Genomic DNA, 144,179 nt, shown 5'->3' with positions numbered 1-144,179 from the left:
TATATATATATATATATATGAATGAATGAATGAATATTAGGGTTCTCATCCACAATTCCTCTTGTCCTGCTGCTTCCCTGTTGTTAGGTTTAGTACATCTCTCACACACGACGCAGCAAGCTGGCAGTTTAGCTTTATTTGGGTAATTACAGGCTTACAGCAAAACAGAGCCTCCCACAGCTCATTCTTCACTTTCGGAGTCTGTTGACTCGACTGGCCTCCGACCCCTTCCAAGACCAGATATATGCCGAACCTGTTCCAGCTGGTCTTCCTTTGTCTAATCTCTTGCTCTGCCTCCTACTTCTGGGAGACTCAGGTGCAGCCTTCTGTTTTCCTCTGCCTCTTCCTCCCCCTCTGCCGATTCCTCTCTGCAGGCCATGTCTCCGACATCCATAGGGAAAACTGCTCTTTAGCGCACAATAGGAGCAAATGGCAATCTGGGCTTCCTCCAGATTGACATCTGCTCCAATTTGGCACCAAAGAGCGGATTTCCCCCGGGAAAGGAGTGTGGAGTGTGAATGAGTCCCTAGTCTCAGAAAGTCAAAACAGGCCCATCTCAAGGCACTCACAATGGCTCATTGAGGCTCTGTGCCCTGAAATTTGGAAACTTTGTGTCGCGGTTGCCCCCAAGGACTAGAAGCTCCACTTTTTGAACTCAAAAGGTGAAGTTGTTGATGAAAACGCACACACACACAGCACAAAGCAACACATAAGAAGGCAGGCAGGTGAGAGCTAGTTGAGGACAGCCTGAAATTGGTGGAGCAGTGGCCCCAGTCACCTTAACGGAGCAGCCTTCGCTAAATCTGGACCTGATTGCATGGCCTTGCAGGTGTAGTAGACATGCCAGCCTCTCAACCCATGAGGTCGGTGAAAGCTGTGATTCATAAACTGCAGGGGGTCAGACTAGATGACCTTTGGCGGATCCCTTCCATCGTTACAGTTGTATGATTCTATGATTCTAAAAAGCCAAGAAAGGGAAGCAAATGTCAGGCCCCCAGAGGTTTTTATTTATTTGCCAGCATTCTCCTGCTGCTGCTGCTTAGACAGAGAAGCGGGGGTTTATCTCCCTGCTGTCAAAGCAGATCAGACCCATTTCCCATTCAGAATATTGATAGCAATTACTTGAAACCTTTCTGGTGTTTGAGCTTGATAGGCTCCTCTTACAGGTTTTTTTTATGCTGAAAGTGTTTGGCATTTGTTATTTTTGGAGAGGGCGGGGGAGCTGAAAGAGTGCTTTGTCCTGACCTTTGGTTAGCACTGTCGAAAACAGCCCTTCAATTTCTTGCAAGTTTTTCACCCCTCTGACAGAGGCTCCCGCTTTCCTGCCCTGTTCACAGGGTGCTCTTGCGATTTCACTGGGTGCGGGGCTGAGCTTCCATTGGCTGCATCTACACAACAGTTTGTTCCATTTCCCTGATATCCCCCTAACTGTTAATTTCTGCATCATGGAATCAACATACATTGAAAGCACTAGGATACCACTTTCAATAGTCAGGGTTCCTCCCCCCCCAAAAAAAGAGAAAGTTTGGAGGTGTAGTTTGCTAAGGGTGCTGAGAGTTCTTAGGAGACCCCCCCCATTCCCCCACCCCAGAGCTACAGTTCCCATAGAGCAGTAGTATCCAAACTTTTTTCAAAGAGGGCCAGATTTGATGAAGTGGACTTTGGACATAACCGCCATAGAGTTCCCCCAAGGAATTTTTAGTTCTGCAAGAGGCATGGCCTGTGAAGAGTGTCAAGGGCCAAAGAAAAGCCTGCCGGCCCCCACAGACCCCACAGCGAGTTGGGAAACTGTGTACGTGCAGCTACTCACACAGAGTCAATTAAGGTTTGGCAGATAGCCAGAAGGCAATCTGAAGGAGTAAGTCTGCCTGGTGATAACAGAGACATGGAGACCGCTCCCTGATTGGTCAAGCTCTCTCAAGGGAGTGATAATTAATGGCCTACTAACTGGAATGTGTTCGTTCAGAGTTCGTAGGTTCAGAGTTCTGTGTCAGTGTAGGAGTTGTGAGTCGTATCAGAGAGAGCTAGCATAAGATCCGTGTTCTGTTCCTGTAAATAGTCCACTGTATATAATAAACATCTAACTACAAGTTTCTACACTTTAACCCCCCCCCCCGCTCCTGCTCAGCATTCCTGCAAAGCAGCAGAAAATGTAGCAGCTGCTAAATAAACAGTAAATCACAGGGCCACCGGCAGCCTTCCCCGAAGTTGGTAATGTGGAATAAATTTGTGCCAGCTCAGCACAAATCGCACAAGTGGCAGAGGCTCCCATTATTCAAATGCGTGCATGTCAACCCATTTAACTTCCTGAAAGGTGTGGCCGACTCCATCCACGGAGCGGAGATGTACTCTCTTGGTAGCATCGAGACATTCTCGAGAGATCCGCTTCTGCTGCCTTGAGATGCTTAGTGCTGGATCGTGGACGATCAGGAAACAGCCCATAGACAAATCCCCCCCCAATCCTATGTAATATGGAGAACCACCGTGGTTGCGGCATGCGGTGTTGAAAAGACTGTGCACTCATCCAGCCTTAGTTTGCACAGGTTTGTACCGTGTTTCTAAGCACAAGCCTGCGATTTAAAGCTCCGTGCCCTGGTGGTTTTTTTGTTTTGTTTAGTGCCTGCGTTTTACCGCCGAATTGGAGCAAAACGGCAATTGGTTTCCCGCAGATTGGTTTTCCGCAGGATCAGCGGCAAAACGCAGGTTTCCCTGGGGAACTGCTGGTACAAACAGCAACAACATACACGGGGTTTGAAATCGTGGAATTGTGCCTGGGAAGCCTGGTGCAATACCTAGGGTAAAATTTTACCACTACAGTTGCTGTCCACGCTGCCGTGGTGCTGAAAACACATTGCTGCTTCAATCTCTCTGGCTGCATTCACGCCAGACATTTAAAGCAGCTTTATATCACTTTAACAAGCATGGCTTCCCTCAAGGAATTCTGGGAATTGTAGTTTGCCCCTCCCAGAGCTACAGTTCCCAACATCATTCACAAACCACAGTTGCCAGAATTATCTCAGGCAAACCATCTGCTCTTGCTCCCTTTTGCATTATTTTTTATTTATATCCCTATTCTCCCAGAAGCTCAAGACGGCATATGTGGTTCTCCCCCTCCTCCTTCAATCTCCACAACAATCCTGTGAGGTAGGTTAGGCTGAGAGGCAGTGAGCTTCATGGCTGAGTGGGGACTTGAACCCTGGCCTCTCCCAGTCCTGGTTTGACACTCTAACCTCTGCACTACTCTGACTTTCTCCATCACACACACATGTTGTTGTTGTTTAGTCGTTTAGTCGTGTAGTTATAGTTATTTATTACATCCCCTCCCAGCCCTACTGAGTTAATGCGTACTAAAAAACAACAACTGAATTAAAACACAATAAATCATCTTAAAAGCCACCCACATTAAAATTCAGCAGAGAAACAAACAACAGCGGGGCTGGAAGGGAGACCCAGGAAGTCCAATTAGAGGCAGAGGTGGGAGCTAATAAATACTATCAAGAAGTCCATCATTATGGTTGGTTTCTCTCTCTCTCTCTCTCTCTCTCTCTCTCTCTCTCTCTCTCTCTCTGTATGTTTATGTGCATGAGGGGGAGGGCACAGAGGTGGGCAGCCGACGGAAGTGCCAAGGTACAAGATATTGCTCTGCACATTAGTATGGATGCATGACCCTTTGGGACCTCTGGCCATCTGGACACCAACAACCTACAGAATCTGTGCCAAATATCTAAAGGATCTACTACTCCCTGCCCATTGCAGAGCCTTTATACTTGCAGGATTAAATGCTTTCCCTTCTGCAGTGACCAAAGGCAGATTCTCACATACTCCATTCTCACATACCCTCACATTCTCACATACTCCATATCAAGCCCGTTTGTGTGCCTGCAACCAAGGAGTACAGTGGTACCTCGGGTTAAGTACTTAATTCGTTCCGGAGGTCAGTACTTAACCTGAAACTGTTCTTAACCTGAAGCACCACTTTAGCTAATGGGGCCTCCTGCTGCTGCCGCGCCGCCGGAGCACGATTTCTGTTCTCATCCTGAAGCAAAGTTCTTAACCTGAAGCACTATTTCTGGGTTAGCGGAGTCTGTAACCTGAAGCGTATGTAACCTGAAGCGTATGTAACCTGAGGTACTACTGTACCTGATTCAATGGACTACATTCTCTTTACACAGCAAACCTCATCAACTGATGCTGAGCAAAATGTTGGGCTTCCGGCCTCTAACTCCAAGAAGAAGTCAAATGAGATTTCTCCTGGCAGATCGGGACAAAGATATCACTACCTTTTTAGCCACAGTCTTACCCAAAAGGTTTTCCAGCGATCCATCCTTTTGGGGAACAGACAGGGTGTAGCAGAATATCTAAGTGCCCACTATCACAGTGTGACCTTATGACCCTCGACAGCTTCACCCTTGTCCTTTTAATTATCCCGGTGACTTGAAATGTTTTATACTGTGATGCCAATAAAGGTATTTGATTTGACACTAACTTCCATCCTCCTTGACAATTAGTCACTTTAGCTGAGACTGATGGGAGCTGGACTCTATCAATATATATATTGTCTCTGAATCACTTCGCTTTACTGACCTCTAAAGGTAAAGCGTAAAGGGATCCCTGACCATTAGGTCCAGACGTGGCCGACTCTGGGCTTGCAGTGCTCATCTCGCTTTATTGGCCGAGGGAGCCGGCGAACAGCTTCCGGGTTGTGTGGCCAGCATGACTAAGCCGCTTCTGGCGAACCAGAGCAGCGCATGGAAATGCCATTTACCTTCCCACCGGAGCGGTACCTATTTATCTACTTGCACTTTGATGTGCTTTCAAACTGCTAGGTTGGCAGGAGCAGGGACCGAGCAACGGGAGCTCACCCCGTCGTGGGGATTCGAACCGCCGACCTTCTGATCGGCAAGTCCTAGGCTCTGTGGTTTAACCCACAGAGCCACCCGCGTCCCTTTCTAGTTACCTTTTAATACAAGGATGGGGACCACTGGTCATGTTGGCTGGGGCCGATGGAGTCCAGCGACATCTGAAGGTCCACATCACTGCATTCAAAGATGGACAAATAACCTGGTGAAAGACAGTGCCGGCTTCTGAGCTCCCTCCCTTCGGAGGTTAGATTTGAGCAGTTGCTGAAGTCTGCCTGCTTCATCACAACCTAATTTGCAAAAGCAGCTGCCTCGGGTCTGGTGCAATCAGATGGGACAGCTTCTCCCTTGCTCTCAGAATCCCTCCTGGGAGACGGCATTGACCTGAGTGATGCAACTCAGATGTTTCAGGCGACCTTGAGCTGCCAGCTGCACCCAACTCCTCACCCTCCATCTCCAGCTGTGCCTATGCTATGCCAGCAAAAGAGAACCAGCAGGCCTTATGAGTACTTACAATGACTTCTGTTTATTATTTTTATTTTTTTTAAAAAAGGAGAACATCGACTCCATAAAACAACAATTAGCCGCTCTCTCCAATTTACGAGCTTAATTTCCACCGCCATTAAGGCCTGCCGTCTCTCCAGCTTTTGTGTGAGGGTAATTGTTTGTGCCTTTCTAGTGAGCTGGCATAGTGAGTGCCACTGGTTCTTTTGCCATTTCTCAGGGATGAGGGTGTGATGGCTGTCAGTTCTGCCTTGCAGGAAACCATTGGCAGTGGTCATTTGGCCTTGCCTGCAGAGGGCAGACCCTGAAGATCCTAGGATTTGCAATGCTGCAGCAGCAGACACTCTGGGAAACACGAGTGGGGAACCATTTCTCATCCGAGGGCCACATTCCCCTCAGAGCAGCCTTCTGGGGGCCAGAGGCAAAAGTGGGCAGGTCAATGAATGTGCGTATGATTACCTGAGGAACGTTTGCAGAGTTTGGGACTTTTCAGTTTAGAGGGAGGCCAAGGAAGAGGTTTGCAAAATCATCTCCACTGTGGGAGGCAACAGGCCAATTCCTGCCTTGCCAATACAATCTTTTCGCTCTCCTCCTATTGCTGCTATCTCTCCAGCCTGCGAAGGGCATCACCCACATCCGAGAGAGAGAGAGAGTGAGAGAGAGAGGAGAACAAAGTGGCAAATCTGGTAATGAGTTGCTGTCCCTCTTCTCCGAAGGAGACCAGCTGGCGGGCTGGCACTTTTGGATTAGAAAAACTCTCATTTTCAGGAAGTCATCCATCAGGTTTTATGGCCAGCTCTGAAACTTACTCTGCCCTTGCTCAAGGTTTTATTTTTATTTTGCTATGGAGCAATCGACTTGTGAACCGTTAGCCATGTGCACTCTGAGCTGGTTCTCTTCTCTCACATATCTCAGCTCTGCAAGTCAGCAGATGTATTTCTCCCTTGCGTTAAAATAAATTTCTCTCTCTCTATAAACAGCTGCAGAACAGCTAGAGCTGCAGCTTAAGCCAGGGTTTCTCAGTCTTTTCGTAACTGCCCCCTCAAAAAAAAAAAAAGCCCTGCTAAATTGGACCAAAAGTCCATCTAACCCAGGCATAGGCAAACAACTCAGCCCTCCAGATGTTTTGGGACTAGAACTCCCATCATCCCTGACCGCTGGTCCTGTTAGCTAGGGATGATGGGAGTTGTAGTCCCAAAACATCTAGAGGGCTGAGTTTGCCTATGCCTGATCCAACCCAGTGTTCTGCTCCCAACAGTGGACGGCCAAATGCTGCTTCTGTTGTGACATGAAGTGACACAGAACAACATAGAGGAACCCGGAGCACTATGGAGACACAGCATGATGGAGTGTGTCCCATAGATAAAGCTGAAGGAGAGAGAGAGAGAGAGAGAGAGAGAGAGAGAGAGAGAGGGAGAGAGAGAGAGAGAGAGAGAAGGCACTTAATAAATGGAATAATGTTTGGACAAAACTCGTCCTAGAATCCTCTTGAACGTGCTAATGAGATGGGCCATAATTATTGGCCGCACGAAGTGCCAACAATGGCAGAATTTCTCAAGAGTCCTTCAAGCCCAACTAGCATATTGTGAGGAGATCTTTTCTCAGCAGTCAATCTGTACCCAGTCCTTTTCCATACTGTCAATGAGGAATGCGGGCAGATTTGAGAATGGCTCCCCTTATACCCTACCGCCCGCAGTTCTACACTTTCATATTTATTTATTTGGGAATTTATAATTCCACCCTATAACAAGGCAGATGATGACATACAGAATGCAATAAAGACAGTCTATAAATATATTCAAGATGTAATTTTAAACATCATTAAAACATTGGTAGGTAGTGGCTGGCTTTTTCTTCTTTTAAATCACATTGTGAAGACCTGTCCAAAAAGCAGTTTTCAGAAGGCATTTGAAAGAAGGCAGAGAGGGTTCCTCCTGAATCTCTACTGGCAGGGAGTTCCACAGGGCAGTGCCTGCCATGCTAAAGACTCAGTCCCTAAGGTAAAAGGTAAAGGACCCCTGGACAGTTAAGTCCACTCCAAGACGACTATGGGGTTGCGGCGCTCATCTCTCTTTCAGGCCGAGGGAGCCAGCATTTGTCCACAGACAGCTTTCCAGGTCATGTGGCCAGCAGGACTAAACCACTTCTGGTGCAACAGGACACCATGATGGAAGCCAAAGCACACAGAAATGCTGTTTACCTTCCTGCCACAGCGGTACCCATTTATCTACTTGCACTGGCATGCTTTCGAACTGCTAGGTTGGCAGGAGCTGGGACAGAGCAACGGGAGCTCACCCAGTCAAGGGAGTTTGAATCGCCGACCTTATGATCAGCAAGCCCAAGAGGCTCAGTGGTTTAGACAACAACACCACCCGCATCCCATAGCCACCCTGCTGTTGTTCTATAGCAGCTAGGATTTCAGCACCTGGAACAGCTCCTACTACTAATTCTTCTACTTGCACTAATTCACAAAGCTCTAAACCAAGCATAGGCAAACTCAGCCCTCCAGATATTTTGGGACTGCAACTCCCATCATCCCTATCTAACAGGACCAGTGGCCAGGGATGGTGGGAGTTGTAGTCCCAAAACATATGGAGGGCTGAGTTTGCCTATGCCTACTCTAAATATAGGAAGCTGCCCAGTCCCTGAGAACTTCCGGGAGGCCCTTCTCTCAGTCCCGCTACCCTCACAGGCACATATGCTGGGTACAAAGGGCAGGGCCTTCTCAGTGGCTGCTCCCAGACAACTTTGGAACTCTCTTCCTAGTGAGACTAGACTGGCTCCCTCCTTGCTGTCCTTCTGCCAGCAGGTGAAGACTGTTTTCTTCCAGGAGGCTTTGGGGAGCTGACTGCTTTTCAGGAAAGAGCTTTTAAATAGTGCTCTTCTATTTTCACTATCCACATTTTAATAGGGTTTTGCTTTGTGTTTTTACATAGTTCTGATTCTATTTCAGTTTAATTGCCTTGTAACTAATAACCTTTATCTGCTTTTAGCTGTCGGTGTTTCATCCATGTTTGCTTTAATTTTTGTCAGCCATGCTTGAGTCCTGGCTCTGGGAGAAAGGTGGGCTATAAATAAATACTTTGCGTCCAAAGTACCTTAAGGAACATCTGATCTGATCACCGCTGGTGAAGCATTTCTGGTCGTTCCTCATGCCCCTGAGGTTCAGTTGGGCTCCTCTAGGACGCGGGTGTGCTGTGGTCTAAACCACTGAGGTTCATTCATTTCAATGGGATCTACTCTGAGTAAGACCAACACTGGAGGCACCCACCTTCTCACATGGGCTAAACACCACCAATGAGTTATTCAGGAATATATAAGCTAACATCAAACTTACTTTTCGCTGACATTTTTTAAAAAAATATGCTGCACTGAATATTGTTCAAGGACTTCGGTTTTCCTGCTTCGCTTCTGCCTCCCCCACCAACCTACCCACCCAAGCACTTCTTCCCACACTCACTAACATCTCTTGACACTCCAGAGCTGTGAACTGTCAGATCTGGGTGCTTTGCTTTTTGCAAAGGCCAGGGTTGCATTGTCTACACCTCAAGGCGAGCACCTCAATGCGATGAATAAACTTTTAATGCTGTCATAAATCGCAAGGTTATTTAACAATAGCGAATCAATTTAGCCGCATTAAAGCGCATTTACTAGGAGTTCACGGGGAAAATGGAGAAAAGGAAGCAATTTAAAAAAGAAAAAAAAATGCAGACGCAGCGAGATTTTTCTTTCTCCCGCTTTCGTTCCTTCGGAGATGATGGCAAGTCAGCAGGTTTAACTCCCTGCACACATACACTTTTTATGTAGATCAATAATACATCCACCAAGTGTGACCAAACCAGTCCAATTATGAGTTTGGTTCTAGGACAAAACAGCTTTTTAATGGACACCCTTTATGAAAGAGTGCACCCTTCTCTGTATTGTCCATTTTGGAAATGACAGCCCAGAGGTGGGGAGAATCATTAATCCACTAATTTGAAATCAATTTAAAGTCAATTTGCTTAATGGCATGAGCCTTGTCAATTATCCAGAAATTGTTTAATTCAAGAGCACCATGCACAAAAACATTAAAAAGAGGGGCTGTTTTGGTTGCATTCGCCCCCATCTCTCTCTCTCTCTCTCTCTCTCTCTCTCTCTCTCTCTCTCTCTCTCTCTCTCCGTCTGTTATTAACTGGCTTTTCCCAGATGTGTGTTGTTTATTAGGAAATTTCATTAGCACGCTCCCTCCTAATCTGCAAGAAAATGTTCCCACTTCTTAACAAGGTGTTTCTTCAGCCAAGAAGAGAAATGCAAATCAGCCAGAGACGTTAGTGGCGAAATAGCAAGGTGCAAGTTTTAAATAAGGGCTGCAACTGTATTCATAGATTTGTGGAGTTGTACAGTTGCAAGGTGTCCCCTGCAATTCAGAAATCACATCTAAAGAATTTCTGACAGGTGGCCAGCCAACCTCTGTTTATTCATGTGAAAGGTCCTATAATGAAAGGATTAGACAAATTCAGGGAGGAGGGTAAGGATGTCAAAGGCTGCCAGCAATGATGGTGATGTTTGACCACTGCTGTTGGAAGCAGTAATGTTACTGAGTACCGGGTGCAGGGAATCTCAGATGGGGAGAGGGCTGTTGCACTCAGGTCCTGCTTGGGGGCTTTGCAAAAGAGGCGTCTGGTTGGCCACCCCGAGAACAAAATGCTGAACTAGATGGACCACTGGCCTGACCCTGCACGACTCCTGTTTTTATGTTCTGCAATGCAATGATGGCCTACCAACTTGGAACATGCAAATTCATGGAGGACTGGGCTATCCATGGCTGTGTTCTGCCTCCACTGTTAGAGACTGTACGCCTCTTTTGCTGGGAATCAAGAGAGGGGAATAATAGAATCACAGAATTGGTGAGTTGGAAGGGACCACAAGGGTCATTTAGTCCAAAATCCTGTGATGCAGGAATCTTTTGCCCAGTGTGGGGCTCTGTCAGGCTTCGGGGAATCGGATCCCTCCCCTGGTGGCAGTAATTAAGCAGATCAAACGAAAGGAGCATTCTTACCAGATAAGTTATTTAATAATCACGGCAAGAGACAAAGGAATTGCATATCTCTCTAAAATATGGCGTTGCTCCCAGTAAAGGTTTACCCCCTCCGTCCCCATTAATCTATGCCACTCCTACATTGGGTAATCTGAGCTTGTTGCCATTGCAATTTCTGTTCCATCACTTTCCAAGCCTGTCTGTTCTAGGCTGGGGGGGGGGGTGTTACTGTGCAGCGTGGTCTAAGTCCGGTCCTAGGTCGAGGGTAAGGAGGCTGTCTATCAGGGGCGAAGCAAGGTCCAAAGCGAGGAGTCGGGCGTGGTTAGGAACTCAGGAGAGCAGGTCAGGGTGCCGGCAGACACAGGTTACCAATGATGTTGCTCCCACAACCTGGGACTGGGCTGACTGGCCTGTATCTCCTCTGAGGCCTAGGGCAGTCCCGGCCCACAGGTGACTCGCCTCTCCTGGCCTGGAGGCGAGCACTCCTCCTGCGGGAACTTAGTTCTCTCCGCCTCTCTGCCCTGAGCCTCTGCAGCTCAGGAGAGGCTGGAGGGTTACTGGACCCAGAAGCAACCTCACCTTCCACTGACAGGGCTGGGAGAGGAGCACCTGCAGGCAATGGGTCCTCAATCACCTCCGGAGCCAGAGTGGATTCAGCTGGTGTCTGCTCCTGAGGATCCGGCACAGGTGAGGGCCCTTCAGATTCAAGCCCCTGCCCTGGCTCAGCCGGCCCTGGAGGCGGTAACTCCTGTGCAGGCTGGGATTCCTCAGGTTCAGCCTCTGAATCAGATTCCCAGGCCATCACACTGTCTAGTCTTAGGCAAAGGGGAGGTCAGGAATGCTGTCCAAGGACACTGAGTCTGCCAGCTGTCTCTCTCCTGGTGTTTCCTCTTCTAGCTGTTCCTCACCCAGTATTTCCCAGCTTTTCCCCTCTGTACTATGCCTTTCTGCAAACCACTGTTCTAAATCAACTGTCCTCCTGACCTTTGGAAGGTTCAGAAAAGGGAGGGGGGCTATCACCATTCCTCCTCAGATCAGTCGCTGACAGGCTCAAACCCATGACCGTGAGATGAAGAGTGTAATGTGCTACCGACTGAGCTATCCTCAGGGCCTGCTTGTTGGACTTCCAGCTAGCAACTGTGAGAACAGAATGCTGGATTAGATGGGCTTCAGGGTTCTATTTATGCTGGATTTACAGTTAACTCCCAACTCCTTTGCAACTGACTGCCAAGTGGCATTACAGGCAGGAGACCTTCCCAGCCATACCTGGAGTTGCCATTCGGGATTTGAACCTGGAACCTACTGCATATGCTTCACTGCAGAGTGATGGCCAGTCATTCTCAGTTGTGTGAGTGCATGTCCCACCATGGACATGATATGATAAGATAAGGAGAGCATACCTATCAATGCACTCAGTGCCCCATCTGCACTATACAGCCAAAGCGTGTTGGTGCTGACCTTTAAAGCCCTAAATGGCCTCGGTCCAGTATACTTAAAGAAGTGTCTCCACCCCCATCGTTCAGCCAGGACATGGAGGTCCAGCGCCGAGGGCATTTTGGCAGTTGCCTCACTGCGAGAAGTGAGATTACAGGGAACCAGGCAGAGGGCCTTCTCGGTAGTGGCACCTGCCCTGTGGAATGCCCTCCCACCAGACGTCAAAGAGAACAACAACTATCAGACTTTTAGAAGACATGTGAAGGTAGCACTGTTTAGGGAAGCTTTTAATGTTTGATGCATTACTGTATTTTAACATTTTGTTGGAAGCCGCCCAGAGTAGCTGGGGAAACCCAGCCAGATGGGCGGGGTATAAATAAATCATCATCATCATCATCATCATTATTATTATTATTATTATTATTATTATTATTATTACTTTTGTGTGAATCGAACGATGTTGTTTCTGGTTAAATCTTGATGCTGCGTATTAGGGCGCTGAGGGGATCATTTTGTGGGGTGCTGTGAAATGTGTTGTTTTAACTGCCAAACATTACAGTGGGACTCGTGTTGATGTTTGCAGGCACTTTGGAGTGAATCGGATGGTGTCAGAGTTAAACGAAAACCGATCAGAGACAGTTACAGTTGCAAATGGTAACAAAACATCTGTGCAAGGATAATGAGCAGGTTCGCTCAAGTTTCTTGCAAGTAGTTAACTTGCCCCAATAAAAAGACAGTTTGCTGAGTGCACCAACCCTGACCAAGTATGGTTTTAATGTAAATTTGAATCACAACAAATGTGCAATTGCCAAAGATGGTGTTTTGTATGCACAAGATTTTAAAAATAATGCATCTGTTGTGGGGGCGGGGGCTTGTGGGCTTTTCTCCAGAATCAGGATTATAGCAGACCTGCTAAAAAGGGTTTGGTGAGAGGAAAGAAATTGAAACCTTGTAAAGTTGACCTGAATAGTGAATTAGCCCAGGTGGGGCCCGATAGCTTGGGAAGTAGGTGTGTGATGCCTCAGCTGGAGTAGGCTCAGGTGAGGGTCAGATGCCTCGTAAAGTTTGTAAAGCCCAGAGTATATAACAGGAAGACCGTCCTGGCCTGCGTCCTGGCCATGCAAACACCACATTTCCAGGTAGGCCAAAAATGAGCCCTTGGCACCCTGATTCGTGGGGTCATGGATTTCGCCAAAAACCCGACGTCTTCCAATTCACTGGAAAATGGTGCCAAACATGTGTAAAATGCCTCCTGCAACGTTTGGTAGTGTAAAACCCAATGTTTATCGGTAGGCCATAAAATGAGCCTTTGCGCCCTAACCCAGAAGCATTATTTCCTCAAACTGGGGGGTGGTCAGAGCATATCTCTCACGGCTATTGGCCCATAAGAAGGGTTAGGATTCTCATGAGACACTGCAGAACAAGCCCTCTCTTGAGGATTCAAAATATTCCTACTCTGCCCACACATGACAAGCTGGACCCAGACTGCTCTGCAGAGGTGTATATGTTGTTGTTGTTGTTTAGTCGTGTCCGACTCTTCGTGACCCCCTGGACCAGAGCACGCCAGGCACTCCTGTCTTCCACTGCCTCCCACAGTTTGGTCAAACTCATGCTGGTAGCTTCGAGAACACTATCCAACCATCTCGTCCTCTGTCATCCCCTTCTCCTTGTGCCCTCCATCTTTCCCAACATCAGGGTCTTTTCCAGGGAGTCTTCTCTTCTCATGAGGTGGCCAAAGTACTGGAGCCTCGGCTTCAGGATCTGTCCTTCTATTGAGCACTCAGGGCTGATTCCCTTCAGAATGGAGAGGTTTGATCTTCTTGCAGTCCATGGGACTCTCAAGAGTCTCCTCCAGCACCATAATTCAAAAGAGGTGTATATAAGACAACTCTAAAAAATGATTGACTTGGGAGGTGGCAGCAGTTTGGGGTTAAATACCCTGTATCCGGCTTAGCTTCCTTGTGGCTCATCCTCCTCTGGGGTTGGATAGAATTAGAAGCAGCCTCAATTTTTACTTATTGTTATTTGTTTGTTTTGCAACGAGAGAGCTGCTTTGGCTGGTGATGCTCTGAAAGATGCAGATGGGAGCGTGTGCTCCTTGGCAACACCGAAATGTCAACCACCATACGAGTGAAACGCTAGAGCAGTTGGCAGCCAGACAATTGCAGAATTTGAAAGACCAGACGCTCCTCTTTCTTCGTCATCCAACATCTGGGATCCTGATCTCCTCATTCCAACTCACTTCCCTGCTTCATGTCCTTCCTTTGGCCAATAGAAACACCATTCCTAGGCCCCCTATGAGCAGTGAGCAGTGAATCAGATCATTATCTAGTCAGTTCATGCATAAGGTCCATCCGTGTAATAGTGTCTATTCCACCTGTCTGTTCATAAGGTCCAAACAATCCACATGAAAGGTTGTTACAGTTCCACAGAATCCTTTCGCAGAGTCTAAACACAAGGATTTCTGGAATATTGGCCTTGTCTGATCCATTGGGTCTTGTGCTTTGTTCATTTGTTGAACTTTATGAGTTACTTCTCTTGAAATTTATGATTTGATACAATGAATAGTATACATTATTTATCTAAGAACACAGCCGGTTATGTCTTGTGTGTTTATTGAGTATGCTTTATGTGACCATAGGTCTGTTTGTTGTTGTTGAGTCAGATTAGCGATATCAATTTGTATGCTGTTGGGGTGGGGGGGGTGGATAGGCTATTGTCTTGTTGTGCAGCGGATGTGATAAAGGGGAGCCACACTCTGCAGTGAAGTTGCCCTCCTTTGCTTGTCCCCGTGCTCATTTGAGTTGGTTGGTTGAAACATTCCATGATGTCACAGAAAGCCCACAGGCAGCAGCAGACTTATTAATTAATTAAATAAATAAATAAAAAGCTGTGCTGAAGCAGAGATGTACACAATTTGTAAGGAAGGTCTAGTGACTTCAGATGACAAGAATTGCCACCTTGGTAGCAATCCTGAGAGGGAAACGCCGGCAAATGGGTCGCTCGGCTTACGTCTGGCAAAAGTGAAGAAGAATCTTTATTTGCATCAGCCACTAGCCATTGGAAAAAAGAAGAAAAAAGAAGAAAAAGAAAGGAAAAAAATGTGCTGAAGACAGAGGCAAAAACATAACTATAGAAAATACATTTTGGGGGGGGGGTTACATCAATAATCCAATAGTAGATCATATTCTAATTGCCCCCGCTAAGAACCGATTTGGCAAAAGTGCCGATCAAAGATGGCTTGAGACGGAACGCTTGACTATTGCTTCAAATTCAGGAACATCTTGCAGCTCTGTTTGGCTTTTGCTATGCAACCATGGGAGGGAAGGAGGGAAGGAGGGCGGGAACACCTAACCTCATCCATCAAAGGGCTTCAGCAGATAGTGAAAAGAGTGTGAAGAGTATGACAACAGTGTGACGCGGCAGCTAAAAAAGCCAATGCAAATCTGGGCTGCATCAATAGGAGTATAGCATCTAGATCAAGGGAAGTAATAGTGCCACTGTATTCTGCTCTGGTCAGACCTCACCTGGAGTACTGTGTCCAGTTCTGGGCACCACAGTTCAAGAAGGACACTGACAAACTGGAACGTGTCCAGAGGAGGGCAACCAAAATGGTCAAAGGCCTGGAAACGATGCCTTATGAGGAACGGCTAAGGGAGCTGGGCATGTTTAGCCTGGAGAAGAGGAGGTTAAGGGGTGATATGATAGCCATGTTCAAATATATAAAAGGATGTCACATAGAGGAGGGAGAAAGGTTGTTTTCTGCTGCTCCAGAGAAGCGGACACGGAGCAATGGATCCAAACTACAAGAAAGAAGATTCCACCTAAACATTAGGAAGAACTTCCTGACAGTAAGAGCTGTTCGACAGTGGAATTTGCTGCCAAGGAGTGTGGTGGAGTCTCCTTCTTTGGAGGTCTTTAAGCAAAGGCTTGACAACCAGATGTCAGGAGTGCTCTGATGGTGTTTCCTGCTTGGCAGGGGGTTGGACTCGATGGCCCTTGTGGTCTCTTCCAACTCTATGATTCTATGATTCTATGTATTATGCCCTCACAGCAAAGCAACGTTCCATTTGGAAACCTCATTTGTTGTAATCCAGCTGATTGGGACAGCTGTACACATCTGGTTGGAAAATATTCTATTTGGAGGCAAAATTACAAGCCTTAATTTATGCCGGGAAGGGTGGAGGGGCGCTGGGGTCTGAACCTCAGACTCTGTTTTCAAGGCCAGCTCCCAACTTTGGAATGAGGAAAGACCAATCTATCCATTTTGCATTGCATCCACCACTTCAAAACTTCTTCTTTGGAAATAATTTTTATTTGATTTTACAAGTGCAAAGTTATAACAATACAGAATAGATATCCATCTTTAGAGATTTCTCAAGACTTCCCACCCTCCTATTGTCAACCTTTTCAAATGCATAATATTTCATAACCCATATTTTAAATATCTCCATATTATCCATGTTATTTGTTACTTTACAAGTGCTATTAAAATCCTGCTAATGCTTTCATCTGCTTACAGTGGTCTCCTAAATAAACTGTACATTTCCCCTGTTCTTTAATGAAGTTTTTGTCTTCTTGGTTCCTGAGCTTTTGGGCAAGTAACATTATTGCCGCTGTAGTTGTCTACATGAATAAATTTCTATACAATTTAGGTAGTTCCGTCCCTATAATTCCCAGAAGAAAAGCTTCTGGTTGTTGTTTTTTTACAAGCGCTATTTTAAACATCCTTTTTATTTCATTATATATCATTTCCCAGTAAACCTCAACCTTGCTACAAGACCACCACATATGATAAAAAGAACCAGGACTGCCTCATTATACCCCTGTACAATCACTGAGAACTTCAGGGGAGTCTCTGTTAGTGACACCACTCCTGGCGGCTCAGATGCACTGGTTGTATCCACCAATTCATTCCATATAGGGGGTCTGACTCTCATTGAATCATAGAATGGTAGAGTTGGAAGGGACACTGAGGGTCCTCTAGTCCAAATGCATGAATTGCAACTAAAATATACATGACGGATGACCATCCAACCTCTGCTCAAAAACCTCAAAAGAAGGAGAACCCACAGCCTCCCAAGTGAGACCGTTCTGCTATCGATATCTGAGGGCCCTGCTCTTGCCACTTACCATCTGGCCTGGGGCGGGGCCTGAAGCCTCAAAAGGACTGCTCTGCTGCCCAGGAGGACTCCCCTGTGTGAGTGCCTGAGGGCCCTGCTCTTGCCACTTACCATCTGGCCTGGGGCGGGGCCTGAAGCCTCAAAAGGACTGCTCTGCTGCCCAGGAGGACTCCCCTGTGTGAGTGTCTGAGGGCCCTGCTCTTGCCACTTACCATCTGGCCTGGGGCGGGGCCTGAAGCCTCAAAAGGACTGCTCTGCTGCCCAGGAGGACTCCCCTGTGTGAGTGTCTGAGGGCCCTGCTCTTGCCACTTACCATCTGGCCTGGGGCGGGGCCTGAAGCCTCAAAAGGACTGCTCTGCTGTCCAGGAGGACTCCGCTGTGTGAGTGTCTGAGGGCCCTGCTCTTGCCACTTACCATCTGGCCTGGGGCGGGGCCTGAAGCCTCACAAGGACTGCTCCTGCCACCTACTATCTGGCCCAGGGTGGGGCCTCACAAGGACGGTTGTTGCCACTGATGCTGCTACTGCCCAGGAGGACCCGGAGGGGTGCAGAGTTCTTTTTAACATGTTTTAAAATCTCCCTTTCCCTTTAGATTTTTTATATATGGGGGTGGAATGGATGTTTGGGTGGGCTTGGGAATTTGTTAGATTTTGATGAATTTGTAATTTTTGCAGTTTTTATTTATATTGTTTTATTGTTTTCTGGGTTGTTTTTGTTTTTTGTTTTTTGTTTGTTTTAAGGTTTTATTGTTTTAGGCTGCGAAAGAATAACATTAATTGCCATCAATGGAGGCTACTATGAGGCTTGGGATTGCTACCGTGGAGGGGCGAGGGAGGTATGGCGGTGGGGGCAGATGTTATAGGCGAAGGGGATCGAGATATGGATATGCTCATACCCCTTCCAATCTGTGCCTCATCCTGAGGGATGAGGGTAGGGTGAGCAAGGATTGCTCACCTCCGTCACTGGTGCTGTGCAATGCCAGGTCTATAGGCAACAAAACCGCCACCCTGCGAGATTTCTTTATCTCGCAGGGGGTCGACCTGGCTTGTGTGATGGAGACCTGGGTGCGCGAAGGGGCAACAGTTACCTTATGAGAGATGGCGCCCCCGGGTTTCTCCGTCCTCCACGAGTCGCGGACTGTGGGCCGGGGGGGGAGGGGTAGCATTATTAATCCGGGAAGATTGTCCTTGCTGAATGGCAGGGCAACTGACTTTCGGGTTTGGTGGGTGTGCGTCAATAAACGAGGGGAATTAAGACTAAGAGAGCTGAGTGGGGGGTGCTCGTGTAATCTCACTGTATACAAGTTTTACAAGTGACAAATAAAGTATTTCAATTTCAATTCAATTCAAATGTTTAAAACCAGCTGGGTGGGCTCTTCCTAGTTCCCTGTGTCATAAGAGAGGGGACCTTAGCTTAGTGGTTAGAGCACCTGTTTTGTGTGCAGAAATCCCCATGTTCAGTCCCTAAGGGCATCCCCAGGGAAGGCTGGGAGAGAGGCTCCCCATTTGAAGAACTGGATGACACCTGCCTATCAGTGTAGACAATCCTGAGCTATAGGTCACAATATAGATTTTAAGCTCTAGGGGAAACTCTGGAAAAGTGACTTGACGTTCACAGCATGTTATTCTTTGAAGGAGAACTACTTGAGAATGATTTACAGATGGTATTTAACTCTGAGTAGGCTTGCTAAGATGTATTAAGACTGATTCAGAGAAGTGCTGGAGATGCAAAGAGGTGGAAGGAACATTCTTTCATATGTGGTGGGCATGTAAAAAAGTAAAAGAGTATTGGGAAATGATTTATAATAGTCAATAAACCATTTCCACTCTTTTATATATAAAAAAGTTTGTTATCTTGATTTCCTGTTCTTCCGGTAAGTTTCTCCATTTCTGCATACTCCATATGTTTTTGCATCCATTCTTCCTTTGCTAGGACTTCTTCTTCTTTCCATTTTTGGGCAAGTAACATTCTTGCTGCTGTAATAGCATACATGAATGAATTTCTATACAATTTAGGTACTTCTGTCCCTATAATTCCCAAAAGAAAAGCTTCTGTTTGGGGGTTGTTGTTGTTTTGTTTTTGTTTTTACAAAGGTTATTTTAAACATCCTTTTCATTTCATTATATATCATTTCCCAGTAGGCCTTCACCTTACTACAAGACCACCACATATGATAAAAAACACCTTCTTTTTCTCTACATTGACAACACTTATTTGATTTAGTTTTATACATTTTTGCCAGTTTACTCAGTACTGGGTACCATTGATATATCATTTTCATATAATTTTCTCTTAGACCATAGCACGCTGTAAATTTTATATCCCTATTCCACAATTGTTCCCATGCTTCCATATCTATATTATGACCAATTAGATATACCTGAGCAGCAGCAGAATATGTAATTATTCTCTCTCTCTCTTTCTCCTCAGTCATAACGCTCACTGGGGAACCTAAGGCCCAGCCACCAGCTTTCAGCATAGCCTACCTCAGAGGGTTGTTGTGAAGACAAAATAGGGGAACATAGGAACACAGAAAGCTGTGTCCATCTAGCTCTGGATTGCCCACACTGATTGGCAGGTGTCATCCAATTCTTCAGATGTGGAGCCTCTATCCCAGCTCTACCTTAGGGACTGAACATGGGGACTTCTGCACACAAAGGAGATGCTCTAACCACTAAGCTAAGGTCCCGTCCCTTATGACACAGGGAACTAGGAAGAGCCCACCTAGCTAGTTCAGCCTCCAAGCTCAATTTGTCCAGCCTCACAGTGGACAACAACCAGATGTCTCTGGGAAGGCCTACAGGGGGGTGAACCAGTTGGGTCACTGGCCTGATCCTGCAGGACTCTTCTGATGCTCTTAAAACAACCGTATTGTGTACCGAGGCATAATCAGTTCCCAATACAATCTTCTCCCCCCCCCCACCACATGAGAGTCTTTTGAGCACTTCAGAAGCTGTCCTTTTTGCTGGGCTGCTTTCTCCGTTCTCCGCTAGCAGGGCTCGCTCCAAATTTAGGAACCTGCGGAATTTCACAGGTACAGCGAGGGCTTTCTTGAGACACAGTCTCAGGAAACAAGTGCTGCCGCCCTTCGCCACCCGCTTCTGCAGAAGCCAGGCGGGGTGAAGAAGACGAAAAAATCTCTTAGCAGCTTTGAAATAGAAAAGAACCTTCCCTAGCTGTAGATAAATTATGACCTCTCTCTCTCTCTCTCTCTCTCTCTCTCTCTCTCTCTCTCACACACACACACACACACACACATCCCTGCTTATTTGCAGATCTCCCAACACCTTCTTCTCCTCTGGCGATCACTCGCAGCCGAGTAAGATTGTTTTCCAAAAACACGGTTTTAACAGTGAGTCCTTAAGTGACTGTGGAGCCCAATTCTGGATCCACACATCCTTCCACAGTGGGGACATAGGTTTCCAGGCAGAAGTTGATCATGGTGAGGGTTTGCCAAGCGTGCCTTCCTCTTAGCACGTTTCTCCCTTGCGTCATGAGTTCCAGCGTCTTCAAAGCCCACAACACCTTTGGTAAAGGTTGTTCTCCAGTTGGAGTGCTCGCATGCAAGTGTTTCCCGGTTGTCGGTGTTTATCCTACTTTTTTTTTTTAGATTTGCCTTGAGAGGGTCTTTAAACCTCTTTTGTTGACCACCAGCATTACGCTTTCCTTTTTAAAGTTCAGAATAGAGCAGCGGATTTGGAAGACAATAATCAGGCAACATGAACAACATGACCAGTCCAACGAAGTTGATGTTGAATTATTAATTATTATTATTATTATTATTATTATTATTATTATTATTATTATTTATACCCCGCCCATCTTACTGGGTTTCTCCAGCTACTCTGGGTGGCTCCCAACAGAATTAAAAGTACAATAGAACATCAAGCATTAAAAACATCAAGATGGACCTCAATGTTGAAGAATCATCACTTCCACACTGGTGATCTTTGCTTCGTCCAGTACACTGACATTAGTTCGCCTGTCTTTCCAAGTGATGTGTAAAAAAATTGGAGACACAGTTGATGGAATTTTTCGAGGAGTTGGAGATGGTGTTTATAAGTGGTCCAATGTGGTGTTTGGGGGTAACTGATGCTTTTGACTTTCTTTCCCACTCCCTCATTACAGCCCAGCGCTGGGCTCCCGCTGCTTGTGGAGAGGTGTGCGAAGCCTGGAGAGCGTGAGGGGTCGGTGTGCACCAGCCCCTCTCACTCTCCAGGCTTCAGCGAAAACCTGCATTCGCACCATAGGACGCACACACATTTCCCCTTCATTTTTGGAGGGGAAAAAGTGCGTCCTATGGTGCGAAAAATACGGTAGCACGTGGGGGGTGTGTGTGGGGGTAACCCAATGTCAGTATAAGCTTTGCTGTGTATGTGTGTGTGTGCGTGCGTGCGTGCGTGCAATTACACCCATCGGAAATTCATGCACGACGACATCCATTGCTATCATGGCAGAGAGAGAGAGAGAGAGAGAGAGAGAGAGAGAGAGAGAAGAGAAGTGCCTGCTAAATTGTAGACACGTTAAGATTTAAGGACTCTGCATTTCTCTGCATAAATTGCCCATTGAAGGGATAACCAGGGTGAAGGACTTGGAGATGAGTTTTTCAAAGTTAAGTGGAGCGGGTGGGTGTGCATGTTTGAGTGAGAGAAAGACACAGAGAGGCCGTATGTGTGATAGAGTCAGCCTGAGAGTGTATAAATTTACTCATCAGTAGGTAAAGGTACCAATCCTGCCAACCTAGCAGTTCGAAAGCATGTCAAAGTGCAAGTAGATAAATAGGTACAGCTCTGGTGGGAAGGTAAATGGCGTTTCCGTGTGCTGCTCTGGTTCGCCAGAAGCAGCTTAGTCCTGCTGGCCACATGACCCAGAAGCTGTACGCTGGCTCCCTCAGCCAATAGAGCGAGATGAGCGCCGCAACCCCAGAGACGGCCACGACTGGACCTACTGGTCAGGGGTAAAGGGTAAAGGACCCCTGGACAGTTAAGTCCAGTCAAAGGTGACTACAGTGGTCCCCCGCAAGACGAATGCCTCGCAAGACGGAAAACCCGCTAGACGAAAGGGTTTTCCGTTTTGGAGGTGCTTCGCAAAACGAATTTCCTATGTGCTTGCTTCGCAAGACGAAAATGTCTTGCGAGTTCCTGCAGGGTTTTTTCCCCTTTCCCCCCCCTTTTCCCAAGCCGCTAAGCAGCTTAACAGCTGATCCGCTAAGCCGCTAATAGTGCTAATCCGCTAAGCCGCTAATGGGCTTGCTTCACAAGGCGAAAAAACCGCAAGACAAAGAGACTCGCGGAACGGATTCTTTTCGTCTTGCGAGGCACCACTGTATGGGGGCACAAGGAGAAGGGGATGACAGAGGACGAGATGGTTGGACAGTGTTCTCAAAGCTACCAGCATGAGTTTGACCAAACTGCGGGAGACAGTGAAAGACAGGAGTGCCTGGCATGCTCTGGTCCAGGGGGTCACGAAGAGTCGGACACGACTAAACAACAACAAATATTCTAAATATTATTTTTTATTGTGTGAGCCTTAATTTAAGATCCAGAGTGTTATAGCACCTAAAACAGTTTCTCACTGTGTGGTCGAAACTGAGATCTCTAATTCTTTTTTCCAATCCTCCCTCAATTCCTGTGTATCAAATTGGTTTGCTAATAACAAAAATTTTGTAATTTAACTATGCGATGTGTGAAGATGGATTCCCCCCATCCCCGTGGACATTTGGGGTTGTAACCAGTGCTGCATAAACTCGCTGAAATGAGTGAGCAGGACTAGCACGTGTCCATTAATTTTATCAGCTATACTCTCAAGTGTAACGCTATAACGCTTGGACCAGATTCAGAAGGACTTTCCTTAACTCACCAAACCTTCAATGTGCAACCAGCCGTTGAAGGTCCAGCCAAACAGGTGGAAACAAATTTGCTCAAAAGGGCTCCAAAACAGGCAAATGTCAAAACCTTTATTTATTTACAACAGTCTCAAAAAAAATTTAAAAATTAAAAATCAACAACAACATAGGAATGTTGGGGGAAATCAGAAGTTAAGAGAGAAAGAATGAACACAAAAGCTAAGAACAGGTACATTACATGAGAAAATTGTGCTATGTAACCTTCTTGGGTGGAGAGGGGATAGGAGACCAACACTATAAAATAAATCCACATGCAAGGAGGAGATCCGCCCCCCATTTCCTACCCCCCCAGCATCTCACAATAGTCCTCATTTAAGCCAGAGATCTACTGCTTTTCAGTACCTTCCTGGTGTCTCACCCAAAGCCTCCCTCCTTTTTCTTTTTTATATATATTTTTGCATAGCTCTATATTTAGAAAGCAAGTCAAACCTGGCCCAGAACATTCACACGGAAAAATCTCGACTTACTGCAACATTGAAAACTGCAGCTGAAAACTGGATATTCAGTTATAACCCAAGAAGTACCAATTGGGCCAGCTTGCCTAAAGCTGCAGACCAAAAGAGAGACAGCGTGGCCTAGTGGTTAGAGTGTTGGGACTAGGACCTGAGTGACCAGGGTTCCAATCCCCTCCCCCACTTGGTTGTGAAGCTCATGGAGTGCAACCTTGGGCCACTCACTGCCTCTCAGTCTAACCTGCCTCCCAGGGATGTTGTGGGGAATAAATGAGTAGTGGGGGAGCCAGGTGTGCCACCCTGAGCTCCTCGGAGGGGGCGGGGAGATGGGATATAAATGCAATAAAACAGATAAGTAAATCAATCAATACATTCTCCGAGCACAATTCAAAGTGTTGGTGCTGACCTTTAAAGCCCTAAACGGCCTCAGTCCTGTATACCTGAAGGAGCGTCTCCACCCCCATCGTCCAGACCAGACACTGAGGTCCAGCGCCGAGGGCCTTCTGGTGGTTCCCTCCTTGTGAGAAGTGAGGTTACAGGGAACCAGGCAGAGGGCCTTCTTGGTAGTGGCGCCCGCCCTGTGGAACACCCTCCCATCAGATGTCAAGGAAATAAGCAGCTGTCTTATTTTTAAAAGACATCTGAAGGCAGCCCTGTTTAGGGAAGTTTTTAATATTTGATGCTGTATTGTTTTAACACTCGATTGCGAGATGCCCAGAGTGGCTGGGGAAACTCAGCCAGATGGGCGGGGTATTAATAATAATAATAATAATAATAATAATAATAATAATAATATAAAAAACCACAGGGATGGAGAACTTTTCTGCCCCACCCTACCACCCTGGGGAAAGTTTCCCAATGGGCAAGGATACCAACCTGTCAATTGCCTTACCCATGTTTGCCTGCACAGCTGATTGCCAGGGTTCAAAAGTGTAAACCCCCTTGCAGCTCAGCCTTGTGGGCCAAACGGGAAGGACGGGTGGGCCAAATTAGGACCGGAGGTTCCCCACCCCTGTCTGAGCCAGTTGTACTTCTAAACACCCCCTACAAGGGAGCAACCCCATTGAGCATGGTAGGACTTACACCTGAGCAATAGATTGCACTGCCTAAGTTTCCGAGAAGATATATCCAGGCAATCTTGAGTGTGTAAAAGTGATCTGTGACTTCAGGTTTCATCAGGGGTGGCTGGGATAGGTGATGAAAAACTGGACCCGATATTCAAAGCTCTGGTTGTTGAATCGTTTGGGGATCTCACCCGTCAGTGAGCAACCATAGAACTTTTTTTGTTTTGTTTTAACGGCAGAGTCTAACTAGCTCACTTGACGGCAGGGGACCATTTCTTTTCATTTTAATGGTGATTTTTATTGATTTCTCATTGTGTTCCGGTGGAACAGATATAACATCAGGAAAGGTTCTTGTTTCTAGAGAGGGAATCGTTGCTTCTGGGACCCATTTGAAAGCAGAAGAATAGCACAGATAAATCACCCTCCTGGCTGCATCCTCTTTGGTTAGAATATGCTGAAATCTGGGGGTTTAATTTTGCTCCCCAAAGCATCGCAACTATGCTCCTGTAGGAAGGTTTCGTTTGAATAATAATAATAATGGGGAAAATGGATTGGGGATATATATTAAATCTAAGCGTCAAAGTGGATTTAAATACACCACTGGGAATGCAGAAGTCCCACCAATTCCAGTCTCCATGGGAATCCAGTAAGCATTCCTGCCACAGTTGGATCTTCAGGACCTCCAAGGAGGCAAATTCCATGAGCCTCCCTTGCTTGGAACGCTCTCTGCAGCAACGATGATTTACAAAAGCAACAAGCAGAGGACCCTGCCTGCCTCGAGTTTTCCCAGTTTGTCTGTAAATCAGTCTGTGCCATCTCTGCTGGTGGAGACCATCAGAGGATTTATATCAGTCACCGTGGTAAATAACGGGCACTTTATTACCTTCCCGGGAGAAGCAGCTTCTCTCATAAGGAAAATTCATGGCACACAAATTATGATCAAAAGAATGAGGAAGCTGTGCCTTCCTTCAACCAAGAAAAATGAGAGGATTTCAACCAAGGGCTAAATAAAGCTTCAGCCAGGTCCAGACCAGTGCTGAAGCAACAGCTCTAGCCTAGCTCCTTACTGCCTAGTATCTAACATAAAGTAGGACCACTTGTTCTGCAAGGAACCCTCTGTGGTCTTGACCTTCCACCATCTGATCTGTGCTTCATCATACATTCTTTCAGTACCTCCATGGGTCCAGACCAGTGCTGAAGCAACAGTCTTTGTCTAACTCCCTATTTTCTATTATCTCGCCAGATCCTGAACCTTGTCTCCTGCAGAGAGCTCTCCGTGGTGCTGACCTTCCACTGTCTGATCTGCAGTTTGCCATGCTTTGCTGCAGTGACCTCCATGGGTTCCAGCCAGGGAAAGGAAACTACCGTACCTTCAAGAAGACTGCCAAAGAGCCAGCACTTAAGAAAAGCTCAGGGTTGGACCAGGTAGGCTTCCAGAGAACCCCCATACTTCCTTTCTTAGGGCAGAAGAGCATTTCAAAAACAGTTCCAGTTGTTACATAGAGCGGTTTTCCAGCAAAGAACACAAGTATCCAAGCATGTAGAACATGACAAAAGATGCCTCATTCTTGGACCAAGAACCACACTGACCTCTGAGATTTTGCCATGCCCACAAGGGCTAGAAACACCAGTTAAGAATTCAGAATTGAAAAGGGTTAAGACAAATGACTGTCACAGGACTAGGGTGGGTCCTGGAAACACATATCTAGGGTGGCAAAAGCCAGAGTAAAGAAATCTGATATGCTCCTGGCCTCCCCACGCCCCCTCCCCATGTTCATCCTATTAGTGGGGTGGTAAGACCCACACATCTATCTATCTATCTCTATCTATCTATCTATCTATTTATCTATCTATCTATCTATCATCTATGAGAATCTTAGGTCCCTCTTACGTTTGGCCTTAAGCTGGTTATTCCTGTCTTCATTCGTACTCCTACCACCTCTCGATGTTTTCATATGGGGAATTTAATCAATGAATTAATTGCATTTATATCCCACTCTTTTCTCCAAGGAGTTGGAAGAGTCAAGAAGGGTCATGCAATTCAACACCCTGCAATGCCGGAATCACAGCTGCTCACCATTTCTGTTCCTGCTTTGTTAAGTCGCTTTGAGACACCTCAGTGTCTTGTTTTGTCAGAAGTCTTTTTTATTTAAGTGTTTATTTAAGTATTAATTAGGAAGATTAAGTATTTTTATGCACGTAAATCTGCTTTTTCTTCTTTTTTTCTGTATTTTCTTTTCTTTTTTCTTAATTCTTTTTTCTTTAATTTTCTACAATGAGATTGTAAATTCTTTGTATATGTGTGTAAATTAAATTAATAAAGATTATTTTTAAAGAGAGAGAGAGAGAGAGAGAGAGAGAGAGAGAGAGACCTTGGTGTCAAAAAGCAATGAATAAATAAAGCAAGCAATTTTTTAAAAAAATAAAAACTGTGGGACAAAGGCAGAAGTGCAAGCTTGACCTCTGTTTGTCCGCACAACCATATCCGAACAGGGTCAGTTCTCAGCCTGCCTAAGCAAAGCTAGAATCCATGTATGGGTGCACTCCCCCTCCGTCTGCATCCCTGTTAAGTAAAATGTTTTAAGAAGCATTGCAAGGAGTTGGACTGGACGATCCTTTGGGTCCTCTCAACTCCACAGTTCTGTGATTCTAAGCAGCCCTTAATGAGAAATTCCTCACCTTTTTTTTTTTAGTAAAACAAGCTGTTATGCATACCAAGTCCGCTGCTTAGTTATGCCATCCGTAAGACTGATGGGAATCAGCGATGCTTCAAATGTACTTGTTAATGGAGTCGGTTTGTGGTTTCATCTGGGGCTTAATGCAAACTGTCTGCTCGGAACAGGCGGCCCGCGGGGGCTGTAGGGCAGGGCAGAGGGGCGGGGTGGTGGTGGTGGAGGAAAAATCTTTTTGTTTGCCATTTTTAACGTATCTGACTCTATGTCTCCCAAGACAATATGGGAACTGAAAACGCAGCTGCCCTTTTGAAACCCGCACTCCTCTGTCTTTAGCGGGGGGGTGGGGAGGAGTTTGGATTTGATATCCTGCTTTATCACTACCTGAAGGAGTCTCAAAGCAGCTAACATTCTCCTTTCCCTTCCTCCCCCACAACACTCTGTGAGGTGAGTGAGGCTGAGAGACTTCAGAGAAGTGTGACTGGCCCAAGGTCACCCAGCAGCTGCATGTGGAGGAGCAGGGAATCGAACCCGGTTCACCAGATTACGAGTCTATCGCTCTTAACCACTACACCACACTGGCTCTCTGGGGGTCCTCCTCCAACAACATTAATAGGAGGAAGCGTGTGCAACCTCCCCCCAAATTTACACACTCTGCCATACAAAAAAGCATCCTATTAGGGGAAGAAAAATTGCCTGCAAAAATGTCTATGCGGGGAAACACTTGCACACAGAACCAGTGCATTTTATTATGTTAGTTATTTAGTGCACCTATATCCCAGCCGCTTTCTCCAATGACCTCAAGTACCTGGTACTCCCCACTCCTCCTTTAATTCCCACAACGTCCCTGTGAGGTAGGTTTAGCTGAGAGCGGCAGTGACTGACTCAAGGTCACCAAGCCAGCTTCATGGCCATGTTGGGATTTGAACCCAGGTCTTCCAGGTCTGGTTGGGACACAGGTGGCGCTGTGGGTTAAACCACAGAGCCTAGGACTTGCCGATTAGAAGGTCGGCGGTTCGAATCCCCGCGACGGGGTGAGCTCCCGTTCCTCGGTCCCTGCTCCTGCCAACCTAGCAGTTCAAAAGCATGCCAAAGTGCAAGTAGATAAATAGGTACCGCTCCAGTGGGAAGGTAAACGGCATTTCCGTGTGCTGCTCTGGTTCGCCAGAAGCGGCTTAGTCCTGCTGGCCACATGACCTGGAAGCTGTACGCCGGCTCCCTTGGCCAATAAAGCAAGATGAGCGCCACAACCCCAGAGTCGGCCACGACTGGACCTAATGGTCAAGGGTCCTTTACCTTCCAGGTCTGAGTCAGACACTCTAACCACTGGACCGCACTGGATCTTAGGAGAACTGAGCATGAAAATAATGACTTTTTGGGGGAGAGGGTCTTTAAAAAGAAAGAAAGAAGCAAGCTGCTGTGGCAGGTGTGGAGCAGTGGTTAGAGCGTCGAACCTGGGAAACCATGGTTCAAATCCTCACTCGGTCACTGGGTGTGACTTTGGGGCCAGTCACTGCCTCCCGGGCCAAAACTACCTCACAGGGTTGTTGAGGAGGGGGAGAATCAGATACACTGCCTTGAGATCTTTGGAGAAAAAGGTGAGCTATAAATGCAATTCAATTAAAAAGAGCGATCGCCTCCATATGTTTGAAGTGAGCATTCCATGACATCACAGAAGACAAGCTAATGGGAAAGGAGTCCATGTGGTTAAGAGTGTCAGACCTGGGAGAGACCAACTCTATGAGCCTATGAATTGGGAAATGTATGGGTGACCAAACAGGTGGGATCATATGCAGGGTACCAGAATACTTCTCCCCACTCTGGCTGGCTCCTGACTGTCTTCCACAGTAAGAGTTTAAAAAGTTTCCCATTCAGGTTGGACAAATATAGCCGTCCCAGAGAAAGTATGGCTTTCTCTGATTCTTCGCTTGTTTCTGAGCTCTGTCTCCCACCACCAACCTCCACCCAAACTAATGGATTCTATCCCCCCAGAAGTAAAAATGTCAAAATGTAAGAGTGCTTTGCACTCAATGCTCGATTGTGCTCCAAAGATCCTACCCCTGCCTCCGGTTTGTAATATTTATATATTACATCTGGGACGTGGGTGGCGCTGTGGTCTAACCCACCGAGCCTCTTGGACTTGCCGATCAGAAAGTCGACGGTTTGAATCCCCGTGATGGGGTGAGCTCTCATTGCTCTGTCCCAGTTCCTGCCAACCGAGCAGTTCAAAAGCACACCAGTGCAAGTAGATAAATAGGTATCGCTGTGGCGGGGAGGTAAACAGCATTTCTGTGTGCTCTGGCTTCTGTCACGGTGTTCCGTTGCACCAGAAGCGGTTTAGTCCTGCTGGTCACATAAACCGGAAAGCTGTCTGTTGACAAACGCCGGCTCCCTCGGCCTGAAAGCGAGATGAGTGCCACAACTCCATAGTTACCTTTGACTGGACTTAAGCGTCCAGGGGTCCTTTATCTTTTTGACCTACATTACATTTATACCACCAACCTAGGAGGTTCTCACGTTGGTAATGACTACCTATGGCTTGAATATATCATGAGGACTAGAAACTCTGGGGTGGGAGGGAGGGAATGCACAAGTAGATCCCATGTGAGCCAGAGACAGCCAACAGCCAACTGGGGTCCATATTCAACCTCAGCTTCTGTCTCCATGGGCTTGGAAATGCAGAGCCTAGCTTCCAGGTTTTCACATCATGAGGATTTTGTGAAGGGTGTGCATTGGCAGCTGGTGCCCATTGAGACTGGCACCAACAGTAGGCAGAGCCAGAGACTGGCCGAGACAGAGCCAATGAGAGGCAGAACCAATTCATTCCAGGTATGCCCCCATCCTCTGCCCTCTGCTGGGGTCTACAAAGGGCAGCTCTGGGTCTGAAGCTGGCAGGGCCACCGCCTGGACTGGGTGGCAGACAAACTGAGACTGGATAAGGGCAGATTGAGATGGGCAGGGCACAGCCCCTTTTGCCCTAATGGGCCAGCCTCTGCTGTGTGCCTGAGGGGAACCAGAGGCAGCAAAAATAAGAAACTATGCACATCTTCCTTCAACCATGGCCACATTCACACTATGACTCCACTTTAGTCAGTCAGGACTGCTTCCTACAGAGAATCCTGGGAACTGTAGTTTGTACCGGGTGCTGAGTCGTTAAGAGACCCCAGTTCTATTGTTCTTACAGCGGTTTAGCATAAGGTTACCAGATGTCCCCGTTTCCCAGACGGATTTACAAATCAGTCCCCATACAAAATCCATTGAAACTGAAAAGTGTCCCCAGATTCATTGAAAAAAATCTGGTAACCTTAGTTTAACAAGGGATCTCTTGTCCCAACGAACTTTGGGAACTCTAGGTCTGGGAGGGGAATCATGGGATCTTCCTAACAACTCTGAGACCCCTTTTTAAAAAAACTACAGCTCCCAGGATTCTTTGGGGGAAACCATTGCTGTTTATAGATGTGGCCAGCATGGTGTGGATGTGGCCATGGGCACCCCCAAACTGGCAATTCTCCAACCACCAGACACCGCGTACGACTCTCCCACATCCTTCCTGATAAAATTAAAACACAAGCAGGTTCAGAGCAAAGGTAAGAGCAGGTAAAGCGCAGCTCAAATTTGGGGGCAGGGGGAGAGCAAGGAGAGGAAAGTGGAGTCGATTTTCTTCCGGACATACAAAAAAATATTCTTATAAAACTAGACACAGAAATCCAGCAAGTCGGGCTGGAGTACAAAACTGGTTCAGAGCTGGAAAAGGAGACCCCGTCCCCTAAACCCCACAGGAAAAGGGATCGGCACCATTCCATCCCCTGCCTCTCCGACCCCCATATCCATGGGGGAAGACCTATCCTGCTGGGGTCTGTCACAGGATAGGACAGGCTTGGTGGCCTTCAGATGTTTCAGACTACAAGAGGTGGCTGCTGGGAGTTGCAATTTCATGGCCCTCGCTCGCCATTTCCTGGGTGTCATTTGTGTACTCAGAGTCCTGCCCTTAGACATAATCATAGAAGCGTAGTGCTGGAAGGGGGCGTGAGGGTCATCTAGCCCAACCCCCTGTGATGCAGGAATCTTTCACCCAAATGTGGACCTCGAACCCACAACCCTGGGATTAAGAGTCCCATGGTCTACTGACTCTGCTATCAAGGGTTTGGTGATGACAGGCAAGACCCAGAGCAGCCTCCTCCAATCTTGTACCCTGCGGCTGTTCCTGGACTCCGAATTCCATCAGTTCCAACGATGGCTTGGTCCAATGGTCGGGGCTGATAGGAGTTGTGAGTCCCCAAAATCTGGAGGGTGCTAACTTGGGGAAGGCTGAGCCAGGGCTTCAGATCACCTTCCTTTTGTAACTCTGGCAGGTCAGAGGGGAGAGCTGAACCTTACACTCCTAGCCATCCTTCCCCAACCTCAATATGCCATCAGACGAGAGTGGTGAAGTGGTTAGAGTGTCGGACTAAGACCTGGGAGACCTGGGTTCAAGTTCCACTCCGCCATACAACAGAACCATCCTTTTCAAGGCAACCCTCTTCCCAAGCCTGGCAAACCCAGAATTGGACTTGATAATCAGATAATGCTGATTATCTGAATACAGTGGTACTTCGGGTTAATAACTTAATTTGTTCTGGAGGTCCGTTCTTAACCTGAGGTACCATTTTAGCTAACGGGGCCTCCTGCTGCTGCCACGCCACCGCCGCACGATTTCTGTTCTCATCCTGAAGCAAAGTTCTTAACCTGAGGTACTGTTTCTGGGTTAGCGGAGTCTGTAACCTGAAGCGTCTGTAACCCGAGGTACCACTTTATTTGGAGTTGTTATTTTAACCCTTGTACAACTGTACTCATCCTACGTGTTTGTTTCATAGTTTCGCTTTTCGTCCTTTGATTCCCATCTGTTGTTGCAGCTGCTCTCTCTGTTTTATATACATTATAAAATGAAATTTGTGGTTGTCTCCCCCAACTCCTCGGCTATGAAGCTCACTGGGTGGCCTTGGGCCAGTTGCTCCCTCTTGGCCTAACCTACCTACCTCGCAGGGTCATTGTGAAGATTAAATGATTAAATGAAAAGGAGGAGAACTGTGTATGCTGCCCTGAGCTTCTTGGACAAAAGGTGGGGCACAAATGCCACAATTCGAAGCAAACCCCCATCAGCCCTGGCTGTCAGGGATGCCATCGCTGGTGCTGATGGGAGTCGGAGTCCTGCAGGGTTGGAGAAATTTGAACCCGGGTTCTGCCCGCCATCCCCGCACCCTTAACCCCCAGTAAGAGCAAGACTCTTGGGGGCACAAGAGACATCCTGGAAGCGGCAAGTGAGGACTGTAATTGAAAGCATCCCTGGACATCTTGAAGGACTCCTGCGGGAAAATCCAGTTTGGGGGGAGAAGAAGAAGAAATGATATACAAAGAGGCCATTGGGGAAACATGGAACTATAGGACTGTCCCATTGGGCAGGGGGATTTTGAATCCGCTTCTGAGCAGCACCAGGCAAAGGCACAGCCCCACCCCAACGGCCACCAGCACCCCTGCCAGGGCCTTCAGGAAGGAAGTCCGGCTGCGGGTGAAAGAGGGGGGGCCCATGATGCTCAGCAGGGCGGTGCTCACAGTCAGCGTGTAGACGATGGAGACCCCCGTGTTGAGGGCCACAATCTTGCCGAACTTGGCAAAGGGGGCGATGATGCAGAAGAAGAGGGGGACAGTGGCCATGACGGTGGTGATGGCACTGGAAACGATAGCTACGCCCACGTGGCTGACCGCCTCGATTGTCCTCCACTGGCGGCTAGAGTTGGGGTCCTGAAAGGAGGAAACATGGGAGGGGGGGAGAGAAGTGTGTTACAAAAGAAGATAAAAGTGTCAACATTGAGCTGGGGCATGCCCTAAAGCTAAAACAACAGCAGACCAAAGCCAGATTTAAACTTGCCATCAAATTGCAACTACGACGATGACAACAACAACAGCAATTTCTTATTTATACCCCACCCATCTGGCTGGGTTTCCCCATTTTGGGCAGCTCCCAACAGAATACTAAAAACACGATAAAACATCAAATATTAAAAACTTCCCTAAACAGGGCTGCCTTCAGATGTCTTCTAAAAGTCAGATAGTTGTTTGTTTCCTTGACATCTGATGGGAGGACATTCCACAGGGCAGGCGGCACTACCGAGAAGGCCCTCTGCCTGCTTCCCTGTAACATTGCTTCTCGCAGGGAGGGAACCACCAGAAGGCCCTTGGCACTGGACCTCAGTGTCCGGGCAGAACAATGGGGGTGGAGACGCTCCTTCGGGTATACAGGACCGAGGCCGTTTAGGGCTTTAAAGGTCAGCACCAACACTTTGAATTGTGCTCGGAAATGTACTGGGAGCCAAAGGAGGTCTTTGAGGACCAGTGTTATGTGGTCTCGGCAGCTGCTTCCAGTCACCACTCTAGTTGCCGCATTCTGTATTAGTTGTAGTTTCTAGGTCACCTTCAAAGGTAGCCCCACGTAGAGCGCATTGCAGTAGTCCCAGCTAAACATCTGGATAGGTTTGTCCAAACGATAACCCTTTTTAGAGCAGGTACCTGCTTGTGTATCAAGGGGCAGGGAGTTCCAAAGTTTAAAGCTCCATTTTAAACCTAGCAGTTCGAAAGCACGTCAAAGTGCAAGTAGATAAATAGGTACCGCTCCGGCGGGAAGGTAAACGGTGTTTCCGTGCGCTGCTCTGGTTCGCCAGAAGCAGCTTAGTCATGCTGGCCACATGACCTGGAAGCTGTATGCCGGCTCCCTCGGCCAATAAAGCGAGATGAGCGCCGCAACCCCGGAGTCGGCCACGACTGGACCTAATGGTCAGGGGACCCTTTACCTTTACCTTATACTAATAGCCAAACTTTGAATTTGTCCCAGTAGTGAACCAGGGCAAGAGGGTCTCACTCCTTCAGCATTTTGCACCAACTGCAGCTTCTGGGAAGCCCCACACAGAGCATGTTGGAGTAATCTATAGTCCTGAGACTTGCACCATTTGTTGTCATCAAATCAAGAAAAAGTATTTTTTTAAAATAAAATCGACGGCTGTCCTACCTCCGCCAGGTGAAGCGGTAGGTTCTCTCCTGCCAGAAGGAACCCTTCCACAAGATGGACGCAATAGTCCACAGAGGAGCCGACGAGGATGGAGAGGGAGATGGCCTCCACTGCGCCCATTTCCCAGCCGGACAAATACATGATGGTCACTACTAAGCATACGACCCCTGCAGGGAGGACACACACACAGAGGTAATGAAATGAAAGTTTACTATTAACATTGGGAGGTCTAGCTGGAGAGCTGCTGCCAGTCAGAGCAGACAATACTGGGTCAAATGGAAAGATAGTCCAATCAGGCAGGTTCCCGCATTCTCAGGAATCCAAAGTTTCAAAATCACAACGAGGTACCTACCTAAAATGGTGAGCAGCACAGAAAGCAGGAGGAGGACGTGCGTGGTAAAGATCGCAACAGCGGCGACACAAATCACGAGCGAGAGGATGAGACCATACAGGGCACTCTGCACACCTGGAAAATAATAATAATAATAATAATAATAATAATAATAATAATAATAATAATAATAATAATTTATTATTTATACCCCACCCATCTGGCTGGGTTTCCCCAGCCACTCTGGGTGGCTTCCAATAAAGTATTAAAATACACCGGTCTGTTAAACATTAAAAGCTTCCCTAAACAGGGCTGCCTTCTTTGGAGAAGGTTCCAGGCTCAGCCCCCAGAGGCACCTCAAAGGCAGGAATGGAAATCTCCTAGAGAGCTGCTGCCAGTCAGTGCTGACAACATTGAACTAGATGGATCAATGGTTGGACTCAGTATAGGGCAGCTGCTTCCTGTTCATTAAGGCAAAGGCCTTGGATCTTTGGGGGAACAGCTTCTTGCATGCAGAAGGTCCCACATCCAATCTCCCGCTAAAAGGATTTTGTGGTGGGCCATGAGAAGGTATTTTGGTTTTTTTTGCCATTCCTGCATATTCCTGCATTTTAGGGGGTTGGACTAGATGACCCTCGGCACCCCTTCCTACTCCACAATTCTATGATAGCCTATGTTCGACCCTTTGGCAATGGAGAACCATTCCGAACTGGAATCAGTCTGACTTGGCAACTGACCCCTGGATATGTCAAAGGTTGTTGCTCACCAGGTCTCTTAACAGCTCCACAACTGGGGTGCACAATTTGGGGGAGCCACTGGTGGACACCTGCATCTTTCCCTCTCTTAAATGACGCTTTCTTGCCACTGCCGTAATTTTATTGCTTGATTTTTCATTTCGTTGCAACGTGCTTTGAGAACAATTGTTTTGAAATACGTAGATACCCCACGCAGTCAATAGATGCTACCAAGCCATCCTGGGATGGAAGGAGAGGAATAATTCACAGCTGCCGCAGCAATGAGAAATACATTTGCATTTCTATCCCACCATTTCTCCAAGGAGCTCAAGGTGGAGTATGCGGTTTCCCACAATCTCTTTTTTATATATAATTTTTATTAAATTTTCCGTTTTACATTTTAGAATATTCCTTTAGACAACCTTAAAATATCAATGACTTCCCTTCTTCTCTTTCCATGGTTCATTTTGTATATCATAAATCCCTGCATATTTTACATAAACTAAACCATTCAGTATTTCAGTAACAACAACAACAACAAAACAACAAAAATTAATTCCTTATATCCCGCCCATCTGGCCGGATCTCCCCAGCCACTCTGGGTGGCTCCCAACAGAATATTAAAAACACGATAAAACATCCATCAAAACTTGTTTACACTGTCAAATTTATCTTAATGCTGCCAATGTTTTCAAGCTGGTTTTCTACAATCTCCAGTTTATTCCTACAACAGCCCTGTGAGGTAGGCCAGGCTGAGAGGCAGTGACCCAAGTGAGCGTCAGGGCTGAGTGGGGATTTGAACCCTGGTCTCTCCCTGGTCCTAGCCTGACACTGGCTCTCTAGTGTAGAAGTTGGACTAGGTCCACGGAGAGACGGGTTCAAATCCTCACTTAACAGGGCAGCCTTGGGCCTAGCCTGTTTTGGGAGAATAATACGTGGGTGGAGCAAAGTAATAAATTATTATTTATATTTATTTATTTATTTATTTATTTATTTATTTATTTATTTATACCCCGCCCATCTGACTGGGTTTCCCCAGCCACTCTGGGCGGCTTCCAACAAAACAGTAAAATACAATAATCTATTAAACATTAAAAGCTTCCCTAAACAGGGCTGCCTTCAGATGTCTTCTAAATGTCAGGTAGTTGTTGTTCTCTTTGACATCTGATGGGAGGGCGTTCCACAGGGAGGGTGCCACTACCGAGAAGGCCCTCTGCCTGGTTCCCTGTAACTTGGCTTCTCGCAGGGAGGGAACCGCCAGAAGGCTCCCGGTGCTGGACCTCAGTGTCCGGGCAGAAAAATGGAGGTGGAGACGCTCCTTCAGGTATACTGGACCGAGGCCATTTAGGGCTTTAAAGGCCAGCACCAACACTTTGAATTGTGCTCGGAAACGTACTGGGACATGCAAATCACTCTCGATTCACAGTGTCTGCAGCGAATGGATGCTGCCAATTTGCTGCCATTGACCCCATTCACAGCCATCCCTAGTTCTCCAAGTGGCTCCTTGAACAGGAGACGTAGGCAAAAAAAGCCACTTACCTATGATCTCCATGAAAATCTGTTTCCAGTGCTCACAGGTCTGGAAGCCCCGACGTAGAGCTGAGCCTTCGGGGAACTGCTGGAGCTGATCCTGGAGGAAAGTTTCCCACTTGAGATAGTCAGAGTAGGTTTGAAAGGACGACTTCCCTTTGTAGGTTGTCTGGGAGAGACAGAAAGAGGTTCCCCCTTCAGCCTTGTTAGACTCTGAACTGAGATCGATCCAGCAGAAATCAACATTTCAAATATACTGGACAACGTTTTTATAGAAGTCACTGTCCAGTGATGCTCAGGACGCCCCGCTGAGGTACATGCTGTGAGCCTGCGAAATATTCTTTTTGGTCTGAAGTTGCATCAATTTTGCATCAGTGAACTCCTTCCTAATAGATGCCAGTTTCCTGTGGGGATCTATTTGGACATCTGAGGGGCTTAGATGTTTGGCTTAAGACGCATGCACTGTTGGTGATTGTATCTGCAATGGTGGTGGAGGGGTTTCTTGTTACTCACATATTTTGTGCTATTCATATAGTCTTCCTTCCTTCCTTTTCTTTCTTCAAGGCACCTGCTGACTATGTCTCCCATACCCAATGAGGGCTAGAAACTTTACTTGTAGAACTCAAAAGATGAAGCGGTTGGGGATAACTTTCTTCGTGCAGAAAGTATTGATCTGATGTGTAGAGATCTTTCCTATTCGACCTAATTCAAGACAGTTCTGAAAGGTTCCTGATGTTTGGGTTATTTAGAGAGACTGGTTATAGCTGCCTTAAACTGATTCTCTTATCTCTTCTGTCAAAGTCATGCTGACTATAAAAGTAAGGCCAGGAGGAGCCTGGGTTTCACTTTCTCTTTCTATCTCTCTTCCTTCTGATGTGGTGATCTGTACATAGCATACTTAGTGTTAAGGTTTACACTTATTATAAGTTATTGTAAGTTTAAGCCTGCTCTAACTGGATTTCTTATGGACCTATTCAATCCTGAATGTATTGGATTTGTGACCATTATGCTCATTTGCCTTCTGTAGCACAAAGCTCTGCTGGCTGAAATACAATTGCCTCTGGTCTATTTTGGGGGAATCCTGCAACGTGTTTTAAGTTTTTACTTGGCTAACTATACATTGGAATTCTCCTCTGGCTTGATATTGAGTAGAATTTCAATGACAATAACACACACAAAGGAGAACACAAAAGAACAGAAGGTTGGTCATCAGTGCTTGTCCTGCTCAGAGTAGACCCAGCTGAAGTTCACAGACAGGGTGAATTCAGGTCCATTTATTTCAAGGAGTCTACTCTGAGTATATAGCTCAGCTGACTCAAAATCCAAAGCAGCTGCAATGGGGGTGACAGAATTCGGGTGGGGCGTCCTCACCGACTCGAAGGCCATGGAGATCCACAGGACTTTGCCTTCCTTCACCCCCACTGCCCCGTGGGAGAGCTGTCCAGGAAGGAGGTTTGGCTCGGGAAGATTCTTGCATTCTGGGTGCAGCATCTGAAGGACAGTGGAGATACTATATCCTAGAAAGACAGGGGGATAGATAGATGTACGGTTCCTTTTTGTGCAACCCAGAATACATAACTATCATGGTAAGGCTAAAATCCATTAACCTGAGCTCTGAGTCAATGTATAAACAAAAACCCGGCTGTATAGACAAGTGCTCAGAGCCCTCTCCTTTATCAGTTTGTGATGGCAAGGATGGCCTTGACTGTACCAGTAGAACAGGGAAGACACGTCTGTGCCTTATCTTATATCCTGACCACAAAGACGCACAGACCTAGTCTGGGAACAGCGCCAGAGGGTGTTCTTGGAGATGGTGACCTCTTGCTCCAAGAGTAGAAACAGGAAGATCCTTTTATGGTCAGAAGTACAGGAAGGAATATCCCTTTATGGTCAGAAGTATAGGAAGGAATACCCTTTTATGATTAAGAGTGCTGGAGCAGGAACATCTGTGATGTCAACCTGCGTGTACAAGCTGACGTGGTTGGATTCCTGGGGAAGGGGGAGAGGGTGCCTGGAGGATATATATACTGCATGAAATTTCTCATTTCTTTGGACTTGCTGTGGACTGACCACGCAGGTGCCTTTCTGCTGTTCTGGAGAGCAGAAATAAAGAACTCTTTCTCTGAACCAACCCTCAGTGTCACTTGACTTCCTTCCTTTCATCTGGGAGCAACGCAGAGCCCACCAATCGGTAAAGTCTAATAAGACTACACTAACCCTGTTTGGCTGTGTTCTAACTTGAACACTGGAGGAAGTAAATACCAGTTCCTGGAAACTGCAGGAGTGGAGAGTTGCTCTTGAGTTCGAATCCTGCTTGTGGGTTTCCCACAGGCATCTGGTTGGCCACTGTGAGAACAGGATGCCGGAACTAGATGGGTCATTGGCCTGATCCAGAAGGCTTTTCTTTCTTTTTTTATCATTTTAATTAAATTTTCTGTTTTACAATTTAGAACACTCATTTAAACATCCTTAAAATATCAGTGACTTCCCTTCTTCCCTTTCCATGGTTCATTTTGCATAGCATAAATCCCCGCATATTTTACATAAACTAAACCATTCAGTATTCCATTATTAAATCCATAAAAACTTATTTGCACTGTTGAATTTATCTTAATGCTGCCAACGTTTTCAAGTGTACACAATTTCCCCCCATATACTCAAGAAACATTTTCCAGTCTTCTCTAAATGTGTGTTCTTCGTCTTCTCTTATTCTATATGTTAAGTCTGCAAGCTGCGCATATTCCATCAGCTTAAGTTGCCATTCTTCTTGGGACCTCATTCGTTTTCCATTTTAGGGCTAATAAAACAGTAGTGGCATACATAAATAACCTTTTCTGACGACTGGGAATTTCAGTCTGAATTATCCCCAACAGAAAGGACTCTGGTTTTTTGGGGAAAGTACTTTTAAACATTTTTTTCAATTCATTATGGATTATTTCCCAAGACTCTTTTACCCTTTTACAGGTTCGCCATATATGAAAGAACACTCCCTTAACCTCATTGCATCCAGCAGGCTGTTCTTAGGTTCTTATTTTACCTTCTCCTGAACTCCAGCTTAAGACTGTGACTAAATGAGTATTGTTTGGCTTGTACATTCCTTGGCTTAAAAGTTATTCTACACACAAAGCATATTTAAACGATGGAACTCCCTGCCACCAGAGGCGGCTATAGCCACCGACTTGGAAAGCTCTAGAAGAGGAATGTAAAAATTCATGGAGGAGAGGGCTTTTGAAGGCTACGAGTCACGATGGCTGTTGGAGGCAGCAATGCTTCTTGTGAGAATGTTCAAGGATGCAGGAGAGGATATATTGTTTGACTATATCCTTTTCCAACTTGTGTTAACAAGTTCCACAATTTAGCAGAGTAATATTCCCCTTTTTAAACTTGCAGCGGATCTATTTGCTCAGGCTCGCTAAAGCCTCTATAATAACTGTTCTGGTATTTTCCCCTTATTCCCTCATAAAGGTAAGACATGACACAGTCTTCTATAAAAGTATAAAAAAGAGTTTACTCACATTCTGTTCACAATCAGATCCCAGAAGGCAGACTTCTTAGAAAAGTAATATACACCTGGAAACTATCTCATAAGGAGACAGTCCCTTTGTCCTCTCTTGGTTGGAAGCCAAGAGAGCATCTTTGGCTAAGCAGATGTTGCTTCTTCGATGCATGTAGTCAAAGAGAGAGAGATGGCTGCCCTGCCCTGTACTTTTGTCGTTACCTGCACAGGTGAGGCCACACCCACCTCTAGTCACATGCAGAGGAAGTCTGTCCCAGCCCAGAAGCAAACAGGAAGTTTACCTGCTGGCTGGACAAACATTCCCCCCCATGTGTAAACATGTTCACTCTAGGAATGTTGTACTTGACTGCTCTTGTGTTTCACATCCCACACTTCTGAGTGGTTATCATGGGAGAATCTTGGCATTCAGGTCTTGCTTGTGGGCTTTCCATTAATGACACCTGGGTGGGCAATATGAGGACACGATGCCAGACAAGATGGGCCCCCTTCAGCCTGATCCATGTATATATAACCCACATTGCGACCATCAGAATAGGATCCACTATTTGACTATTCATTCAAAACCCTAAAATGTATTTTACATAATGGACTTTTTATTTCTATTCTTTGTGTATCGTATTTTTGTTTTATTGCTATGGCTGACGGCTGACGCAAAGAAAGATTCATTCATTCATAACCCACATGGTGCGTATCACACAATTTGGTTGGATTCACAGGGTGTTTCCGCTTACGAAAACCTACGAATCTGATGGCGCATAGTAAGTGGCGATTGTGCTGTCAAAGCGCACAGGGAGTTGGAAATACTCCGAGATGCCTGGTTCGTAGCATGTTAGCAAGGTGTTACTCAGAACTGTGCATGCACTGAGCATTATATATATATAGGACTAAACATTTGGAAATAAAAATGATATGTATGCATTATTATTTTCTTTGAAATTCACCGATTTTACAATGGATGTCACAAGCAATTGGGCAAACGATCATAGAATCGCAGAATTGGAAGGGACCACAAGGGTCTAAGGGACGCGGGTGGCGCTGTGGGTTAAACCACAGAGCCTAGGACTTGCCAATCAGAAGGTCGGCGGTTCGAATCCCCACGACGGGGTGAGCTCCTGTTGCTCGGTCTCTGCTCCTGCCAACCTAGCAGTTGAAAAGCACGCCTGTGCAAGTAGATAAACAGGTACCGCTCCGGGTAAACGGCGTTTCCGTGCGCTGCTCTGGTTTGCCAGAAGCAGTTTAGTCATGCTGGCCACATGACCCGGAAGCTGTACGCCGGCTCCCTCGGCCAATAAAGCAAGATGAGCGCTGCAACCCCAGAGTCGGCCACGACTGGACCTAATGGTCAGGGGTACCTTTACCTTTACTTTACAAGGGTCTAAATTTAGTCCAACCCCCTGAAATGCATGAATATTTTTGCTCAATGTGGGGTTCAAACCCACAACCCTGAGTTTAAGAGTCTCCTGCTCTACTGACTGAGCTATCCTCACTTGAGACTACCGAGAAGGACAGAAGCATAGGCAAGGTATCCGGACCCCGGACCCCAGTAGTTTCCACTGGCTCCCTCCCCTTTCCTGTTGGTTCTGTATGCCTCTGTGATAACGAAGACCCCCCTACTCCAAATGATGGGCCCCAACACTGGAAGAGGAGTCGACATACCCGAGGGCAGGCACTGGGCTCCTCCTGGCTTGACCAGCTCCACGTTGCCAGCAATAGCTTTGCAGATCCTGCACAGGTTGCCAATCTCTTTGAAGAGGTCGAAGCCGTCATCATAGATGACGCTGCCCTTTCACAAGGAGACACAAACAGAAAGAGACAAACACATGAGGCAACGGGATCAAGTCGGGAAAACAGAGACGCTGATGGAAAGGGCACCTCGGGGGGTGCGTGTCATCCAGACTGACCCTCAGCCCTGTACGGGACCGGCAGTGCGGGAAATGGTACGATGGCAGCATCCCATGCAAAATGGCTGGTGAGCTCAGGGGCAGAGAATCTGGGGTTTTTTGTAGGGTTTCTTGACAAAGTAATAACCATAAATAAATAATGAAGGAATGGGTTTCCCAAACCCAAGACTGACTGTGCAGGCAGTTTGAAACTGCACCAAAATCCCTATTTTTCCTTAGCTAAAATCCATTAACTTGAGCTCTGAGTCAATGTATAAACAAAAACCCTGCTGTGCTCAGAGCCCTCTCCTTTATCAGTTTGTGACGGCACGAATGACCCTGAATGCACCAGCAGAACTGAGAAAACACATCTGTGCCTTATCTTATGTGCTGACCACAAAAGACGCACAGACCTAATTCCGGAACAACGCCAAAGCGTGTTCTCGGAGGTGACGACCTCTTCCTCCAAGATAAGAGTAGGAAGAGGAAGATCCTTTTATGGTCAGAAGTACAGGAAGGAATTTCCTTTTATGGTTAAGAATACCAGAGCAAGAACATATGTGATGTCAACCTGCGTACATAGACTGACGTGGTTGGATTTATATGGGAAGGAGGGAGAGGGTGCCTGGAGGATATATATACTGCATGAAACTTGTCATTTCTTTGGACTTGCTGTGGACTTGATCACGCAAGTGCCTTCTGCTATCCGGAGAGCAGAATAAACTCTTTCTTTGACTCAACCTCGGTGTCATTTGACTTCCTTCCTCCTGTCCCGGAGCAACGCAGACCCAATCGGTGAACTCCAATAAGGCTACAATAAGAATCAAAATGTGCACCCCACCACCAAGACCATTCCATTGGAACTATCCAACCACCCAAAATTTCGACATCTCTTGCGATGGTTTGACCCCCTTCTACAAACTCCCTCCCTATCTCCTCAAAATAATTCCTCCTGCATATTCCCCGTCTTACCTTAATGGCACATGTTAATTTATCATGAATAGCTATATCCCACACCTCTTTATACCATTCTTCCGTTTTATATTCTGCTTGCCCCTTCCACTTCCTGGCTATCATAATTTGTGCAGCCGTCAATAAACTTGCGAGCAAGGCCTTCCTAGCCTGCGAATCTTACATCCCATCGTAAATTGATAATAATGTTACCCTCTGGACTTTCGGTCAGTTTTAACCCAGTGATTTCTGTTAAGTCCTTAAACACCCTATGCAAAATAATAATAATAAAAAAAATGTACATATTTACACCCCCACCACATGTGAATGTAATCCCCTGTTTCCCGGCACCCCCTCCAACATAACACCAAATATTCCTTGTTTATTTGACTGGCGTTAAATACCACCTCCAAATTAATTTATAATAATTTTCTTTTATTCTTATAGACAACATTTTCAACGTATGTTTCTCCCTTATTTCCCCTCAGCTTTGATCTATTTGCCCTGCTGCCTCCTTTTCCCACATCTCTTTTAACCGATCTTCTTGATCCTCCTTTTCTAATAATATTTTAGAAATTTCACTGGTTTCCCCTTTTATACAGTGGTACCTTCGGTTACATACGCTTCAGGTTACACACTCCACTAACTCAGAAATAGTGCTTCAGGTTAAGAACTTTGCTTCAGGATGAGAACAGAAATCGGGCTCCGGCGGTGTGGCAGCAGCGGGAGGCCCCATTAGCTAAAGTGGTGCTTCAGGTTAAGAACAGTTTCAGGTTAAGAACGGACCTCCGGAACGAATTAAGTTCTTAACCTGAGGTACCACTGTAACTGTATCTGTTTTGCATGCAGCAGTTCCCAGTTCCCAGCCCCTGCTGTGTCTCCAGACAGCTTCAGATGCTCTACGGGCATATTGGACTCCGATTCCCACTATCTCTACCTGCCCTGGTTTGTCTTCTCCTCTGCATTTGCACCTCACTTGTTCTAGCCTGGTCCCTTGTAGCAGCAGAGAACTAATCTGGGGAGAGCAGAGAGGGTCTTGCATCCCTCCAAACCCTCCCACCCTGAGCAAGAAGGCAGGTGTACCATGTCTCCGATGACGTGGTTGTCCATGCGCCGGGAGCGGTTCACCCCTAGGATCCCGAACACCACAAAGACCATGGCTCCCGTGTCCACTAGGGGACGTACTGCTGGTTTCCCGCAGCTAGCGTTCCCACAAGGGTTGAATCCAGAAGTGACGGATAACTTGACTTTAGGGGAGGCTGGAGGAGAAGATGTACAGAAGAAATGATGTGATTAGGATCTTGTTGAGGATCGTTTGCTTAGTTTAAACTTAAGGACTTATGAAGAGCCAGGTAGCTTCTGCCAGACCAAAGACCCATCTGGTCTAGTATCATCATCATCATCATCATCATTATTATTATTATTATTATTTGCTATTTATACCCTGCACCATCTGGCTGGGTTTCCCCAGCCACTCTGGGCAGCTCCCAACAGAATATTAAAAACAAGATAAAATATCAAACATTAAAAACTTCCCTGAACAGGGTTGCCTTCAGATGTTTTCTAAAAGTCAGAGAGTTGTTTTATTTCCTTGACATCTGACAGGAGGGCGTTCCACAGGGCGGGTGCCACTACCGAGAAAGCCCTCTGCCTGGTTCCCTGTAACTTTGCTTCTTGCAGTGAAGGAACCGCCAGAAGGTCCTCAGCGCTGGGCTTCAGTGTCTGGGCTGAATGATGGGGGTGGAGACGCTCCTTCATGTATACTTGGCCAAGGCCATTTAGGGCTTTCAAGGTCAGCACCAACACTTTGAATTGTGCTCAGAAACGTACTGGGAGCCAATGTAGGTCTTTTAGGACCGGTGTTATATGGTTTCGGCAGCCACTCCCAGTCACCAGTCTAGCTGCCGCATTCTGGATTAGTTGCAATTTCTGGGTCACCTTCAAAGGTAGTCTCCCATAGCCTGTTCTCACAGTGGCCAACCAGATGCCTGTTTGCAGGATCCAAGCACAAGAACCCCCCCCCCCTGCAGTTTCCAGCAACTAATAGAGTGGTACCTTGGTTTACGAACTTAATCTGTTCCTGAAGTCCGTTCTTAAACCAAAGCGTTTTTAAACCAAAACGTGCTTTCCCATGGTAGCGGGGGACTCAAGTTACAAATGGAACACACTCAACAGGAAGCGAAACATGTTCTGCTTCCAAGGCAAAGTTCACAAACCAAAACACCTACTTCTGGGTTTGCAGTGTTCTTAATCCAAGTTGTTCATAAACTAAGCTCAGGTAGGTAGTCGTGTTGGTGTGACACAGTCAAAATAAATAAATAAATAAGAATTATTCAGTGGCACCTTATAGACCAGGGGTCAGCAAGGTTTACCTCGCCTGGGCCAGTTCACTCCAGCAGAAATCCCTTCATGGGCTGGATTGCACACGCGCGGCCGTGATTTCTGGCATCTGTGTCTGCGCAGATGCAATTTCCGGCACTGTGGAAGCAAGTCCCCGCACTGCACCGGTTTAGCACAGCACATGGGGACTCACCGAGCAGGTAGCTTGGTTCAGGGTGCCTCAGGGGCCGGTTAAACGACCCCTGTGGGCCGCTTGTGGCCCATGGGCCTTAGGTTGCCTACCCCTGTTATATACCGACTAAGTTTGTTCTGGTATAAGCTTTCGTGTACATCTGAAGAAGTGTGCATGCACACGAAAGCTTATACCAGAACAAACTTACCGTATTTTTCGCTCTATAGGATCCGCCCGACCATAGGACGCACCTTGTTTTAGAGGGGGAGAACAAGAAAAAAAAATTCTCCCCCTCTCTGCTCAGCGTCCCTTCAGCGAAGCGGCAGGAGAAAAGGAGCCCCTTCCATTTTTCCTCCTGCTTGGCTGAAGGGGCGCTGCGCAGCTCTCCCTCTCTGCTGAAGCCAGGAGAGTCTTGCTCTCCCCGCTTCAGCAAAAGGAACCCGAAGGCTCTGGAGCACAGCGGGACCTCCCGCTGTCTTCCGGAGGCTTCAGGCAGCTGTCCCTGAAGCCTTTGGAGCACACCGACCCCTCTCGCTCTCCAGGCTTCAGTGAAAGCAACCGAAGCCTCCGGAGCGAGGAGGGAGTGCTCCCTCTGTGCTCCGGAGGCTTTGCGTTGCTATAGCTGAAGCCAAGGAGCCTACATTCACTCCATAGGATGCACACCCATTTCCCCTTAATTTTTGGAGGGGAAAAAGTGCGTCCTATAGAGCGAAAAATATGGTAGTTGGTCTATAAAAGGTAAAGGTAAAGGTACCCCTGCCCGTTCGGGCCAGTCTTGCCAGACTCTAGGGTTGTGCGCTCATCTCACTCTATAGGCCGGGAGCCAGCGTTGTCTGCAGACACTTCCGGGTCACATGGCCAGCGTGACAAGCTGCATCTGGCGAGCCAGCGCAGCACACGGAACGTTGTTTACCTTCCCGCTGGTAAGCGGTCCCTATTTATCTACTTGCACCCGGAGGTGCTTTCGAACTGCTAGGTTGGCAGGCGCTGGGACCGAACGACGGGAGCGCACCCCCCCTTGGGGATTCAAACCGCCGACCATGTGATCAGCAAGTCCTAGGCGCTGAGGTTTTACCCACAGCGCCACCCGCGTCCCTTATAGTTGGTCTATAAGGTGCTAATAAACAAAGCTGTTCTTAAACCAAGGTACCACTGTATTCAGAAGCATTTCCTGCCTCCGACAGTGGACAGCCGTCAGGATTCGAAGCCAATGAGAGCTTCACTGCAAGGGCTATTTGTCCTGAGTCAAATGAAAACAAACGCTTTATCTGTCTCTCTTTCCAGGATGCATTCTCCACCATCCTTCGAATGCTGCACAACAGAGATAAGTAGAACTGGTGGTGGTGGAAATCTCAGGCTTCATCCTGGCAGGTGAGATGCTACTGCCAGGGGTTCTCTCACAGAGGGTAGCCAGTGGAAAGCCCCTCAATATACAGAAGCAGGGTTTTGCTGGGTGCAACGCTTTGAGGCTCCCCTGAGGGGCCTGATCCTCAGCTCCCTCACTTGCAAGAGCATGGATCTGATGCAGCAAAAAGAGGAAACAAAATACGCCTTCCAACTTCTTCCTGAAGTAGGAGTCAGCAAGACTTTGGATGTGCCAGTAAATCTGATACTCCACCAATCCCTTGTTAGGTTTGCCCTGGAAGCAAGTGAATCTTCGAGGCCCATTTAAAAAACATCGACATAAAAAACAGCGACATGAAGCAGATCCCACGGGAGGGAATTCCACCGGCATGGGGGCCACCCCAAAAAAGGCCAGTCTGGTATCTATCAGTCTGATGCTTTTGCAAAACATGATGGGAGGAAAAGGGCACAACTCCCGGGACCAATCTGAAGGTCTACACAGGTTTACAGGAACATAGGTGTTCCTTCGGATAATCAAGTCCCAAACCACTTAGTGCTTTCGAAAGGTCAGGAGCAATACTTTGAAATGTGGCCTTTGCAACCGTGAGATTGGGCTTCAGAAAAATAACCAGGCTATTTCTGGTGAGGTCTTTTAAAAAGAGACAGAGTTAGTTCTGTTTCATTTCTGAATCAATCCAATGTGGCTCGACACATTTTTTATTTATGATTTTCAGTTTTATACATTTCAATAAATTCCCAATCATTTTAAAATTTCAAAACTCGACTTCCTTCCCCCTTCTTTCTGCGGTTCCTTAAATTTATTTTTCATATTTTCCACCTTTCCAAATTAACTTAATTTACTCATTTATCCACCTGCTTTAAATATATACTTTTATGCAACTGCAGGTTATTACGATAATCTAATGTGGCTCGACTCTGGCAACAAACTGAGGCTGTGTCAATTGCACAAATGTGATTTAAGGCATTTGCTGAATTGCCCTTGATGGATCATGGTCCTGCTACTCCTTGCCTGCTCAGGATGGGAAGCAGGAGTCAGGAAAGAGGGAAGGGGAGGTTTTGTAGCTGGTTGATAAGCCAGAGCTGTGACCAAGAAACATGCTGATGCTTTGAGGGAACTGATGCTACCAGTGTAAAAGGTAAAGGGACCCCTGACCATTAGGTCCAGTCGTGACCGACTCTGGGGTTGCGGTGCTCACCTCGCTTTATTGGCCGAGGGAGCCAGTGTACAGCTTCCGGGTCATGTGGCCAGCATGACTAAGCCGCTTCTGGCGAACCAGAGCAGCCCACAGAAATGCCATTTATCTTCCTGTTGGAGTGGTATCTATTTATCTACCTACCTGCACTTTGACGTGCTATTGAACTGCTAGGTTGGCAGGAGCAAGGACCGAGCAACGGGAGCTCACCCCGTCACAGGGATTCGAACCACTGACTTTCTGATTGGCAAGTCCTAAGCTCTGTGGTTTAACCCACAGCGCCACCCGCGTCCCCATGCTACCAGTGTAGATGGCATTAAAATAGGATTACCGTATTTTTCGCACTATAGGACGCACTTTTCCCCCTCCAAAAATGAAGGGGAAATGTGTGTGCGTCCTATGGTGCGAATGCAGGCTTTCGCTGAAGCCTGGAGAGCGAGAGGGGTCGGTGCGCACCGACGCCTCTCGCTCTCCAGGCTTCAGGAGAGCCCCACCGCCAGCCCCACAAGCTCGGGGGACAGCGGGGAGGCGGAACGCCGCCATCCCGCTGTCCCCCGACTTGGTTAGAAGGCTGGCGGGGGGAGAAGCCTGCTCCTCCCCGTCGCCAGCCCTGCAAACTCGGGAGACAGCGGGAGAGGCGCAGCGCGCCATCCCCCTGTCCCCCGACTTGGCTAGAAGGCTGGCGGGGGGGAGAAGCCTGCTCCTCCCCTCGCCAGCCCCGCAGACTCGGGAGACAGCGGGAGAGGCGCAGCGCGCCCTTCCCGCTGTCCCCCGACTTGGCTAGAAGGCTGGCGGGGGGGGGGGGGGGAGAAGCCTGCTCCTCCCCTCGCCAGCCCCGCAAACTCGGGAGACAGCGGGAGAGGCGCAGCGCACCATCCCGCTGTCCCCCGACTTGGCTAGAAGGCTGGCGGGGGGGGGAGAAGCCTGCTCCTCCCCTCGCCAGCCCCGCAAACTCGGGAGACAGCGGGAGAGGCGCAGCGCACCATCCCGCTGTCTCCCGACTTGGCTAGAAGGCTGGCGGGGGGGAGAAGCCTGCTCCTCCCCTCGCCAGCCCCGCAAACTCGGGAGACAGCGGGAGAGGCGCAGCGCACCATCCCGCTGTCCCCCGACTTGGCTAGAAGGCTGGCGGGGGGGGGGAGAAGCCTGCTCCTTCCCTCGCCAGCCCCGCAAACTCAGGAGACAGCGGGAGAGGCGCAGCGCGCCATCCCGCTGTCCCCCGACTTGGCTAGAAGGCTGGCGGGGGGGAGAAGCCTGCTCCTCCCCTCGCCAGCCCCGCAAACTCGGGAGACAGCGGGAGAGGCGCAGCGTACCATCCCGCTGTCCCCCGACTTGGCTAGAAGGCTGGCGGGGAGGGAGAAGCCTGCTCCTCCCCTCGCCAGCCCCGCAAACTCGGGAGACAGCGGGAGAGGCGCAGCGCGCCATCCCGCTGTCTCCCGACTTGGCTAGAAGGCTGGCGGGGGGGAGAAGCCTGCTCCTCCCCTCGCCAGCCCCGCAAACTCGGGAGACAGCGGGAGAGGCGCAGCGCGCCATCCCGCTGTCCCCCGACTTGGCTAGAAGGCTGGCGGGGGGGAGAAGCCTGCTCCTCCCCGTCGCCAGCCCCGCAAACTCGGGGGACAGCGGGAGAGGCGCAGCGCACCATCCCGCTGTCTCCCGACTTGGCTAGAAGGCTGGCGGGGGGGAGAAGCCTGCTCCTGCCTGTCGCCAGCCCCGCAAACTCGGGGGACAGCGGGAGAGGCGCAGCGCGCCATCCCACTGTCTCCCGACATGGTTTGGAGACTGGCGGAGGGCTTCCTCCTCCCCCAGCCCCGCAAGCTCCCAGAGCGATGCCAAAGCTGCGCGCAGCTTCGGCATGGCTCTGGGTCCCGTTCTGGGGGAGGGGGAAGCTCGGGCTTCCCCCGCCCCAGCCCCGCGCCTGGCGGGGGGGGGAAAATAAATTTCCCCCCCTTTATTTCCCCCCCAAATCTACGTGCGTCCTATGGACCGGTGCGTCCTATCGTGCGAAAAATACGGTAATTAAATCTATAGGAAGAGGAGACTATTTTACACATCACTTGGGAAGACAGACAAACTACTGGAATTGGAAGAAGCAAAGTTCCCCAGTGTCGAAGCGATGATTCTTCAACATCAACTTTGTTGGACTGGCCATGTTGTGTGGGTGCCTGATTATCATCTTCCAAAACAACTACTCTGTTCTGAACTTAAAAATGGAAAGCGTAATACTGGTGGTCAACAAAAGAAGTTTAAAGACTGTCTCAAGGCAAATCTATATATATATAAAAGTAGTATAAACACCGACAACTGGGAAACACTTGCCTGTGAGCCCTCCAGTTGGAGAACAGCCTTTACCCAAAGTGTCATGGACTTTGAAGACACTCGAACTCAGGACGCAAGGGAGAAATGTGCTAAGAGGAAGGCACGCTTGGCAAACCCTCACCGTGATCAACTCCCACCCAGAAACCTATGTCCCCACTGTGGAAGGAGATGTGGATCCAGAATTGGCCTCCACAGTCACTTACTGACTCACTGTTAAGACCATGTTTAGGGAAGACAATCCCAGTACGCTTCCAAGCACAGTTCAAAGTGTTGGTGCTGACCTTTAAGGCCCTAAACGGCCTCAGCCCAGTATACCTGAAAGAGCATCTCCACCCCCATCGTTCTGCCCGGATGCTGAGGTCCAGCGCCGAGGGCCTTCTGGCGGTTCCCTCACTGCAAGAAGCAAAGTTACAGGGAACCAGGCAGAAGGCTTTCTCAGTAGTGGCATCCGCCCTGTGGAACGCCCTCCCATGTCAAAGAGATAAACAACTACCTGACATTTAGAAGACATCTAAAGGCAGCCCTGTTCAGGGAAGTTTTTAATGTGTGACATTTTAATGCATTTTTAATCTTTCTTGGAAGCCGCCCAGAGTGGCTGGGGAAACCAGCCAGATGGGCGGGGTACAAATAAAAAAATATTATTATTATTACTCAGCTACATGGGATCACCAAAGAAGGAAGAAGAATATGCTCTGTCTCCAGGGTCAGAGGGCTCATGTGCTTGTATTCTGCTTGCAGCTTTCCCACAGACATCTGAGAAGATGCTAGACTAGATGACCCACTGACCTGCTCCAATGGGGCTTTTTCTGACGTTCTTATCGAAGCCACACAAATCCCACTTCATCTCACCTTTCTCGCTCGGCACATACAAGAATCCTTTGTTTGGTCCATCGGGGCTGGAGCTAAGGAGGCAGCCGGGTGGAGCCATGCAGACTCGGCCGTGGTAAGGGGGCTTGTGGGACTGGGCAAAGTAGAGCTTCCTAGAAGAAGGAAAGAGGAGAGTAATGAAGCTGGACGATCAATACGAGCGCTACGGAACATCACGCTCATCCCTTGGGGCTTCAGGGACGTGGCAAAACCGTTTCGATGTCTGCATCTCCTCCTCCGTCCAACAGAGTTGACTCAGATTTTGCAGCTTTGACAGTAGAGGCCAACAGGTAAATCGTCTGCCGATAGGGCAACAAAGGATGGTGAATGTCCATATTTTTGCCACTCATATTTTGCCACTTTTCTATAGGATTCTATGGGATTATATAGTGGTACCCTGGTTCTCAAATGCCTTGGAACTCAAACAACTTGGAACCCAAACACTGCAAACCTGGAAGTAAGTGTTCCGGTTTGCGAACATTTTCCGGAAGCCGAACATGCTCCGTTTTGAGTGTTACGCTTCCGATTTGAGTGGTACACTTCTGTTTTGAGTGTTACGCTGAGGTCTGTCTGTTTTTGCGGCTTTTTTGTTTTGTTTTTGTGACTGTGTGGAATCCAGTTCACCTACTGATTGATTGATTGATTGTGTGACTGCAGTACGTTGTTTATTCCTTTCATTTTACGGATCAATAGTCTCGTTAGATAGCAAAATTCATGTTAAATTGCTGTTTTAGGGGTTGTTTTTAAAAGTCTGGAACATATTAATCCATTTTGCATTACTTTCTATGGGAAAGCGCACCTTGGTTTTGGAACGCTTTGGTTTTGGAACAGACTTCCGAAACGGATTAAGTTTGAGAACCAAGATACCATTGTATAGGGATTTTCTATGGGATTATATAGACTGTACCTTCAGGGTCCAGGGCAAGGTACCACTTAAAAAAAAATGCATACACACACCCAATTGGTATTTCTATTACTACTTCTATTATTTCTATTATACTTCTATTATATTTCTATACTTCTATTATTACTTTTACTAGTAAAATATATTTATTACCTGCCATTCACCCTAAGGTCCCAGGGCAGGTTACAGCATTATAACACAATATGGAAACATGATCTTATCGTTTGTGGCATTGCTTTTCTCCCTCTACAAAAGCCATTTATCTGCTCTGCGTTGGTTAATTTTTTTAAGTCATGGGCCATATGATGCCAAACAGGCACGCCACAGTAAGCTTCTGTATCTCTCAAACATTTGCACAGTTATATGTAATAAAATGAAATAATTAAAATCAAGGGGGGGGGGGAAGAGTGAGATGTCACTACTTCAGCACCCGATAATAAAAAGAATAATCCTTTGCCCAGGGACTGTGAACAAACCAAACCAAATTATGTCTAATTTTAATTCAGTTGCCCTGTCTTTCTTTATATCTGTGTGCATATGCTTTCTTAAATTAAAGAAACAAACAATTAAGAAGAACTTCCAAACACACAAAAAATACACCACAGATGTAAAGAAGGACACCTTCAGCATCTGCCAGAAGCTGTGAATTGAAGGCACCTTCTGCACCTCTGTGGGGAGAGAGTTCTGCAGCTTCGGGGCCACCACAGAAAAGACTCTCGTCCAGGAACGGCCAAGAGAGCCCCCTCTGTCAATCTCAGCACCCAAGAAGGTTGGTATGGAAGAAGGCAATCTTCCAGGGTTATCAGGCCTGAGACATTTAAGGCTTTATGCTCCTTGAATTCGGCCTGGAAATGAACTGCCAGTGCAGCTGCTTTAAAACAGGGGTTATACGAGGCGTAAAGGGGACCCCAGCCAAGAATGCGGCTGCTGTAAAGTAAAGGTAAAGGGACCCCTGACCATTAGGTCCAGTCATGACAGACTCTGGGGTTGCAGTGCTCATCTCGCTTTATACAGCTTCCGGGTCATGTGGCCAGCATGACTAAGCCGCTTCTGGCGAACCAGAGCAGTGCATGGAAACACCATTTACCTTCCCACTGGAGCGGTACCTATTTATCTACTTGCACTTTGATGTGCTTATGGCTGCTGTAGCTGTTGTTAAAGTTGCAAAACAACGAAGCATGGGATGGTGCGATGGAGAAATTTCTGAAAGAACAATGGGATATCAGCTCCGCCCAAGGCATGATGGAGAACAGCAACAACCGGGGACAGATAGATATAACATTTTATAAGGACAGGAAGAAACTCAGCGGACAGAATAATTGTCACACACAGGAAGAACAAGGATATAGTTTGAGTGCCTCACTTGTAGTTCTATAAATCACTTAATGTGTCAGCATGAATGGTAGTTATTAATACAGTGGTACCTCTAGTTAGGGACTCGATCTGTTCCGGGGTGCCATTCGCACCCCGAAAAGTCTGCAAGTAGAGTGCCACTTCTGCGCATGTGTGAGGTGCGCTGAGCACTTCTGCGCATGTGCATGAGGCGAAATCTGGAAGCATACACTTCCAGGTTTGCCGCATTCATATCCTGAAAAAACACAACCGGAGACTGAAATAAAAAGAGGTACGACTATATTGCAGTTGTTGTATAAGGGATTATTATTTTGATTAGAAAGCAATTGAAATTAATAAGATTTTGGAACGCAGAAATAAAGAAAAGCATCAAACCATCAATTCTAGCATGTGGACCGGGGGGGGGCACCTAAATCATATAATTCGGTATTTGGATGATTGGTATTAGCAGTGCTTTTTTTCTAAAATAATGTTTAGGGGTACTCTCGTTTTGACTCAAGAAAATCACCATGTTATAGTTCAAATAGGGAAAAATAAACACAGTAAATGGACAAAAGTACAAAGATTCACAAAATGTTTAGGGGTATCCATCCCCCTGTGTCCCCCCCAGAAAAAAGCACTGGGTATTAGTAGTTATATTATTATTTTGTATTGTTATAATGAGGTTATTATTGGATTGTAATTGAAAAATTAATAAAAAATAGGGGTCAGCAATTTTTTTCAGCAGAAGGCTGGTCCACTGTCCTTCAGACCTTGTGGGGGGCCAGACTATATTTTTTTGGGGGAAATATGAACGAATTCCTATGCCCCACAAATAACCCAGAGATGCATTTTAAATAAAAGGACACATTCTACTCATGTGAAAACACACGGATTCCTGGACTGTCCGTGGGCCGGATTTAGATTGGGCTGTATCTGGCCCCCGGGTCTTAGTTTGCCTGCCCATGGACTAGATGACCCTCCTGGTCTATTCTAACCCATGTCAGAGTTTAGTCACCGGGCGTTTACCTCGTGCGCTGCTGTTCCTTTGCAGCCACGTAGAAACTGAAGTCGAATTTCCACCCTCTCTTGGCGTCACACGACAAGGTAGTCACCATCCACTTCTTGGGGCCCGTCTGTTGGACATGCCCTACTGTGGACATACAAGCGGTCAGCCTCTTGGTGAAGTTACCGTAAGGAACTCTATACACCTAAGCAATGGATTAATGAAAACAGAAGACTTCACTAACACATGTCTTGGAGCCGAGGAAAATGGGACGTAAAAAAAAGGAGAGATATTAGCATCGCACACTTTCCCCTGCATGAAGTGGCAACTAGATGATAATAATAAATTTTATTTATACCCTGCCCTCCCCGGCCAGAGCCGGGCTCAGGGCGGCTAACACCATTAAAATTACAGTAAAAACTTAGTACTACTACTACTACTACTACTACTACTACTACTACTACTACTAAAATCAATTTAAAATACAGGTTAAAATGCAATTTAAAATACAGCCTCATTTTAAAAGTAGCCCATAGATCAAAACCATAAGGGGAGGGAAACATAAGGGTCAGACTGAGTCCAAACCAAAGGCCATGTGGAACAGCTCCGTCTTGCAGGCCCTGTGGAAAGATGTCAAGTCCCGCAGGGCCCTAGTCTCTTGCGACAGAGCATTCCACCAAGTTGGGGCCAGTACTGAAAAGGCCCTGGCCCTAGTTGAGACCAATCTAACCACCTTGTGACCTGGGACCTCCAAAATCTTGTCATTTGTGGACCTTAAGGTCCTCTGCGGGGCATACCAGGAGATAAGATCTTTCGGGCTTGCTGTGTACACACACACCAGATTGTGTGCTAAAACTATTGCACAAGCCCAGCTCCCTCTAACCAGTAACCAAGCTGCAAGGACTAGACATTAGGAAGGACTTTGGGGTGGCAAGAGCTGTTCAACTGTGGAACGGACTCCCTTGCAAAGAGATAGACTCCCTTTGCATTTAAACAGAGGCTGGTTGGGCCATGTGTCGGGGATTCTTTTGCGGAGATTCCTGCATGACAGGGGGTTGGGCTAGATGACCCTCTGGGTCCCTTCCAACTCTACAATTCAAATAATAATAATAATAATAATAATAATAATAATAATAATAATAATAATATTTATACCCCACCCATCTGGCTGGGTTTCCCCAGCCACTCTGGGCAGCTCCCAATAATATTAAATAATAAATAAATAAATAATAATAAAACCATTAAAAACTTCCCTAAACAGGGAAAAATTCCCTGCAAATTGCATGAGATAGCAGTGGGTGAGGCCAAGTGTAGTTTAGTGACATCGGGAGGGACAAACATCCCCCTCTCCTGCCCTAAACAGGGAACCTTGAGCGCTATCAGACAATTACTAATAATATACAAATAAAGCCAGTCTCACATAGTGCAAGAGGACTCGGGGGAGGGGGAGGAAATCCTATGTGTTTACCCCAGAGACGTTCCCCATATCTCGGCCTTCCCTGCCCTGCACGGAGCTGCATTAATGAGAGCATTGCGTCTCAGCCACACGGGTAATTGATAGGTGCTCTGGAAACTCACCAGGAAAGAGGGGATGTCCCCGTCTCCTGCTGACACCGTCTGCCACGGCGCTGGGACGGTGGCATTGAGAGAGAATCTGTAGACCACTGGCCGCCCTTTGCCTTTGGATTTGAAGATGTAGACTGTTCCCTGGGGGTCTGCTGCAGAACATGGTACAGTCAGCCTGAGGGAGTCCTGAAAAATCCACCCACCAGCCGGACTTCGCCCTCAACATCACCCCAAACAATTGGGCTAGACGAGCCTTCCAGACCTTCCCAGACCTGGGTGCCAGCAGAGGACTAAGAGAAAACCATTGTTTTTTTGGGGGGTTAAAGGTAAAGGTAAAGGGACCCCTGACCATTAGGTCCAGTCGTAACCGACTCTGGGGTTGCGGCGCTCATCTTGCTTTATTGGCCGAGGGAGCCGGCGTACAGCTTCCGGGTCCTGTGGCCAGCATGACTAAGCCGCTTCTGGGGAACCAGAGCAGCGCACGGAAACGCCGTTAACCTTCCCGCCGGAGCAGTACCTATTTATCTACTTGCACTTTGACGTGCTTTCGAACTGCTAGGTGGGCAGGAGCAGGGACCGAGCAACGGGAGCTCACCCTGTCGCGGGGATTCGAACCACCGACCTTCTGATCGGCAAGTCCTAGGCTCTGTGGTTTAACCCACAGCGCCACCTGCGTCCCTATGTTGGGGGGGTTAAAGGTTCTCTAAAGGCAGCATATTCACAGAGGAGGCTGGCTTCCCAGTGGCGTAGCGTGGGGGGTGCAGGGGGGGGCCGCACTGGGCGCAACATCTGGGGGTTAGGGTTAGGTGGCGCAAATCCACGGGTTAGGGGGCTCAAATTACTTGCCTTGCCCCGGGTGCTGACAACCCATGCTATGCCACTGTGGCTTCCGCCTCTCTGTATGAGTCACTGCTATTGATCACATTCTGCCACTGGGTGGGGTGGGGTGGATTGTCGGATCCGTTCCTTTTCCATGTGGAATATCCTATCCACGCCATGAATCCAAAACACATTTAAATCACATGGCTCCCCCCCCCAAGAATCCTAGGAACTGTATTTGGTTAAGTTGCAGCTCTGTGAGGAGTCGACTACGGTTCCCATCAGTCTTTGAAGGAAGCATGATGCTTTAAATGTATGTGTGGATATGACATGCGATTGAAAGGTTCAAATCATTCCACATGCAGAGGTGCGACACCGGCAAGAGAAAGAGGCAGCCTGTCCCATCTCTGTATGAATATTTCTTCTGAGCTTGCCTTCACCCAAGCCTAAATCAGTGACACATGCAGAAAAATAGAAAGCTTATACAGTGGTACCTCGGGTTACATACGCTTCAGGTTACAGACCCTGCTAACCCAGAAATAGTACCTCGGGTTAAGAACTTTGCTTCAGTATGAGAACAAAAATCGTGCTCCGGCAGTGCGGCGGCAGCGGGAGGCCCCAGTTTCAGGTTAAGAATGGACTTCCGGAACGAATGAAGTACTTAACCCGAGGTACCACTGTACTACATTTCTCAATCCAAGATGTACCCAGCAAGAGAACAACCTGAGATAAAGAAATGGTGTCTATGTTTGCATATTTTCCTCTCCCCTCCTCCTCTCTCTTTCCTTTTGTGACTTTTAGATTGCCCTGTTTCTATTCAACTGATGTGAGCTGCTTTGGGCACCTTTGCGGCTGAAGAGCAGTGTTAACTCACCTTGTACGATTCCATCCCCTGCAGCGCTTCCTCGGCTACCCCACACAAGGCCAGATCCCCGCTTCTTCTTCTCCAGAGAGGTGCGGATGTTATTCTGCAGATTACGAGGTTTTTCCTGAAACAAGCCTGTCGCACAATGTTAGTCAGGGACAAAAGGATCTCCAGCATCAAGAGGAGGACAACTAGGCTGGCCAGCCCCCCACCATCTTGAACTCTTACCCCAATCCGACCTGGAAGTCACAGGGATCAAACCTGGGGCCATTTGCATGTGTACCTTCTACTTTGCCACTGAGCAACAGCCCTTCCCTTAAGACACAGGAACATCCGAAGCTGCCCTATACTGGCCCATCAGTATTGTCTACTCTGACTGGCAGTGACTCTTTGGGGCTTCAGACAGGGAGCCTTATCCCAATTCTGTATGCATATTCTAACCACTGAACTATCTATCTATCTATCTATCTATCTATCTATCTATCTATCTATCTATCATTTATTTATTTATTTATTTATTTATTTATTTATTTATTATTACCGCCTTTCAATCTTACAATACTCAAGGCAGTTTACAAGCTGAAGAAACAAAAAATGTACATCTCTGTCAGGGAACTGCCATCGGAACGAGAGGAGGAGGGGCTCCACGACGATGCTGGAGAGGGGCCAAGTAGGGAGAGAGGCAGGTCTCCTGTTGGGGAAGAAAATCAGCGCGACACCAGGGATGGAGGGGGGCCAATGGGGGAAGCGGAGAGCAGGCTCACAGACTCTTCACTGGACACCAGCGGAGAGAGCACAGGTCCTCCGCTACCCACGCCCACCCTGTGCAGGAGACTTCCGCGCAGGGAGAGTAGGAGGAGACTGGGCGTCAAACAACTTTTATGTTGGAAAAGGTTGAAGAAACGCCCACTGTCGGATTCTGCCAGCGACTGAACAGCCACGAAGTGAGGGGCTGTCCAGCCAGGAAAGGTTTAACCAGGCCACCTAGCCAGGAGTGGCGGCAACTTACGCACGAGCAACCCCATAACCATTACAATCTCATAACAATCTACTGCAATACAAAAATGTGATAGTAAAACATTAAAATAGGCAACCTACCTCAAATGAGTAACATTCAACAATCATTAGAATAGTATAAAACAATATCAACGTATAAAAGTTAAACAGAAATCCACTCAACAGTTACAATAATATCTAAACTATAATCAATAAAATGGCAAGCCACAGTACATAAAACAATACAATACACATTGAGAAGCAGAGGGTAGCTATGGCCCTTCCCCTTCTTATGCACCGTATTTTTCGCTCTATAAGACGCACTAGACCGTAAGACGCACCTAGTTTTTGGAGGAGGAAACAAGAAAAAAAATATTCTGAATCTCAGAAGCCAGAACAACAAGAGGGATCACTGCGCAGCGAAAGCAGTGATCCCTCTTGCTGTTCTGGCTTCTGGGATAGCTGCGCAGCCTGCATTCACTCCATAAGACGCAGAGACATTTCCCCTTACTTTTTAGGAGGGAAAAAGTGAGTCTTAAAGAGCAAAAAATACGGTACTTATTTATTTCTCCAAGGAGCTCAAGGTGGCTGTCCCCAACTTATTTAATCAACCCTGTTAGGCTGAGAGGCGATGACTGGTCAAGGTCACCCAGACAGCTTCACGAGTGAGCATGAATTCGAACCTTGGTCTCCCACTCCTTTGCCTGACACTCGAACCCAGTGGGAGTTGTAGTCCAAAAACAGCCAGAGACCCCAGTTTGGGAAACACTGCTCTAACCATTACACCACACTGGGGAGGAGTTTCTTTCACCCTTTGGTCATGATCTTGGGAGAGGCTGATAGGAGCCTAAGTCATAGTGACTTCTCCCACAATTTGATGCGAGTTCTGCACCACAACCAGCTCCAAAACACAATCTTGCCCCATAAAATCCAGCTTCGGGTGCAAGGCTGTGCTCTCCAACCCACGCAGGCCCCCTTCCCACCCAAGCCCCCTTAAAAACACTGAATGGAATAAAAAATAAACCGAGAATTGAATTTGTATCAAAATGGGAGGCCCTCAGAACATATCTTAAACAAAATTATGTCATGTTAAAATCTGTAGCAGCTTTTGAGTGATCCCAGCAGTTTTTATTAATTGCTCATATAAATATAAACATTTATAAATTGTGAAAATATTAACATAAAAAATAGTATTTTGATATGGCAGTAAATTTATGTAAAAAGAATTAAGGAATAAATGGGAAGTCGGGTATAAAATATGACGAGATTTTTTTAAATTTTTATTGTAACATGAAATTGTAATCGCAATTTTTTGTCACGATTTTTGTCTTAATAACAGATTGTGTAAATTTCATTTTCTTTGCTTTTTCCTCCCCTCTTAAGTTGTACCCTCTTTTCAGTATTGTTCCCCTTCTTTTGTATGTAATAAGCATGGAAATAAAAAAGGGGAAAGAACTTATAAATAAAATAAATTAAAAACACTGAATGGAAAAGCAGGGTGGTACTATTTTGGAATCTCCAGGAAGGATGGCTCTCTGTTGACCAGCAATCTCCGAACACAGGTGGGTCTCTAGCCAAGAGGCCCAACTCACCTGAACAGGTGACGCAGGAGATGCCCTCAGCGCTCAGGTTGTACTTTAGGTCCAGCAGGACCTGGATGTTGGTGTCGGGCCTGAAGAGAAGGGGAGCCCGGCTTGCTGGGCGGAGGCGGCTGGCGAAGAAGACGGACAGAAGGAGAACAGAGAGGAAGAGCCCTGAAGGAAGAAAGGGGAAGAGGGTCAAAGATGGACCATGTCAGCATCTTTTCACCTCACATCCCACTTCCGCACAGGAACAATGTCAGCCTTATAGTTGCTTTTTGTGAATGTGTACTAATGTTTATATGTAGAACACCTGAGCATGGGCTAAGTTTGTTTTACCTCTGTGGGCTGAGTGGATTACTTTGCAAAACAAATTTTGTATCTGTGGACTGCTATTACTTTAGATCTGAAAATGGATTATATTTATGAGTTTACATGTATTAGGTGGGACACGGGTGGCGCTGTGGATTAAACCACAGAGCCTAGGGCTTGCCGATCAGAAGGTCGGCGGTTCGAATCCCTGCGATGGGGTGAGCTCCCGTTGCTCAGTCCCTGCTCCTGCCAACCTAGCAGTTTGAAAGCATGTCAAAGTGCAAGTAGATAAATAGGTACCACTCCAGTGGGTAGGTAAACGGCGTTTCCGTACGCTGCTCTGGTTCGCCAGAAGCGGCTTAGTCCTGCTGGCCACATGACCCAGAAGCTGTACGCCGGCTCCCTTGGCCAATAAAGCGAAATGAGCGCCGCAACCCCAGAGTCGGCCACGACTGGACCTAATGGTCAGGGGTCCATTTACCTATATCTTACATGTATTACATCTGAGCATGGATTGCTTTACCTCTGTTGTGCCATATGGGTCACTTTAAGAAAGAAATTTTGTATCTGTGGATTGCCAACACCTGTTACTCAAACCAATATTGTGCTTGTCCGTATAATCCTGCTTTGTAACAGTTGTTTCTTACTGCGACCAATACTATGCTATAAGATCCACTATCCGGTAATATTACATATGGTATGTACAGTTGTTCATGGTTTTTTATGTTAATTTCGCTGTAAAAATGTGAGAGATTACGATATTGTATTTATTTGCATTACCTAGAGCCTGTTCTACCGATGAAGCCTAGGATGGCAAAACAAGGCTAATACTCTGGAAATCCTTGTCTTAGCCTCTGTGAAAGCATTATGTGGAACTGTAACAACCCTTCTTGTGGATTAATGGACTGTTTGAACAGACAGGTGGAATAGATACTTATACAGTGGTTCCTCGGGTTACATATGCTTCAGGTTGCATACGCTTCAGTTTACAGACTCCGCTAACCCAGAAATAGTGCTTCAGGTTAAGAACTTTGCTTCAGGATGAGAACAGAAATCATGCTCCGGCAGCATGGCGGCAGCAGGAGGCCCATTAGCTAAAGTGGTGCTTCAGGTTAAGAACAGATTCAGGTTAGGTACGGATCTTCGGAACGAATTAAGTTCTTAACCTGAGGTACCACCCACTGTACATGTATGGACCTTATGCATGAACTGACTAGAGAATGAACTGATCCACTGGGTCTTCTGCTTTTTTTGTTGAACTTTATAAGACTCCCGTTGAAATCTATAATTTGATACAATGAATAGTATATCTTATTTATTCAAAAGTACAGCCGGTTACGTCTTGTGTGTTTATTGAGCATTGTGGACCCAGCAGGGAATAAGGAGATGAGGCACAGCAGGTTGGATCCCGACTCAGAGTAGACCCAACTAACGTGTTAGACATGACTAACTTTGGCCCCATTTATTTTGATGGCTCTGCTCTGCACTGGATCCAACCCCAGGTGCTCAGGATAATCATGACTCGCTTGATGCAAGGAAGGGAAAGAGTTTCCACCCTGAGGGCGGAACATTCACACCCTGGACAGGCTTCTGGGGGGCCACATGCCAGTGGGGTGGAGATAGCCAGATGGAAGAGCTGGCAGGGAAACAGCTAGGGCTCTCAATTTTGTTCCAATCCTGCAAAACAGAGGAGGTTTCTATGCACACGGGACACACAGGAGAGAGCTTTCCATTCTCCTTCCAAACAAGGAAGAGGCATTATCACAGTTCACAGTCCTGCCAGAGGGGTGTGGCTGTGTGTGTGTGACTTAGGGGAGGTGGGTGTGGTCTGGGGTGGATAGGCGTGGCCTAAGGATAGGGGCGTGGTCTGCGGAGATTCCTGAAGCCAAGTCAGAGAGACCTGCCAGGTCCCATGTGGCCATCAGGTCTGGAGTCCCTCAGCTCTGATACAGTGGTGCCTCGCAAGACAAAATTAATCCGTTCCGCGAGTCTCGTCGTCTTGCGGTTTTTTCGTCTTGCGAAGCACGGCTATTAGTGGCTTAGCGGCTATTAGCGGCTTAGCGGCTTAGCAGCTATTAGCGGCTTAGCGGCTATTAACGGCTTAGCGGCTTAGCGGCTATTAACGGCTTAGCAGCTTAGCGGCTTTAAGAAAAAGGAAACAAACTCGCAAGAACTCGCAAGACGTTTCGTCTTGCAAAGCAAGCCCATAGGGAAAATCGTCTAGCGAAGCGACGCAAAAACCGAAAAACCCTTTCGTCTTGGGCGTTTTTCGTTTTGCGAGGCATTCGTCTTGCGGGGCACCACTGTATTATCCAAGCTTTGAGTAATTAAGTGATTTCTGTTTTGGAAAACCACAAAAGCCACTTTTGGCAGGTGGGGGGAGGGCAGCTGGGCCGAATAGCATACCTGAGTCTCTTGTTCTACAAATTGTAATAACAGAAGTTTACATTTGAACCTTTCAATGGAATTGCTCTTATCTGTAGTCCAATAGATTTGCTTTTTATATTGCTTTAATTTTATTAGCGTTTAATTACCTTTTAATAATGATCTTTTACATGCTTTCAGCTCTTTGTATTTTATCTGTGTAGTTTTAAGCTGCCTCAAGTCCTGGTTTGGGGAAAAGCCAGGATATGAATACACTGATTATGATTAATAATAATATAGTTTATTTTGTGCATTTTGATTATATTAATAATAATATAGTTTCCTTTGTGCATTTTGATTATATTAATAACAATATAGTTTCCTTTGTGCATTTTGATCATATTTCATTGGATTTTAAATATAGAAGTCCTTCTTCTAAATTTCAGTGGTTCTGTAACTGGTTTCTACAGTTTGCAAACTGCTTTGGAACCCAATTGGGCATTGAGCAGAATTTAAATTAATAGGTAATCATATAGCAATAAATATTGGATCTCCACAAAACAGACCCAGGAATGCTTACCGACAATCACCCATCTGCTCTTCACGGCTGACCACAAAACCCAGACCTGGAGGAGCTCTTGAAGGTGAGCGATGAGATGCCCCTGGCTGTTATTCTTGGTGGGGAGTTGAAGACTCTCAGGCAGCACTGAGACCAAGGGAACATCTCCCATTTCCAGAGTCACTAGCAGAGGAGCAAAGAACACTTTTAAGGACAAAGGCTCCTTTCCCTTCCTTTCCATCTGTCCCAAATCTTCCAGCATTCACCTTCACTGGGTTAACCTCTGATAATGAGAGGAAGGAAAGTCCTCCTTCACACAGTGAATAAGTTAGACGGCGGAACTCTCTCCCACAGGAGCCAGTGAGGGCCACCAACCCAGATGGCTTTAAAAGAAGGTTGGGCAAGTGCATTGAGACGGAGAGGTTTGCTGTCAGTGCCGACTAGCCACCAATAGTTATCATTCATTCCTTTTCTTCACATCCCACCTGTTCCTCTAAGAAGCTCATGGGGGTGCACAGAGTTCTCCTCTTTCCCTTTTTATTCTCACAACAATCCTGTGAGGTAGGTTGTGCTCACTGCCACTGGCCCACGGTCAGACCCAGTGAGCTTCATGTCTGAGTGGGGAGATTTGAACCAGGGTCTCTGACCACTACACCAAACTGACTCTATCTTTTTGTAGCACCCAGACCCGTACACAGATTGCCCACTGCAGTTGCACCCTAGATTTGCACCAATGGACCATATCATATCTGCAGCTTTATTTTCAATCTCTCTCTCCTACCAATCCTAGGGTTGAAATTTGCAAAGATTTACGATAATCCTCTTCGTCCCCTCAAAAATTCTGAAATGATAACCCCTCCATTTAGCACCTCCCTATTGTTAGTCTTGTTACACCCCCCAAAAAAATCCTGAAAGCATGGGTGTAGCCAGGGGGTCAGGGGGGGGTCAGCTGCTCCCCCCGAAATCAAGTAAATAAATAAAAAATACTTAGCTAAAAGTAGAAATTGTCAGTATCTATGTCACAACTAAAGGTCCCAACCAAAGAAGAATGGCAACTTAAATTGACAGAATATGTACAACTTGCAGGCTTCACATATAGAATAAGAGAACAAGAAGAACATACATTTAAAGAAGGTTGGAAAGCGTTTGTTGAATATATGGGGAATAATTGTGTACAGCGGAAAATGCTGGCAGCATTAAGATAAATTCAACAGTGTAAATAAGTTTTGATGGATGCAGTAATGGAATACCAAATGGTAGTTTTTGTAAAATATGCAGGGATTTTATGATATGTAAAATGAACCATGGAAAGAGATGAAGGGAAGTCATAGATATCTTAAGGATGTAAAATGTTTATCTTAAAATGTAACACAGAAAATTATATATATGCGCATGGAAATCATAGAAAAATTCTGACAGATTTTTCTGAGCACTTGGGGTCAAAAGAAGGTAATTAAAACAACTGTTGTGGAGACATTTCATTCAGAATCTGCTAGACAGAGCCAGACAGAGGATGATGAGAGGTGGGTATTCTGGCTCCCCCAAAAACATAAATCCTGGCTATGCCCATGCCTCAAAGTATGGTTCCTCCTCGGTTTAGCATGTTGAAGAGGAACACTCTCTTCCTTCATTATAATGACAGCCTCATGCATGCATACACTGAACCACCTTCCCTGCCCTGTTGACCTGAGGGGGTTCCCGGAGGAAATTGCCCTCCTGTCTCATATTATTCCAGAAACTGCTGCAAAGAAGCCATTTCCATAAATTACCATGCAGGGCAGGGATGGCATATCAACGAGGTGAAGCGCCTGGCGAAGCTGGAATTTCGAGCACCCGGGGCTGTTTCCTGAGAGGCACCTGACCCTGGATTGCAAAGGAGCGCTTTGCGGGAGGAAAGATTTGTGCAGAAAAACAAACTCTCCATCTGAGCAAATGCTCTTGGTGAGGAAGCAGGTATCCCAAGTTGGCTCTGAGGGTTTCCAGGGCTGGTGGGTGGGGAGATCATAGGAATAAAAACATAAGGAGAGCCCGGCTGGATGGCGCCACTGGCCTGTCTAGTCCAGCATCCCATTCTCTGGGTTAAAGGTAGAATCGTAGAATTGCAGAGCTGGAAGGGACCCCGAGGGTCATCTAGTCCAACCCCCTGCAATGCAGGAATCTTTTTGCCCCATAAGGGTCTCAAACCCACAACCCCAAGATGAAGTCTCATGCTCTACCGACTGAGCAGTTGGGATGGAAGAATCTGACACTCCCAATTCTCTGCATCTCTCATTTTTCCAGCCTTAAATTCAGTTTTCCACTCTTTTCTCCAGCAAAAGAGAATAAATTCTTATGCAAATTCTTCAGCATTTTAGTGCTGGTTTCTCCTCATACATACATTTTTTTTGACACACTTTTGACATTTGCTATGCTTGCAGACCCCTCCAAGTGTCCCTATTTTCCAGGGCCGGTCCCGGATTTACAGAAGTTTCTGATTTGAACAGAATAGTCCCTCTTCACCTTAGGACGTCCCTATTTTCACCAGAAAAATGTCGGAGGGTATGTGTTTGTAGTTATGCAATTTTTTAATATGCTGTAAGCTCCTTGAGCATGGTTTTGCTTTGGAAAGACAGAAGACAAATGAATGATTTTCAAAGCATTTCCCCTAATTATAACACATTTCTGCATGTCATTTTCACAAATTTGCAAGGACCTTATGATGGGAAGATGGGTAATAAATAAAATAATTACTGTAGCAACCATGATATGAGAAGAGCTTGCTGGGTTAGGACAGTGATCTATATAGCTCAGCATTTTGGAATCAGAATTGTAGAATTGAAAGGGACACTGAGAGTCATTTAGTTAAACCCCCTGCAATCTCAGCCCCAAATCCTTTTCAAATGTCCTTCTGTCAAGCCAGGTATCCCACTGTATTTATTGTGCATGTGAATTCTCTCTCTTTCAACAAAAAAATACAATAAGAGTCCAGTGGCGTAGCGTGGGGGGTGCAGGGGGGGCCAGCCGCACCGGGCGCAACATCTGGGGGTTAGGGTAAGGGGGCGCAAATCCACGGGTTAGGGGGCGCAAATTACTTGCCTTGCCCCGGGTGCTGACAACCCAGGCTACGCCACTGATAGAGTCTCCACAGAGAAAAGAACATAGCAATAAGATTATTATTATTATTAATTCAACTGATATACCGCCCTATACCCAGGGGTCTCAGGGTGGTTTGCAGAACAAAATAAAGATATAAAACCACAAAATACCTAATAAAAATAAAAACAACCCAATAGCCCCCCCCCAAATACATTTCAAAAGGGAATAGGATGTAAATCAAATCAACCAAAGGCCTGGTTAAAAACGAATGCTTTTGACTGGCACCTGAAGGTGCCAGGAGAACTTCCCTGGGGAGAGAATTCCACAGATGGGGAGCCACTGCAGAGAAGGCCCCGTTCTCATGTTGCCACCCTCCGGACCTCTCGAGGAGGAGGCACAGGAAGGAGGGCCTCAGAAGATGGTCTCAGGGTCTGGGTAGGTTCATATGGAAAGATGCGGTCCTTAAGGTATTGCGGTCCTGAGCTGTTTATGGCATCATTTTACATGGCCTTAAAACATTGGCAGTCCCTATAGGTTCTCTGCAGACAGTTTTGTGAGGCTGGCGGGAGAGCTTTACTTTCTTTCTCCCCCCTACATATGATAAGGAGGGAGGCCAAGTTTCATCATAGGTAGGTATCCCCATTTGCAACTCTTCTAAGTGAATTTTCTCTTTTAACTTGAAGCCGCCTGAGAAACAGTTGCTATTCAAATGTGATTTTGGTTTTAAACGCAATGTAAGGTAGCCTCTATGGGAGTATATTGTATTTAATTATGGGGTATCAGAGTTTTTAGGGGGCTAACCAGGCTGGGATAGCTGATATAGCAGGCTTGTTGGTTTCTGAATGTCTGATGTAGATTTTCAATCTAAAGATCTCTTTCAATAAAAAACCAGAGGCCTACCTCCTAGGAATAACAGATTTGGATATTCCACAAAAGAGGAAGGGTATCTTTTTATATGCGACGACGGCAGCAAGAGTTTTGATCGCAGCAAAAAGGAAGAGTAATGAAATCCCCTCTATACAAGATTGGATCCAAAAGCTGACAGAATATGCCGAATTAGATGGTTTATCAGAAAAAATAAAGAATAAATCAAAACAGGAATTTGTTTCTAAATGGGAGGTTTTCAAAGAATATCTGAAAAATAAATATAGTAGTTTAAATTCTGTTGCAGCATTCGAGGAACTTCAGTAATAGTTGCAAGGTAGATATAAGAAATTAGATTTATTGAGAATGAGTTTAATTACGAAAAAAATGTGTATTGGCAATAAGTAATATGAATTTGAAATATGGAATAGACGGGAGGTTGGGTCTTTAGTGTTAAGACCAATAGATGTTTTATTGTTTGCTAAGAAAATTATGTGTCTATGGTTACTTTTGTAATTTGTGTGTAGTTCGGTATTTGGGTTTTTGTTGTTGTTTTTTTCTTGTTGTATAAATAAAAAACTTTTTTTAAAAAAAAAGAAGGTCGGCGTTTCGAATCCCCGTGACAGGGTGAGCTCCCGTTGCTCGGTCCCTGCTCCTGCCAACCTAACAGTTCAAAAGCACCTCAAAGTGCAAGTAGATAAATAGGTACCGCTCCGGTGGGAAGGTAAACGGTGTTTCCGTGCGCTGCTCTGGTTTGCCAGAAGTGGCTTAGTCATGCTGGCTACATGACCCAGAAGCTGTCTGCGGACAAACGCCGGCTCCCTCAGCCAATAAAGCGAGATGAGCGCCACAACCCCAGAGTCGGTCACGACTGGACCTAATGGTCAGGGGTCCCTTTACCTTTATGGGACAATGACAATAAACATTATTGTATCATAAGGAAACCGTTCGTTGTTATGGTTATGTTACAGCTCTTTTGTATGATCATGTATTGTATGGATTTTTTATTTATTTTTTAAAAAGGACACTGAGCTCAGCCCTGGCTTCCAGGGACTGCCTACCTGGCTCGTCTTCCACACTGAGCAAGGGGATGTCGTCGTCCAGGTAAGGAAGGCCGGCTGGCCCTGGACCACCCACAGCCTCCGAGGAGATGAACAGCCCGTCTGAAACATGCAGGGCATTTGGCTTCACGCATTTCTGGCTGCAGCTGTGGGAGAAGGAGGGATGGGTGCTGAGTGAGCATCTCAGAGCACTTTGCCCCTTGCAAAGCACCTGCGGCTCATCATTGTCGACAGAGCCAAGGGGAAATCGAGCAGATCGGGAAAGGGCTGTGCTCAGAGCTGGGCATCAGGTGCGCTTGGTGTGCAAGCAATTTCCACTGCTGTTGCACCAGAGGGTTTGAGAAAGAGACATGCAAAAACTCACACATTCTTGCTGGATCCTTGCAGCATCAGTGGGGAATCTGTGATGCTCTCGAGATGTTGCTGGACTCCAGCTTCTTTCAAGTCACCCCCCAGCCTGCACCCCCCAGCCTGGCCAAGAGCCAAGGGGGATGGGGGAAGGTTGTAGTCTAGCAACACCTGAAGTGGCACAGGGTCCCTGGCCGGGGCTAATTGGAGTTGGAGTCCAGCCAGTTGGAAGGCAGGGATGGAGAACCCGCAGCCTTCCTCATGTTGTTGGACTCCAACTAAGAGCATAAGAAGTCCTGAATCAGGCCAATCGCCCATCTAGTCCAGCATCCTGTTCTCACGGTGGCCAACCTGTGGGAAACCTGCAAGCAGGATTCGAACACAAGAGCATCCTCCCCTCCTGAGGGTGCCAACAACTGGTAGTCAGAAGCATCACTGCCTCTGGCCGTGGGGGTCTCATCAACCCCAGCTGGCAGTGCCAATATTCAGGGATGAAAGGAGTTGCAGTCCAGCAACAGTTGTCTGGGGTGAGCCGGCAGCAAATCACACTGTGCAAGTTGGAGTTAACTCTTTATTAGAAAGAACACGGTCTGCACCGACTTGGTGGAGTGTCAAGCCTAATGAGCACAGCCTCGTAGGTCTTGCCCCATGGATCAGTTGCCGAGATTAAAAATCCCTGCCTCCCCACAGCCCTCTAAGTCCCCTCCTCTCCAGGGTTTTCCCCAAGAAATTGAGGACTACACCTGCAGGCAGCCAACCTCTGCTCCGCTCTTTTCATGCCTCGTCTGGTTCTGGGAGACAAGGAGGGAAGGGAGCTCATTGCTGCCTGTTGACCTCCCACCTCCCCTGCTTCAACTTCCACCTCTGATCCTGAACTTTTCCTGCTACCGACTCTCCCAGCTCACTAAGCTCTGCCACCTCTTCATCTTCCGACACGTCCTCTCTCCAGTCTTCTCCATCTGACCACTCAGCATCCTCCCAGTACCACTCCCCGGCCTCTGAGCCTCTTTTCCTTGGTGGTTCCCCATCTGGTTTCTCCCACCATTCGTCTGTGTCCAACCAATCCGTGACAAACAAAAAGAATGCCACAAGCTCCCAACCCTTGCCTTACAACGACCTTCCAGGGAAGGCCAATATTATTACGTCCTCTTTTTCAGACAGGTTTTTGAGGCTGAATAGGTGTGCTTTCCTTAGGCATTAATAATAATAATAATAATAATAATAATAATAATAATAATAATAATAATTTATTTATACCCCGCCCACCTGGCTGGGTTTCCCCACCACTCTGGGCAGCTCCAAACAGAATATTAAAAACACAAAAAAAATCAAACATTAAAACCTCCCTAAATCGGACTGCCTTCAGATGTCTTCTAAAAGTCAGATAGCTGTTTATTTCCTTGACATCTGAAGGAAGGGCGTTCCACAGGGTGGGCGCCACTACCGAGAAGACCCTACCTGGTTCCCTGTAATCTCACTTCTCGCAGTGAGGGAACCGCCAGAAGGCCCTCAGAGCTGGACCTCAGTGTCTGGGCTGAACGATGGGGGTGGAGACGCTCTTTTAGTTCTACTGGGCCGAGGCCATTTAAGGCTTTCAAGGTCAGAACCAACACTTTGAATTGTGCATACTGGGAGCCAATGTAGGTCTTTCAGGACCGGTGTTATATGGTCTCAGTGAAAACCAACCTGGGGTCCCTTTTGTCACTATGCCTCTTCCACAGGCTTAAGCTGAGAGGCAGCGAATGGCTCCCAGTCAGCCAGTGAGCTCCCCTCCAGAGTGGGGATCTGAACCCTGGTCTCCCAAGTCCTAGTCCAACACCCTAACCACTATGCCATACTGGCTCTCAGATATCACAATTGTTCAGCCATTAGACCATGCGACCAGCTGTCCTCTGCAAGCTCCCCTCTGACAGCTCAGTCAACAAACCTCACCTCGCTTGGCAGGCATTCTCCAAGGGTGACAAGTAGAGGGACCAGACCCCAAGGGCTGCAGGCATGATGAAGAGGACTGCCACCCAGCAGCAGGAAATGATCAGGGACATGAAGAGGCCAAAATCGTGGACAGCAGGGATCTGCAGGAGAAAGGAGAGATGGAGGCGGATTTCAATTCTGTTTGCATTTAGGTGGCGTTGTGGTCTAAACCACTGAGCCTAGGGCTTGCCAATCAATATGCATGTGCATGGGCCTCCTCCGACCCAGATGTGCACCAGAAATAACACTTCCGCATGCGCACAAGCTATTTCTGGTGCTCCTCTGACCTGGAAGTGGGCAGCTGCGCAGCGCTGCACCGGTAAGAGCAGGCGGCGGTTGCCACGGGCCAGATAAACAAGTCCCTCAGGCCTTACCGTATTTTTCGCTCTATAAGACGCACCAGACTACAAGGCGCACCTAGTTTTTGGAGGAGGAAAACAAGAAAAAAATATATTCTGAATCTCAGAAGCCAGAACAGCAAGAGGGATTGCTGCACAGTGAAAGCAGCAATCCCTCTTGCTGTTCTGGCTTCTGGGATAGCTGTGCAGCCTGCATTTGCTCCATAAGACGTGCACACATTTCCCCTTACTTTTTAGGAGGGAAAAAGTGAGTCTTATAGAGCAAAAAATACGGTAGTTTGGGGACCCCTGGACAAAAGTTAAGGAAGAAAGAGATTAGAAGGATCTGGCGAGGGAAAGCAGGTGGGCAGAGGAGAGGGAAAGGAAAGGCAGAACTGGAGGATCTGGAGTTGAAAAGGGGGGCGGTGGAAAATGAAGCTCATTTTAAATGTGCCAGAACTGAGGAGGCAGACCAGTGCCTCAGTGCATTTGCAGGAGAGCGAGATGAAGAAAAGAAGTGAAAGGAAAGCAGCCGCCTGAACAAAACACAGGCTGTTGACTTCAGACTAAACGTCGATTCCTTAAACTATTATGATACGATACGATATGATAATCTTTATTGTCATTGTCCCATAAAGAACAACGAAATTGAACAAATCTACATCAGACATTCAAAAACCAACAAGCCTGCTATCCTAGCTATTCCAGCCTGGTTAACCCCCTAAAAACTCTAATACCCCATAATTAAATACAATATACTGCCACAGAGATTACCTTAAACTGCATTTAAAACCAAAATCACATTTGGATAAAAACTGTTTCTCAGGCGGCTAGTCCTGTACCAGAAGGAAGAAGCTGAAAGAGATCATTTCCGGGGTGCGTACTATCCTGCACTATCTCTGCAGCTTTCTTGTGACACCTGGAAGCATAGATTTGATCCAACATGGGAAGAGCGCACCCAGTTATTCTCTCCGCAGTCTTTACAACCCTGGACAGCATTGTTTTATCCTTTATGTGAGGGGGGGTGAAGCTTGTGTTGTATTATTTCCTCACTGTGGCAATGCCATGGGCAAGCTCCACGTCCTTCGAAGTTTTGTTATAAGCAAAGCTCTCCTGAAAATGCTTACCTGGGAGAAAATGTTGGCTGCGTACGCCGCAGCCGTGGTCAAGGAGGTAAAGAAGGTGGCTTTGCCAGCTGTCTGGATGGTGTGGACCATGCGGAGGTGGAGATCTTTCAAGTGTGTGGCCTGCCGGTAGGTGTTTATGAAAACAAACACGTCATCCACACCTGAGATCACACAGAGAAGAAGGGATCAATCAGAACCTGCTTGGAATCAACCAGCGTGGTCTTCTGTTGATGTCAGGCTCCACAATATTAAAACCTACCCCACTATGAATGTCTATCTCCCAAGTGAGCTGTTGCCCAGGTCAGTTCAAAGATAAACTTGACAGTTGAGTGACCTCATGCCAAGTTAGACCCTTGGGTCCATCTAGTTCAGTACTGTCCACACTGACTGGCAGCAGCTCTTCTGGCAGGGGTCTTTCCCAACCCTAACTGAAGATGCTGGGGATTGAACATGGGACCTTCTGCATGCAAAGCAGGTGCTCTGCCAGTGGCCTACAGCCATCCTCTTAAGACACTGGGACATATGAAGCTGCCTTATCCTGAGTCAGGCCAATTGGTCCATCTAACTCAGTATGGTCTACACCAGGGGTCAGCAAACTTTTTCAGCAGGTGTCCCTCAGACCTTGTGGGGGGCCGGACTATATTTTTTTGGGGGGAAATGAACCAATTCCTATGCCCCACAAATTACCCAGAGATGCATTTTAAATAAAAACACACATTCTGTTCATGTAAAAGCACCAGGCAGGCCCCACAAATAACCCAGAGATGCATTTTAAAGAAAAGGACACATTCTACTCATGTAAAAACATGCTGATTCCCGGACCGTCTGTGGGCCAGATTTAGAAGGCGATTGGGCCAGATCCGGCCCCCAGGCCTTAGTTTGCCTACCCATGGCAGAAGCTCTCTAGGGTTTGAGGCAGGGGGATCCCTGGAGATCCTGAGGATTGAACCCAGGACCTTCTCCATGCAATGAAAATTCTCGACCACTGAGCCACAGCTTGATTTTTGATATCTGGGTAGGTTTAGGCCACTTACCAATCCCCACAATCACAAAAGCAGCCACTCCATTCAGGATTCCTAGGTACTGGATCCCAAAGACGACGTGGTAGAGGAAAAGCGCCACAAGACAACTGAGCCCGATGCTAGCAATCCCAAAGAATGAGAGGAACACTGGAAGAGGAGGAAGAGAGAGCGAAAGATCAAGCAAACCACTTTGCACAGAGAACGCCCCAAAAGCGTATTCGCACATGGATGCCCACAAGTGTCACAGTTGGTTTTGTGAACAGACACACAACTGGAAAGCCTTGTGTCTGAGGTGATGGGGAACTATATTGCTACAGCTGCTTGCCAAGCGTTTCTCTGTCTCCTCAGTTGCTGGTTAACAGTCCAGAGATTGCCGGCTTCATCCACAGAAGCTAATGTTAGGAGATGGTCTCCTGATTGCTGTCTTGCCAAATGCAAGGTGGTTCCTTTGAAATTAGATTCAGAAGCAATGCAAAACACAAGTGAGTGAGATTAAAGATTTTATTCTAAAGAGCAAGCAATATATACATACCAAGCAAGCACTTGGGAGCCCTCAAGAAGTGGCAAAGTGACTCCCCGACGTAGCCTTTTGTTTGCATGGTCCCGCCGATCAGTCCATGCAAAAGCTTCTCAGAAACTGTGCCCAAACCATTATAGATAGCTAGATAGCTAGATAGCCTGTGGCTTGCCTGACTGGCTATGCGCAGATCATTCATTAATGTCTACTTGCAGATTATTGCAAGTATTATTCCCAATGCCTCACTTTCTCAAAACAATGTCCAACATCAAAGAAGGTACTCATCACTATCTCTTCCTCCTAACTGATTAGGACATTGTAGGCTGTTCTCACGCCATCAAAGAACTTAAGAGACAAGGAGAGAGGGAAGGAACAGGGGCAGGAAGGGCAACCAGTGTCAGATCACTAACACTTCAATACACAATTTATCTTCTGGATAGATTGACCATACAATTGCTGAGGTTCTCTCTGGGTTTTAGAATGTGTCACGGCACTGTGGGTTAAACTACAGGGCCTAGGACTTGCCGATCAGAAGGTCGGCGGTTCAAATCCCCGCGACGGGGTGAGCACCCGTTGCTCGGTCCCTGCTCCTGCCAACCTAGCAGTTCGAAAGCATGTCAAAGTGCAAGTAGATAAATAGGTACCACTCTGGCGGGAAGGTAAACGGTGTTTCCGTGCGCTGCTCTGGTTCGCCAGAAGCGGCTTAGTCATCCTGGCCACATGACCCAGAAGCTGTACGCCGGGTCCCTCAGCCAATAAAGCACCGCAACCCCAGAGTCGGTCATGACTGGACCTAATGGTCAGGGGTCTCTTTACCTTGACCTTGACCTTTACCACCCATCAGAACTTGGAGCAATGGACATACCACCAGCTCAGCAGAGGAGGCAGATGTGTTAAGTCAAACCTACAAGCCCCATCATCTCTGACCATTGGCTATGCTGACCATTGTTCCATGGTGTTGTTTTGGGACTGGGCAAATTCATGCAGGAGAGAGCCAGTTTGGTGTAGTGGTTAAGAGCAGTAGACTCGTAATCTGGTGAACCGGGTTCGCATCTCTGCTCCTCCACATGCAGCTGCTGGGTAACCTTGGGCTAGTCACACTTCTTTGAAGTCTCTCAGCCCCACTCACCTCACAGAGTGTTTGTTGTGAAGGAGGAAGGGAAAGGAGAATGTTAGCCGCTTTGAGACTCCTTCGGGTAGTGATAAAGCGGGATATCAAATCCAAACTCTTCTTCTTCTACTGATGGCTACTAGGCATGTTGGCTATGCCACAGGAAGGGAGAAAGTGCTCTGGAGCCCCAGGGTCATGTCTGTGGATGAGGTGAGTCATTGGCTTAATCCAGCAGGGCTCTCCTTGTGTTCTAGGTTATCCTTACTCCCGACATAGCTTACCTGAGCAGGAAGCCAGGATGTAGACCAACACTGCAATGCAGCTGCTGCTGATGAAAGCCAGCAACATGTCATTGTTGAATGTCTTCCTCACTTCGTAGTCAAACAAATCCGTCCCACCGTACAGCACTTGGACTTTGCTAGGAAGAAACCGGGGGGGGGGGGAGAGTTATGATTACCATCTTCACTTTTGAATACTCTTATAAGAATTTAAGGTTCCAAATACAGAATAAATATTCATAAATGCACATGTATCTAAATATATGAACCATGTGTCTGAAATAGGATGGGAGAGCAATTCTGAAACCATTTTAACTCTCCCAATGACCTCAGATATTCCTCTGCAGTAAGGGAGGCAAATGGGGAAAGCCTTCCCATTGCCTTTTTGCTTGCAAATCCTGTCTCAAGGGCGCATTTGTGTATGAATAGGGTGAGCCTGTGACCTGGAGTCAGGAACAAAAGTATTAAAGAGGTAAAGAGACCCCTGACCATTAGGTCCAGTTGTGACCAACTCGGGTTGTGGCGCTCATCTCACTTTATTGGCCGAGGGAGACGGCGTACAGCTTCTGGGTCATGTGGCCAGCATGACTAAGCCACTTCTGGCGAACCAGAGCAGCGCACGGAAATGCCGTTTACCTTCCTGCCGGAGCGTTAGCTATTTATCTACCTGCACTTTGATGTGCTTTCGAACTGCTAGGTTGGCAGGAACAAAAGTATTAACCCATCACAAAAGAAGAGCCAGACTGCCCAGGTACCGTATTTTTCGTTCTATAGGGCGCACCGGCCCATAGGACGCACCTCATTTTTTGGGGGGGGAATGAATAAAAAAAAATTATTCCCCCCCCCAGCCGCGGCTGCCGCCCCAAGCCTTGCGAACACTCGCCCGAAGCACGGGGAGCCCTCTGGAGGGCTCCCCGTGCTTCGGGTGACAGGCTGCCGCCCCAAGCCTCACGCACCCGTCGGGACCTCCCGCCGGGCGCGCAAGGCTTGCGGACACTCGCCGGGGCTGCAGGCTGCTGCCCGCAAGCCTTGTGAGCCCGCAGGAACTCCCGTCGGGCTTGCAAGGCTTGCGGATAGCTTCCTGAAGCCTGGAGAGCGAGAGGGGTCGGTGCGCACCAATGCCTCTCACTCTCCAGGCTTCAGCGAAAGCCTGCATTCGCACCATAGGACGCACACACATTTCCCCTTCATTTTTGGAGGGGGAAAAGTGCGTCCTATGGTGCGAAAAATACGGTAATGCATCAGTGACCGTTGTCAGGAATCCTGAAAGGCAGGATTTCTGCTGGAGACTGCCTCCTTCTGTGATGTATGTATGTTTTTTTGGGGGTGTGTGTTGGGCTACAGGGTGGGCAATTTCAAAAGTGCGCATAGGGGCTTGCACACCATTATTCAGGGTTCTCCTCCTTCCCGCGTGTGGTGAGTGGGGACCCTGTTGCAACAGTTCCTTGAATAAAGATCAGGCTTATTAGCCACTTTGCTTCTCAAATATACTCTGGTTGGCCTCTGTTGTTTCCTCCTACCAAGAGGGAACCCTCAAGGACTCTATACGGGCTCTGGAATACCCCATAAGGGAAAGGGAGCAGCTTTTTCTTATAGCAATACCAACCCCACGTCTTCATCTCTAGTCAGCCTACAAGTGCTAAAAATAGGGGCTGTGTTGCTCTCGTCACCCATTTCTCTACCTCCCGCAGCTAACCCTGGCTCAACTCTTGACTGGTGGGTCAGAGGAAGATCTCATTTAGCAAGAGAAAACATGTGGAAGGTTGCCCCCCCCCCCTTGTGGCAAATACAGCACTGCCTTTCCCATCTCACGTCTGCCTTCAGCCAACCCACTAAAATAAAAAAATTAAGGTCATATATATAATAAATGTTCGTAAATGTACCAAGCAAACACATACATAAATATATAAACCACATATCTGAAGCAGCACAGGAAAACAGCCGGGAAACCATTTTGACTCCCAAACTGACCAAATGATTTCTCTGCAAGGTCAAGGAAAATGGAAAAGCCTCCCCATTGTCTTTTCATTCACAAATCCTGTCTTAAGGGTATGTCTGTGTATGAATAGGGCGAGCCTGTGACCTGGCTCAGGAACTAAGTATTTATCATTACAAAAGACTGGCCAGGCCTCCCCAGGGTATCCAATCAAGTAAGCATTAACAGGTAACCTGCCAGACAGGAGGTAAACAACAGATTTCTGGTAAATAACACACTCAGATTTCTGTTGTAGACCACCCCTTTCTGTGATGTTGGTATGATGTGTCTGGGGGTGGTCTTGGACTTCAGGGTGGGCAATTTAAAATTTCTATATAAGAGCGGGCGCACCTTGGTCCGGGGTCCTCCTCCTTCTCCTGCGTGTGAAGGGGGCACCCTGTTGCAACAGTTCAGTAAAGATCAGGCTTACTAGCTGCTTTGCTTCTCAATATTCTTTGGTTGGCCTCTGTTATTTTCTCCAACCTATGGAGAACCTACAAAGGACTCTATAAGGGCTCTTGTGTCCCCCATAAGGGAATAAGGACAGATTTTCGTTTATTACACCACCAACCTAGTCTATTTATTTATTAAAAACTGCCCCACCAACCTCAGCTGGATCTCAGCTGGCCCCCAGCTGCTGGTCTTCCTACTTACACCCAGCCCAGCGTGGTTGCCTTCCTCGTCTTCCTCTCCCTCCTCAGTCTCAGTGTTGCCCTTGGAGAACCCAGCAAGGAATCCTGTCGATGGCTCTACCGCCGCTCCCTGCCGGCCCACTCTGCCTTCCGCCCCATTGCAAAGAGCATCCCTTCCCAGCTGAGAGCAGCAGGATTACACTCTCAAGAGAGCGATTGCTGAGAGCAAGAAAAGAGCCTTATCGCTTCTTTCCCCCACTTCCCTCTGGAGCTTAGCTTGCTGACTCCCAAAGCCATGGATCTCACCTGGAATCCTAATCGGTATTTTCATTATATTAAACCGCACGGGGGAGGAAAATGAGTGAGAGGATTCAGAAGATGGAGTGGCCAACGTGGAGAGCTGTGATACACACACACCCCAACTGCCCAGCTCGCCTGCAAAAAGAGTCTTCAAGCAAAGCTAATCCCAGATAATTAAAATGAGAGAGCTGATAAAGTCTGAACGGCAGGAGAGCAGGAGAGAGAAAAGAGCCTGTTCCCTCGCCTGTTCCCTTGCCAGACTTGCCTCAAGCACTGTGCCCAGCCTCCATCCCTCTCCATCCTCCATTTGTTCAAGGAAGAAGCATTAGCAGAGTTCAAGAGTGCATCCCAGCCACCCAAGAACCCTCCAGGAAGGGCCAAAACAGGGCCAGTGAGAGGTATGGCTGGGGAGAGTCCTGTGGGCCAGGCAGAGAACCCTGGAGGGCCACACTGAGCCAGCAGGTTTGAAGTTATCTGCTTCTCAAGTGTTGCGTCCGTTCCCACTGCCCTCCCTGGCCATCACGAAGCAGGAGGCTCTCCATGGCTGCTACCCATGGTGACATTGCTCTTCCTCCCTAGTCAGAGGCAACTGTCAAAGGCACTCCCCAGCCAAAGGAACGCCCACGAAAGATAGTTAGCTGTTCATTGTCAAAAGCAGACACTTTGGAGTTCTACGGCTCCTAATAACCACGCACAGAACAGCTATTCCCAGGGCTGAGCTCTATGCTGCAGTTGCAGCAACTGGGGGCTGCTCCCCCTCCCCTGTTTATGTACCTCCCCCCCCCACAGGCTGTATGCACCCAGGTGGAGACTGCGCCCCTGTGGAAGCTGCCTCTGCTCTTCTCTCTTCACTCCCCTCCTGGTTCTGGGAGACAGTGGTGCAGGAGAGGCTGGGGGAGTCCCTGACCATTCATTTCCTAGCCCTGCCTCTTCCTCCTCTTCTTCCAACCCTTCCTGCGCTCCATCCTCCACTCCCTGTCTCCAATTCTCATCTCCTGGCTGGTACAGGTCCCCCCAAATCACTGCCTCACCTCTCCCAAGTCAGACTCCAGCCCCCACCCCCTTACCCCAATGCACACTTGTTTGGGTCCTGCCATTCCCTGCCAGTAACAATGCTTCTGAATACCAGCTGCTGGAAATCAAATCTCCTTGCCCACCTAGGGCAGCAGGTCAGTCTAGGGACATGCTGCCTGCCCTCCAGCAGCTGCCAAAAGGCAGGGCCCATCCTGATGGGGCAGGAGGTGGGCGAGACTAGTGGCCTACCCTGTCCAGACAAAGGAGAAAGGGACGTCAAATGCAGCGGTGGCTGGCACCCTCCCTAATGGAGTGGCTAACACTGTCTGCTAGTCTCAGAAAGTCAAAACAGCCTCATCTCAAGAGCACCCAAAAGAGAGGCTCTGTGTCCTTAAATTTGGAGTCTGTATGTCTCCATGAGGACTAGACACTTCACTTTTTGAACTCGGAAGACTTAATGGACCCTCCTCTACCAGACAAAGGGCTGCAGCAACATCATCATCATAATTTATTATTTATACCCTGCCCATCTGGCTGGGTTTCCCCAGCCACTCTGGGCGGCTCCCAACAGAATATTAAAAACATGATGAAACATCAAACATTAAAAACTTCCCTAAGCAGGGTTGCCTTCAGATGTCTTCTAAAAGTCAGGTAGTTGTTTATTTCCTTGACATCTGGTGGGAGGGCATTTCACAGGGCAGGTGCCCCTATCAGGAAGACCCTCTGCCTGGTTCCCTGTAACCTCACTTCTTGCAGTGAGGGACCCTCCAGAAGGCCCTTGGGGCTGGACCTCAGTGTCCAGGCTGAATGATGGGGGTGTAGACGCTCTTTCAGGCATTATGGTTCCTTCCAGCAAAAAAGCAGAGTGGGTGGGGGCAAGCTTGGAAGTGCTTTGCACCTGTGAGCGAAATACCTTCCTCGCTCACCTGGTGGATTGTTTGGCCAGCAAAGCCACGTAGGTGACCACGAAGCTCTGGAACTTCCTCCGTTGTTCTTCCCACCGGTCCTCCACTGAGTAGTAGCTTGGCAGCGGAGCACCAAAGAGGATCTCACTGCGTAGGAGGGAACTCTTCCGGTTCTCCACCGACAGACCCTCATCCACATACCAGTAGAACTCTGGGTGGGTCATTGCAAGCTCCAGCGAACCTTGGGGCAGGTAGAGAGAGACCAGAGGTTTTCATAGGGAGACCATGGCTCAGTGTTAGAGCACCAGCTTTGCATGCTGGAGGGTCCTGGGTTCAAGCCCTGCCATGTCCAGTTAAAAGGACCAAGTGGCAAGTGATGGAGGAGGCCTCTGTTTGAGACCCTGGCTCAGGGGTAGAACAGAAAGTGTCAGCTGCGTCCCATTGCTGACAGAGAGGGAGAGCATGGAGAGACAGGAGGAGGTAATTAGGCAGGAATGTGGAATGAGGGAGGAGCAGCCTAGTTAATAATAATAATAATAATAATAATAATAATAATAATAATAATAATATAATAATTTATTATTTATACCCCACCCATCTGGCTGGGTTTCCCCAGCCACTCTGGCGGCTTCCAACAGAATATTAAAATACAATAGTCTATTAAACATTAAAAGCTTCCCTAAACAGGGCTGCCTTCAGATGACTTCTAAAAGTCTGGTAGTTGTGTTTCTCTTTGACATCTGGTGGGAGGGCGTTCCACAGGGCGGGCGCCACTACCGAGAAGGCCCTCTGCCTGGTTCCCTGTAGCTTTGCTTCTCGCAGAGAGGGAAAGGCCAGAAGGCCCTCGGCACTGGAACTCAGTGTCCGGGCAGAACGATGGGGGTGGAGACACTCCTTCAGGTATAATGGACTGAGGCTGTTTAGGGCTTTAAAGGACAGCACCAACACTTTGAATTGTGCTTGGAAACTTTGGGAGCCAATGTAGGTCTTTCAAGACCAGTGTTATGTGGTCTTGGCGACCACTCCCAGTCACCAGTCTAGCTGCCACATTCTAGATTAGCTGTAGTTCCCGGGTCCCCTTGAAAGGTAGCCCCACACAGAGCACATTGCAGTAGAAGCCTGAGCTCCGAGAACATGGAGAAGGAAGGGGGGAGTTCAAGGGGGAAGACGCAGACTGACAGTTTAAGTTCGGACTCAGAGGGAGGGCCACCGGAAATAGCCCATCCCATGATGCGTAGGCGTGCAATAATTAATGAGAGGCGTGAACAGGAAAGGAAGTGAAAGTGGGGCTTTAAATGTGGGAAGAGGAAGGGGCAGAACTCAGACTCGGCAACAGCTAATTTGGAAACAGACACTGAGTGACTAAACTACTGCCGGAGTCGTCTCGCTTCTGTGGGAGAGACCCAACCATTACAGAAGGTCTCCAGCAACCCCAGGTAGGGTTGGAAAAGATACCTGCCACCAGAGCCACTGCCAGCCAGTGTAGACAATACTGAACCAATGCTCTAGTTTGGTCTAGGGTAGCTTCCAGGGGGCTTATGGTGCCAGGCACACATTTCTGAGGGGGCACAACCAGGCGCCCCCACAACAGGCTCCCTCATTGAGGCTGGTGCTGATAGTCCCACAACATCTGGAGGGCAACAGATGTTCCCCCACCCCCTGCTATAAAGGTTAGGGCAAAAATCCAGCCCTTGTGTCTGCAGGGAGCAAGAGAGATATGCTAGCTGTGCCAAGTGCATTCTAGCGACACCTAGTGGCAGAACGCAGTCACTTGGAGTACCACAGTTTCCTCACCAGGAAAGATTTTAATCAGGGCATAAACACAGCAGGAACCGATAGTCTGGCTAGCTTTTATGAACTTATTTGCAAGGCCATATGAGATCCCAAGAGCACCAACAACTGGCCGGATATCTCAAAGCAAAGCATTTTGTCTGCCCAATGGTTGGGCCAGTGCCGTGACCCAACAATTCTCACCTTGAATGTCAGCCAGATCCTGCCCTAGGCCATCGTAGTAGATCTTCCCACCCCTCTCCGTGGGGAAGAAGTAAGTCATGAGAGAACTAGGAGGGGAACAGTAGGAGTAGGAACCCAGCGGGAGATCTTTGAGGACCTCATGGGGCTTCCAGCAAAAGTCCCGGAAGTGAGGGTGGTCCATGATTTTGCGCTCAATCTCATGGATGGTGACCAGGCGCTCGGAGGTGAAGATGTTGTTCTCAGCGTCTCCACGGGCCAGGAAAATGAGCTCGATGCGCCAGTGTGCATGGGTTTGTGTGTTGGTACTCACAACCGCATTGGAGTATTCCCAGTGGGACAGGGCGCTCCGTGGCTGGCGGGAGGTTTGGTTGGCCAAACCGGATTGACTCTGGAGTGAGGGGCTAGTCCTCTCTTGGTTTAGGCTTCTGCGCTTCCGCTTGGCAGTGCCAGCCGGCCGCGAGGCATTGCGGTGAAGGTGCTGCAGCTGCTCGAAGATCAACTTCTGCAAAGTCTCTGAGTTGAAGTCCGTCAGGTCCCGGCGGTTGCGGCCCCAGGAGCCAAACTGGGACTTGAGGGCCGAGGCCAGGGCATCAAAGCGCTGGGAGGACTCGTGGTTGCGGATCTCGAAGGCGTTGTACGAGATGTCGATGTCCAGAGCTGGATAGTGCAGGAACATGACAATGGCTAGGGTGGTTGGGATGGCACAGCCCAAGAAGAGGATGAGGCTGGCCGAGTAGGGATTGGTGAAGACCCAACCCACGGCATTCCAAAAACTAGAGGTAGGCACAGCTGTGGCCAGAGTCCGTGGCCTAGGATTCCATTGGCACTTCCCACAGAGCTGCAGCCCTTCCGTTCTCTTGCGGGGGCCGGTGGTTACCTCCTCTTCCTCATTCACCCAAGCATCTTGCAACAACGGGTCATCCTCAGCGTCCATCCTTGACACCTGGAGGCCAACAGGAAAGAGAAAAGGGAGTGAGCTTAATAGGTTGGCATTCCTATCTGGATGGGATTAAAAGGTAAAGGGACCCCTGACCATTAGGTCCAGCCGTGGCCGACTCTGGGGTTGCGGCGCTCATCTCGCTTTATTGGCCAAGGGAGCCAGCATACAGCTTCCAGGTCATGTGGCCAGCATGGCTAAGCTGCTTCTGGCGAACCAGAGCAGTGCACGGAAACGCCGTTTACCTTCCCACTGGAGCGATACCTATTTGATCAGCAAGCCCTATGCTCTGTGGTTTAACCCACAGCGCCACTTGCGCTAATAGTTTTCCATCTGCTTCCTTCCCCACAGGTGTGACATTACTAGAGGCACTAATTGTTTTTCCAGTTCGGAACAAGTCTGGGCACATCCTAGTGTTTTGCATAACCATTTATCTCAGGCTTGCGCTCACATCCTTGCTGATAGCATGTGTGAATAAAATGTGTGCTCTTCCTTATCACTGTCCCGCGGGTAGTTATTTTGTCTCCCGTGTGTAGCCCTTACAACAGAAACAATGTTGAGGAGTATAGACATGGCTATAGAACACTTTAGAATTTATGGATTTGATTCCCTGCAATAAAACAGGACCTTGGACCATAGTGCAACTGTTCTTCCGGTGGCATAACTGAATATTACCATATAAAATTCCAAAAGGTCAAAAAAACCCCTTCCCTCCGTTTAGAACACACATAACTGGATAGCTGAGTTGGTTAGAGAATTGGGCTGTTAATGTCAGGGAACTGCCATCGGAGCTCGAGGCGGAGGCAAGGCTCCAAAGTGATGCTGGAGAAGGGCCCAGCAGGGAGAGAGGCAGCTCATCGGCTGGGGAAGGAAATCAGCGTGACACCAGGGATAAAGGGGGGCAGATGGGGGAATCGGCGAAGGGGCTCCAGGACTCCTCGCTGGAGACCAGCGGGGAGAGCACGGGTCCTCCGCTGCCCACACCCACCCTGCGCAGAAGACTTCCGCGCAGGGAGAGTAGGCGGAGACTTGGCGTCAAAGAACTTCTTTGCTGGAAGAGGTTCAAGAAATGCCCACTGACAGATTCTGCTAGTGACTGAAACAGCCACGAAGTGAAGGGCTGTCCAGACAGAAAAGGTTTAACCAGGCAAGCTAGCCAGGAGTGGCGGCAACTTACGCACGAGCAACCCCTATAACCATTACAGTTAACTCCAAGGTTGCATGGGACAGCTGCATATTCCTGCAATGCATGGCGTAGAAATAGATAATCTTTTTACAAACACACACACACACACATTTAAATTTTCTGTTTTACAATTTAAAATACTCATTTAAGCAATCTTACAATATCAATGACTTCCCTTCTTCTCTTTCTATAGTTCATTTTACATATCATAAATCCATGCATGTTTTACATAAACTAAACTATTCAGTATTCCAAATATTACAGCCATCAAAACTTGTTGACACTGTTGAATTTATCTTAATGCTGCCAATGTTTTCAAGTGTACACAATTCCCCCCCAAAAAATATTCAATAAATGTTTTCCAATCTTCTTTAAACGTATGTTCTCCCCTTCTCTTATTCTATATGTTAGGTTCATAAGCTGCGCATATTCCATCAGTTTAAGTTGCTCATTTTCCATTTTGGGGCTAACAAAACACGGGCCACCGTAGTGGAATACATAAAAAAACTTTTTTGACACCTGAGAATTTCCAATTATCCCCCACGGAAAGGGCTCAGGGTTTTTGGGGGGAAGTACAGTGGTACCTCAGTTTAAGAACAGCCCTGCTTACTAACTATTCAGTTTATGAACTCCACAAAACCAGAAGTAGTGCCCTGGTTTGCGAACTTTACCTTGGTCTACAAACGGAAACCAAACAGTGGAAGGGCACCGGCGACGGGATGCCTCATTAGGGAAAGTGCACCTCTGTTTAAGAACTGCTTTGGTTTAAGAATGGACTTCTGGAACGTATTAAATTCGTAAACCGAGGTACCACTGTACTTTTAAACATTTTTTCCAATTCATTATGGATTACTGTGGTACCTCTGGTTAAGAACTTAATTCGTTCTGGAGGTCCGTTCTTAACCTGAAACTGTTCTTAACCTGAGGTACCACTTTAGCTAATGGGGCCTCCCAGATCCACCGTGCTGCCACCACACAATTTCTGTTCTCATCCTGAGGTAAAGTTCTTAACCTGAGGTACTACTTCCGGGTTAGCAGAGTCTGTAACCTGAAGCATTTGTGACCCGAAGCGTTTGTAACCCGAGGGACCACTGTATTTCCCTATATTCTTTTACCCTTCTTCAGGTCCACCACATATGAAAGAACATTCCCTTCAGCTCTTTGAATCTCCAGCACTTATCTGTTTCAGTCTTATACATCTCAGCAAGCCTACTCAGAGTTAAATACCATCTGTAAATCATTTTCAAGTAGTTCTCCTTGACTAGGTGATCCTCAGTGTCCCTTCCAAATCTGCAATTCTATTATTCTAATGCAAGACCATAGCTTATTAAACCGTGCTGCATTCAAATGTAGCTTAGCATTATGTGTGAGCATTGCCCAGCAGCTTAAGCAAGGGTTGTTTCCTGCTGACAAAAAACAATCTGAAACCATGGTTTGTTTCTGGTTTATGAGCCTTGGGTTACTTTAATCATGATTCATGTGAACCTAATACCCATTCTTAACTGTGGTGTGCTTGACCATCGCGCCTCAGACACCAAACTAATAAGGAATGAGGCAAGAACAGCTGAAAAACAAAGCAAACTTTGGAGAAACAAGCCATGGTTTGTTTCATAGTCTGACGGACAAACCATGTTTCAAATCAGGGATGCAAAAACAGCGGCCCTCCAGATGTTGTCGGACTACAACTCCCATCAATCCCAGGACTAGAAATCCTAATCTTTGATGTCTCTCAGGTCCAGTCGTGGCCGACTCTGGGGTTGCGGCGCTCATCTCGCTTTATTGGCTGAGGGAGCCGGCGTACAGTATCCGGGTCATGTGGCCAGCATGACTAAGCCACTTCTGGCGAACCAGAGCAGCGCACGGAAACGGTGTTTACCTTCCTGCCGGAGCGGTACCTATTTATCTACTTGCACTTTGATGTGCTTTCGAACTGCTAGGTTGGCAGGAGCAGGGACCAAGCAATGGGAGCTCACCCCGTCGTGGGGATTTGAACCACCAACCTTCTGATTGACAAGTCCTAGGCTCTGTGGTTTGACCCACAATGCCACCCGTGTCCCTTCGGTAGAACCCAATAAAAATCCTACTGAGGGTCAATAGCAATATATACTAGATTATAGCCTTAATAACCTCATCACCAGTAAAAAATATTACTCAGCTATAGAAATAGCACAAGGAGAGGAGAGCGTGTCATGTCAAAAGCTGCACATTATACATAAATAACTCTGCAAAAGTGTCTAAAATTGTCTTCTTAATTGAGTCTTCAAATTGCAGTTGGCGCATCTCCCACGGCCAAATGTGATATGATTCTAAATCTGCAATCATGCTTTTATCTGCTGCTTTCGGGGGTATATTTCTGTATCATTGTCAAACAGTTCTTTTTCCATTTGTGTAAACCACCTTGAAGTTCCAATTTGGTGTGGGTGGTAGACCAATTTAAAACAACAGCAACAAATAAACAAGAACCTGAGAGCCTTTCTGAAAGTTGCTGGACCATAGCACACATTTTCTTTTACTATTGCCCATGCTGGCTGGGGTTCAAGGCAGCTGGGGGGTCAAACAATATCTGGAGGGGCAGAGGTTTCCCATCCCTGAATCAAACGGAATGAATATCAAAGACTGCAACTGCCGTCATCAGTTACATGATCGACATGATAGAAGAAGAAGAAGAAGAAGAAGAAGAAGAAGAAGAAGAAGAAAAAGAAGAAGAAGAAGAAGAAGACGACGACTCTTGGTAATGCTGGCTTGTGCTGACGGGAGTTGGGGCTCCATCAACAACTTAGGGCCCCAGATCTCTGAAATAAACAAACTGCTCCTCAAAGGCAATCCTCATATGTCAGAACCTCCAAGTGTCCCTATTTTCCAGGGACAGTCCCGGATTTACAGAGGCCGTCCTGGTTTCTGATTTGTTTTTTTTTAAATAATATTTTATTAAGTTTAACAATAGAAAAGTAAAACAATAAAAAAACAAAGAAAATATAAAACACAACAATACAAACTTTCACGATACATAAAATACAAACATTTAACAAGAAAACAAAAAAGACAATCAACACTCAAAAAGTAGAATAAGAAAAACACAAATCACTCTTTTCCAATTATTCATCTTCAATTAACTTATTTTCCTGACTTCCTCACGCCTCCCTTTTTTATATCCCTTTTTAACAATTAGTTCAGCAAATTCGTATCCTACTACTTTATCCTTATTTGTTTTACCTCCCAAATTTCAATTTTTTATCTCTTATTACTAGAACCCCTTCATTTTAATTCAATGTCATCAGCATTCATACATTTTACAATACTTCTGTAAATAAGTTTTAAATTTCCTCCAATCTTCTTCCACCAACTCTTCTCCCTGGTCTCGGATTCTGCCAGTCATCTCAGCCATTTCCATATAGTCGATTACTTGCATCTGCCATTCTTCCAAGGTGGGTAATTCTTGTGTCTTCCAATACTTTGCAATGAGTACTGGTTTCTGATTTGATCCCGGAATATCCTGCTTTTCCTTAGGACATCCCTATTTTTACTGAAGCAATGTTGGCATGTATGGAGTTATGTGACCCCCGAGCCAAGGAGATAAGGAACTATACAACTATACAACTATACAAAGGTTTTTTATGTTTTGTGTTTTATTATGTTTTATATACCGTATTTTTCGCTCGATAACACGCACCTGACCATAACACGCACATAGTTTTTAGAGGAGGAAAACAAGAAAAAAAATTCTGAATGAAACAGTGGATGTATCATTTTTGTGCTTCATGCTGCGGCCACAGACATGTGATTTGACGGTGAGTTTGGGGTAGCCCAATGCAAAGATCCTGAGGATCCATGTGGATCTGTGCTTTGTAACCACGTTTTTGCACCATTGCAGCCCCAGGCAACAGTGGGTGCGTGATTTTTTTGGTGCAGGCTGTAGCCATGGACATGCTATGTGATCTGATGGTGAATTTGGGGTGACCCAATGCAAAGATCCTGAGGATCCATGTGGATCCATGCTTTGTAACCACGTTTTTGTACCATTGCAGCCCCAGGCAACAGTGGGTGCGTGATTTTTTTTGGTGCAGGCTGTAGCCATGGACATGCTATGTGATCTGATGGTGAATTTGGGGTGACCCAATGCAAAGATCCTGAGGATCCATGTGGATCCGTGCTTTGTAACCATGTTTTTGCACCATTGCAGCCCTGTTTTTGCATCAGATCATTGCTATGTGATCTGATGGTGAATTTGGGGTGACTCAATGCAAAGATCCTGAGGATCCATGTGGATCCGTGATTGGAACCACGTTTTAAGTAGGGAGGGAAGGAAAAACATAGAAGCGACAAGGAGAGGGGTGTGCAGAGAAGCAGCTGGCTAAGAATGCAGGAGAGGGGTTTTACCGGAGGGAGGAAAGGAAGGCAAAAGTCCCCCCCCCCGCCACAAGCCAGCCAGCTCTCTCTCTCTCCCCCCCCCCAACCTGCATGTTGCCTTCAAGTCCCAGACGCACGGAAAGGAATTGCCTGGAGGGGAGGGGTTTTCTCTGCTCTTTGTTCCGTTTGAGCAAACACAGTAAGGAAACAGAAGCGGGTGGGCAGTAAGACCCTGAGGCAGAATGCAGGAAAGCAGCAACTTCCTCCTTTCCTCCCTTCTCCGGACGATTTGATATTTGCCTGATTTATGCCTTCCCTCGCGCTTGTCAGCTCCAGGGACCACACATTCGCTCAATAACACGCACAGACATTTTCCCTTACTTTTTAGGAGAAAAAATCTGCGTGTAATAGAGGGAAAAATACGGTATGTTAGAAGCCACCCATTGTGGCTGGGGCGACCCAGTCAGATGGGCAGGGTATAAATATAATAATAATAATAATAATAATAATAATAATAATAATAATAGTAATAATAATAATAATAATAATAATAATAATAATAATAATATATTCATTGGAGAATTCTATACTGTATTTTTTATTTTATTTATGATTTTCAGTTTTACACACTTCAATAATTTTACAGTCATTTTAACATTTCAAAATTTGACTTCCTTCCCCCTCTTTCTGCCGTTCTGTAAATTTTTAATATTTTCTGCATATCCAAATTAACTTAACTTACTCATTTATTTAACTACTTTAAATATATACTCTTATAACGCTGCAGTTCCACAAGTTTTTCTATCCATTCTTCTTTTGCTGGGGCTTCTGATTCTTTCCATTTTGAGGCAAGTAACATTCTTGCCGCTATAGTCGCATACAGTCATACCTCGGGTTGCGAATGTGATCTGTGCGGGAGGCACGTTCACAACCTGAAGCGCTGCATCTGAGCATGCACGTGACGCGATTCGGCACTTCTGCACATGTGCATGATGTCATTTTGTGCTTCTGTGCATGCAAGAGTGCCAAAACCCGGAAGTAACCTGTTCCGGTACTTCTGGGTTTGGCACGGTCCGCAACCGAAAAACCTGCAACCCGCAGCGTTCGTAACCTGAGGTATGACTGTACATGAATAATTTCTGTACAGTTTGGGTAGTTCTGTTCCTATAATTCCCAAAAGGAAAGCTTCTGGTTGTTGTTTTTTTACAAACATTATTTTAAACATCCTTTTCAATTCATTATACAGTGGTACCTCTGGTTACGTACTTAATTCGTTCCGGAGGTCCGTTCTTAACCTGAAACTGTTCTTAACCTGAAGCACCACTTTAGCTAATGGGGCCTCCCACTGCTAGCGAGCCACCGCCGCACGATTTCTGTTCTCATCTTGAAGCAAAGTTCTTAACCCAAGGTACTATTTCTGGGTTAGTGGAGTCTGTAGCCTGAAGCGTATGTAACCCGAGGTACCACTGTATATATCATTTCCCAGTAAGCGTCAACCTTACTACAAGACCACCAGTTATGATAAAAAGAACCTTCTTTTTCTTTACATTTCCAACACTTACAGTAAACCACTGTGATCCTTGGATGAAGGGTTGTATATACCTAAATTAAATAAATAATTTAATTTAATTTAATTTTAAAAAGGTACCCTCGCTATGCTCCTCTACAAACTGTCTCAGTACCACAAAGAGGTAAGCTGCCAGATCGAGACAGCAGCCTTGACTCCTCTGTTCTCTGTCCCTTTTTTTTATTTGACTCCTTTTCCGAGCCCTTTGGCAGAGGGAGCCCTCAATCATTCACTCGACCATCCCTACAGGCACCGAAGTGAATCCCTTCTCCCCTCCACTTCGCAGCTTGGATCACTATCCCATCGAGGCATCTAGTTCAGTGGCCTTGTCCAGACTGTCTGGCACGGAAGAGATTTTTTTAATTTATTTTTTACGCTGCAGGATGAAATATATCAAGGCTCCTTTCTCCCTCTCATTAAGGCTGAGAGAAGATCTTTCTCTCCTTGTCCCCTCCCCACACTCCCCTCCGGTATTTATAACCTTGTTATTTATTCTCCATGCTGGAACAAACACACACAGACAAAGACCACAGTTTTCTCCTTCCTCCACCAGCTGCCCCGCCATGGCTTGTCATGGGGTGGAGAGCAATGCTCTTGACAGGCGGCAAGGGATGGGTCTCGTCTGTTAAAACCAGGAATGGGGGGCAGTTTTATGACCCCCCAAAAAAATCCCAAGTCCCCACAACAGCCTCTAACTAAGGCCAGGACAATGACCGTCGACACAGGCACCATACACACACAATAACAAAGAGGCTCAGAAAAACAGTCCATAAAATTGTAGCAATAAGCAGATACCATTATTATAAGGGGGGGGGGGCTGCTCCTATTTCCCTTATGTGGGATGCGGGTGGCGATGTGGGTTAAACCACAGAGCCTAGGGCTTGCCAATCAGAAGGTTGGCGGTTCGAATCCCCGCAACGGGGTGAGCTCCTGTTGCTCGGTCCTTGCTCCTGCCAACCTAGCAGTTCGGAAGCAGGTCAAAGTGCAAATAGATAAATAGGTACCACTCCAGCGGGAAGGTAAATGGCGTTTCCGTGCACTGCTCTGGTTCGCCAGAAGCGGCTTAGTCATGCTGGCCACATGACCCGGAAGCTGTACGCCAGCTCCCTCAGCCAATAAAGTGAGATGAGCGCCGCAACCCCAGAGTCAGCCACGGCTGGACCTAATGGTCAGGGGTCCCTTTCCCTTTCCCTTATGGGGTATCCAAGAGCCTGTACAGAGTCCTTAAGCAGGTTCCCTATTGGAAGGAGAAAATAACAGAGGCCAACCAGAGAATATTGAGAAGCCAAGCAGCTAGTAAGCCTGATTTTTATTAAAGTGTCGCAACAGGGTCCCCCACTCCCCCCACAAAGAGAGGAATCCAGAACAATGGTGCGCAAACTCTTATATAGACTTTTGAAACTGCCCACCCTGTAGCCAGAGACCACCCCCCAAAACATCATAGGTATATCACAGAAGGGTGAAATCTCCAACAAAAATCCTGTTTGTCAGGATACCTCTTTTGTAAACAAAATCTGCCCTTTTCCCCTTATGGGGTATCCAAGAGCCTGTATAGAGTCCTTACGTGGGTTCCCTATTGGTAGGACAAAATAACAGAGGCCAACCAGAGAATATTGAAAGGCAAAGTGGCTAGCAAGCCTGATCTTTATTAAAGGTGTGGCAACAGGGTGCTCCCCTCACATGCAGGAAAGGAGGAGGACCCAGAACCAAGGTGTCCCTGCCCTTATATAGACATTTTAAATTGCCTTTCCTGGAGCTCAAGACCACCCCATACATACATCACAGAAGGGGAGTAACCCAAGACCACCCCCCACAAACATCAAAACTACATCACAGAAAAGTCGGTCTACAACAGAAATTTGAATGTTGTTGTTTTTCCTGTCTGTCAGGTTATCTGATCAGGCCTTATCTGATTGCCTTTCCTGGTAGTCTGGCCATTCCTTTGAGATGGTGATTACTAAATTCCTGTAACAAGGAAGGATTTTTCACCTCCTCCCTCCTTGCAGAGAAACATTCGGTCAGCTTGGGAGTCAAAATGGTTTCAGGATGGTCTTCCTGTGCTGATCTATGTACGTGCTTGGTTGGTACATTTATGAACATTGATTATATATATAAGACCTTAAATTTTATTATTACACCTGATAATGGCCAGTGATTGCTCTACCTGGGCAGCCTGCCCATTCTTTTGTGATAGTAAATGCTTTAATTCCTGAATCCAGGTCACAGGCGCACCCTATTCATACACACATTCGCCCTTAAGACAGGATTTGCAAGCAAAAGACAATGGAGAGGCTTTCCCATTTCCTTCCTCTTTGCAGAGAAATATTTGAGGTCAATTTGGGAGAGTCAAAATGGTTTCAGGATTGCTCTCCTGTACTATTTCAGACACATGGTTTATATACTTATGCATGTGTTTGCCTTTTAAATTTGTGAACATATGATTTCTGTATATGAGACCTTAGAATTCCTATAACATTATGTATCATACTGTTTCCTCTGACTATCCAATATAGAAAACTGTAGAAACTTCAAATAATGCCAAAGATTTCCTTGGTTCCAGTGGCTAATGCTTCCACTCTGGAAGAGGGGAATCCAGGCCTCCCCCTGCTTCCATAGTCAATGGACTAGACAGATATCTGTTGATGGAGTTTGCTGAAGCCAGGTATTCACAAAGCCCGGAGGGCAAAGATTCTTGGGAAAACGCCCGGGAAGGCCTGCATATCCAAATTCATTTAATTTGCTCATTTCATTATCTACTTGAAATATGTACTCTTATGAAACTGCAGGTTTTTACAATAATCCTGCCAATGTTTTTGTCAGTTTGCAATTTATCTGTAAATATTCAATAAACCATTTCCATTCTTTTATCAAAAGTTTGTTATCTTGATTTCTTATTCTTCTGGTAAGTTCCGCCATTTCTGCATATTCCGTAAGTTTCTATATCCATTCTTCCTTTGCTGGGACTTCTGCTTCTTTCCACTTTGGGGCAAGTAGCATTCTCTCTGCTGTGTTGTTGTTTAGTCGTTTAGTCGTGTCCAACTCTTCATGACCCCATGGACCAGGCACTCCTGTCTTCCACTGCCTCCCACAGTTTGGTCAAACTCATGTTCGTAGCTTCGAGAACACTGTCCAACCATCTCGTCCTCTGTCCCATCCTTTCTGCTGTAAAGGTAAAGGGACCCCTGACCATTAGGTCCAGTCGTGACCGATTCTGGGGTTGCGGTGCTCATCTCGCTTTGTTGGCCGAGGGAGCCAGCGTACAGCTTCCAGGTCATGTGGCCAGCATGACTAAGTTATACATAAATAAATTTCTATTCAATTTAGGTAGTTCTGTCCCTATAGTTCCCAAAACAAAAGCTTCTGGTTGGTTTGTTTTTTACAAAAGTTATTTTGAACATCCTTTTCAATTCATTGTATATCATTTCCCAGTCAGAGAGACTCCTGCCCCAAAGCATGTCTGCCAGGCATACGGCAGGTTGGTGCAAGATTAGACCCACAGGCCAGAGGCTCCCCACCCCTTCTCTAAACAAACAGCTCAGGACTCCCAGCACTTTATTAAAGTCATACCTTGGGTTACAGACACTTCAGGTTGCGCATTTTTGGGTTACAGATGCGCCAAAACCCGGAAGTACCGCAACGGGTTACTTCCGGATTTTGGTGCTCACGCATGCGCAGAAACGGTAAATTGTGCTTTGCGCATGCACAGAAGCGCCGAATTGCAACTCGCGTGTGCACAGACGCGGTGTTGGGGTTGCGGGTGCTGTGGGTTGCACACGTGCCTCCTGCATGGATCACGTTCGCAACCCGAGCGTCCACTGTATTCTCCTGCATTTGTAGACCAGACCGACAGACAGCACTCTAACCACTGTGCCACCCTGTGCTCTTCCCCCACGCACCTGCCTTTGCAGAAATCCAGCTCTGCAGAGTGGCAGACGAAGGTGATTGACTATATGGGATTGGCTGAGATGACGGGCAGAATCCGTGACCAAGGAAAAGAGACGGTGGAAGAAGACTGGAAGAAATTTAAACTTTATCTTAAGAACTGTTGTAAAATTAATGAGTGCTAAAATGTCATGGGTAATGTAAAACAGATTTGCAGCGGTAAATGATTGGGTAAGAGAAAAAGGATTAAGGAAAGTGAATTATAAGTAATTGAGATTAGGGGTTGCTGAAAAAGTTTGAAACAGGGATGCAGAAAAGGGAGGCATGGGGAAGTCGTTGAAATTGGGTTTAAGAAAAAAAGGTTATGAAATTATACATGTTTATATGTTTGTTTGTCTTTGTATTGTAAGTTGTAATGTGTTATAATTTATGTTGGAAAATCAATAAAAAAATTTATATATAAAAAAAAGAAATCCAGCTCTGCAAGCCTATGACCACATATTCTGAGACCTGCAGCCTCCGTCCCTCCAAGCTTGAAAATGGAAGAACTTCTTCCACCCTCCGAGAGCCTTCCTCCCCCCCCCCCCGAGCAAAATCCTTTATCTGCTCCCACCCCTGACAATTTCCGTGCCGGAGAAGCCTGCTTTGTAGCTTGACCCTGAAAGTCACAAGCAATTTCGAAACACAGCCAAGAAGCAATTTGGAGTTTCACCTCTTTTTTTACCCCCTCGGCAGAGGTGCCTGTGCATGTAGGCGTTGGGGGAGGAGGGGGAGCCTCCAGTTTGGATGAGACTCAAAAAAGGAAAAGCTTCTGCCAGATCCTGCTCAAGGGCAGCGGACTGAGCACTTCCAAGAGGCAGGCTTGGCAAAACTAAAACACAATAGAACGCTCCAGTTTTCTCCTTGGAGCCCTTGATTGGCTTCATCAAATCTTGGAATCAGAACTGGAGTGTTGGAAAGGGACCTTGAGGGTCCATTGTCTAGGAAACTCACAAGCAGGATTCAAGAGCACTCTCTGCTCCTTTCCAGCAGCTGGAATGCATGAACCTGGCTGCCTCTGAACGTGGAGGCAGATATGGTGATTGCAGCTAGGAGCCTGAAATATACTCAGAGTCGCAAAGTGATTTCATGCTCTTTATTCAGCTCATAGTGGTGAGGAGGAATGAATGAATGTCCCCTCAAAGTATCTGCTTTATATACGTTATTTACACAATGGGCTGCACATGATTGGCTAATTCCGGAATTCTACTGTAAGCCAATCAGGTTGTGGATTCACTTCTATCTGGAGCATGATTGGGTAGTTCCTGCCAACCAATCATACTGCTGCATTGTTCTAGGACCAATCAGACTGCTGCCTTTTGGATCCTATTGTTCTAGGACCAATCAGACTGCTGCAGTTTGGATCCTATTCAACTCAGTACATAACAGAGCCATTGATCGCTTTATCCTCCACAGTGTTTCTCTCTCTGATCTAGTGAGGCTCCTCTTAAAATTATTAGGAATGCTTAAGAACACAAATAAATTAGAAGAGCTCTGCTGGATCAGCCCAAAGACCCATCTAGTCCAGCATTCTGTTTTCCCAGTGGCCAAATACATGCCTATGAGAAGCCTGCCAGCAGGATCCAAGCACAAGAGCACATCCCTATAGCCTTTAGCAAAGGTGTCATGGGCTTTGAAGACGCTCGAACTCAGGACGAAAGGGAGAAATGTGCTAAGAGGAAGGCACGTTTGGCAAGCCCTCACCGTGATCAACTCCCACCCGGAAACCCATGTCCCCACTGTGGAAGGACATGTGGATCCAGAACTGGCCTCCACAGTCACTTACGGACTCACTGTTAAGACCGTGTTCATGGAAGACAATCTGACTCGGCTAAGAGGGATTGTCGAAGCAGCAGCAGCATGAAGAAGTCTTTCATCTGCCCTGAATCTGCTGACATTCAGACTACCACTCCCATCATCTCTGACCCTGCTGGGGCCAATGGGAGTTGGAGCCCAGCTATGTTGAGAGTGATGAACATTTAGAGCACAGCCTCCTTCAGCTTTGGGTCCCCGCAGGCGCGCCAACTCTAGGGGGCAGAGGTGTTGTCAGCCCCTTCAATATACCTTAGCAGGGGGCTCAACACCCCCCCCCCAATACTGATAGGGCAGAGGAGGCCAAACCGCCAAGCTAAGCACAGCACCAGGGCATGCTCCTCCTGAGCACAAGAGAGGAGGAGCTGTGGTCACTGAAGCTGTACAGCACTGGGGAAGTCCTCTTCCCGGTGACAGCCATTGCATGCATGATGTCAAAGACACAAATGGCACACTGCTGGGCCCCCAGTCTTCAGCCCAAGGCTGTGCCTCTGGATCCCCAGAAGTTGTTGGACTACAAACCATGTCATCCCTGACCACTGGCTAAGCTGGCCGAGGATGCTGGGTTTTGTAGTCCAGTGACATCTGGGACTCAAGCTTGAAGAACACTGTCTTAGCACACAGCTGGGGCAGCCATTTTTATTACTATTTAAGATTGCAAAGCTTTCACTATATGTTTATGCACACATACGTACACAGGCATAGGAAATAAAATAAAAATGTTTGACACCAGAACAAATACATAATCGATATCCATAAATACCACATGACTATAAAGGCATAGAGCATTACGAGCTGGCACGATGTAAGATTTCAACCAACATAAAGAACATTATTTGCATAACCACTGTCAGGAGTGTGTGCAGGAGTCAGGCCCTGTGACTGGTAGGGCCTCGCAGGATTGGGGCCTTCCTGAGTTTGGCCTGGAAGGGCAAGGTGCGGCCGCACAGGTGAGGCTTGACAGAAGACTCGTAGCACCTGGAGGCAAGGGCCGGGAGGGGTATATAAAACCAGCAGTTCCCTCTGGCTCTTTGCCACAGCAACAAGCTACCCACCTAGCTGTGCTTCAGCTTCCTGACTCCTGGTTTCCTGACCCTCAGACTCTTGGCTTACAGACACCCCTGGGGGGATGGGGGTGGCCCTGCCTGTCAGCTTCCTCCTCCTCCTCCTCAGTCTCAATGTTGCCTCTCATAGAACTCAGCCAGGAGAAAGGAGGAATCCCCTCTGCTTGTCTGGTTTCACCTCCTGCTAGCCTCTCTGCCTTCCATCCTACTGGTCTCACTGTAGGTACACCACTTTATGTACGTATCCGCCTATATACATAAAAAGGTAAGACTGTTGTCATGCTGCAGATTATGCAGCTGCCAATAGCATGACCAGCTTCCTCCTCCTGTTGCCCCTTGTAGAACTTGGAGGGTGAAGTATGGGGACAAAAAATGAGAATAAGTTATCTCTGCTTATCATTGGGCCCTGGCTCCGTCAATCCTGCCCCACCAGTCCAAACCACCACGAGCCCCCATCATAACTACGGGACCGCCTCTCCTGGTATGTTCCACGGAGGACCTTACGGTCCGCAAATAACATCTTGGAGGTTCCAGGCCTCAAGGAGATTAGACTGGCCTTGATCAGAGCCAAGGCCTTTTTGGCCGTGGCCCCGACCTGGTGGAATGCTCTGCCACAAGAGACCAGGGTCCTGCAGGATCTGACATCTTTCCACAGGGCCTGCAAGATGGAGCTGTTCCGCCAGTCCTTCGGTTGGGGTCCAGTCTGACTCCCCCTCTCTCCTTATAAGAACTTGTATGAAAGTGGCTCTCCAACTTTTCTCACAGGCTCATATAAGATCAGTACAAACAGTTAGGCTGGTGAGCATTTAAGGTCCCCAGCCCTAATCTGTGGGTTGCCATCTGATTGGATTTCACTTTGATTCTGATCTGATTTTAGGATGTATTTTAATTGATCGCCTGATCTTATGTTAATATGTTATATATTTGATGTTAGCCGCTCTGAGCCCGGTTTTGGCCGGGGAGGACAGGGTATAAATAAAATTATTATTATTAGTAGTAGTAGTAGTAGTAGTAGTAGTAGTAGCCTGGATAAACTCCTCCCCCATCCCCACCCGAAAATCAGCACCATGACTGTTCACAACCCCTCCTGGCCTTGCAGGCGTCTGAGTCCTTGGAGACTTTAAATAAACCCACCCACTCACCCACCCCTCCTCCTCCTCCTCTTCGCTGGCAAAATTGACTAAGTCATCATCCCTGCAGCCTTGTTGCAATTTCCCAGACTGATTGGAATAATTGCTTCATTAGTTGTTTTTAAGGCTCTGCAGAGCCAGGGAAAAGCATCTTACACGTGCGCACACACACTAAGAGGAATTATTTGTGCAGACCTGGAAGGCAACTGGGTCTGAGGAGGGGGTGGCACACCAGCTGTAGAAAATCCAGAAGAGTGAGCTTTCACTGCTCCCCCTCCATCTCTACAACTTAACCTCCAGGAGAAAAGAAAACCACACAGAGAGAAAAATGGCACCTCTTTCCCCCCTTCTCTGTCCTCTCCACCTCTTTCCCCATTTTCTCAGTTGTCCTTTATCCTATATACCCTATCTACATCCATTATTACTAATAACTATCGTTATTATCCATGCTGCCTGAAAGATCGTATATCCCTCTGCAAATCTGTCTGAGTGCTAAGATCCTCAAGTGAGCACCTTGTCTTGGTCCTCTCAGCATGAGAGGCACAGTTGGTGAGGGAGGGAGAGAGAGAAAGAGAAGAAAGGAAGGAAGGAGAGAGAGAGAGAGAGAGAGAGAGAGAGAGAGAGAGAGAGAGAGAGAAGGAAGGAAGGAAGGAAGGAAGGAAGGAAGGAAGGAAGGAAGGAGACAGAAGGAAGGAGGGAAGGAAGGAAGGGAAGGGAAGGAAGGAGAGAGAGAGAGAGAGAGAGAGAGAGAGAGAGAGAGCCTCTTCTGTTGCTGCACTCATATCATGGGATTCCCTCCTGAAAGAGGTTACATTGAATCACTCTTTGCTATCTTTCCATAGACAGGCAGAGACCTTCCTATCCAGAAAGGCCTTTAATTATGCTGGTTCTAAATGTGCTCCAATATATTTTAATTAATTGATTCTAACCAGTTATTATTCTGTATTTTACAATTGTGCATTTGCTAACGTCAACGTGCTTCTGGCCAGTTCTGAGCTCTCCAACCCTGCTCCAGAGACACTCGCTTCAGATTCCTGATTCCTGCATTGCAGGGGGCTGGACTAGATAACTCTTGGGTCCCTTTCCAAATCTACAATGCTACGATTCGAATGCAATCAGTCAATATTTCCCCCCCCCAAGTGAATTTTTATTGTTTTCCTTACATATTCTTTTCCAACAAATTGTAATAGCACCATACGCAATAGAATTGCAGGTGTCTAACAAAATGTGTCCATGTTCTCTTCATCTGTTTAGAAATTCTCATTATATAGGCATCTTTCTGGAACATTTGTGAGTGTAATAGAGCTCCACCACTCCCTAGAGAAAGTGTCTTTCGGATTAATTGTCTTTTATTTTTTTTATTTTTTTTTAAAGAATATTTATTAAGTTTTCCAATTTTTAGACAAAACAAACAAACAAAACAAACAGAAACATTAAACAAAAGCATTAGATTCATAAACCATACTTTTAAATAACAAATTTCTCAGACCTCCTCATACTTCTCCTTCTTGTATCCCAATTAAGATTATTTGTTCAGCAAATCCTTCATTTCAAGCATTACAGCTTGTAACATTACCTTATTTTACAAACCCTTTCCCCCCCCGTCTATGTTCTTATATATCATTGCAGCTAGAAACCTCTCAATTTCAATCCAACACCGGTTTAATTGTCTTTTAAAGCCAGTCAAGTTGTTCACGGCTGGATCAGGCCAATGGCTCATCTAGTCCAGCATCGTGTTCTGACAGTGGCCTGCCAGATGCCCCAATGGGAAACCTGCAAAGAGCACCCAAGCACAAGAGCCATCTCCCCTCCTGTGCTTTCCAGCAAATGATATTCAGAAGCATTATTGCTTCCAACTATGGATGCAGAGCATAGCCAGGCTACTATCCCTTGATAGGCTTCTGCCTATGAATTTGTCTAATCCACATTTCATAGAATCATAGCATTGTAGAGTTGGAAGGGAGCCTGAGGATCATCTAGTCCAACCCCCCCAAAGTGCAGGAATATTTTGCCCGAGATGAGGCTAGAACCCCTGACCTTGAGATGAAAAGTCTCATGCTCTACCAATGGAGCTACCTGCCAAGGCGGATTTCTTTCTTCTTTTTTATAATTTTTTTCTTAAGAATTTCAACATATCAAAATATCAGAACATCTCATATTCATTATTTCCCCCCATTTCCCCCCACCTCCCCATCAAACCCTCCCCCCCAAGACTTCCCTCAGCTCCTCTCTCTGATTTCTCAGCTCATATTGTTCTCTGCATACTGTAGAATTGTATAAATCCTTATATTATCTATCTACTATGTTAACAGGGACATGGGTGGTGCTGTGGGTTAAACCACAGAGCCTAGGGCTTGCCGATCAGAAGGTCGGCGGTTCAAATCCCCGTGATGGAGTGAGCTCCCGTTGCTCGGTCCCTGCTCCTGCCAACCTAGCAGTTCGAAAGCACGTCAAAGTGCAAGTAGATTAATAGGTACCACTCCGGCGGGAAGGTAAACGGCGTTTCCGTGCGGTGCTCTGGTTCACCAGAAGCGGCTTAGTCATGCTGGCCACATGACCTGGAAGCTGTACGCCGGTTCCCTCAGCCAATAAAGTGAGATGAGCGCCGCAACCCCATAGTCAGTCATGACTGGACCTAATGGTCAGGGGTCCCTTTACCTTTACTATGTTAACAATCAATAAATTTGTGTATGTTTATTCAAAACCTGCCAAGGAGTCCAATTCATTTTGTTGTCGCCAAGGTGGATTTCAAGTCATCCGAAACAGTGGCCATCATTGCCACTGTTCCATAGATTAAATACGCGTGGCATGAAGTTTTGTGGGTGTTTTACATATAAAAGTATTTTTAATTGGGTTTCTTAGCAGAAAAGTTAGGACTGATTTTCTTATATGTACTTGTTCCCTCTCCCCCCATGGCTGATGCATTTATTGTGAAATTGCTTTTGAAATACTTTACGAGAAGAGATTTCCAAATGTCATTAAATAAACAACAACAACAGCAATGGATCCAAACTACAAGAAAGAAGATTCCACCTAAACATTAGGAAGAACTTCCTGACAGTAAGAGCTGTTCGACAGTGGAATTTGCTGCCAAGGAGTGTGGTGGAGTCTCCTTCTTTGGAGGTCTTTAAGCAGAGGCTTGACAACCATATGTCAGGAGTGCTCTGATGGTGTTTCCTGCTTGGCAGGGGGTTGGACTCGATGGCCCTTGTGGTCTCTTCCAACTCTATGATTCTATGATTCTATGAACTCTTCCGTTCCAGCTGGTAACGAAAGTTGGATGACTCCTTGCCAGACAGGGAGAAGCACCTGCCAGCCTTCTTGGGATGGAGACGCACATCTCATAGGGTTCATGTAAGCTTTCTAGAAGCAGCGGCAGCACCATGCCCTACCTAGCTGAAGTGTTTACTACTGAAGAGGATCCTTCTGTTTTGTAAAATCACAAGTGTGGCATTCAAGTTCAGCAGCTGAATGCTGCTGGCCTAGTGAGACTTCTGAAAGAATTATGCTCAAGAAGTTTCTTAGACATTTGCTTGAGACCCAGCTGATGCATTGCAAGGGATCATTGCAAGGTCTTTTGATGGACCTCCAGGCAAACAACATCATAAGAACCTAAAAAGAGCCTTGCTCTTGCTAAGATGTACAAGACTGAATCAGATAAGTATTGGAGATGCAAAGAGGTTGAGGGAATGTTCTTTCATATGTGGTGGACCTGTAAAAGTGTGAAAGAGTATTGGGGATAGCCGCCTGAAGCCTTTGGAGTGCAGCGCTAGTTCCCACTGCTCTGCGGAGGCTTCGGGTTCCTTTTGCTGAAGCCAAGAGAGCAAGACTCTCCTGGCTTCAGCAGAGAGGGAGAGCTGCGCAGCGCCCCTTCAGCCAAGCGGGAGGAGAAATGGAAGGGGCTCTGTTTCTCCTGCCGCTTCGCTGAAGGGGCGCTGAGCAGAGAGGGGGATAATTTTTTTTCTTGTTCTCCCCCTCTAAAACAAGGTGCGTCCTATGGTTGGGTGCATCCTATAGAGCGAAAAATACGGTAACCTGACAGAATATGTACAACTTGCAGACTTAACATACAGAATAAGAGAGCAAGAAGAACATGTGTTTAAAGAAGATTGGAAAACATTAGTTGAATATATGGGAAATAATTGTGTACGGCTGAAAACACTGGCAGCATTAAGATAAATAAATTTTGATGGATGCAATAATGGAATACTGATTGGTACAGTTTTTGTAAAATATGCAGGGATTCATATGTAAAATGAACCATGGAAAGAGAAGGGGAGTCACTGATACCTTAAGTATGTAAAGTGTTTATCTGAAATTGTAGAACGGAAAATTGAATAAAGATCATATTTAAAAGAGAGAAGAAAAGAGAAGAGAGAAGAAGAAAACCCCAAAGTAAGGAAGCCTGGCATAAGAACATAAGAGCAGCCTGCTGGATCCGGCCAATGCCCCATCTAGTCCAGCATCCTGTTCTTACAGTGGCCAAGCAGATGACCATTATGGGATATCTGCAAGCAGAACCTGAGTTCAAGAGCACTCTTCCTTCCTCTGGTTTCCAGCAACTGGTACCCAGAAGCATAGAGGATCGCAATCCTGGCTAGTAGCTTTCCTCCATTAGTTCACCCAATCTTAAGGATGTAAAATGAGTATTTTAAATTGTAAAACAGAAAAATTAATTTTAAAAAAGTGTGTGTGTATGAAGAACCCTGCTAGATCAGACCAAAGGCCCACCTGGTCCAATAACCTTTTCTCACAGTCAACGACCAGACATATAATAGGAAACTGGCAAGAAGGACCAGAGCAGGATAATAGCATGATCACTTCCGGTGGTTTCCAGCAACTGGTGACCTCATTGGGGCAGGGGGAATTATTTCACAGCTTGAGGTTCCAACTCTACTTAGAGCAGACCCATTGAAATTAACATACACAGCTAGGGATGAGTGAATCTGTCCATTTCAGTTTCTCGTTCCCCAAATTTCAGTGGGTCTACCATGAGCAAGGCCAACACAGCATACAGGCCTGAAGATCCCAAAGTCAAATGGATTTCTCTCTCTCATTCTCATTCTCTCTCTCTCTCTCTCTCTCTCTCTCTCTCTCTCCCTGATGCCCAGCTCATTCCTTGAGCTCAATGAGAAGTGAGTTATGTATTTATTTCAACTCTGAATTGCTTCCTATAGAGAGCATCTCAAAGCAATTTCACAATACAATAAAAACACACAGGTAGGGGTGTGGGTGTATATATAACAATTATATAGATAAAAACAATTTCCACCAGTTCCGCTGAAAATATGACCAATTCTCACACATTATCTGAATCATTGCCTGCATTGGCAGTGCACACAGCCATGTAAAAACACCTATGCATTAATATTTATAAAATTATGCTGCAGAAATATGGTGTTGCACGGAGCTTGACTCTTTTTATAGGCTTTTTTCCTTTTTGCTTGTAATTTTGTTAGTAGGGCTTTCCAGAAGCAAAAACGCACAGTAGCTCAGACAGAAGAAAGAAATGGTCCAATGTGGGCAAATCAATTGCGTCAGAACCACCAAATTCCATGTATACACTAAATCCTTTTTTAAAAAAATGGATTTCTCCTCCGTCATAGGGACAACCCTGCTGGGTCATTTAGTCCAGTGGCCAAACAGAAAAGTCGTTCCCCCTCAGAAGCCCACATGCAGGGTATGAAGGCAATAGCCCTCCCTCTCTGATACTCATAAGATTGTAAGAAGAGGGCTGCAGCTGGTCAAAGACCTATCTAGTCCAGTATCCTATTTTAACAGTGACCAGCCACAATCCCCTCAATGGAGAGCCTGAAAGCAGCACCTAAGTGCAGCAGCAGCAGCTCTCTCAACTTCTGATTCCTCGCAGGACCAGACCACCCCAGACAGCCGAGGTAGAACATGTTGTTGTTTAGTCATTTAGTCGTGTCCGACTCTTTGTGACCCCATGGACCAGAGCACGCCAGGTACTCCTGTCTTCAAGGTAGCGTTGCAAGGGACCTATATGACCATCTAGTAAGGTAAAGGTAAAGGACCCCTGGACGGTTAAGTGCTCATCTCTCTTTCAGGTCGAGGGAGCCAGCGTATGTCCACAGACAGCTTTCCAGGTCATGTGGCCAGCATGACTCAATCGCTTCTGGTGCAACAGGACACCGTGGCGGAAACCAGGGCACACGGAAACGCTGTTTACCTTCCCGCCACTGTGGTACCTATTTATCTACTTGCACTGGTGTGCTTTCAAACTGCTGGGTTGGCAGGAGCAGGGACAGAGCAACGGGCGCTCACCCCATCATGGGGATTCGAACTGCCAACCTTCTGATTGGCAAGCCCAAGGCTCAGTGGTTTAGACCACAGCGCCACCTGTGTCCCTACCATCTAGTCCAACCCCCTGCAATGCAGGGAATATGCAGCTGTCCCATATGGGGATCAAACTTACCTTGGCGTTAAGTAGACTGATGAAAAATTAAGTCTTTTTTTAATGTATTGGAAGCAAACTAGGGACCTTCTGCATGCAAAGCAGCTGTTCTCCAGCTGAGCCACGCCCCTTCCCCATGGTTCGGCCATGGTTTTCCCAGTAGTGATGTATGGAAGTGAGAGTTGGACCATAAAGAAGGCTGATCGCCGAAGAACTGATGCTTTTGAATTATGTTGCTGGAGGAGACTCTTGAGAGTCCCATGGACTGCAAGAAGATCAAACCTATCCATTCTTAAGGAAATCAGTCCCGAGTGCTCACTGGAAGGACAGATTCTGAAGCTGAGGCTCCAATATTTTGGCCACCTCATGAGAAGAGAAGACTCCCTGGAAAAGACCCTGATGTTGGGAAAGATGGAGGGCACAAGGAGAAGGGGACGACAGAAGACGAGATGGTTGGATAGTGTTCTCGAAGCTACCAGCATGAGTTTGACCAAACTGCGGGAGGTAGTGGAAGACAGGAGTGCCTGGCGTGCTCTGGTCAATGGGGTCACGAAGAGTCGAACACGACTAAACAACTAAACAACAACAACAACAACAACACCTGAGCTCTGGAAGGGATCAGGGGGAAACCCAAAGAGAAAGAGGAGGTTTTGAGGCTGCTGAGGAAGAATCAGGAAAGCAAATGGATGGATTTCCCCCTTCTCTCTCTCTCTTATACCCAGAACAGTCAAGGAGGTTAGGCAGGTGTGTGTTTTAGGGGAAGGAGAGAAAAAGAGGTTGGAAGATGAGAATGTCGTCTGATCTAAAGTGGAGGATTCTGGCTTCGTGCTTCTTGCTAGGGGCATCAGCCAAGCAAGAACAGGGGGAAAGCATTAAAACATTAGCTCGCCTCGCTGAGCAAAAGCCTGCGCCATGCCAGGGAGGGGGGGGGAAAGCAGGCATTAGGCTGGAAAAGGAGTAAAAAAAAAACCCAGAAGCATTTCTGTTAGGGATTCTAGGACAAGACCTGCCAAGAAAAATAAAGAACTTATTTATGCATGCTACAACAGTGGCAAGAGTCTTGATAGCACAAGGATGGAAGAATGAGGAAATCTCAACGAAAGAACAGTGGCAAGAAAAATTGATGAGTTACGCAGAATTGGCTAAATTGACATACAAACTGCGGGTCAAGGACAACTGTGACTTTAAGGAAGAATGGGAGCTTATTACAAATTATCTAAAAAGACAACAAAATGAACTGGACTGCTTGGCAGGATTTGAATAAACATACACTAATTTATTGGTTTGATAACATGATAGATAGAGAACATAAGGATATGTACAATTTTATAACATGCAGAGAATAATATGTACTGAGAAATCAGAGAGAGGAGCTGAGGGAAGTCTTGAGGGGGAGGGTTTGAAGGGGGGAAGGGGGGGAAATAATGAATGTGATATATTTTGATAGTTTGTATGTTGAAATCGTTAATAAAAATATTTTTTTTAAAAAAAGGAAAAGGAGTGGGGGAGAGGAGGAGGATGGCTTCCCTGAGCAAAACACGCCTGACTGGCAAATTCAATTTTGTGGCTGAGGGCCTTCCTACTGGGCCAAGGTGCCAGTAAGCACCAGAAATCACACCACTGAAAGGGACCTTGGGGGACTTTCAAGTCCATCTTCCCCCATCCTTATACCAAGTCAGACACTGGTCACACAATCATAGAATTGCAGAGTTTGAAAGGACCCCCCCTCCCAAGGATCATCCAGTCCAACCCTCTGCAATGCAGGAATCTCAGCATCTCATATTGTTTACGTCAGGCATAGGCAAACTCGGCCCTCCAGATGTTTGGGGACTACAACTCCCATCATCCCTGACCACCGGTCCTGTTAGCTAGTGATCATGGGAATTGTAGCCCCAAAACATCTGGAGGGCCGAGTTTGCCTATGCCTGGTTTACATATTGTCTATATTCTCTGGAGGCAACTATCCAGGATTCCAGATTGGATATATTCCGAGACTTATCTGAAGATGCCAGGGAAATGATATATAATGGAATGAAAAGGATGTTTAAAATAACCTTTGTTTAAAAACAAACAAACCCCAGAAGCTTTTCTTTTGGGAATTATAGGGACAGAACTACCTAAACTATATAGAAACTTATTCATGTATGCAACCACAGCAGCAAGAATGTTACTCGCCCAAATATGGAAAGAAGCAGAAGTCCCAGCAAAGGAAGAACGCATACAAAAACTTACAGAATAAGCAGAAATAGCAAAACTTACCAGGAGAATAAGAAATCAAGATAACAATTTTTAAATAAAAGAACAGAAATGGTTTATCGAATATTTACAGATAAACTGCAAACAGATAAAAACAATGGCAGGATTTTTGTAATAACCTGCAGCTTCGAAAGAAGATGAATAAATGTGCGAGTTAATTTGGATATGCCGAAGATATTAAAAAGAAATTTAAGGAACTGCAGAAAGAGGGGGAAGGAAGTCAAGTCTGGAAATGTTAAAATGATTGCAAAATTAGTGAAATGTGTAAACTCAAAAAGTATAAATAAATAAATGAAGATGGCGGGGGTTAATCTTTTGCAGCTGTCCCTCGATGGCTGAGTTGGTTAGAGCATGGTGCTAATAATAATAATAATAATAATAATAATAATAATAATAATAATAGTACATTTTTATTTATATCCTGCCCTCCCCAGCCGAAGCCGGGCTCAGGGCGGCTAACAACAATAAAATAATACAACATTCTAAAATCATTTCTTTATAAAATTAATTCAAATCAAATTGATGGCAACCATTGGGCTAGAGTTCTGTGAAGATTGCCAAAGGAGGGAGTCAGGCTGTGCCCTGGCCAAAGGCTTGGTGGAACAGCTCTGTCTTGCAGGCCCTGTGGAAATATGTCAAGTCCCGCAGGGCCCTAGTCTCTTGTGGCAGACCGTTCCACCAAATCGGAGCCACAGCCGAAAAAGCCCTGGCTCTGGTTGAGGCCAGCCTAACCTCTCTGTGGCCTGGGACCTCCAAGATGTTTTTGTTTGAAGACCGTAAGTTCCTCTGTGGGACATACCAGGAGAGGCGGTCCCGTAGGTACGAGGGTCCTAGGCCGTATAGGGCTTTAAAGGTTAAAACCAGCACCTTAAAGCTGATCCCGTACTCCACCAGGAGCCAGTGCAGCTGGAAAAGCACTGGGTGAATGTGATCTTGCAGCGAGGACTCCGTAAGGAGTCTCGCTGCAGCATTCTGCACCCACTGGAGTTTCTGGGTCAGTCTCAAGGGCACCCCCACGTAGAGCGAGTTACACAAAGATTGCTGGTTCGATCCCCGTATGAGGCAGCTGCATATTCCTGCATTGCAGGGGGTTGGACTAGAGGATCCTCAGGGTCCCTTCCAACTTTACAATTCTAGGATTCCACTGAATCCTCAAAGGATTGTCCCCCAAAGGGTTTGTGGCCCTTGGGAGAGAAGAGCCTTTCTTCCACCACCGCCTTCACACAACCCTCCACCATTGCCCCCTAAAATAAGACCAAAATGCTTGTGACAGACCTACTTCCACAGTACATAGTTGGGAGGAAGTGAGTTAACGAACTCCCGGGCTAACTGGCAGCTGGCTTAACTGAGGAATCGGTTCTGTACATGGAAGGCATCAAATTTCGGAGGAGCGAACATCTTATCTTTGCTCTAAGTGGATCGTCTGGGAATAAAGCGTTCACCTGCTGATGATCTTGCTCCTTAGCTGTCATTGAACACTGCCAGGTCTGATACAGAGGAAAGTCTGTCTCCCTAAGCATACCGGGCAGGTTGTTGACAATTGGGGAGGCGGAAGTGGGGGGGAAGAGGGAGGCAGAAAACACAACACATTAAAGATCGCTGCTCCCTTCAAAGAAAGACATGTGGCAGAAGAGGCAGGGAAAGGACAGAGGAGAAGCAGCCTTCAAGCTACCTGTTATGAAGGGTACACAAATGGAGAAAGGCAGGTAACAGATGCAGGTCCCATCTTGGCCCTGGAGGTGTGTGTGTGTGTGTGTGTGTGTGTGTGTGTGTGTGTGTGAGAGAGAGAGAGAGAGAGAGAGAGAGAGAGAGAGACCAATACCATAGACCAGATGGGTCAGCAAACTTTTTCAGCAGGGGGCAGGTCCACCATCCCTCAGACCATGTGGTGGGCTGGACTAGGTAAAGGTAAAGGGACCCCTGACCATTAGGTACAGTCGTGGCCGACTCTGGGGTTGCAGTGCTCATCTCACTTTATTGGCCGAGAGAGCCAGTGTACAGCTTCCAAGTCATGTGGCCAGCATGACTAGACCGCTTCTGGCGAACCAGAGCAGCGCACGGAAACACCGTTTACCATCCCGCCGGAGCGGTACCTATTTATCTACTTGCACTTTGACGTGCTATTGAACTGCTAGGTTGGCAGCAGCAGGGACCGAGCAATGGGAGCTCACCCCGTCGTGGGGATTCGAACCGCCGACCTTCTGATTGGCAAGTCCTAGGCTCTGTGGTTTAACCCACAGCGCCACCCGCGTCCCATATTTTGAAAAAAAAAATGAACGAATTCCTATGCCCCACAAATAACCCAGAGATGCATTTTAAATAAAAGGGCACATTCTACTCATGTAAAAACACACTGATTCCCAGACCATCCGCGGGCCAGATTGAGAAGGCGGTTGGGCCGCATCCGGCCCCCGGGCCTTAGGTTGCCTACCCCTGCCATAGACACAGGACATAATACAGATTTGAATCTCTGGGGGGAACTTTGGAAGAGCGATTTGAAGTTCACAGCATGTTATTCCTTGAAGAAGAACTACCTGGAAATGATTTATAGATGGTATTCAACTCCTAGTAGAGTTGCTAAAATGTATAAGTCCAAATCAGGTAATTGGTGGGGATGTAAAGAGGTGGAGGGAACGTTCTTTTGTATGTGGTGGACTTGTAAAAGAGTATTGGGAAATGATATATAATGAACTGAAAAAAATGTTTAAAAGCACGTTTCAAAAACAAAAAAACAAAAAACACCCAGAGTCCTTTCTGTTGGGAATAATTCAAAGGGAAATTCCCAGGTGTCAAAAAAGATAATTTATGTATGCCACTACTGCGGCCTGTGTTTTGCTAGCCCCAAAATGGAAAACAAGTGAGGTCCCAACCAAAAAAGAATAGCAACTTAAGTTGATGGAAAACGCACAACTTGCAGACTTATAGAAAAAGAGAAGAAGAAGAACATACGTTTAAAGAAGATGGGAAAATGTTTATTGAATATATAGGTGAAAATTCTGTACATTTGAAAACGCTGGTAGCATTAAGATAAATTCAACAGTGTAAATAAGTTTTGATGGATGTAATAATGGAATACTGAATGGTTTAGTTCATGTAAAATATGCAGGGATGTATGGTATGCAAAATGAACCACAGAAAGAGAAGAAGGGAAGTCGTTAATTTAAGGTTGTTTAAATGAATATTTTGAAATGTAAATTAGAACAATTTAATAAAGAGAGAGAGAGAGAGAGAGAGAGAGAGAGAGAGAGAGAGAGAGAATGAACTTGTAGGGTCAGATGTAGACCTTGATAAATGACCTAAGTCAGGGATGTCCTAACCTCAGCCCCAGGGGATGAATGTGACCCCCAGAGCTCTACATTTGGCCCTTGGGACTCTCTCCCGACCACACTCTTCATCAGCCTCAAGTGCTTTTGCCTGGCTGGATTCATATAATCATAGAACCATGGGTTGGAAGGGCCCCATGGGTCATCTTGTCCAACCCCCTACAATTCAGGAAATTCAGCTACAGCATCCCTGACAGATGGTCATCCAACCTCTGCTTGTAAACCTCCAAGGAAGGAGAGTCCACCATTTCCCGAGAGAGACCATTCCACTGTTGAACAGCTCTTACTGTCAGAATGTTTTTTTCCCATTTGTTGTATGTATGTGACAACAGCCACATGGATACTACTAGCCCAGAGATGGAAAGAAGACAACGTCCTAACAAGAGAGGAATGGGCAAACCAAGCTGTTGGACTATGCCAAAATGACAAAACTGAAGGGAAAGCTCAGCAACCAAGAAGATCAAAACTTCACTAAAGAATGGGAAAATTTTATAATTTATCTAGGAGACTACTGTAAGCAGATGAAAACATTTGTGGGATTCTAATAACACTTGTAATGTAGCAAATATTATGGACAATATGGTGAGTTATAAGATATGGATTATGAAATAATATCCAGTTGAGAAGGTGTACAATACGACCCATGAAGGGGAAGGTGGGAAGTCCAGAAATTCGAAGATATCTCTAAATATGGATATGTAATTTGGATTGTCATAATTCTATATTTGTAAAATCAAATAAAAATTACATATATATATATATATCACTCAAGGGCTGTCACATGGAGGATGGAGCCAGCTTGTTTTCTCCTACTCCAGAGGGTAGGACTCGAACCAATGGCTTCAAGTTATGGGAAAGGAGATTCCGACTAAACCTCAAGAAGAACTCTGACAGTAAGAGCTGTTTGACAGTGGAGTGGGCTCCTTTGGGAGGTTGTGGGCTCTCCTTCCTTGGAAGTTTTTAAGCAGAGGTCTAGATGAGATTCCTGCACTGCAGGGGGTTGGACTAGATGACCCCTGGGGTCCCTTCCAACTCTACAATTCTATAATTCTATGCTCTACGGATGGAGCTACTTGAGAGCCTCTGCCAGCCAGTGTAAACAGTACCGTACTGAGCCAGATGGACCAAAGAGCAGCTTCCTATTGCAGGATAGCCATTTTAAAAAGGTTTAAAAAGCGTGGATGTTTTTTTTTAAAAAAAGACAAAACAAAACAGGCTTCATTTTAAAGGGGGGTGGGCGGGAAACTCACTTTTTACTGAGTCTTTTTCCACGCTCTCCCGGGTCTGCCCATCTTTCCGTTTCAATTCAGCTGTAAAAATTGGCTGTCAGATTCGACTTGGCGTGCCGAGCCAGGAGCTGAAGAGCAACGGAGAGTTGGAGGAAGTGAGGAGAGCATTTCAAGAGCACTGCATTTTAGGCTGCTTTCCATTTCCCAGTATGGGCTTGGAGGGTTTCTTCCCATGCAGAGAGACCTTCCAGGTTCACCTTTCTAAAGCTACAGTTCTCTCTTGGTCAGGGAAGATATGGGACTTGTTTTTAAAAAGCACAGCGCACGCACACACACAAGAGCACATAGAGATATTCCTTTGATTGCAGGAGACATCTTTGGCACCCGGAAGGACTGGAAATTGCCAGAGACTTTTCAGAAAAAAGAAGGGGCTTAACTAAAAAGGAGGAGAGAGAATTTCTTTCAGAGGTGGGAAGGAGGCGAGACAATTGAATAACAGCCTCCTGATCTCTATCAGAGTCAATAACGGGCTCCAATTGAAGCTGCCTGCCTTTGAACAGAAAGCTCTTAATCCCCCTCCCAGTCTATCCAATTATACTTGAGTGACATGTGTTTTCCAGAAAGGAAGACCAGACCAACACACACACACACATACAAACACACACAGCATCAGTGGCTACTGGTCATGATGGTTGTGCTCTGCCTCTACAGTTAGAGGCAGTAAACGGCTCTGAATAGCAGTTGCTGGAAACCGCAGGAAGGGAGAAGGCTGTTGTGCTTGGAGGCTAACCATTGGGGCATCTGGTTAGCCACTGTGAAAACAGGATGGTAGACTGGCTGGGCCACTGGCCTGATCCAAAAAGACTTTCATATCTTTAAGTATTCATCATCATCATTTACCGTATTTTTTGCTCCATAAGACGCACCCGACCATAAGACGCACCTAGTTTTCAGAGGAGGAAAGGGGGAAAGCCCTGTTTTTTGGGGGATCAGCTCACAGTTGTGCAGCTTCTTTTGCAAAGGGGAAAAGCCCCAGTTTTTGAGGATCAGCTCAAAGTTGTTGAGCTTATTTTGCAAAGGGAAAAAATCCTGTTTTTATGGGGTTCAACTCACAGTTCTGCAGCTTCTTTAGGAAAGGAAAGGGAGCCGTTTCTACAGTTTCCAGCCAGATACTCTAATCAGCCAGTCACATATCACTGGGGAAACAAATGGCCTCCATCTGCAGAACACTCAGGAATGAAGACCTGGGCAAGGGGCAGGGGCCGGAAAGGGAGGCAGCAATCAACCACACATTCACTCCATAAGATGCACAGACATTTCCCCTTACTTTTTAGGAGGAAAAAAGTGTGCCCTATGGAGCGAAAATACGGTATTTATACCGCACCCATCTGGCTGGGTTTCCCCAGCCACTACTTGTGGCTCCCAACAGAATATTAAAAACACAATAAAACATCACACATTAAAAACTTCCCTAAACAGGGCAGGCTTCAGATGTCTTCTAAAAGTCAGGTAGTTGTTTATTTCCTTGACATCTGATGGGAGGGCACTACTACTGAGAAGGCCCTCTGCCTGGTTCCCTGTAACCTCACTTCTCACAGGGAGGGAACCACCAGAAAGCCTTCGGAGCTGGACCTCAGTGTCCGGGCTGAACGATGGGTGTGGAGACACTCCTTCAGGTATACTGGGCTGAGGGCTTTAATTTAAGAGGAGCCTCCATGGATCAGAAAGAGGATCAGTCTGGATAAAGCTATCAATGGTTACTACTAGTGATGGCTGATGTCTGGTTTTTAACATTGTGATATATCACCAACGATACATCACGGGATAGTCATATATCACAATGCCTGAAATAAGGATGGAGTTATGTAATTTTGTTGTATCTATATGCAGGAGTTGGTAAAGGGACAGCTGAAGTATGAGTGATTTGCTAGGAAATGGATGTTAATTAGAGATAAATCTGCAAAATAAGCAGCATGCAAAAGGGAATGAATTTGAATATATCTGAGAATGGGAAGCCAGTTTTTGAAGAAAATTTGGATTACGCTAATTTTGATTTGGTTTGGATGTGTTATAAATTTGAAAATAAATAAAAATTAATTGGCAAAAGAAAAAGGAAAAAAAGGATGGTGCTATTAAGAGGCATTGGCTGGCTTCGTGGTTTTTCCTGCATCGTGAGTTTTTTGCATAGCACTCACACACACAAGCACACACAAAATCATGCATGATTCGTGATATATTGCCAGGTCAAAAGTTATGAAACCAATATCACGATATGGACTTCAAAATGGTTTTGCATGATATACTGATATATCGCCCAGCCCTACTAGTCATCCTGGCTATGGTTTGCCTCCATGGACAAAGACAATAATGCTTCTGGATACCAGATGATGGAAGCTGCAGAAGGGGAGAGGGCTCTTGGGCTTGAGGGTTTCCAGGTGACCCCTGTGAGGAAGATGCTGGACCAGAGAACCTTACCAGCATCCGGTTCCCATAAGTGGCCAGCGAGTTTGTGATATCTAGTGGAGCATTCAAAATGCTTCAAGGCTATCAGAGTTGGGAACCATGGAATTGGACAGTAGGTTATAAATCTAGTAAGATGAAATAGAAATACTGCTTCTGATACTGCGGGTAGCACACATCTGTCACCACCACCAGCCATTAACAGTCTTGCCCTCTATGAATTTGCCTAGTACTATTTATTTCTTTGTCAAATCTCTACCCCACCTTTCCTTCCAAAAGAGCCTGGGGCGGCAAACAACAAGCGATAAAATATTTGAAAAAGAATTCCAGTACAGATGTCGACCAGGAAGAGCTCAACTTAAAAGGGTTTTGGGTCCCCGACCCCAAAAGAGGAAGGTCTTTGGTAGGTGCTGAAATGACAACAGACTGTCTAATATTTACCAGGAGGAGGGAAATTCAAAAGGTAGGTGCCACAACATAAGAAGAGCCTCCTGGATCAGGCCATTAGCCCATCTAGTCTGGCATCCTGTTCTCCCAGTGGGCCCCCAGAAGCTTGTGGGAAATCCCTAGACCAGGGGTCAGCAACGCTTACCGGCCATGGGCCAGATCACTCCTGTGGAGATCGTCCATGGGCCAGGCCCGTGCAGCATGACACCGGAAATTGCGTCTGCGCATGTCCACAGTGCCGGAAATTGCTTCTGCACATGCCCAGATGCCAAAAATCATGGCTGCACAGGCATGATTTTCAGCATCCGGGCATGCGCAGAAGCAATTTTTGGTATCTGCGCATGCGTAGACGCAATTTCTGGCGCTGCTCGGCAAGTCCCCCTGTGTGCTGTGCTAAACTCGGTTCGGAGGTTGCTTATGGACCGGTAAAACGGTCTTTGTGGGCCGCATCCAGCTCATGGGCTGCACGTTGCCGACCTCTGCCCTAGACAGAACCCAAGCACAAGAGCACTCTCCCCTTCTGTGGTTTCTAGCAACTGGTATTCAGGAGCCTAGCACCTCGGACAGGAGCCACTGATAGCTTTCTCCTCTGTGAATTTGTCTAATCCTCTTTTCAAGGCATCCAACCTGGTTGCCATCACTGCCTGCCGTGAGAGTTAGTTCCATAGTTTAACCAGGTGAAAGGTAAAGGTAAAGGACCCCTGGATGGTTAAGTCCAGGCAAAGGCGACCTTGGGGTTGCGGTGCGCATCTTGCTTTCAGGCCAAGGGAGCCACAGACAGCTTTCCAGGGCATGTGGCCAGCATGGCGAAACCACTTGTGGCACAATGGAACACCGTGATGGAAACCAGAGTGCACGGAAATGCCATTTACCTTCCTGCCACAGAGGTACCTATTTATCTACTTGCACCAATGTGCTTTCGAACTGCTAGGTTGGCAGGAGCTGGGACAGAGCAACAGGAGCTCACTCTGTCATGGGGATTCAAACCGCTGACCTTCTGATCAGCAAGCCCAAGAGGCTCAGTGGTTTAGACCACAGCACCACCCTCATCTGCACTGCATGAAGGACTTCCTTTTAACTATCCTGAATCTTCCAACTTTCAGCTTTATCAGATGTCCCCCAATACCTGCAGACAGCTGAACTAGCCTGAAAGCCTCTCTGGTTTTGCAGCCTAGGTTGTGCTTGAACTCACATCCTCAGAAGCTCAGCCGGGTATTCCTCTCCCTTCCTCCTCGCCCTCAACATCAATGTGTCAAATGCCAGCCTTGATGCCTTTGGAGCATCCAGATGGCCAGAGAACATTGCTCCTTCTCGCCCACCCTCGGCACACCTGCCGTCCTCTTCCAACAATGCTTAGGCAGAGAGAACAGCCCACCTTTTTGGCTGCAAGGAATGTTCTCCATTAACAAGGCCTGGCAAAGTTCGAGGCCATTGTGCCAGCTCACAGAGCGTGCGGCCCCCAGGCAGCTGGCAGGGGAAAGGTGTGGAGCCACTGTGTGCTTAGCAAAGTGGTTTTGCTTTTAAAATGCACAAACACACACCACAACCCACAGATGACCAGGTGTTCAGGGGAGAAGGCATAAGAACCTGAGAAGAGCCTGCTGGATCCAGTCTATGGACTAGTCTAGCATCCTGTTCTTACAGTGGCCAACCAGATGCCTCTTCTGGGAAACCCGCAAGAAGGATTTGAGCTCTCTCTCCCCTCCTGAGGTTTCCAGCAACTGGTGTTCATAGGCATTGCTGCCTCTGACCATGGAGGATGAGCACAGCCATTCTGGCTAAAGGTAAAGGTAAAGGGACCCCTGACCGTTAGGTCCAGTTGTGGCCGACTCTGGGGCTGCGGCGCTCATCTCGCTTTATTGGCTGAGGGAGCCGGCGTACAGTTTCCAGGTCATGTGGCCAACATGACTAAGCTGCTTTCTGGCAAACCAGAGCAGCGCATGGAAAAGCCGTTTACCTTCCCACCGGAGTGGTACCTATTTATCTATTTGCACTTTGACGTGCTTTCGAACTGCTAGGTTGGCAGGAGCAGGGACCGAGCAACGGGAGCTCACCCCGTCGCGGGGATTTGAACCGCCAACCTTATGATCAGCAAGTCCTAGGCTCTGTGGTTTAACCCACAGCACCACCCGCATCCCATGCCATTCTGTCCCATTCTGCGTCCCATTCTGGCCAGTAGCCATCAAAAGCTTTGGTGTCCGTCACTGCCTCCTGTGGAAGCAAATTACACAGGAACTCAGAAACTTGGAGGAAAAAGTGGGATAGAAGTGCAATAGATATAGGACACAATATAGATTTTAACCTCTGGGGAAAACTCTGGAAAAGCGACTTGAAGTTTACTGCATGCTATTCTTTGAAGGTGAGCTACCTGAAAATGATGTGCAGATGGTATTTAACTCCGAGTGGCTTTGTTAAGATGCCTAAGACTGAATCAGATAAGTGCTGGAGATGCAAAGAGGTGGAGGGAATGTTCTTTCACATGTGATGGACTTGTAAAAGGGTAAAAGAGTACAGTGGTAATAATAACAATAACAATTTATTATTTATACCCTGCCCATCTGGCTGGGCTTCCCCAGCCACTCTGGATGGCTTCCAACAAAATATTAAAATACAGTAATGCATCAAACATTAAAAGCTTCCCTAAACAGGGCTGCCTTCAGATGGTACCTCCGGTTACGAACTTAATTCGTTCAGCAGGTCCGTTCTTAAGCCGAAACCATTCTTAACATGAGGCACTTTTTCGCTAATGGGGCCTCCTGCTGCTGCCGTGCCACCAGCACACGATTTCCATTCTCATCCTGCTGCTGCTGCTGCGCGCGTGAGTGTTTGGGAGGACCGCTCCCTTTCTGCCAACTCCACCCGGCCTAGGGGGCGGGGCCTGCACCCACTGCCACAGCATAAGAGGCCTGACAGAGAGACCTCCGGGACACGGCTGCTGCTGCTGCTGCGCGCGTGAGTGTTTGGGAGGACCGCTCCCTTTCTGCCAACTCCACCCGGCCTAGGGGGCGGGGCCTGCACCCACTGCCACAGCATAAGAGGCCTGACAGAGAGACCTCCGGGACACGGCTGCTGCTGCTGCTGCGCGCGTGAGTGTTTGGGAGGACCGCTCCCTCTCCTGCCAACTCCATCCGGCCTAGGGGGCGGGGCCTGCACTACCACTACAGTTTAGAGGCCTGAGCAGCTACCGGCAGCAATGGATAAAATGGTTGTAAATGTTTTAACCGCTTTTAATTTGCAGCACCTTAAATGGTGGTTGTTGTTTTTTATAATATTATATTATTTCATTATTTTATTTTTGCTTGGGGTGGGATAAGCATTTAGTCAGCACTATTGTTTCTTGTTTTGTTTTGTTCTGTTCTGTTTTGTTTTTTTATTATTATTATTATTATTCTGTTAAATTATTATATAGTTTGTATTTTGCTTTTTAAGGGGAAGGGTCATGGCTGCCTGGGAGTGGGCCTCAGCCAATAGATTGGGTGGGGCAGGTTCCACAGGGGGGGATGTATTGGGACACCCGATCTCAGTGATCACGGGCAGGAGGAGGAGTTATGCTAAGACCAGACCATGTCATTACCGAGGAGGCTGGTTTAGTCGTTGTCTGAGGACTATCCCTGCCTCCAGGTCTGGTCCTGACCGGAAGGATACAGTAATCAGCAAGGGAAACCCACATGACCTGAAAGTGTTGCTGTGCAATGCCAGGTCAATGATGAATAAAACCACTGCCATCCACGACCTGATTGTGGATGGAGGATTTGACCTGGCATGTGTGACAGAGACCTGGTTGGATGAAGCAGATGGGCCTGTCCTTGCCGCTGCTTGCCCACCAGGTTTCTCTTACGCACAGCAACCCAGGTCATGTGGGCGGGGAGGGGGGGTTGCAGTGATTTTTAGGAAGTCATTAGTCTGCACCAGGCGTCCTATTGGGAAGACCCAGTTTTCTGAGTGCATGTTCTGGAAGTTGGGCAATAGGGGCAGTACAGGATTCCTACTGGTGTACCGACCTCCCCGCTGCACCAAGGATTCCCTGCCCGAGCTGCTTCAGGTCGTGGCGGATATGCTCCTGGAGACACCTAGCTTGGTTGTCCTGGGGGATTTTAACATCCATGCCGACACGACCTTACAAGGGGCCGCTCGGGACTTCGTGGAAAGCATGGCCTCCATGGGGCTGTCCCTGAATAAGTTTGGCCCAACTCATAGCCGTGGACATGCCTTAGACTTGGTGTTCACCTCTATGGATGTTGGTGATCTGACACTAACTAAAAGCGAAACGAAAGAAGTGCCATGGTCAGATCACTCCCTGGTGCAACTGGACTTCTCCGCAACCCTTCCCCTCTGCAGGGAGGTGGGACCGATTCGGATGGTCCGCCCCCGCCACTTAATGGATCCAATTGGCTTCCAGAGAGCGGTAGGGGATGCTTTATCCCAAGTTGATGGCCTTTCAGCTGATTCCCTGGTGGCACGCTGGAATGCGGAGTTAACCAGGGCTATTGACTGTCTGGCTCCGAAGCGCCCTCTCCGATTGCATGGAGCCCGGACAGCCCCGTGGTTTTCCCCGGAGCTGAGGGTGATGAAACAATCGTTGAGACGGCTAGAGCGCCGGTGGCGGAAAACTCATTCTGAATCAGACCGGACACGGGTTAGAGCTCAACGTCGAGCCTACCAAGTGGCAATGGCGACGGCGAAGAGGGCCTTCTTCGCCGCCTCCATTGCATCTGCAGAAAACAGCAGCAGGAGACTTTTTCAGGTGGTTCGCAATCTATCGGAACCACCTGTACCACCGGGGCCTGGTAGGGACCCCAAGATCTCCTGCAATGCTTTTGCCAAGTTTTTTGCAGATAAAATCGCTCAGATTCAGAAGGAGGTAGACTCCACCGTGGGAGCAGGGCCAGGGCGGGAGAGTGCTAGAGTTCTGTCTGGTCCTGTTACATGGGATCAATTCCAATCTGTTACCTCCGAGGATGTGGACAGGCTGCTTGGACAAGTGAAACCGACCACCTGTCTCCTTGATCCTTGCCCATCCTGGCTGATAAAAGCAAGCCGGGAAGGGCTGGGCGATGGGCTCTGCGGGGTGGTGAATGCTTCCCTCTGTGAGGGAGCCTTCCCAGACCCGCTGAAAGAGGCGGTCATTAAACCGCTTCTTAAAAAAACATCTTTAGACCCGGCTAATTTGGCCAACTATCGCCCGGTCTCAAATCTGCCATTCTTGGGCAAGGTGATTGAGCGGGTGGTTGCTGAACAACTCCAAGCACGCCTGGAGGAAACGGACCATTTGGATCCCTTCCAATCAGGGTTCAGGCCTCACCATGGGACTGAAACTGCCTTGGTCGCGCTGGTTGATGATCTCCGGCGGGCTAGGGACAAAGGTGAGAGCTGTTTCCTAGTTCTGCTGGATCTCTCAGCGGCCTTTGACACCATCGACCATAACATCCTTCTGGACCGTCTAGAGGGGCTGGGAGCTGGGGGCACTGTCATACAGTGGTTCCGCTCCTTCCTCCTGGGCCGTGTCCAGAAAGTGGTGGTGGGGGATGAGTGTTCAGACCCCTGGGCTCTCACTTGTGGGGTGCCTCAGGGTTCTGTCCTCTCCCCCATGCTTTTTAATATCTATATGAAGCCGCTGGGAGAGATCATCAGGGGGTTTGGACTGGGTGTTCATCAGTATGCAGATGACACCCAGCTCTACCTCTCCTTTAAATCAGAACCAGTGAAGGCAGTGAAGGTCCTGTGTGAGTGCCTGGAGGCGGTTGGAGGATGGATGGCGGCTAACAGATTGAGGTTGAATCCTGACAAGACAGAAGTACTGTTTTTGGGGGACAGGGAGCGGATTGGTGTGGGGGATTCCCTGGTCTTGAATGGGGTAACTGTGCCCCTGAAGGACCAGGTGCGCAGCCTGGGAGTCATTTTGGACTCACAGCTGTCCATGGAGGCGCAGGTTAACTCTGTGTCCAGGGCAGCTGTCTACCAGCTCCACCTGGTACACAGGCTAAGACCCTACCTGCCCGCAAACTGTCTCGCCAGAGTGGTGCATGCTCTAGTTATCTCACGCTTGGACTACTGCAACGCGCTCTACGTGGGGCTACCTTTGAAGGTGACCCGGAAACTGCAATTAATCCAGAATGCGGCAGCTAGACTGGTGACTGGGAGTGGCCGCCGGGACCACATAACACCGGTTCTGAGAGATCTGCATTGGCTCCCAGTACGTTTCCGAGCACGATTCAAAGTGTTGGTGTTGACCTTTAAAGCCCTAAACGGCCTCGGTCCTGTATACCTGAAGGAGCGTCTCCACCCCCATCGTTCAGCCCGGACACTGAGATCCAGCGCCGAGGGCCTTCTGGCGGTTCCCTCATTGCGAGAAGTGAGGTTACAGGGAACCAGACAGAGGGCCTTCTCGGTAGTGGCGCCCGCCCTGTGGAACGCCCTCCCATCAGATGTCAAAGAGATAAATAATTACCTGACATTCAGAAGACATCTTAAGGCAGCCCTGTTCAGGGAAGTTTTTAATATGTAATGCTGTACTGTTTTTAACACTGATTGGGAGCCGCCCAGAGTGGCTGGGGAAACTCAGCCAGATGGGCGGGGTATAAATAATAAATTATTATTATTATTATTATTATTATCCTGGGGCAAAGTTCGCAACTAGGGGCATCTACTTCCGGGTTAGCGCAGCTTGCTACCCAAAGCATTCGTAAGGAGGACGGTATGTAACCCAAGGTTCCACTGTATTGGGAAATGATCCATAATGAATTGAAAAAAATGTTTAAAAGTATTCCCCCCCCCAAAAAAAAACCCAGAGTCCATTCTCTTGGGGATAATTCAAACTGAAATTCCCAGGTGTCAAAACAAGGTTATTTATGTTTGCCACTGCTGCGTCCCGTGTTTTGTTAGCCCCAAAATGGAAAACAAGCGAAGTCCCAACCAAAGAAGAACGGCAACTTAAGCTGACAGAATATGCACAACCTGCAGACTTCACATATAAAATAAGAGAACAAGAAGAATATACATTTAAAGAAGACTGGAAAGCGTTTATTGAATAAATGGGAAATAATTGTGTACAGCCGAGAACGCTGGCAGCATTAAGATAAATTCAAGAGTGTAAATAAGTTTTGATGGATGCAATAATGGAATACCGATTGGTATAGTTTTTGTAAAATATGCAGGGATTTGTGATATGTAAAATGAACCACGGAAAGAGAAGAAAGGAAGTCATTGATATTTTATGGATGAGTAAAATGTGTATTTTAAATTGCGAAACAGAAAGTTTAATAAAAATTGTGTGTGTGTGTGTGTGTGTGTGTGTGTGTGTGTGTGTAATAAATAAATATTAGAGGCTGTGTGTAATGCTAGTAAACCCACTGATGCCAGCAAACATGACCAGCCTAGGTTCATTAAGTTAAAGGGGTCTACTCAGAGTAGGACTTCCGCCTCTGCCAGTGTGGCCATGTCCCAATGACGGGTAGTCAGTTTTTAATATTTCATTGTAAGTCACCCAGGGAATGTTTATGGATGGGCTGGCCATATCAGTCTGAATAATAATAATGCAGTGAGCAGTGCCTCATATTCTGAGGGCAGGATGAAGACCTTTGCTCTTCACAAGGCTCTTACCGAGTAAAAGCCAGACAAGGGGTGCATCAGGTGAAAAAACCATACGATGAACTATTCATGGGCAGTGGATGCCAGGGCCGCTGTTCAACATTAATTGGCTCACCGGACCCCAAACAAACGCCTATCAAAACCCATTATTCAGAGCAGGGGTGGAAAAACAGTGCCCCCCCGGGTCTCCCCATCTAGCCCATGGACTCCCTGGCTCGCCCGCTCCTACTCATTATCCAGCACAGGAATAAGTCTTGGAAGAAAAGCTCCCATCAAAAACAAAAGGAGCTTCCACCATCCTAATTGAAATATATGAAGATTTGGGGAGTGTTTATGGTCGAGGAGGGAAAGGTTAACACCTCCACTCAAAACCAGACCCATTTAGGCTCCCCCCCAACACATACACATTCAGACACACCTTCTACTCTTTCAATGGAAGGCTATTTCTAAGCCTTATTTACTCCCCCAATGTCAAAAGTGTGGCATTTACTGAAACTGTGGAGTAACAGCACCTTTTTCTTTAATAAGAAAAGAAAAAAGGAACTGGTTGTCTTTAATTAATGGTAGATTCAGTGCTTTTTTTCTGGAGGGACGCAGGGGTACACATACCCCTAAACATTTTGTGAATGTTTTGTCCCTTTACTGTATTTATTTTCCCCAATTTGAACTATAAAATGGTGATTTTCTTGAGTCAAAATGAGAGTACAGTGGTACCTCGGGTTACAGACGCTTCGGGTTACAGACTCCGCTAACCCAGAAATAGTACCTCAGGTTAAGAACTTTGCTTCAGGATGAGAACAGAAATCACACACCGGTGGCGTGGTGGCAGGGGGAGGCCCCATTAGCTAAAGTGGTACCTCAGGTTAAGAACAGTTTCAGGTTAAGAACGGACCTCCGGAACGAATTAAGTTCTTAACCCGAAGTACCACTGTACCCCTAAACATTTTTATTTTTATTTTAGAAAAAAAGCACTGGGTAGATCAGACTTCCTCAACCTCGGCCCTCCAGATGTTTTGAGACTACAGTTCCCATCATCCCTCGCCACTGGTCCTGCTAGCTAAGGATCATGGGAGTTGCAGGCCAAAAGCATCTGGAGGGCTGAGGTTGAGGAAGCCTGGGGTAGATCCATGGAAATTAAACTATGGAACTCACTGCCACAAGAGGCAGTGGCGACCACTGTCAACGGCTTTAAAAGAGACAAATTCATGGAGGAAAGGGCTATCAATGGAAACTAGCCGTAATTACCATTGCTCTGTCTCCACAATTGGAGGCAGTGAATACCTTCTGAATACCTATTGCTGGAAGCCACAGGAGGGAAGAGGGCTTTTGTGCTGATGTCCTGCTTGTGGGTTTCCCACAGGCATCTGCATGGCCCCTGTGAGAGCAGTATGTGGGACTAGATGGGGTGCCAATTAACTTCAATGGGTCTTGTTATAGGGGAAACTGCTCCCTTTCCCTAATGGGGTTTTCTGGAACACGTATAGAGTCCTTAAGTGGGTTCCCTATTGGTAGGAAGAAACAGAGGCCAACCAGAGTATATTGAGAAGCAAAGCGGCTAGTAAGCCTGATTTTTATTCAAGGAACTGCTGCAACAGGGTCCTCTCTCACCACATGCAGGAGGGAGGAGAACCCTGAACAATGGTACGCAAGCCCTTATATACACTTTTGAAATTGCCCACCCTGTAGCCCAAACACCCCCATAAAAATCATACATACATCACAGAAGGAAGCAGTCTCCAGCAGAAATCCTGCCTGCCAGGATACCTGATAATGGTCACTGATTGCATTTCCTGGGCAGTCTGCAGGGGCGGAGAAAGGGGGGTGCAGTAAGGGCGGGTTACCCCAGGTGTCACCAGTGAGGGGGTGACAAAATGGCGGGTGGCACTCACCGTGGGGCCTGCAACACACCCGAGCCACAAGTCTCTCCTGGGAGTGACGCGGTAGCTGGGGCACCTGCAGGCTCTGCGATGCCCCAAACGGTCCACCCACTGCCTCACCCCTAGCTGTAGGGTGGCTGAGTGGGAGGAGGCAGGCAGACTCCTTGGAGGCCCTGCAGGCCATGCTGCCCCAGGCACCCGGTCTGCTTGCTCTGCCACTGGCAGTCTGGCCATTCTTTTGTGATGGTTAATACTTTAGTTCAGGGGCCAACAAACTTTTTCAACAGGGGGCCGGTCCACTGTCCCTCAGACCTTGTGGGGGCCGGACTATATTGGGGGGGGGGACAAATTTCTATGCCTCACAAATAACCCAGAGATGCATTTTAAATAAATGGACACATTCTTCTCTTTACATGAGTAGACACACTGATTCCCAGACTGTCCGCGGGCCGGATTTAGAAGGCGATTGGGCCGGATCCGGCCCCCAGGCCTTAGTTTGCCTACCCATACTTTAGTTCCTGATTCTAGGTCACAGGCTCACCCTATTCATACACAAATACGCCCTTAAGACAGGATTTGCAAGCAAAAAGGCAATGGGAAGGCTTTCCCCATTTGCCTCCCTTACTGCAGAGGGAGGTCATTGGGAGAGTCAAAAAGGCTTCAGGATTGCTCCTCTGTCCTATTTCAGACACATGGTTCATATATTTAGGTATTTGTGCATCTATGAATATTTATTCTATATTTGAGACCTTAAAATTCTTATAACCATCTACTGTGAGCATTACAACGTGTAGTATATGATACCAGGTGTGTGGGTGGGCTTGTGGGAAATAATTTCATAGGCTAAATCAGGGTCTCTCACTCCTAACTAGACCCATGGCCTTGTGTTCTCCACCACCGGTGTAGGAGTTTGAGAGATCCGACGTTCAGATCTCGCACTGAGCCACAAAGCTCACTGGGCGGCCATTGGCCAATCTGTCTCTGTTTACGTCCTAGAGTTGTTGTGAAGACAAAACAGAGTGGAGGAGAATGACTCAAGCTGCCTTCAGCTCCAAACTGGCATTCCACAGTTCTACAAAAGCCAGGAAAATAAATATGTAGATACCACTTCATTTCTCCCCAAAGAACAGCTCCGATTGTTCCCTAGTATTTTAGGCACATGGATAATTAATCTGAAAGGGACAATTCTCTCTCTGTTTTTTAAGATGCTGGCAGTGAAATCTATTTGATCTCATTTGCTGTCGATACATCCTACATTCGCTGAAACACTTTGGGGAAGCTTCCACAGTAAAAGCCACTTCTATTTTCGGTACTTAATTTGGCCTTGCCTATGCATTTCTAAAAAGGGGAAATTTTTTTCTTTCTTGAAAAAGCAACCCCTACCCACAGATCCTTCCTAAGCAGCCAAATAAAAGAAATTACATGCTTCTTGTTTTGACAGAATGAATCTATCATTAATATTTTCTAGCAAAGAATTCCAAGCTACAAGATTTTAAAATTACTGAACACACTGGCTGGCAGCAAGTCCTCTGGGTTTCAAGCAGGGAATGTCTCCTAGCCTTACCTGGAAATGTGGGCAGGCAGCCATCAGATCTATGTTTAAAAGCCCCCAATGGAGAGTCCCACACCTTGATCCAGAGTCCTGCTGGATCAAGCCAAAGGCCCATCTAGTCCAGCTTCCTGGTCTTTCAGTGGTCAACCAGCTGCCCCAATGGGAAGCCCACAAGCAAGACCTTAGTGCCACAGTTGGAGCTCATCCAGACTTCAATTTGTGTCACATTCCTAGGCAGAGGTCTGCACTTCAAAGCTCTCTGTCTGAATGTTCAGTTGAAACATTTTTCACTCTTGTGCTTTCCCTGCCAAAATCCACTCTTTGCTGCTGAATCAGAGCAAGCAGCAATCCCTGAATTGCCATTTGCTCCGATTCGGCAGCGGAGAGCAGGTTTTCACAGGGAAAGCACTAGGGCAAAAAAAAGTGCTCGGAAAGGGCGCTTTAAAGGGCAGACCTGTACCTAGAAAGCAGGGGGCAAAAGGCAAGTAAACCCCACCTCTGGTTTTCAGCAACCGGCATTCAGAAGTTCACTGCCTCCGATGGTAGAGGGGCAACACAGCCCTTGTGGCTGGTAGGCACTGATAGCCTTACCCTCTTCCATGATTTTTAAAGCCATCCACGTTTGTGCCCCTCGCTGCCTCTTGTATTGCTATCTACCTGGATAATATCTCACAGAAGCTCCCTGTGGATTGGGCAGACTCTGCAAGGATTGTTTCATTTAAAAGCTCGCAACTAACAGCTTCGTGGAACCTTCACCTTCAGAGTCAGCCTACCCCCGAAGGCCAGATCCTGCACAGACAAAGGAGAGAAAGCTATCCTCATCTTGCTTTCCTTCAAAGCCTCCTGGAGTCATCCATCGGAAATTAGATGCTGGTCCTAGATCGGCAGCGGGGAAACAGAGCGTGTTTGATCTAGGAAGGTTCTTCTTTTATGTTCCTAAATTTGTACTCTGGACATGTCTTCAAAAGCAAAGGAGATTGTTCCAAGCCTTGCTTTGTTCTTTCCCCTCTGCAGCTCAGAGTTATCTGAAGTCAAGCTTCTTCCTAGCTCATCCTCCACCTCCTGGTCAAATGCCAATAGAGAGACACAAACTGCTTTCCAAAACTCCATGCATATTTTAAGGGTCATTCTGGATATCTCAAGGACCACCTGATCCCTTATATCCTTGAACCATCAGTGAGATCTTTGAATGAGGCCAGATTCACACCACACATTTTAAGTGTGAAGATATCACTTCAAACAGTCATGCCTTACCCCCAAACAATTCTGGGTGCTGTCATTTGTTAAGGGTGCTGAGAGCTGCTAGGAGGAACCCCTCCCACTCCCTGAGCTAGAATTCCCAGAAGGTTTTAACAATTAATCCATCTTCCCAGGGATCTCTGGGAACTGTAGTTCTGGGAGTGGAATAGATGCCTCCTAGCAACCCTCTGGACCCTTTGCAAACTACAGTTCCCAGGGTGGTTTGGAGGGGTGGGGAGAAGTCATGACTGTTTAAAGTGGTATGATAGTGATTTAAATGCATGGTGCAGACAGGGCCTTATAAACAACATTCTGGATGGGATTGTTCGTTAAACTGGTCTGGGAATTGTAGCTCAGGGGAGGGAACAGGGAGTCTCCTAACAATTCTCAGCACCCCTTAAAAAAAACAGTTCCCAGAATGCTTTTTGGGGAGACATGCCTGTTTAAAGTGTCATCATAGCACTTTAAATGTATGGTGTAATGTATCTGGGGTCTCCATTTCTGCCCCCCCCCCGGTGGGTCAGCCACATGACTTGCAACTACCAGAAGCTGTGCATTCAGTGTATTGGGCTTAAGCCTGTGGAACTCCCTCCCAGTTGAGATTAGACAGGCACGCTCTTCTGCTTAGCTTTCGGCGCACAACAAAGGCTTTCTCATTCCAGCAGGCATTTTAAAGTAGTGTCTGGTTTTACCGCGACTTTTTATTTCCTTTATTCTCTGCGGGGTTCATATTTACGGGCGCAGCTGAGACATGCTGATGATTACGCCGTATTTAAATAAATAATAGCACAAACCTAGATGGAAGCCTAGCAACTGAAGTCACTATTGCCTAGAAAAGGCTGGGAGAAACAGAATGAGAGTGAGAAAAGGGAGATTGATTTTCTTCGTCTTTTATCATACCGGGAAGCTTGTCATCAAATCTGGCTTTCTGCCTCGGAAGTGGAGGAATACAAATGGATGGACTGAAAAACTAGAATTCTTACCGGGGGGGGGGCGGAGAAGGGTTGACAGAGGCAGTGAGAGAAGACAGCACTGGAGTCCTGATGTGCGCTCCTTTCCACACAGCCAAGAAAAAACAAGTTACACATTTTTCGCTTTAAGTAGGGCAACCTCTCAACCAGCAAATTCCGCCCCACAGTCAGTGATACGGGGAATTTCCTAGGGAATTTCCTTCCCTGGACTTTCCTTCCCACCCCCAACCCCCATGGAATTTTATTTCCACTTATGAACTATTTATAGTCCATAGTTTATAGTTATGAACTATAAATAAATACATAAATTTCTAAATAAATCCTCCAGGAATTTGTCTAATCCTCTCTTAAAGCCATCCAAGTTGGCAGCTATCCCTGCTTCTCGTGGGAGCAAGTACCACAGTTTAAATATCCGCTGTGTGAAGGAGGACTTTCTCTTATCCGTCCTGAGTCTTCCAACATTAGCAGAGGTGATCACTTTTTAATCACAGGTATTTGCCGTATAATTTATGCAGGCTCGTACCAGGGAGGTGGGCAAGGTGAGTAATTACCGTATTTTTCGCACCATAGGACGCACTTTTTCCCCTCCAAAAATGAAGGGGAAATGTGTGTGCGTCCTATGGTGCGAATGCAGGCTTTCGCTGAAGCCTGGAGAGTGAGAGGGGTCGGTGCGCACCGACCCCTCACGCTCTCGAGGCTTCGCACACCTCTCTGCAAGCAGCGGGAGCCCAGCGCTGGGCTCCCGCTGCTTGCGGAGAGTTGCCTGCATGCTGAAGCCTGCGCGCGCTGAGATCAGCGCGCCCAGGCTTCGCGGACCTCTCCGCAAGCAGCGGGACCGCTCCCGCTGCTTGCGGAGAGTTGCCAGCATGCCGAAGCCTGCGCGCACTGAGATCAGCGCGCCCAGGCCTCGCGGACCTCTCAGCAAGCAGTGGGAGCGCTCCCACGGCTTGCAGAGAGCTGCCTGTTTGGGGGCTGGGGTCGGGGGAAGCTCCAGCTTCCCCCGCCCCAGCCCCGCGCCTGGGGGGGAAATAATTCCCCCCCCTTTATTTCCCCCCCAAAAAACTGGGTGTGCCCTATGGTCCGGTGCGCCCTATGGTGCGAAAAATACGGTAAGCACAGGCTTTGGGAGGAAAAACCAGACGGGAGAATTTTCCTAATGAAGAAAGGGGATATTGGGGCTGATCCTACGGTCACAGCTTTTGGAGGCTCTAAACTGGGAGCGCAGGAACATACATGGGTAGATGTTGTGGGTGAAGGACCTGTGGTTAGATTTGCTATGCTGAGCTCATTAGGATAACTGAGAAGAAAACACACACCACCTTTCCTTTCAAGAAGGAATGCCAAGTGGGTCGTGGAACCGATAAAAGCCGGCAGCAAGATAACAAGAATAAAAATCAAGTTGCAAAATAGAACTGCTCATAATTGAAAGAGATCTTATTAAACATAAACAGCTGCATTGCAACACCAGTAATTAAAAGATGTAATAGGCAAGCCTATGAACACAGAATAACGAAACAACAATCAGAGCAGGAGACTCAAACCAGATCAGAGAAAGGTTTGTCAAAGCAGGTGTATCCTTGCAACACGCCGGCACTGATGGGGCCGCTCATATTTCAACGGGGAGGGCATTCCACAACACTGGCACTACTAGGGAAAAAAGGCCGCTTTCAAGTTACCGCAAGCTGATAATCACCAGGCACTGGCAAATGTAACTGGGTTGCATTTCTTCATCTTAATGCCTTTATGGGCCAGATGGTCAATTCTTGTTGCACACAAACACACACTCCTGCAAGCTAGCAGAGTTTGATTCCGATGGCAGGGAAGATAAGGGGAGACCCAACAGTAGCTTTCAAATGGGTGAATGGCTGCCACACAGAGCATGGGAAGCTTATACCGAAATCAAACCACTGTCCCACCTAGCTCAGTACTGCCCACACTGATTGGCAGCAGCACTCCAGGGTTCTGACAGGGGCTTCCCCAGCCCTAGTGAAGGACAGAACCTGTGAGTTTTTGCGTGCAAAGCAGGTGATCTACTGCTGAGATCCCCACCGGAAAGAAAATAAGATTCCAGTCATCATGGTTCTGATGGGATGACTCAGACAGGGATAAATGAAGCTAGCTGCCAAATACAGAATCAGACCACTGGTCCAAAGAGCTTGGTATTGTCTACACTGACTGACAACAGCTCTCCAGGGGGTTTCAGGCAGCTTTCTGTGTTCGTCCAACTTGCACATTGCCTGCCACTCAACTTTCTCTGTGGGAAACCACAAACATAGCCAGACACCCAAGCAGGACGATGTCTAGAGGGAGCTGTGGTGGAAAGGGAAATCACAACTAATCCCACTGTCACCCAAGGGATGCTGCCTTATCTCAAGTCAAGACTATTATCCCATCTAGTAAGAGCTGTTCGACAGTGGAAAGGACTCCCTCAGGAGGCAGTGGACTCTCCTTCCTTGGAGGCTTTTAGGCAGAGGTTGGATGGCCACCTGTCATGGATGCTTTAGCTGAGATCCCTGCATTTCAGGGGGTTGGACTAGATGACCCTTGGGGTCCCTTCCAACCCTTGGGGTCCCTTCCAACAGTCCTATGATTCTAGTTCCATGCTGTCAGTACTGACCAGCAGAAGCTCTCCAGCCTTTTTTGTAATCTCCCCAGCCCTGCGCAGAACCTGAATCTGGGGCCTCTCCCCCCACATGCAAAACGTGTTTTCCTGACACTGAGCTCAGACCCTTTCCCTTCAAAATAACACAAGGTTCTAGTCCTCATCGACTCAGAAACAAAGTATGTTTTCTTGGCATATCAGTGGTATACAAAATAAAAATAATAATAATAATAATAATAATAATAATAATAATAATAATAAAATAATGAATCAGACCCAATGGTCCATCAAGCTCTGCACTGCTCACTCCAGGACCAGTTTCAAACAGTTTTCTCCAGAACTAACTGGAGATGCAAGGGATCAAACCTGGGGACATCCTGCACACAGAGCAGTTCCTCTGCCACTGAGCCATGGCTGGATCAAGCTAACTTGCCACCTATCTCTTTATATCCTCTGTGCTTTCAACAGCTACCAACCAGATGCTTCTGGGAAGACTACAAGCAGAAGGTGAAGGCAAGAGCTATCTCCTAGCCAGGCTCCGCATCATCAAACATATGCCACTGAAACGTCCACACTTCATAAAACATATTTGCTCGGTTCAGAGTCTTTAAATAAAGCAAACAGGTGAGAGCTTTTACCCAGCGTCGGCACATAGGAAGTACAACAGATCAGATCACTGGTCCATTTAGCTCAGGACTGTCTGCCCTGACTGGCCATGGCTCTCCAGGTTTTCAGAGAGGGGACAATCTCAGCCCCACCTGGGATTGAACCTGCAACCTTCTGCATGCAAAGCAGATGCTCTACCACTGAGCTATGGTCTTCTTCTGCAGGAGAGCCCTATTGGGAACTGGGGAAGTGACCCCCCCCATTTAGTGAGCTTCTAATTGAGGGGTGCCGTTCTTCATGTTACTGAAAGCTTTGAATTAGTGGTCCTTTGCCTCCCTTGGGACACCCTCTCCTCACCAGTGCTGTCTCACGCATCTTCATTTTTCCTCCACCTCTCGCTTTACTCCAAAAAGTTGTTGTTTTTTAAATAGCAAGTTTGATTCCTACCTCTTGGTTGGACACAGGATCACTTTTGTTTAGCTGAAGCCGGCAGAAGATGGCAAGGGGGAAACTTCTCTTCTCAGCAGAAGCTGGGGTGGTGGTGGGGTGCCGCAAACAACCTCCCACAAAGCACACACTCCACAACACTCTTTTGAGCCAGGATCAGGGCACCAGCCTCCTCCCTCCCTCTAGAGCGAAGGTGCCAGAGAAATTTAATTTCTAGGCAGATATCAAGGGGATCCCAGAAGGCGCACCCCACTAATAAACAAACAAAACCTTTAGCAAGCAAAACACTCCTTTTTAAAGTATGGGTACACTTAGAATCACAGAAAGCAGGATAACCTTAATGCCTCACAAGCGTTAGGCTATAATTCTCCACTCCCAGCATAGCTACAGTGTAGAAAACACATTGACACCCCCCCAAAAAAATCAACCCCGTAGAAAATAACAAAAAACCCTTGGGCACAGATTTGAGGCAAGACCTCTGATTTTATATTATGCTTTTGAATTTTTGTAAGTCGCTTGAAGGTTCCTTATATTGCATTGCGAGTAAGAATTCAAAATAATAATAACCTCCAATGCAGACTCAGGATAAACCACCCGCCCTCCAGCTGCGAAGACTTAGGAACGCCAGTTAGCACTTGGGAATCAATGGATACCACTAATGGGCACACACAAACACCCCTTCTCTCTCCCCAGTTAAAATACAGAAAGCTTGCTCACTCTCTAGGAACAGGTATATAGCCTAGCCTGCCGCCCCTCGCCCCCCAAAAATACATAGGGCATAAATCTGCCTCTCCGTCCCGACCAGCAAACCGATCTCCACTACAATCGCTGGCTCAGAAGCGGGCAACAAATAAAAAAGCACACACCTCCCACAAAATAATTACAATAAATCTGAAGGCACTCCGTTGCAGAGCACGACCAGAGACCGCTACCTCTTTAGTGCTGGTGTGAGGGCGCTCAAGGGACCACTCCCTCATGCAAAGGAGAGGTGGGGAGACACCACGGGACAAAGGCGCCTTCCCCCAGCACGGCCAGGGCGCGCGTAGGCAAGTCAGGCAGCCACCCACCCGCGCTCCTCTCACCAAGCGCCACGCCGGGAAGTAGCGCCCAGCTCACAAGCTTCCACCGGCTCCTGCCGCAGCTTTTTATACTCCGCCTCGGCTGCTCGGCTTCCGAGAATCCTGGCCTCTACCAACGCCTCGCCTGCAGGAGGGGAGGCAGAAGGATTGTGCGCCTCCTGCGTCCGGCTCGCCTCCGGCTTCTCCAAATTGGAGAGCTTCGCGCGTAAGTGGGATGGAGGTGGGGGTGTATTTCATTTGCGCACGACCCTCGCCTCCCCCTGCGAGGACGGGGGCGATGGTATGGGCTTTTGAGCGGGAGGGAGGAGGAGGAGCCCTCGGCGTGGAGGGCGAAAGGGGGATTTTAACCAGTGGGGAGAAGAGGGGGGGGAAGCGGGGGCGGGGACGGGTCTTTGTATAGTAGGGGGGAAATGCTTTTTCGACAGTGGCTGTGGGCATACAGATGTTGCCGAACTACAATTCCCATCATCCCTTACTGGGGCTGATTCATTATTTTATTTATTGCTTTTCTATCCCATCTTTTTTCCCAAGGAGCTCAGGGCAGTTGAACAATCCTTCCCCCCACATTTAATCTTCGCCACAACCCTGTGACGTACTTTAGGCTGAGAGACAGGGACTGGCCCAAAGTCACCTAGTGAGCCCCATGGCCGAGTGGGGATTTGAACTCTGATCTCCCAGGGCCTAGTCTGGCATTCTAACCACTACACCACACGCGCTTTCTATGGAAATTAGAGTTCAACCTGGAGGGTCACGAATGCCTGCACGACCCTGTTCTGTGTTCGCTAGTTCGAGTTTCAGCACCTGGGACAGCTCCTAGCACGTCACTTTTCCTAGTCCTTTCTGGATATGGCGATTGAACCTGGGACCTTCTGCGTGCAAAGCAGAAGCTCTGCCACTCATGCTAGACCTCCTGTGATCTTCAGAAGAATATCTTTTTCCTATGCTGGGGAGCCTGTGGCCTTCCAGATGCCGCTGGATTCCAACTCCCATCCTCCTTGGCTATTGGGACCGATGGGAGTTGGAGTCACATGACACCATTCTGGAGGACCACACAGGTTCTCAACCTCCGCTCTGCATGCTTCTTTAGAATCCCTATGGATCTCTAAGGCTTGCATCCAAGTAGGCATGCTTAGGGCTCAACCTGCAAGTTTATGCATTGCACAGTTAGATTTTGTATGAGTCAGGGAAAGCTATGCAACGAATATGCTAGACAAGCAGCTTAGTGGCTGCCACAGAGAGAGCCCTTTCCCAGACAACCGTACCCAGCCCTTCTGAGGATGGCAGAATAGGAGTCCTCTCTGCTGATATTAACACACTAAAGCAGTCTTTCTCAACCTTAGATCTGCAGATGTTGTTGGACTGCAACACCCATCATCCCTAGCTAGCAGTGGCCAGGGATGATGGGAGTTGTAGTCCAACAAAATCTGGGGATCCATGGTTGAGAAAAGCTGCTCCAGAGGTTCTGTAGGCATAGAGGTAGCAGAGGAATGTTCCAGGTTCGAAACCCTGGAGAGTGACTGCTGCCAGTGGACATATATGGCGGTGTACATATTTCTCCTGCCCCTCACTTAATCCCCACAACAACCTTGTGAGGTAGGTTAGGTTGAGATCCACACTCAATGGAAGCCGCAATAAGGCTTAAAAAGAGCCTCCTATTGGAACAGGGGTGTGTGTCTGACATAGGATATTAAGCCTAAATGCAGCAGATGGGGCTGTTTTTGGCTGGAGCTTTAACCCTTTCCTCCCCATATGTAAACACCCCTCAAACACACAAAAGACCGAGCATACTTGTCCTGGTCTGACACTCTAACCACTACACTACACTGTTCCTGTGGAGGTCTGACCAGAGAAGCATCTGCAGCCATGGACCTTGGGAACTTAGAAAACTCTGGGTTGCCACCCACAAAGTTTTACTTGGCGTCGACCCATTGAAATAAGTAAAACTAAGTAAGAGCCATCAATTTCAGCGTGCTTACTCTGAGTAGGGCAAGCATTGGAGGCAACCTTCCCTTCTCTCGCCTGCTGGTTTGGGAGGTGGGGGTGCATTCCCTGGGGAAGTCAGTGAGGAGATGCCTGCAGTCTATAATCGCCTGATGTATCAGGGCTGCGCAGTGTCAAATGCTGAGTAATGAGAAATTTAATGAAGAGAGATGAGACGAGGATGAGTTTTAAGCTGCAGCGGAGGAGGGTGAGAGAGTGAGAGCGGCCCCCACCCCCAGCATCCTTGCATCATTTAGTCCTCCTGGTAAACCAGCCGGCATGCAGCCTGTCCTCTGACTCAGACGCCACTTGCTCCGGCTTTGGAAATCATGTGAATCTTGAGTCATATGTTTGATTAAATATATAGAGACAAGTGGCAGGGCAAAAAAAGGCTAGAAGGCAATTGTGAGAAACATTCCCCCAGGGCCTAGGGACATGAAGGTGTGGGGAGTGAATAAGGGGGAGTGGGCTTTGGCAAGGAGTAAGGAAAAGAGGGCGGCGACGTGGGTTAAACCACAGAGCCTAGGACTTGCCAATCAGAAGGTCGGCGGTTTGAATCCCCACGACGGGGTGAGCTCCTGTTGCTCAGTCCCTGCTCCTGCCAACCTAGCAGTTCAAAAGCACGTCAAAGTGCAAGTAGATAAATAGGTACCACTCCAGTGGGAAAGTAAACGGCGTTTCCGTGGGCTGCTCTGGTTCACCAGAAGCGGCTTAGTCATGCTGGCCACATGACCCGGAAGCTGTACACCGGCTCCCTCAGCCAATAAAGTGAGATGAGCGCCGCAACCCCAGAGTCGGCCACGACTGGACTAATGGTCAGGGGTCCCTTTACCTTTACCTTAAGGGGAAAGAGAGTCCTCAGGAAGGGAGTTGTTGAGCAAAATTAGGAGGGGCATCAGCCTCACATATGTCCAAGAGTCAGGAAGCAGTTGAGACAAAATCTCACAGAGGACTAGGAACATTGGAGGCCCTACAGAACCTCCAGGTGCCAAGATAAGCAGAGAGAACCCTCTTGGCAGTTCCTCTGCCCTCAGAGGCTCGGGAAAGGGGATGGCCTTCTCTGTGGTAGCCCCTAATCTGTGGAACCCCCTCCCACCAGAGATGCATCTTGCACCTTCATTATACAGCTTCTGGAGAATGCTGAAGACACATCTTTTCATCCTGGCTTTATGACACTTGAGGTGTATGTTTTTGAGACCCACTTATTTTTAATGTTGTTTTAAATTGTTTTTAATATTGTGTTTTAATGGTGTAACCCACCCTGTGAAAGGTAAAAGGTAAAGGTAAAGGGACCCCTGACCATTAGGTCCAGTCGTGGCCAACTCTGGGGTTGCAGCGCTCATTTTGCTTTATTGGCCGAGGGAGCCAGTGTACAGCTTCCGAATCATGTGGCCGGCATGACTAAGCCGCTTCTGGTGAACCAGAGCAGTGCAAGGAAACACCGTTTACCTTCCCGCTGGAGTGGTACCTATTTATCTACTTGCACTTTGACGTGCTTTCGAACTGCTGGGTTGGCAGGAGGTGTGAAGGGTAGGTGATAAATAAATAAAAATAATGATATAATTGAGCTAAAGGAAGTCTACCCCCCCAACCACCAAAATACAGTCTTTTTTGTTGCTAAACAAAACATGTGAATTTGGAGTCAAGTGCAAGATTCAAAGACAGGGAAAGGTTGGGGCAGAACCTCACTCAGGACTAGTGACATGAGAGGCACGGCACTGTAAAAGGTATCTATCCCCTTGAACACCCCTAGGACCTGACTGGCCTTGGTGCATGTGAATATTGAGCTGATAAAATATTGAATGATAAAATATACATACAACAGGGGCAAATAGGAAAGGAGGGGCAGACAGAATCCCTCATGCATGTGATGCAGAAAGGACCTGGGGGCCGCTGTTGCAGAAGGGGCAGCTCCCACCTGCAACCCTCACTTTCCCCAGAATTTATCTTTCAGTTGTAAAGAGAATTACATGTCATCTTCAGGGCAGAGTTTGGGTACACATCCTTGGATACTGAGGTGTTGGTGGCGAGGGAGACTTGCCTTAGCTCAGTGGTATCTACTTTGCATGCAAAAGATCTCTGGTTCAGTCTCCTGCATCTCCGGACCCAGGGCTTTGATGTGAGTACCACCATCTCTCTCTCTTTCTCTGGCCAAGGTGCTGAATCCTAGTAGCTGGAGACCACAAGACAGGGAGAATGCGCTTGTGCTTAGGTCCTACATGCAGGGTTCCCATAAGGGACATCTGGCTGGCCACTGTGAGAACAGGACGCTGGGTGTGATGGGTCACTTTGGGCCTGATCCAGCAGGCCTTTCTGATCTTCAACTCCACACGGGGAATATAGAGAGCATTTAGGGGCCAAATGGAAAATGCGGCAGTGCAGTCAACCGAGTGGAGCCCCCGTGGGTGTGAGGGACAGTGATCAATCAATCAAACCGAGAGGCCAGTAAACAATCTTAAATTAGCATGCACCACAATGCCCCCATACTCCACTTGCAATGCAGCTGTTGGTAATGACTCCAGCAAAAAGCCTCAGGCAGCCTCACAGATGTCCCAAACTCGCCCCAGGAAGGACATCTCCTCACCTGTGGCCCTGCAATCTTCTACCACGTTCCAGTTATTAATACCTCAGTTTTCATCCCTGGACCATTTCCTTGGGATTTGGCGTTCTGGATTAAGCAAGACAATACAAAGAATGTGTGATTTGTCGCATCTTTTTAGTCCACAATTGTAGATTTATATTATTTGAGCCCAATTGTTCACTGATCTGTTGGAATCCTGTGTAATAAAACACACACACACCCAAAAACCCACCATCACATTGCATGAACATAGGAAACTCTGCCTTATATTGATTCTGATCATTGGTCCATCTAGCTCAGTATTGTCCACACTGACCAGCAGCAGCTCTCCAGTATTTCAGGCAGGGAGTCTTTTCCCATCCCTGCCTGGAGATTGAATCTGGTACATTCTGCATGCAGAGAAGATGTTCTACTCTACTGCAAAGTGACATTCCTTCCACAGCTGTGTCAAAATAGATTTGGGGGCAAAGTCCTGTTCCCAGCATCCCAGGGATTGTGGACCCTGATATGCTGAAGAGCAAGGGCAGCGAATGGGGGGGGGACTCCAGCCGCTGCAGGACTACAACTTCCATCACTCTTAACCATTGGCCATGCTGGGTGGGGCTGATGGGAAATGGAGTTCAACAACATCTGAAGGGCCCATTCTCTGGGCAATAGTTTGGGTTTCAGCACCTGGAACAGCTCCAAGTGTGATACATTTCCTAGTCCTATCTGGAGATAACTGGAGATTGAAGTACAATTTCATTCCCTAGTTAGGAACTTTCCTGTGCTGGTCCAGGGGGCTAACTGAGAGTCAAGGTCTGAGTCCAGTCCAAGGTCGATGGTGCAGTATGGAGGCTGTCCATCAAGGCTGTAGCTGGATCCAAGACGGGGAGTTGGGTGGGGTCAGGAACTCTGGCAGATGAGCAGGACAGGGTGCAGGCAGGAACAGGCTAGCAACAACGTTGCTCCCACACCTGGGACTCGGGCTGACTGGCTTTTATCTGCCCCAAGGCATAGGGCGGACCCAGTCCATAGGTGACTCGCCTCTCCTGGCCTCAAGGCGAGCACTCCTCCTGCAGGAACTTAGTTCCCTCCGCCTCTCTGCCCTGAGCCTCTGCTGCTCAGGAGAGGCTGGAGGGTTACTGGACCCAGAGGCAACCTCACCTTCCCCTGAGGGAGCTGGGAGTGGAGCACCTGCAGGCAATGGGTCCTCCATCACCTCAGGAGCCAGAGCAGACTCAGCTGGTGTCTGCTCCTGAGGATCCGGCACAGGTGAGGACCCTTCAGGCTCAAGCCCGAGCCCTGGTTCAGCTGGTCCTGGAGGCAGGGACTCCTGTGCAGGTTGGGATTCCTCAGGTTCAGCCTCCGAGTCCGAGTCCCAGGCCATCACATTTCCAAGCATCCTTTTGACAGTGGTGGGCAGAGCCTGAGAAAAAAGTGGGTGAAGCAAGGGATGTGACTTCCCTTTACACAGTAGACTCCGTTTCAGACTCACAAAAAGCAGAGATCTTCATGCATGCAGGATGAGGGGCACATTCCAGCCCGGCCAATGGATGAGGATGGGCCTAGAACAAGGCTGGCAAGAGGTGTGCCCAGGGGATGGGACATGGTCTAGGGAGAGGTCCAAGGGCTGGATTGGGAGGCCAAGAAAGCCCAAGGTTCTCAATTCCTAATGAATATCTAAAAAAGGAAATGCCCTACGATTTTGGATAGGAAGAAAAAAAAACATTTATTGATCTGTAGCTGAGAACTCAGGATAAAACAGCTAGAACAGTAGCTCCCACACTGGGGAGTACCACCCCCTGAGGGGAAGTGGGATTCCCTGGGGAGGCACTAAGAGGCAAGGGGACTGCAGATACCCCTGGAGCAGCAAAAGACTATCAGACTTTGAAAAGCTGGCATCACTGGATCAAGTTCATCAATTAATGAAACTTATTGGATTTTGAATAAACGTGCAATTAACTTACTGTTTTGAATTATATTGTGTTATTATCTTCCTTAGTGAGTTGTGCAAAGCACTATTCTGAATAATGCTTTTTACAGGGTAGGGAGCACTGGGGATGAGTTTAAGGAACTAAGGGGTTTGGGAACCACTGAGCTGCAAAGATGTACTTTGCCTCCCCCCCCCCATGTCCCTTTCCCCCAATCTTTCTGGTAAAGGACCATTGATTCTGCACCCACCCCGCTTTTATAATTGTTGCTCTCTGTCACCAACTTCCTCCATTTCCCATGATCCCCGGCCAACTTCTTCATCATCATCCTCACAATGGCCACCACCTTCATCTTTCCTGACAGAATGAAATCTGGTTGGCCACCTAGCCCGGTGGTTTTTTAAATTTATGGTTCCATTTGGAGCTCCTGGTGGTTTGTCTAGGCTGTGTGACACCGCCTGAGCAATCTTCCCCCTTCAGGTGCTCATTACCAGGGTGTTAAATAACACCAAGGAGACTCTCTCGGGCCCTGTAAATTCTGTCTGGGGGACAGCCAGCCTCCGCGAGGTCTATTATTCCCTGATTGCCTGAAAGGCTTTGGAGTTCTTGGCCCGCTGTCACCAGCCAGCAAAGCAGAACGAAGAGCAAAAGGCAAATACCAAACTCCAAATGCGTATTTTGAATTATGGAGATCTTGAGTAGACTGGGACTTGAGCGATGCTTTTGTTCAAGGGAATGACTCTGGCTGCTAGCTTCCTCCTCCTCAATCTCAGTACAGTGGTACCCCTGATAAGAACTTAATTCGTTCTGGAGGTCCGTTCTTAACCTGAAACTGTTCTTAACCAGAGGTACCACTTTAGCTAGTGGGGCCTCCCACTGCCACCACGCTGCTGCCACATGATTTCTGTTCTCAGCCTGAAGCAAAGTTCTTAACCTGAGGTACTATTTCTGGGTTAGTGGAGTCTGTAACCTGAAGCGTCTGTAACCCGAGGTACCACTGTACTGCCCTTGTAGAACTCAGCAGGGAGGAGGAGCCCAGGGACAAAACTGGAATGTGTCGGCTCCGCTTGTAAATGGTTCTGGCGTGATGGAAAGAAGAAAGTGTCCCTACCAGAGAGGAATGGCAAACTAAGTTGATGGACAAAGCCAAAATGGCAAAACTGACCAGAAAGCTCAGGAATCAAGAAGACAAAAACTTCAAGAAAGAATGGGGAGAAATTATAATTTATTTAGGAGACCTTTGTAAGCAGATGAAAACATTAGCAGGATTTTAATGTAACAAATACTATGGACAATATGGATAGATATAAAACACAAACAATGAAATAATATGCAGTTGAAAATGTTTACAATAAGACCCATGGAGGGGATAGAGGGGACCACTGCATACAACCAATTGTATCCCCACAACATTAAAACTTGGAAGGGGACCCTGCATATTTCCAAGCCACGTTGATAGCCTGAGGAGGCAGAAGCTAATGGAAGCTATCTGGAAGAGGGACCCACTTGGCTTTGATTGCCTCCTTCTTGTCTTGGATCTCTGCATGCATTTGTTTTTTTCTTTTCATAGAATCATAGAACTGTAGAACAGGTTCTGAGGGTCATCTAGTCCAGCCCCTTACAATGCAGGAAGAGCAACTAAAGCGTCCATGACAAATGGCCATCCAACCTCTACTTAAAAACTACAATGAAGGAGAGTCCACCACCTTATGAGGAAGTCCATTCCACTGTCAAACAGCTCTTAACATCTGAAAGTTCTTCCTGATATTTAATTGGAATCTTCTTTCTTGTAACTTGAAGCCATTGGTTCATGTCCTGCGCTTCAGAGCAAAAGAAAACTAGCTCGCTCCATCTTCCATGTGACAGATATTTGAAGATGGCTACCACATCTTCTCTCAGTCTCCTCTTATCCAGGCTAAACATACCCAGCTCCCTCAACCGTTCATCATAAGGCTTGGTTTCCAAACCCTTGATAATCTCGGTCATCCTCCTCTGCACATGTTCCAGCTTGTCAATATCCTTAAATTGTGCTGCCCAGAACTGGACACAGGACTTCAGGTGGGGTCTGACCAAGGCAGAATAGAGAGGTTTTCATGTTTGTGAAGATCAACTCTAGAGTTGCAACATGTTCAGAAATGGATGGGGGCGGGGCATGTTTCCTACCATTTTTACACCTACACACTCACACACAAATAGAAATCATTTGGAAAGATTGAAATACAGGCAATAAGTACTTATCAAACTAAAATTTAGCTCACTGCTTTAATGGCATAGGTGCAACCTTCATAACTTAATATAGAAATAAATATACCTTTGGCCATGAAGCTCCCTGGGTCAGTCAGGTTAAAAATACAGCAGGTTGAGGATACTTGATTCTAGTATCTCCAAACTTGATCAAAGGCCATCACAAGAAGGCAACAGCAGTGTAGAGATGAGAAGACCTAGTGTCAGGGAATGGTCTGAAGACGAGGACTGGGGAATGCATTCTATGGCAAACCAGCTTTTCTCTGATGGAGAGCTGGAGGGGGAAGAGTCGCCCCGCCCCCTGTCCACAGCGTGTTCAGAAGCAGAGAGAGAGGCAGAAGCTGAACAGCTTAGGGAGGAGTTACCCAGCTATGAGATAATGACAAGGGAACCAGAAGGGAGGGGGCAACTAGTTGAGATGCCACTTGAGATTGTGGGGCACCACCACCACCACCACGGACTTGGAGGTCTGAATGTATCAGAGAGCAAAGGAGTCAGAGGGAGGGAGCAGAAATCGGAAGGAGGATTTAGTGTAGCCAACTGCCCTCCTTGCGGAGAACTGTGTATTTGTGCTTACAACACGATGCTGTGATAAAAGGACTATAAATAGATCAACTGCTCATTAATTCTTATCTGTGAAGTTACCAAAGGGAGAGGAAGACTCTCCACGCCTGACACCTAGGGGAGAGTCTCTGGTCCTCATGATAAAAGTTGTCACCAAAGCTGAGCCATAGGCAGCCATTGGGCTCTGGCTCCCCCTACTGTTGACCTCCTTGCCTTCCTCCCCACCAGTTCCTATGGGCCCCAGTCACCACTGCATTCAAGGTCCCTTCCAGCATTACAGCTCTAATTCACAATTCTTGCAAGAGATTCGAATGGGGATATAATATCCAGAAGCAATTATCCCCAACTGTTTCCTTTGCAAGTCACCTTTCTGATACAAGATTATACACCTTTTGCCATGCATGCCTTCCTCCTCCCACTTAAGATATTTTTTCCCCTCCCTGCCTTGAAAAGGGATTCTGTCACCCAAGGCTCATTTGCATTCCCCAAACACCCATTTCTGGCTCTTCTCCTATCGGAATCCTCCCCCTCGGCTTCTCTCCTCTGTTCTCAGAAAGGTACACTTGGCAAAATTGCACAGTGCTTATTGCTACATGTTGATGCTGTGAATACCGATTAACATTCCAGAGCCTTCACTTGTAAAAAAACACCACACCCTATAATAATAATAATAAATCAACAAGAGAAACAAGAAAAATATGACAACCCAAATATTCACTGGCAACCTGAATATGGGGATGGATAAAAGCAGGCAGGGGGTGTTTGTAGGATGAATACGACCCTGGTTGAGCAGGGGTAAGCAACCTAAGGCCCGGGGGCCGGATGTGGCCCAATCACCTTCTAAATCCGGCCTGTGGATGGTCTGGGAATCAGCGAGTAGAATGTGCCCTTTTATATAAAATGCATCTCTGGGTTATTTCTGGGGCCTGCCTGGTGTTTTTACATGAGTAGAAGGTGTGTTTTTATTTAAAATGCATCTCTGGGTTATTTGTGGGGCATAGGAATTCGTTCATATTTTTTCCCCAAAATATAGTCTGGCCCACCACATGGTCTGAGGGACAGTGGACCGGCCCATGGCTGAAAAAGTTTGATGACCCCTGCTGGTTGAGTTAGATTCCTTTAGGGGTTACCTGTGGATACTAATTGTGAAGGCCATGTTATACCTCCCTTCTTGGAGGCAGTGAGCTTCTAAAAAAAGAAGAAAAAAGTAGCATGAACACCAACAACTGGGAATCACTGGCCTGTGAGCGCTCCATTTGGAGAACAATTGGAGTTTGCCTTTAGCAAAGGTGTCATGGGCTTTGAAGACTCTCGAACTCAGGACGAAAGGGAGAAAGGTGCTAAGAGGAAGGTATGCTTGGCAGGAGTGATCAACTCCTGCCCAGAAATCTACGTCCCCACTGTGGAAGGACGTGTGGATCCAGAATTGGCCTCCACAGTCACTTATGGACTTACTGTTAAAACCGTGTTTATGGAAGACACTTGGCTATGAGGGATCGCCAAAGAAGAAGAACCTCCTGAATGCTAGTTGCTGGGAATCACAACTAAGGAGATCTGCGGTTGAGTGCCAGTCCTTCTTGCAAGTGTCCCATGATTCATTTATTTCACAAAATTTATACACTGCTTATCAGAGAAAAGTCATTGTTAATCATAGAACTGTGCCGTTGAAAGTTCAACCCGCTGCAGTGCAGGAATCACAAACCTTGCCAGATGGCCTACCAGAACAATGTCACTTTCCTTAAACTACTAGAAACATAAGAGGACCCTGCTCAATCAGCCCAATGGCCTATCTAGTCCAGCATGCTGCCCTCATAGTGGCCAACCAGATCTCCCTGTTGGGAAGATTGTATTCGGGATCTGAGCACAACAACAACAACAACAATTTATTATTTATACCCCACCCATCTAGCTGGGTTTCCCCAGCCACTCTGGGCAGCTCCCAACAGAATATTAAAAACACGATAAAACATCAAACATTAAAAACTTCCCTAAACAGGGCTGCCTTCAGGTGTCTTCTAAAAGTCAGATACAGTGGTACCTCAGGTTACATATGCTTCAGGTTACATACGCTTCAGGTTACAGACTCCACTAACCCAGAAATAGTACCTCGGGTTAAGAACTTTGCTTCAGGATGAGAACAGAAATTGCGCGGCGGCAGCGTGAGGCCCCATTAGCTAAAGTGGTGCTTCAGGTTAAGAACAGTTTCAGGTTAAGAACAGACCTCCGGAATGAATTAAGTTCTAAACCCGAAGTACCACTGTAGTTGTTTATTTCCTTCAGATCTGATGGGAGGGTGTTCCACAGGGCGGGTGCCACCACCGAGAAGGCCCTCTGCCTGGTTCCCTGTGACCTCACTTCTTGCAGTGAGGGAACCGCCAGAAGGCCCTCGGTGCTGAACGATGGGATGGAGATGCTCCTTCAGGTATTCTGGGCCGAGGTCGTTTAGGACTTTAAAGGTCAGCACCCACACTTTGAATTGTGCTCAGAAATGTACTGGGAGCCAATGTAGGTCTTTCAGGACTGGTATTAGAATCATAGAATCATAGAGTTGGAAGAGACCACAAGGGCCATCGAGTCCAACCCCCTGCCAAGCAGGAAACACCATCAGAGCACTCCTGACATATGGTTGTCAAGCCTCTGCTTAAAGACCTCCAAAGAAGGAGACTCCACCACACTCCTTGGCAGCAAATTCCACTGTCAAACAGCTCTTACTGTCAGGAAGTTCTTCCTAATGCTTAGGTGGAATCTTCTTTCTTGTAGTTTGGAT

General features: G+C 47.2%; 1 protein-coding gene across 3 annotated transcripts; it reads right to left on the bottom strand.

Annotated features, from left to right (window-relative positions):
* Positions 1-32,335: 32,335 nt before the first annotated feature.
* Positions 32,336-132,191, bottom strand: DISP3 (dispatched RND transporter family member 3). 3 transcript variants are annotated; one of them, XM_053400962.1, is made up of 21 exons: positions 131,984-132,191; positions 82,077-83,019; positions 80,124-80,343; positions 75,280-75,416; positions 73,383-73,517; positions 72,349-72,509; positions 70,845-70,984; positions 68,565-68,710; positions 63,586-63,747; positions 60,342-60,503; positions 57,763-57,888; positions 56,082-56,218; positions 54,527-54,708; positions 51,244-51,374; positions 44,095-44,270; positions 41,837-41,963; positions 38,035-38,180; positions 36,673-36,832; positions 34,421-34,534; positions 34,069-34,235; positions 32,336-32,807 (listed from the first exon to the last, which is right to left on the bottom strand). In XM_053400962.1, exons 1-21 carry the CDS (start codon positions 132,026-132,028, stop codon positions 32,445-32,447), a joined length of 4,080 nt encoding a protein of 1,359 aa, XP_053256937.1. In that variant the 5' UTR covers positions 132,029-132,191; the 3' UTR covers positions 32,336-32,444. The 3 variants fall into 3 exon arrangements, with proteins under 3 accessions (XP_053256937.1, XP_053256936.1, XP_053256938.1); XM_053400961.1 differs by having other exon boundaries at positions 56,082-56,221; positions 131,984-132,190; XM_053400963.1 differs by lacking the exon at positions 131,984-132,191 and adding an exon at positions 131,052-131,829 and having other exon boundaries at positions 56,082-56,221.
* Positions 132,192-144,179: the final 11,988 nt, after the last annotated feature.

The sequence above is a fragment of the Podarcis raffonei genome, chromosome 8, assembly GCF_027172205.1.
Source record: "Podarcis raffonei isolate rPodRaf1 chromosome 8, rPodRaf1.pri, whole genome shotgun sequence".
NCBI lineage: Eukaryota > Metazoa > Chordata > Lepidosauria > Squamata > Lacertidae > Podarcis > Podarcis raffonei.
This window is presented reverse-complemented; position numbering and strand designations above follow the sequence as displayed.

Bases quoted from the DNA above. Each gene is read 5' to 3' on its own strand.
- DISP3 (XM_053400961.1), bottom strand. From the start codon at position 132,028: ATGAGGGAGTGGTCCCTTGAGCGCCCTCACACCAGCACTAAAGAG. The intron at 36,833-38,034 runs GTGAGGACGCCC...TGTCTCTCCCAG, and splicing joins TCTCCATGGCCTTCGAGTCG to ACAACCTACAAAGGGAAGTC. The intron at 34,535-36,672 runs GTAAGTGGCTTT...ATTATTTTCCAG, and splicing joins GATTTTCATGGAGATCATAG to GTGTGCAGAGTGCCCTGTAT.